The 144179-nt window shown below is 41.8% G+C and overlaps 2 long non-coding RNA genes across 3 annotated transcripts; one reads left to right on the top strand and one right to left on the bottom strand.

Moving 5' to 3' along the window:
* The first annotated feature begins 62728 nt into the window (after positions 1-62728).
* On the top strand, positions 62729-102705 carry LOC144298344 (uncharacterized). The gene is made up of 7 exons (XR_013365293.1): positions 62729-62799; positions 77099-77180; positions 79490-79552; positions 83423-83564; positions 97658-97764; positions 98195-98371; positions 101478-102705. It is a non-coding gene; the product is annotated as an uncharacterized LOC144298344 (long non-coding RNA).
* Positions 102706-129590: 26885 nt separating this feature from the next.
* LOC144298832 (uncharacterized) lies at positions 129591-131657 on the bottom strand. 2 transcript variants are annotated; one of them, XR_013365708.1, is made up of 3 exons: positions 131222-131657; positions 130955-130983; positions 129591-130860 (listed from the first exon to the last, which is right to left on the bottom strand). It is a non-coding gene; the product is annotated as an uncharacterized LOC144298832 (long non-coding RNA). The 2 variants fall into 2 exon arrangements; XR_013365709.1 differs by having other exon boundaries at positions 129591-130983; positions 131222-131312; positions 131507-131657.
* Positions 131658-144179: the final 12522 nt, after the last annotated feature.

Raw genomic sequence — 144179 nt, 5'->3', positions numbered from 1 at the left:
CAATTTATGATCATTTTACTTCAGCTTAAGTTAATTAAAAATTGCTTAAGACTGTCACTGGGTGAAGAGCAATTGTCAACATGACACTCTCTCAGTTGAAAATGAGATAAGCAATAAAGCAGATTTTGAAAGTATTGTTGATGTGTTTGCTTCCATTAAACCCAAGGCACATGTTTCTTTCTGTCTCAGGTTCCCATATGATTTGATATAACATTCCCCTGGGTGAGGCAGAGGGTAGGTTTGAAGATTAATTAATGTCTAGAACAAGATAAATATTTATTAAATATTAGTTGTTATCACGATTATCACAATTCCTTCTCGTGAGCTCCAAAGCAGAACCAGGACTTCTAGCTGACTGTGCCAAATACAATTCTGAGGAATTGAGAGGTAGATGGGGGAAAGCAAGTCCCCAAACGCTGTTCCCACCTCATGAAGTTTGGTTTCTACTTTGTGGCTATCTTCATGGCAACCTCAGAAGTGATGTTTCTCACTGCTCCCCATCCCCCAGATTCTTCTATGCCATTCAACCATATGGGTAGAGGAAAATCCAAATCCAATATGCAAGAGAGGGAAATGGAGATGACACAGGGTTGCAGAAAAATTTAGGCTAGAGATCAGTTTCAAAAATTCTAGAGCCCTAAGCTCGTGCTTGTGAACATGAGGATAGTAAAATTTACTTCTTAGCAATGTTTTGTGAATTAAATGCCCTGATTTTTATAGGGTGTCGGAAGCAGTACCCAGAACATGCTGTGCCAAGCATAAATGTTTATTAACACAAGAGGAAGGAAGGAAGGAATGAGTATTAGTCTTAAATTGCTGCCTAACAAATTGCCACAAACTTGAATGCCTTAAAATAAGACTCTTTATTTCATAGTTCTATAAGTTCAGAAGCCCAAGTGGACCCTACTGGTTTCTCTGCTGAGCATCTCACAAGGCTGGAGTGAACATGTCTGCTGGGCTGGGTTGTTATCTGGAGGCTCTGAGAAGGAAACCATTTCCAAGTTATTTCAGGATGGTTCTATGCAAGGTCCCATACTTTCTACTTAAGCCTCATGACAACATTATATGCTAAGTCATGCCCCCATTTTATAGATGAAGAAATTCTTCATCCATTGAGCAACTTTCTCAAGCTCTCAATAAGTCTAATTCATGACTCCAAATTTTTCTTTGAAAATAAGAGAAAATGCACATTGAATACAAATAGAAGACAGTAATTCAAGACTTTTCTTTCATGGAAAATTATGTGGCAACTGGCAAGCTTCTTAGAGACCACTGTTTACCATATTAACCCTGTTTTTGTATTTCCAGTTGTCTTTTCTGAATACTTTGGTGATCTCAGGTCTTATGTGCAACAAGCACTAAAGATTTTTATGTGCAACAAGCACTAAAGTACCCTGAGTCCTTCCAAACATGAGGAAAGGAACATACTGGGTAGAGACCAGGCTGTTTACCCTGCCTTGTGTGGGTTGCTATGACAAGCATGAGTTTCTAATGCCAAGTGAAAATGGCCCATATGTGTATAACTTAAGTTTCTAGCCTTCTGGTTTGGAAGCTATGGTTTTAGGGTTAAATATTGGAAATTCAGGGATATGACAAAGTTTTAAGGAGGATGTTCTGAGAAAATTCAAGTGAATGTTGATTCGGTCACCTACTCCATTCCAGACTTGGTACAAATTCCAAGTGATTTGTCTGTGACCACCGTAGTCATGTCCTTGGTCCTCATTGAGTTGGGCATCCTGCGAGATTATGGAATGATACTTTGGTCCCATCCCGAAAAGGTGGGACCAGGAAACATTTGGTAATTCAAAAAGATGACCCCACCAAGGGATTTCCCTAAAAGACAAAAATGATGGATGGTGTAGTCATCTATGCTGCGGTTCCCTGTATTCTTCCTTGGACCGTTTAATACAACCTATGCTCAAAATTAAATTTTATATGAAACTTGGGGTCTCTTTAAACTATTTACTTGGTTAACCTTCTGATCTCTGTATTATTCTTATTTCTCAGTGGAAATTCTTTTTGAAAAATTCTGACCTCTTTTGGAGAACCAAAAGGGAAATGGATTTTTTCCCCCTATTAAGTCAGGATAGACAAGGAAGCAATGTGACCCTAGATCATTAATGCGGGAGTTCTGGCTGTCCTTGGGAGTGGGCCAGTGGCCCAAAAGAGAAGCCAGATGGGGTCAGTGACCTCAAACTGACAGATGTGGCAGTGGAGGATTCCAGGAAGAAAGATCAGAGGCTGGCCAGGAATGAGAGCGACTTGCCCAGATGCTAAACCCCAGAGGGGTGAAGGTAAAGACTTAGGCAGTGTTTTGGCTGACTCATGGGATAAACTGGTCAGCAGCTTGGGTCAAGTTCAGGACAGCAAAACACTGCCCAGGGAACTTGAGAAAAGAGAGAGAGGGCAGGGAAGAAGGTGTTTGTGGGACCCTGGGGAGTTACTTGTATCATCTATATAATGACTTTAACGCTTCTTGTGGCTCTACCATGCATATCTACATGTGACAATATGTCCATCTCCTGAGAGTCAAGGATAATGGGACAGCACAAAGATCAGTTCTATTGTGTATGGATAAGGGGGAAACAAAAAAGAAGAGCAGAGAAAATAATTAGAAACTGTCTATGAAGATTGTTGCTTTCTTTCTCAACTGTGTCACCTGATGTCAAGCTTCATGTGAGTAATTTTCTGACCCACAAGCAAAAGATGATGCCTGGTGTGACTCAGTCCTCCATCTCTGAGACAGCCAACACTCTCCCACTTGAGAGACAAGAGGATAGGAAACTTCATTCTGAAGCCTTTTCTCAGCTCACTAAAGGGATCTTAGGCCAGTTTATCTTTTCTGACAAGCTTTACAAAATGCCTTTATCCATGCTAATGTTTTTAAGACCCACTTAAACCATAATCCACTTAAAGTTTACTGAACAACACATCCTATTATGTAGGCATAACTTCTTTTTTAAAACAGTGCTCTTACTTCAGATGTTTTCATGATAACACCAAGTAAATAACTAAGTAAAATAATGCACACAAATAAATAATGCCTTTTTTGGATCAGATTTATGACACAAAGAGGACACAGATGGAAAAGACATGCCAGGATTCCAATTAATAAATATAGAAGGAAAATGGAATTAGAAAATCACCTCTTGGCAATCACCACAGCATAATTGTTTCGGGCAAGGATCACTAATAGTTGCTAAAATTAGTGAAAGTACTATGAGAAACAAAATATTTACATAGTCTCAAAGTATTGCCCCATGAGATTCTAATTAATTACAAAAAGAATAATAGTAACTTTGCAGCAGAGAAGCCTGGCAGATATAACTTACATGAAGCAATTAAAGTAAACATCACACACACAAAAATGAGACAAATCAACATCATGTGCCTCCTGATATTATGCACTGAGAAGGACATAACATCACTTTTATGGTTCTTCTGCCCAAATTGCATAGTCTGAATCTAATTATGGGGAAACCTCAGACAAACCCAAATTAAGGGAGATTCTACTAAATAACTAATCTGTATTATTCCAAAATGTTAAGATGATGAAAAACAAAGAAAAGCTTAGGACCTGTTCCAAATTAAAGGAAAACAAAGGGATATCATAGCTTAAAGGGATGTGACAACTAAATGCAACAATGTGATCCCAGATTAGATCCTGGACCAATGCCTGGATTTAGTGGACAACTAGTAAATTTGAATAAAGCCTGAAGATTACATACTGGTAATGAATCGGTGGTAACTTCCTAATTTTGATGATTTAGTTATGGTTATAGAAGAAAATGCCTTTTATTTTAGAAAATTCACACTGAAGTGAAGGAGGTATCATGTGTTGAACCTTCATTCAAATATTTGAGAACAAAGTGTGTGTGTATACAGAATGATAAAGCAAATGTGGTCAATTTTTAGCATTTGCAAAGAATCTAGGTGAAAAATATATAAAAATTATTCATACATTTTTGAAACTTTTTGCTAAGTTTGAGATTATTTCACAATATAAAGTGAAAAATAACAAAAACAGAAAGCTTTAAAAAGAAGATATGATCTCTGTTATCAAGCTTCTAATAGCCTCATGGGGACACAAAGAGATAATTTTCTTGGGTAAATTATCATGAAAAGATGAACATAGTTTAGTAAGCTATAGGCTATTTTAAGGACACAGGTGATGGGATATAATTTCTAGAAGTTAAAGACAATAGGCATTTTTTCAGTAAAGACACTAAGTTTGAGTTAGGCAAACTTACTGCCTTCCTAAGCCCTTAGGGAAAATATTTAGGCTCATCATTCTGAGAAGTTAAGTCTGTTACTCTATGTAAATATAAGGAAGGGGTTGGTTCATAGGTCACTTTATCCAATTGTTCCTTCATTCATCCACCCAGTAACATAGCTACTTATCCATCCTTGGCTCTCCCAGATCGTGAACCCCAGTTAAGTAATTTTACTATCTATACCCAAGTTACAGCAACACTGACTTTTTCTCACTAACAGAGATCTAACTATTTTAAAGAGTTCACCTCTGTTAATAGTTTTGAGGTGCACCATAGGATCAGGTTTCAATGGAAAGTTCTGAACCTCACTTAACTCCGTTCTAGCAAATCCAGAAATGTGCCCACTGTTCCCTAGGAAGAGAAACATATACCTGCTAGATATTGAAACAAATATCTATGTAAATAAGTCCAAACCCTTCTACTGAATACACAGAGATAAGGGAACATTAGTACCCCTATCAGGATGAGCAATGGATATTCAGAATCCAAAGGAGGATAGACACTTTGGGAACTGACAAAGAAGGTTTCCCAAGATGTTGCTAACTGGGCAGGTATAGGAAACCCATGGAAAGCTTGAGCCACTAAGAGCAGGAGAATTTGGGTTATATCTTTTCTTCAATCCAATATGCTGTTTTACTTTTTCCAGATTCATTGGCTCTGACTGAGTTAGTAAATTAATTGACTTCTAAATTCCCAACTTAGACGACTTGGCAAATAAGATTTGGAATCAAAACTGCATCAGATGCTTACTGATTTTCACTGACCTAGCTCTAGTCAGTTCCAGGATGACACCCTCTTTTTCATCACTGAGATCTTCCACAAAAGTTCATATATGACCAGCCAAGGGCTGGTGATCATGAGCACTGCCATGTGATATGGCATGAATGTTTTATTTAAAACCAAATTTTTAAGAAAATATTCTTAATTTCTCATTCAGTATCAATTCACTCACTCATACAAATTCATTGAATATATTCTTCTACAAAAAGGAGTCAAATTCAGACTTGTTGATATGTCATCATTAATGAAGAAAAGCTGGGCTGAGAGTCATGAGGTCTGGTTTGGACTCCAGTCATGCCATTATGTACCTACACATTCTTCAATAAATGGTATCTCCTCTCTGGACCTTGATTATATTACCTGTAAAGTGAGGATGCTTTAATAATCTCTTTGGTAATTTACAGCTCTATGGCGTCAATGGTCAGCATTGACTGTCCACTTGAAGTCCCCCAAAATATGTCCTTAGGCTAAAGAACTTATTCAAGGGGAAATGCACTAGGGAGAGAAAGAATGGACACTGTTACTCAAAACAGGAGTATGGTTTCTCCAAAGGTGAGGAAAGGTTCTCACAGAGGACGTTATAAGCAAAGCTTTGGGAGAAGCGGGCACCTAATGATGTCAGAAAGAGGAGAGGATTCTCTCAAATGAGAGAGTGATTCTCTTCAGATACCTGGGTGGGAGAGATATAGACAGAAGTGAGGGCTGGAAATGAAACACAGATTAGAGCTTGCTTGCAATGGAGCAATAAGCCTTTAAGTTTTTAGGAGGAACATTTTAACCCTCCTTTATAAAGGAAACTTTTCTTGACTTGGGAAAAAGACCAAGGAGTGGCTTATAATGGGTTCCCCAGGTCTAAGATACTATGATATAACTCACCAAGCAGCCGAGTTGTTAATGGTAGATCCACTGTTCAAGAGGGAGGAGTGTTTTCCTTGAAGATGCTTGGGACATTTAGATAGTTGATCTGTCTCTTTTCCAAATGTGATAAGATTTGAGTTATGGCTTCATGAGGGAACTAGAAAACACACTGAGATGCTGTTTATTTCTTAACTGTTTTGCTGTAAGCTGCTGTTTTAAATTCTAAACAGCTTAATAAAACTTTCCAACAATTTCAGCATTTTCTAAATTTGAGAGGCCATCTTTATGGCTTTTGGAAGAAAGTCCAGGAGTATTGTCAGTGAGCAATTTCAAGCAAAAACCTAATTTTAACAGATGAAATAATAACAATTGGAGTGATGTAGTTTAAAATCCCCTAACTACTCAGTGTGCATGTGACTAACACCCATTACCTCACCCAGCTGATTCAGAGAGATGAGTGCATGCTACACAGGAAGGTTAATCTAAATGTCTACCTCAGCTACTTTGCCTTTGGCCAATGGGGAAACTCACTAAATCAGCCGATGCATTGTACCAAAGACTGTGGATGTCTCAGTTTTGGTCTGGAGAGTGGAGGGGATGAAGAAAGACTTAGAGGCAAATTCTCATATGCATTCCTTGAAGTTAGGTGTTTGCCCAACAAGAGTCAAGTGAAGATTTTCTGAACACCTAAGAAAATCATTTCATCCTCATAGTCATCTAGAGTAGACATCATTTTTATTTTTCAAAAGAAACAAGTTCAGAGGGATGAAGCGACTTATCTGAAGGCTAACAATTTGCAGAGCTGGGATTTGAACCCAAATCAGACTCCAACCTTCTTTTAGAGACTCATTGCCGATGCCCCTCGGAGAGGGGCTGCCCTTTCCCCGGGCTCAAGCTGAGACCTTGCCTGCATCATGCAGGACTTCCGTTTGTCCTCCTACCGTTCCTCTTGTAGTCACTCCTGCTTTTTTCCTTGGCTTTTGGCAATTGTCCCATATCCTTCCTCCTCAGGCCATGGTTTCTGCACCTATTCACTCTTTCCTGGCCCTGTGATATGTCATGTGCAGAAAGCAGAAATGCAAGTAAGCTTTAAATGGCTGATCTTGGCAACAGACCCGTCATAGAATCAGCTCAGAAACTGTTTCTGGGCAAATTAACAGCTGAAGCCAACAACCAGCAAGGACTGACCGGTGTGCTCACTGAGGAGGATCTTGCTTCTCAGTAGATGTCTCCTTCCTGTCTCAAATGTCATTACTGGCACAGAAGGAAATGGGAACTTAAAGGTTTGTGTTGTGATGAGGACTTGGCAGCGCTTGAATCCTTGAGTTAAATGTTCAGATGGCCCAGACTTTCCCTCCTATTTCAGAGCTGATGACTGTTTTCCTGAGTTAAAAGCCATTACCAAGCACCTGGCAATACTGTATTCCATCATGGGGAGGCAGGTCCTGCTCCCTTTCTCATTCATAGAGGACAGTGTAGGTGCATCATGGAACTTCTTCTACTGAATCATCAGCCAGAGTTTCTGCTATTCCCAGTGTATGAGAAAAGCCCCAAATCCAGGAGTCAATCCTCTGCACCTCTGCCTGCCTCATCTACTTCCATCAGAGACCATCTGTGGTAATGTAAAGCCCTGGGGATCTTACCTTCCTTTCTTGACTTCACCTACTCTTCCCCATTTCCCCAGTCTCAGCCCAGCATCTCTGTCCTCCTGATGCCGCCGTCTCCCTGCTGCTCTTTCTGCCTTCGCTCTTCTCCTACAATGATCCACTCCCCATCCGGTCACCAGAGCAGGCTTCTTAAAATGCACACTTTGCACTTTGTGCTATTAATTTTGACATTTTTGTGACTCCAATGACAGCGAGATGAAAACGTAAACTGGATAACGCAGTCTGCCTGGACCTGGAATGTGCAACCCCTGCCTGCCCTTCCGACTCCATCAAACACCCTTAGCTCCAGGGCTCCGGGCACAGAGCCCACCCAAACTCTCTCTGACTCCAGGCCTTCACGCCAGCTCTTGTCGGCCTGGAGTAACTACTGCCCACTTTGGTGAGGTCCCAGCTCCCACATCACTTCTACAGAGAAGCGGTGCCTGGCTCCCGGGATGAGGCCATGCTCCCAACTGTTTACCCCTTGTGCTCTCTGGCTCTGGCTCTGTAGCAACGGCAGTTGTAGTGATATTCCTGGTGTGATTATTTCTTTGATTTTTGTCTCCCTTGCTAGTTATAGAGTTAGCTCCTGAGGTTAGGAACTACCTCTGATTTCCCCTAACCATCCAACTCCTAGTGCTGTGGAAATTTGCAAGATGTCTTACATGTTCTCTTTGAGGTACGTTTGCATTTTTGCTTACATTAATTCAGGCAAGGAGGAAGGCCTTTGGAAATGTTGCCAGCTTAAGTATCACTGTTCTTCACAAACTTAGTGACGTCTTCGTCACTGGGTTATGAAATAATGGTAAGTGAACACGTTTCAACTCTTCTAACAGTGATTAAATCATAAGGGAATACATATAATTCTCTACAACAAATATAACTTTCAATAACCAGCATATACGTCTGATGTTACAAGTCAATATTCTTTGCAGATATATTTAAAACAAACCCCTCAATATTTTCAGAAAGATTTATGTACTTTTTAGTAAATTGTCTTAGGCAGAAAAACATAGCATTAGAGTGACAAGTTAGAGAGTAAGTATGGATTTAACTTCAAATGCAGGGTTAGTAACTGATACGTAAACATTCTTTGATCTTCTGCTTTATCTTTCCCAAAACATGTAACGGCTGACCCAGTGTGTTGAGTTCTCAAAAATATTCTTATGCCAACTACCTCTTCCTAGGAGCTTCCTCCATTACACCCCACTTTGATGGGTGGCCCCTGGGTTTCAACTATACTTTTGACAAATAATGAATGAAGTCATTTGGTGTTTTAATGTTGTGTCCACACACCCTAACATGGTCACTTAGTTGGTGCATTATATATGTACGCTGAATGAATAAATGACCAACTGAGTCACTTGCTGTAAAGTGGACTGAGTAGGACAGGATGAAGCAGAGAGCCATGCCCTTCCTCTGCCACAGAGTTTCTGACCTCCTGTGCTATTGACATTTGGGGCTGGCTAATTCCCTTTCACGTGATGGCTATTCCATGCATTGTAGGTTGCTTGACAGCTTCCCAGGCTTCTACTCACTCCGTGATAGTAGCACCCCGTACTTCAGTGGTGGCCATCAAAACTGTCTCCCGACATTTCCAAATTGAGAGCCATCCAGAGTTACAAAGTGAAAATCAACTTTCCATGAGCCAGGGATCAAACTACATCCACAAAATTCTCAACCTTGGGAAGAATAAGAGAACAGAATGTGTTCATGATTTGGCCTCCTGGCACAATGGAAGATTCAGAGAATTGGAATCAGACAGGCGTGTGTCTACATCGCGGGACTATCTACAAACTGCTGTGTGATACTGGGCAACTTACCCGAGCCCCTGTGGCCACAGCTTTCTCATATATTAAATGAAGTGAACAGCAGGTGGTTCTAAAAGAGTTTTAAAATAAGTCAATACTTGTGAAGCACTTACAGTGTTTGATGCAAAATCAAGACTTAATAAACCCGTGGTTGCTGTCCATGTGATTGTTGGGATCACTGCCTCTCCCCCCACCTTCCCTCCCTTGCTGGAGCAGTGCTCTGCCCCACTCAAGACTCACTTCATCACCCCACCAGAATATGTGCTGCTCCACTCCTTTCCAATCTCCGCCTCCTGACCCCTTGGGCCCTAATAGTTCTGCTTTCTGGAACATTTCCCGGTACTTTTCTGAACATTTAAAGATAAGGCTTGCAATAATACCCCATCTTTGAAGCCCTGGAACCTTCCCCCATACTATCACTATTGTCTTGCCTCTGGTAATAGTTTCTGACAAGAGCTATGTCTCTGGCATGCCTTCTCTTGTTAAGAGGTCTTACTGGAACAGGTATTTTCATTTTGGCCCATGGCACCACAACTCAGCCACTGGCAGCAGGCTACAGATGTCATTGAGCCAAATGCTTCCCTCCCCAAACACTGCACAGCCAGGTTTCTTGGTCACTGTTACTTGAGTGGAGATGTAGGCATGAAAAGAACCCACAGTATAAGCTCAGGATGCCACAGGATGGGTGGAGAAATGTCCTCTGGCAGAGGTCCTCAGTGGACTGGGGAGATGGGGAGCACAAAGGCAGGAGATTTAATTGGTCCTGACCCAAGGAATCCTGTCACCTGGACAGTCTCTCTGCTCCTGCAGCTATGAATGGGGAGAGCTCCTCCAGCCCTTCCCCAATGAAACATCTCATGGGGGTGAAGGAAGTATTTATGATGGAACCATAAATGCCATAACACCTGGATACAATTTCAGGTGCCAGAAAGGTAGCAGGGTAGCAAATTCTGAGGCTTCTCTGGGTGATGTGTTAAATCCACTCAGGTTGTTTCATCTCTGATTTTCTGCTTTGTCTATTTAGAGAGTGAGGCTGTCATGTTAATCATTGGTTTTCTAAATCAAACTTAGGCTTACAGATGAGTCACAATAATTTCTTTTTCTCTTGGGGATCCCTGAGTGGCTCAGCAGTTTAGCACCTGCCTTTGCCCCGAGGCGTGATCCTGAGGTCCCGGGATCAAGTCCCACATCGGGCTCCCTACATGGAGCCTGCTTCTCCCTCTGCCTGTGTCTCTGCCTCTCTGTGTGTGTGTCTCTCATGAATAAATAAATAAATAATCTTTTTTAAAAATGTCTTTTTATCTCATGTGCTCTATGTGGAGAGCCTGCTCTCATTTAGAATCCACTAATTTATAATTTGTACATGTGTAGCAGGGGCAAGGCTTAGATATACCTCAGGGCTAGTGAGAAAAGCTTTTTGGATAAATTGATATTTTAGTAGACCTACTTAAATAAATAATATATAAACTGTTCTTACTCTGCTAGAAATGCTATTTACATACAATAAACAGGAAATTATCCTTATCTATTCATGGAAGAAAGCTGTTGAGCAGGGCTGTCCAATAGAAATATAATGTAAGCCACACATGTCATTTCAAATACTATAAGAGCCACATTTGAAAAGTGAAAATAGCAGATGAAATGAACTTTAATAGTATAATCTATTTAACCGAATATATGCAAAATATCATGTCAACATGAAACCATTATAAAAACTATTAGTGACATCTTTGGCATTCCTTTTCTCGTACTAAGTCTTTAAAATCTGATATGCTTTGTACATTTGTAGCACACTTTAATTCAGGCTAGCCACATTTCAAGTGCTTACTAGCCACATATGACTAGTGACTACCACAGTGCTCTAGAAGTTTCCATCCCCTTTCCCATTTTCTTCCTTCTGTTTTCATCCTCCTTATTACTTCATGAGATATCAGTATTATAGATCTTTTTGTTTCTCTTTTTTAAGATTTTATTTATTCATAAGAGACACAGAGAGAGGCAGAGACATAGGCAGAGGGAGAAGAAGGCTTCCCACAGGGACCCCGATGTGGGACTCGATCCCAGGACCCCAGGATCACGCCCTGAGCCAAAGGCAGACACTCAAACACTGAGCCACCTAGGTGCCCCTAAATATTTTGGTTTCTGTTGTTCATCTGTTTACAAAGTGACATATATTCACTTTGGTGCATACATTCTCCTTTTTATCTGGAATCCTCAGTTAGAATTAACCATGATGAGTACTAAGCCATATTTGTCAACTCCCAAATTTGAGGTCAGGGTCAGTGAATTTCAAGGGAAAATAAGACTGAAGTTTTTAACTTACACATATCCTGAAAACTCTGGAACATGAAGTCAATTGTTATTTGGGGTCTACAGAGAAGAAGTTTAAGCTCTACCTCACTGAGGTCTCACAAAGCTTTGATTTAGACAGCCTCTAATATTGGCCTAGCCAGGCTTGCACTTCAGAGACTACATTCACAGAGATCATTCCCAAACCCAGCAGAGTTGTCCATCTTGGCCCAGCAGACCAAGGCATATAAGCCCAATATTGGAAAGAGATGTCAGGGCACTCAGAAACCACCATCTAAAGCAGCTTAATTTCCCCCCCTTAGTAAGGATGATGAATGCATTTTATTCAAGAAATAGATTTTTTGAGGCTGATTCCAGTTGCAGCTTTTTTGTGGCCACTATATAAATGAACTAAACCACAGAAAATAAAAATTTCCAAGTGAAAGCTCAGATTACTAAGAAAAGACTCATATATAATCATTAGCAATATTGAGGAAGATCTGTGTCTGCTGATAGGTTAAGATGTTCATGATGTTACCAGATTAAAAAAAAAAATCCCAGGTCATTATGTATTGCATGATCCTTGGCAAAATATGTATTTGAAAATGTAATGAAGACATGGCTGTAATGGTAAAGTCACAATGCTAAGATACAAAACTTTTTAAGCATGGTACTATGGAGGGGTGAAACCGGATGAGCAGGAGGGCACATTTACTTCTAACATGGTATAAAAAATTATAATAGTACAACTGGTTGGTTGTTCCTTTTGTGTGTAATTTTTAGAATTAATATTATCAATCGCCATTAGCAGTAATGATAAAAGAGTAATAGTATTATGAGAGTAAGTCAGTTCTGTTCAAAAATGCTCAAGTGAAAGGATTTCTAGTATTAAAAACATCTACCATTTGCCCTGACCTTGCCTTGACCTTGACCTAACCTACACTGATCTCAATCCTTGGTTAATCAGCTTCTTTAAAAAAAAAAAAAAAAGATTTATTTATTTATTCATGAGAGACACAGAAAGAGAGAGGCAGAGACATAGGCAGAGGAAGAAGCAGGCTCCTCACAGGGAACCCGATGTGGGACTCAATCCTGGATGCTGGGATCATGCCCTGAGCTAAGGCAGACATTCGACCACTGAGCCACCCAAGCGTCTGGGCTAATCCACTTCTATAAACTGGTGATACTTAACATTTAATGATCATTCAGTAAGAACTTCACTTGCCTTCATTGAACCATTTTAACATTCTCATAGGGTAGGTATTACAATTCCATCTTACAGATTGAAAAACTAAGACAAGGAAAGATTGAGTCATGTAACCAAGGTCATACAGCTAGGCAGCATTAGAACCAGAATGTGGTTTGGCATTTCAGTGATGGAAATCCTCCTGATTCTGACGGTTACACACCATCTAAGAGCTTGTGGGCGTAGGTTCCCTGACCATTGAAAATTTCATACAAGAGTCACTTGTATTGATAAGATGTGTTTTGTTTGTGGAAAAAAACCTCTGCTTGAGCTCACCTGAGGATGGGTGGTCCCTAGAGTCAACAGACTGCTAAAATTGCCTAGAAAGCCAGGGTGTCAACTTTCTGAAGTGCAAGCAAGCCAAAAAGGACAGGACGCCAAGGGAGGGTGTGTGTGGGTGTTTTCAGCACATTGTCACCACTCTAAGGACTACGAGTTTTGTTTTAAGGAAGATTTGAGCTGCAAAATGTGTCACCGCCAACAGGCTACAGTTTTAATGATCTAGCTTTAGTTGTGAAAGTGAATTTCATGCTTGTGAGAAATGTAGACTCCATGGACAGATTGGGTGTGTTATATTGAATGCTGCATGTCCAACAATTGGTGTTTTGCTTGTGAACCACTTGTTTAACATCGACTTTGGGTGAATTTTTAAAATTATCCCCAAAGGGCTTCAAGTCACAACCACAAACATCACCAAAGGCAATGGCTGACAACAACAAATTGCTAACGTCTCATTTCTGTTCTTTACTAATATCATAATGTTATCTTCATAAACATCACCAGCCATCTACCCTGAATGAACTTTGGTGTAATATGTTTTGCCCAGGCTCTGCCTCAGATGTTTTTAAAAAAGTAAAATAAAAACCTATCTAGCAATGGGGGAATAGAGATGAATAGGCAAAGCACAAAAGATTTTAGGACAGTGAAAATACTGTTTAATATTATAATTATGGATACATATCATTGTACATTTGTCCAAACCCAAAGAATGTCCAAACCCAAAGAACCCTAAACTATGAACTTTGGGTAATTATGATGTGTCAATGCAGGTTCTTCCTTAGGAAAAAAAAAAAAAAAAGGATCATTCTGGTGAGTGATACTGTTAATGAGGCAGTGCATGTATGTGGAGGAACAGGTGATATATGGGAAATCTCTGTACCTTCCTCTTAATTTTATTGTAAAGCCAAAACTGCTCTTTAAAAAAATACCTATATAGCTAACAATTTTAAATGGTACCTCCAGACATTTTCTCTTAAACTGTACGATTCAGATACTTAGGAATGGTAAAGCCAAACTGACAATTTGATACTATTACCTTCCCCCCATCACAGCATCCTTCTCTGCTCTAGATTAATTATTGGCCAAATCTAACCCTCAGGCTTGGAAAACTCTCTAGTTGTTTTGGGATAATGGATGGTTTGCCAATAAGTCTCTTATAAATATCACTTGAGTTTAAGCACCATGACCTGCCTACAAGCACTCCATAACCCCCTAATTTCTTCTTGATTAGCCCAAGATATTTCTATATGACTATAAGTATTTGCTCTCTTGATGTTTTGAACAGAACATACAGTGGCATCTGAAATGTACCAGCTCTGTGATTTTGATTAAGCATGCCACTTTCCTTTCCGTGTCTTTCTTTTTTCATCTGTAAAATGGGAATAATAATCAGTATTTTGAAGAATTGCTGATATGATTACAGGAGATGATGGATATTATGAGTTTAGCAAAGATCATATATAGTTTCTTTATTCTACCAGGATATGATTCAGAAAAAAAAAATTGAGGGAAGAAGTGGAATACAAGAAGGAATGTTAAGAAAGACAGGGGTAAACATAATAGTAAATCTTTTTAAAAGATCTTTTTCTTAAAATGTAATAATTGTAATGATAACGTCTTACTTAGGAGATAGCTGAGAATGGAGGAAATTAAAATACTGGAAACTAATAATATAAAAGATGAAGAGTAGGGGGCAGCTGGGTGCCTCATTTGGTTAAGTGTCTGCCTTTGGCTCAGGTCATGATCCTGAGGTCTTGGGATCAAGCCCCCTTCTTCTTCCTTTCCTTCTGCCTATGACTCCCCCTGTTTCTTGCGCGCTCTCTCTGTCAAAAAAATAAATAAAATTATAAAAAAAGACGAAGGTGGAGGGTAGAAAGACCCAAGCTAAAGAATTTCAAAGTTTTGGGGGTTTGTTTGTTTTTTAATTCTAGGAAAGGAGACAAGTTGCCTAACTTGAGACTTTGTTAAGGTAATAATACATGGTAACAACTTTAAGGGTGCCTATGAAAATAATAGGCAATATATAACTTCCAGGGAGGGAAAAAGAGAAAAAAAGGGAAAGCAAAACAAAACAAAACATGGAACTTCTTAGAACATTCTGAGAGATAACAGGAAATGAAATAAGACAGGGACACAGAAAGAGAATGCATGGTAAATAGAAAACACAGTAGGAACAGGTTCAAATCTTGTTGATTGATAGAAACTTAAAATTTACACACTACACACAAATAAGCAACATATGTAAAAAATCTTAGAAATGTTATTAAATGGTCAGGAAGGATAAACAATTGTGGAATGCTAATTGCCTTTGGTTTTGAGAGGAGGTTGATCAAAGAAAACAAAAGCTTGGAGGAATAAAACAACTAGAAAGAATTCTATCAGCCAAATACATCAACATGTGGAGTGAGAGGATACTCACAGTCTCCTCCCTGATACTTTCAAGTTCATGAACATGGGACCCAGCACTCCCATGGCTCAGAATGTTAGTGCTGCCTGTGAATAAAGTTCAGACTCTTGCAGACATGTCTGAGGAATTGCTTAGAACTGACTCTCAGCTGACTATAAACATTCTGCTTGAAGGTAATAATTGCAAACAGAGAAAACCCTTAAAGAGAATTGTTGCTTTTCCTAAGGGCCTCCAAGGAACCAAAAGCCTTCAGAGGTCCCAGGGATCAGGTTCCAACACCGATCTTCCACTTGATCTTCCATCAAGTCTCCATTGTTGATCAGGCCCATGGGGTTAGACGCTTCTCTCTGTTATGCTGAAAATGTTAGTTTTCCTTTTGCCTCCACTATTGCTCTCTGAAATCTGTTTCTCAATGTTTCACCCACCATTTCTACCTTGTGACTTTTCACTTTCTCTTGCAGACCATGTCACATCTTCGGTAGCTGCCGATTATAAATTTATTTGCTTTAGCCAGTGTCCCCTCTTCCTCTGTGATGTCCCACAAAATGCTTTTCTCTGGCTGGAGGAGTCAGTCATGAATTTAAATACCTTCAGGGGGTCAAACCTACAGAATAACTGGATGATGCAGCCTGAGTGGAAAGGGGGTGGGAGGTAGGCATCTGGTAGTTCATCTTAGACAGACATTTACCATTGGAGAATATGGCACAAGATAAACCAGGGTAGGGCTGGACGTTATGGGGGACACTGATTGCCAGGATGGTTGAGACCTCCCAAGAGACTACACCTCACTATCCTCTTTCAGTTCTCATTAGTATATTCCTGGGAGTAGAATTGCTGAGTTTTGTCATAAATCCATGGTTACCATTTTGTGGAACTCCCATACTGTTTTCCAAAACAGCTGTACCGTTTTACATCTCCACCAGCAAAGCATGAGGGTTCTTATTTTTCTACATTCTCACCAACACTTGTTATTGTCTGTCTTTTTTATTATACTGGGCATTAGGTAGTATTTCATTGTGGTTTTGATTTGCATTTCCCTGATGACTAATGAGGCTGAGCATTTTTTTTTCATGTGCTTAATGGCTAATGTAAGTTTTTAATATTGCGTCTGGATGTTTCCTCCAAAAGGGACAGTTCTCTCCTCAGGGGGCCCCACATGTCTACCCAGTGGTATGACACTCATCCAGGCTTTGAAACTCACTAGTTACTCATTTCCACACTTCTGGGCTAGAGAGAACAGATTCCCAAGAAAGAGGCAGAAGGCCAGAGATTTATGCCTCTGTCTCTCTTTTCTCCATTTCCTGTCAGACACAGCTGGGTCTCTCCTGGAACGAATTCCCACAGACAAACTCTTCACCAGACCATCAACTCAGAAGGGCAAACGAGGAGCTTATTGTGAAGAGTTTGGGCCAAACCACCCAGAGCTTCCTGTGCCAGGTGAGCATGACTAGGAGCTGAAGTCACCCATTACTAGCCCCTCACCCTTGACTGCCTGAGAGGTATTTCTCAGGCTCTAACCATGAAACCTGTTTCCTCTCTCTCCTCAACCCGGAGAGGCTCGATAAAATCACTCAGCAAATGGAAAATATTTATTTTGTGCTTATTCTAAGAAATGTGATCCATCAAAATGAGCTGTCAAGTCCTTTCATTTCCAAGGACAGTGTCCACACAGTCCAGGCTGCCTCTGGAGCTGGAATCAAATCCAAGTTAGAGGCAAGTGAGGGCCATACAGATGTCTTCAAGGGTATGCCGTAGCACGGACTTAAGGCACCATCTGCAGACTCAGACTGCCTGGGTTTCAGCCCAACTCTCTCATCCCTTAGCTGTGAAAATTGGGCAAGTTGCTTAACCATCCCTTAATGCCATTTTCCCCACTATGAAACAGCAATAATAATATTCATATGACTTCTTCATATGACTGTTTTGAGAAATAAATAAGGCAATAACTGCTTGGTTTTTAGCAAAGGGTTGGAACATACCAATCAGTAAAGAAAAATTAGATATTTATGATTTGGCTATCAAGTCCATTTCTCAAATCTGATCAGTTCTGTCAACCTCTTGATTTCTTATTAAAACCACAGCATAGACTATTAGATGTAGTTAGTTTTGACCAGATTACACTATTTATGAGTTAACAAACTCACACTTGGTAATGTGCAGGAATTAGTAAAACCTATATTTAATTCCAAAAAAAATCAACTGTACAAGTGTGGGGTTGGGGAGATGGATCTAAATGTCACCAATGTCACCTGTGGACAGGATTTAGAGTCTGTGTAGGCCCCAAATTCAATGAGCTGCTTGAAGAGTCCACATTGTTTTTGTCCACACAGTGATTAGCTCTAGATAGGATGAATTTTTCTCAGTACATTTCCTTTGTCAGGTTACAACAAGAATAAAAATGAAGCCGAAGTTCTGGGAGTCCCATTTATTAACAAACTGAGGAGTGAAGCCAAAATTTTTAAGTATCAGGAAACCATGCTTAAACTGAAGCTAAGTGTACCAAAAAGCAATTGGTTTAGAACAAAAGTTATTTCTTTACATTTTCATTGGTTTCCTATTTCTGCTGTGACACACTGCCACACATTTAGTGGCTTAAAACAACACAAATTTGCATCTTAGAATTCTGGAGGTTAGAAGTATGCAATAGGTCTTACAGGGCTGAAACCAAAGTGTTGGCAGGGATGCACTCCTTCTGGAGCTCCAGGGCAGAACCTGTCCCTTGTCTTTTCCAGCTTCTAGAGGCTTCCTGGGTTCCTTGGATGGACCCAAGTCTCACTTCCAGTAATTGTGTGGCTACAGCCTCTGCTTCTGTCTTCACATCATCTGTTATCACATCTCCTTCTCTGACTCTGGCCCTCCTGCCTCTCTCCCATAAAGACCATTGTGACTACATTAGGCCCATTCAGTTAATCTAGGATGGTCTTCCATCTCAAGATCTTTAACGTAAATCACATCTGCAAAAGCCCTTTTGTCATGTAAGCTAACAGAGTCACAGGTTTCTGGGATGAGGATAAGGACATTTTTGCAGAACCATTATTTTGCCTGCCATACTTCCCTACCTAAGGATTATTATGTGAGAGAGTGATAAGGGGAGATCTAAGACAAATGGGTGGAAATGGCAAGGAGGCAGAATTTGGCCCCATACCATTTCACTAATGGTAAAAGATAAGGTGGTAGGAGCTTTTGTGCCCCCCAAATAAGATCCCAGCGGGGTCTTCTTCACTGGGATGGGGTTCCTTGTTCTAGACATTCACCTGACTCAGTCCACATCAGGGGTATTGGGTTATATGGCCTCTGAGAGTCTTTCCAATTCTATGTGTCTGGATTTTTGTGAGTGCCTCCACACAAGTGTTGAAGATTTGGAAGCTATATCAGTCAGGTAGGCTAGCTTGTGCTGGGATAACAAACAATCCTGAAAATCTCAGTGGCTTTAATCAGCATATCCTTCATGGGACTGAAGGGGGCTCTCATTGTAGTCCTCCAGGGACTAATGGAACAACTAGTTTCTCAAATGGCAGCTAGCCACCAGGCCATCAGGAAAGAGAGCTCTGGAGCATCTAGAAAGAACAATTAATACTCTGACCCAAAGGTGGCCCATATGACTTACACAAACAACTCCTCAGCCAGAACTAGTCACATGGCTCCATCCAACCAAAAGGAAGACAGGGACATGGAATCAGGAATCAGTTGGTGAGCAGAAGAGATGATGATAACAATATAATAAGTCCGCTTTCCTTCCCCATCAATTCATGAGTTTTAGCCGTATTAATTCCTTTGACCCATCAAGTGTTCCTCCAAAGAGAGTTATTCTCTGTCCATTTATTCTGGGGCAACTTATGAGACAGAATTGTCTTAGGAATGTTCCTCTTTATTAATTTTAGCTCCATGGTTAGTATTTCACTTTCAAAAAACTAACAACAAAAGGATAATGATGACGGTGATGATGATGAGGAGGATGATAATGAATGCTTCTTGAAAATTCACAAGGTGCTGGACATTGTACTAAGCAATTTCCATATTAACTTTCTTGTATCCTAGGCACAGGGCATGAGCAAATCATACTCCTCATTTTGTAGCATACTTCCATCATCAGATCATGCAAAGACTATCTCCCGATATGCTTTATTCACGTGTTCCCACTCCTCATTTTAGCAATCATCATGCTTTTGATATGACACTTCGATCTTCTATATATTGTTGCAAAATGTATAGTGTGGTCATTACAATAATAATGGTTATATAAGTTATGATACTGTTAACTTGATTCTTTTTCCTCCTTTCTTGCATTCAGCATCCTTTTCATAAGATCTTTCAATATTTTAAGTATACTCCTCACACAGTTTATGGCCTGTAAGAGCCACGTTGTATTCCACAGTATATGTCCCTTATATTTTACTTAATTTTTCCCTCAGCAGTGGGACTCCAGGTTGCCTATTGTAGTTCTGATACTTTCAACTGGGGATTGGCCAACTTTTTCTGTACAGATCGGATAGTAAATATTTTATGCTCCTGTAGCATAAAATAGCCATAGGCAGTATGTAAATAAATGTGTGTGGCCAGACTTGGCCCATGGGCCACAGTTTGACAAGTCTTGCAGCAAACAAGGCTATGATGAACACCTACTGCACACATCCCCTTATGGAGTTGTGCCACACTTCCTCTCAAATATACTGTATCAACAAGAGTGAAATTTCAGGATCATGGAATATCTATGTAGAATATCAGTCTAACAATAGTTCATCCAAGCACGCCTACATTCCTCCCAATATTATCCAATGATCTTAGTTTCATCAAGATGATGGGGTAATGTTACCTCTCATTGTTTTTTTTTTAATTCGTATTTCCCTGTTGACTAATGAGTTTCAGTGTCCTTTCCTGTTTTCACTTGTCAGGAACACCATCTCTTCTTCTGTGTACTGCCTGCATATGCCCTTTGCCTTATTCTCTATTTCTTGATAACTGGTGGGAATTTGTTAAATAGTCTACGTATTAGTCCCTTTTCAATTTTACAACTTTCAGATAGTTTTCAAATAATCTCTCCCAATCTGTTGACTGTCTATTAGCCATGTCCATGGCATTGTATACTCAAGGAATTCTTCACGTCGCTGACACATGACTTGTTCTTTATAAGACTTGTTTAGGAAATCTACCCACACTCCTAGGCCACAAAAATAGTATTTTCTGTGATTAACCTTAGAGTTTTCTCTTTTACAGTTTGGCTTTGAATCCATCTTAAGGCCCTTTTTTTTTTTTTTTTTTTTTAATAGTGAAGAGATTTCCATTGAAATCTGAATAGTGAATCAGGTTTCCCAGAACCATTGGTCAAAGCTGGTGGATGAAATTTTATTCATTGATTCTCTTGTCACCTTCATTATGTATCAACCACTCAGATATGCATGTATCCACCTGAGAGCTTTCTCTACTGTGCCATGGATTTGTTTATCATTGGTGGGGGTGGGGAGGTGCTACCGTATTGTTTTTATTGCTGTGGTTTTGTAATATATTTTAATATTTGGTGTAGCATCTTTCTCCTTTGTGCTCTTCTTTTCCAAAATGTACTAAGCTATACATGGACCTTTATATTTCCATATGCATTTGTGTGTGTTTCTCTAGTCTCTAGATCCTTAAAAACATTCAGCTGATATTTTTATTGTGACTGCATTGAATTCATTTAATTTGAAGATAACTATAGCTTTATAATATTGTGACATCTCATTCATAAGTATGGAGTATCCCTCAAATCATCAGACCATCTTGTATATCCTTTTTTCTTAAGAATTTATTTTTAAGTAATCTCCATACCCACCATGGGTCTTAAACCCATGACTCTGAGATCAGGAGTCACATGCTCTAGCACCTGAGCCAGCCAGGTGCCCCCCACACCCATCTTGTATATACTTTAAAAGAATTTTAGCATTTTCCCCATAGAACTTGTATATTCTCTGTTCAGCTGATTCCTGGACACTTCAGAATTCTCATGACTATTTGGAAGAGACTTTCTTCTTCCCTTTTTTTCCCACATCTAGTTGATTTTTGCTGGTATAGAGAAATGATATAGTTTTTGTGGGTCAGTTCTGCTTTCCTCTATTGTAATCCTCACAAGCAAACTAATGAGAGTGGCTGTTACCCCATTTCACAGGTGAGGAGGTTAAGTTCCTGGCCCAATATTATTCAGCTAATAATGGACAAAGCTAGTGTATGATGCCAAGCAGTATTTCCCATCACAGGGGGTTTTGGCTACAGGGAAGGGTAAATAGTAAAAGTACATTGAAAACTCTCAGACACATGCAGAAGTGCTCAACTTACAAAATGGAAACTCCCCGTGCAAATATTATTCTTTGGCTATTCCTCTACTGACGCCTGCTGACTCCCAGGAACATGGCTATTACAGGGCATGTGGTCCATGGTCCGGTTAATAACAGTGCAGAGAGAAAAAACCAGCTTCCTTCCCCCATGGGCCATTCTAACACATTCCTCCACCAAGTTAAAATCGGCCCTGTCAAGGCAGCGAGATACTCTGAATAGGGCTTCCCCAGATTCCCTGGACGGGCTGGCACCTCCTGTCATTTCCCTTGTCATTTTTGCTGAAACCCAGCCCCAGCCCCACATTAGCTCCCGCTTGGAAGTCTCCTGTCTGGAGCCAGTGAGGTTTGTCTGCTTCCTTGGGTTTGGCTAATAAATTGGGATCGTGGGGTCAGGCAGCAGGGGACCTGGCACCCAGGGAGCCCCTGACACCAATTTTATTAGATTTCTCTTTGCAGGGCCCGGGATGCCATCCCAGCAGGGAGTCCGCAATCGCTCAGTAACCAAGATTTTGTCGTCTCTGGTTTGACAAGGTCATTTTTTACTAGAGGAGGAAAAATCCCACATTAATTATACAAGCAAACTGGGGCCAAGGCCGTTAAAGCTGGCCTCCCTCTTCTGTGAGGGGGGAGAAGGAGAGGAGGTTGGTTTCCTCTGTGAAAAGGGAGTGAAGCCAGGAGCAGAAGCTAGTGTGTGTGGAGTTTGGGCTCCTCAGACCCTCCATCTCTGACATGCACATGCGCTGTCTTCCCTGTAGTCTTTAGAATGTTAGTTTATCTAAAACAGACTGCAAAGAGACCGAGCCCGGGAACATGCATGTTCATGCCCACACAGGTTCATTCATTCAACATCCTTTCAGAAAGCACCTGTTGAAAAAAAAAAAAAAAGAAAGAAAGAAAGCACCTGTTGGTTTTCGAACACACAGCTAGGCACTGAGAAGGGAAAAATGAAAGAAGCATAGTTGCTGCCTTCCTAGTGGCTCTCTCAGTATCGCATGAGAGGTATGTGGGGTACCTGTCTTACAGAGCAAGAAAGATAACCACAGCCCCCTCTTCAGGCCTGGGAAGGCAAGGTAAGAACGCCATCACTCTTTAGATGAAAGTTAGGAAACTCTCGCATCCTTCTTGGTAGCCCCCTCATGCCAGTTCTGCAAACTCAGAACTATTATCCCATTGTTCCTTTTTGCCTTAGGATAATATTTGCATTGAAGCAGCAAGAATGACTATGAACTCAAAGCATGAATTCTTCCTGAAAACTTGGTATCAGCTACTTGGCTTATAAAGATGGAAGCATAAATGGAATCTCCTTTCTCAGGGCTGACAGTATCTTGTCCAGAAGTCACAAAGATTCAATGCACCTGTTAGCATTTGCATTATATTTGTTGAAGCGAAATGGACAGCTTTCCCATATCCCTTGCCTACCTCTCCCCATTCACCAGCTTACTCTATCATCTGCCTTATAGATCGGAATAGCCCTTCATCCCCCATCATTACTGCTCTGTCTGCTGAGCTATCTGTTTTGAAGTTCCTGGGAAGTCCATGGTTTCCTGGGCACAAGTGCTCCAGTAGCTATGACCTTTGCACATGGGGTGGCTCCCACCTCCTGCGATTACGTTTGGCTACATCAGTTCACTTCCTGTCCTGGCAACAAGAGTCTTCTTCTTCTGCCTGCATCTGCCTCCACTCTTGCCCTCCTCCTCTGAGGCTAAACTTGCCATGTCCCCTGCAGCAGTCTCCAAAGCACCTTGATACAGAGCAGCAAAACTCTGGCAGACACACACTCCCCATGGCATCTGCCAAAAAAGCTTCCAGAACATCAGTGTGGCACCACGACACTACGATCTGGGTTCATTTTCCAATTCTGCTACTTCTAAACTCCATGACAATCAGCAAGTTACCTAATTAATATTTTAATCCTTATCTGTAAAACATAGATAAAAATAAATCCTCTGATGAAGAGGTAGTGAATCCTTAATGAAATGATGCATGTAAAGCTATTGATGCCTTATTGTCATCAGTAGTATTACTGCTCTGGGAGTCCTCCCTTCCTGACTCACTTTCACCAGATAACTCGAGCTCTTGCTTTGGTAAAAAGATCAAAGCCGTTTGGTATGAGTGCAGCATCTTCCCTTGCTCACCTAAATATTGATGGAGATACATTCCCCTCATTTTCTTATAATTCCTCTGCATATTCCACTGCAATTCCATTTTACTTTTTTCTTGCTCTGTAAGACCGATGAACTCCTCTAAAGCCTTACCTTAATTAACTCTTTGTCAGCCTCTCCAGGTTTCTCTGGAGCTCTTTTATGAGCCTTACAATATAGCCATCACCCACCCCTTTTCCAGCTTGGAATGTTCCTTATTTCTCCCTTCTTTCCCTTAGTTGTACCTTTCGATCCTTCCAACATGACTGCTGAAACTTTCCATATTAATTATCTATTATTGCATAACAAACTACCATAAACTGTATGGCTTAAAACCACACACATTTATCATCTCACAGTTTCTGTGGGCCAGGAATCTGGGCACAGCTTAGATGGGTCCTTGGCTTCATGGTGTCTCAAATCTCAATCAGAAGTGTCAGCCAGAGTTGAGATCTCATTTGGAGACTGGAACAGGGAAGGATCTACTCCTAACCTCATGTAATTGGTGTTAAAACTCAGTACAAATTCTGGATACATTTGAACCAATGAGACATCTGGGAAAAGCATTTAAAAGGCATGACAACCAGTGAGGGGGATGTCATCATTGTCCAGGTAACAGGATCAGCTGGAAAACATCAGGTCACTCACCACCAACTAAATTCTGTTTATGCTTCAGTTTCCTCTTTTGAAAATGGGAATAATAGTAAAGCCTACCAGATAGGGATACTGGGAGGACTGAATGACATAGTGCTTCACAAGTGCTTAGGATAAGGCCCAACACAAAATCAGTTTTCTGTAGGTGTTAGCTAGTTTATTTTAATCATTTGTAATATGTCACCTGAGTTTGCCTGTGCTGGCTCACATCCTGTGATTCTCTGATCTTCTATGATTTTTCCTGGCTCAGAAATATAGTGAGTATCTCTTCCCTGCTGACCCAGGGATCCCCCCAAGGATGCTGTGATGGGCCTGCCTTTCTGCCCAAGTCTCTGCCTCTGATGTGGTTCAGCAAGAGCAAGCCAGAGCACCCTCTGCCTGGTCATCACCTCCAAGCTGAGCTCAGCTCTGGGCTTTGAGAGTGAGTGACTTACTCCCAGGTCGGCACTTTTATTGTGGTTTCATGATTGGTTCAGGATGGCTGGGCCTTTGCTACCCACCCCCATCCTCAAGTGAATTCCCAGTCCTGCCAGAGGCTGAAAGGAGAGTGACTTAGTCATTAGCTTCTCTGGCAACAGCCCCTGGCAGCAGTTCAAGGCAGCTTAGAAAACAGGGCAACAAGTGGCTGCAATATGCATTTCAAAAGCCTAGCAGACAAGAAAAGGAAATGAAAACCAGAAAAAGCAAGGATAGTAATGTCTGAATCTGGAGGCACAGCTAGACACACTGGGCACCAAAGACAATGCTCCCAGGTCCTGGGGGTAAGGGACATGGGAGGGTAGTCTAGCAAAGCTGAATGGTAAGAGGCCCAGATCACCTTCTCCCATAAGCAAAAATGGAATAGGACTTCCTTTGCATGATAGAAGACTATGACCAGGCACAATTGTCTTGGGGTCTATGTTCAGACTATAAGAAGGGTGCCCTATCCTGTGCCAGCCCCTTGCAGAATTCTTTTGACTCAGGCTAGTTAAGATCCAGACCCTCCCTGAGCTAGACCTCTAGAATCCAGCCTTTCACAAGAAGATACAAGGAACAGGAATAAGCAATGATAAAAGGGCTTGGATCTTTTCCTGATTCTATCCTAGATTACCCAACTCTTACAACACAAAGTGAGTGTTGTCACTGCTTCAATTTCACAGATGAAGAAAGAAACTAAAGCACAGAAACATATAACTATTAGATTAACTTATTTGTTGTTTTCTGCCTGTCTAACCACAATAAAAGGTCTATGAGAGCTGGGACTGTCAGTCTTAGTCATCATTTTATTACAAGTGTTGAAATAGATGCTGGAATATTGTATATGCTTAAAAAACGGGTTCCTTTTTTCCAAAAAGCAAACTTAGCAAAGATCACATGTTCCCCTTACTCTTAATGGCTGAACTAAATTGTCTCTGATCTGGCCTGCTCTGATTGAGGCTGTGGTGTTGTCATGTCTGAGTCCCCAGTTGACTCTCAAATTTGAGAGCTTTTAGAAAGACCCCTATAAAAAGTAAGATGATATTTATAGTTTGAATGTGGAAATTCTCTATTCTTGCTGTAGAACTCTATGTCCTACTTTGGGTTGACCTTGGATTCAAAAGGAAAAGGTCCCCTGGGTCTCTGCATCTGTATATTCACTCCAGAAAGGATTCTGATTGGTTCTGTGATGATGTGCTCATCCCATGGATGAATAACCACTGCAAGGGCATGGGGGACTGACACTGGAAGTTCCACTAAGAAACTCAGAAAGGAGGGAGAATGGTTTTATACAGGGTATTCTAGAATAAAAAAATATAATCAAAAGAAAAATATGCCCAAGTATGATTTTATCCCATCAAGGTCATAGCCATGATATTTGGAAAAAAAGGGCAAGATTGTTGGCATAATAGCCCTTATTTATACTGCCTCACCTCTCTTTGACCATGCTTAAAGTAAATAATTATAATAATAATCATTTAAAGCATTCTTTCCTGTTGAGCCCAAAAGTGCCTTTTAAAAGTGCCTGTGCAGGACATTGGTTGGCTCAGTTGGTTAAGCGTCTGCCTTAGGCTCAGATCATGATCCCAGGGTCCTGAAATGGAGCCCCATATTAGGCTCCCTGCTCAGCAGAGGAGTCTGCTTCTCCCTTTCCTCTGCTCACGTTCTCTCTCTCTCTCTCACTCATTCACTCTCTCTCAAACAAATAAATAAAATCTAAAAAAATAAAAGAATAAAAGTCCCTGTGCATCATCTCTATTTCTCTATTTATTTTCATAAGTTCTGGCAACACCCATCAAAGCTACACATTGCCAATCCAATATTTTCTCAGCCTCCCTTTTTAGATATGGTCCTAATGGGTCCCTTTTCTAGATCTAGTCCTTTCTGAAAATAGATAGGTGAAGCATCAACCCACATAATGTAGTTGGGGGACAGTAACAGACTCCTATAAGGCCCCAAGTATACCTTTAGTTGTCTGTCAATTTGTTGCCATCTCTCCTACTAAACTGCCAATTTAAAAAATAATATTAGCATCAGTCTAAATGTGATTCAAATCCAGGTTCTTGCATTTAAATTTCTTGGACCTTGGGACAGCTGAGTGGCTCAGTGGTTGAGCATCTGCCTTTTGCTCAGGTCATGATCCTGGGGTCCTGGGATTGAGTCCTGCATCAGGCTCCCTATGGGGAGCCTGCTTCTCCCTCTGCCTATGTCTCGGCCTCTCTCTGCGTGTCTCTAATACATAAACAAAATATTTTAAATAAATAAATAAATAAATAAATAAATAAATAAATAAATAAATAAATTTGGACCTTAAACAAGTCATTCAATTTCATTGAATCTTATTTTCTTCAAAATGTGGATAATAATCTAAGTCATCTTCCCTATTTTCCTAGCAAGAGTATCCCAACTTCTTGGGAAAATTTCAAGGTATCCATTGTGTCTGATACTATGTTTTTGGTTCTTTGTCACATTATTTTATATAATATAGGCTACAAATAATGAGTGTGTGTCCTGTATCTCCCATCTCCTACCCAATGTAAACATAACTGATAAATTACAACACTCTTTCTTGATGAACTCAAAGAGGTCTTCAGTTTTCATCTCAACACAAGGTCTCGACTCAGTAATGAGAGAAAATTAGTCCTAAAGTAAACACTACTTTGGTCTTGCCTAAACAGATCTTAAAAGCAAGATTTAAAAGATATATCTATCCATCTATCTGTCTGAATATACACATATCAAACCTCTAACATAGTAAACATCATAATGTCTGCCATTCAGCTAAGAATTATCAGACATGCAAACAAAGATAAAATAATGAGGAGAAAAATCAACCAATTGAAACTTTACAGAATTGACATGGATGTTAGAATTAGCAAACAAAGAGTGGAAACAAATGATGAGAGACTCCTAATTCTAGGAAACAAACAGAGGTTGCAGAAGGGGAAATGGTGGGGGGATAGGGTAACCTGGGAATGGGCATTAAGGAGGACATGTGATAAGATGAGTGTTGGGTGTTATATGTTGGCAAATTGAATTTAAATAAATGAATTAGCAGAAGAGGACATTAAAATTTATTATAACCTTATTTCATACATAATTAAATAGAGATAGGTAAGATATATATATATATATATTAACCAAATCAAATTTCTAGTCCAAAATGTTTCAGAGAAAGATTTATCATGTCTGTAGATTAAATGTAAACAAAAAAAATAGTAAGCCTACAGACATAGAAATAGAAATGATGCAAACAGACATACCAAAAAGTCTTAAAAAATGAAAAGAACAAATCCATCCAAGGATAGTCATTTCTTCCATAGAAAACATATAGATGGCCAACAGACACATGAAAAGATGTTCAACGTTACTCATCAGAAACATGCGAATCAAAACCATAATGAGAGAAACCAACTCATACCTGTAAGAATGGCTAAAATCAAAAGCACAAGGAATAACAAGTGTTGGTGAGGATATGGAGAAAAAGGAACCCTCATGCACTGCTGGTGGGAATGAAAACTGGTACAGCCAGTGTGAAAAACAATATAGTTTCCTCAAAAAATTAAAAATAGAAATACCATATGATCCAGTAATTCCACTACTGAGTATTTACCCAAAGAAAACAAAAACACTAATTTGAAAAGATATATGTGCCCCTATGTTTATTGTAGCATTATTTACAATAGCCAAATTATGAAGCAGCCCAGATATCCATAGACAAATGAATAAGGAAGATGCAGTAATATATATACAATGGAATATTATTTAGCCACAAAAAGAATGAAATCTTTCCATTTGCAACAACATGAATGGATCTGGAGGGTATAATGCTAACCGAAATAAGTCAATCAGAGAAAGACAAATACTATATGATTTCACTCATATGTAGAATTTAAGAAACAAAACAGATAAAAAAGAAGAAAGGAGGTGAACCAAGAAAAAGACTCTTAACTATAGAGAACAAGCTGATGGTTACCAGAAGGAAGATGAGTGGGAGAATGGGTGAAATAGGTGATTAAGAGTACAGTTATCATAATGAGTACTGAGTAATGTATAGAATTGTTGAATCATGTATTGTAAATCTGCAACTAATATAGTATTGTATATTAACTTTACTGGAATCAAAGTTTAAAAATGAAAAGAGCATTTTTTACTTGTAGAATAATTTCAAGTGATCTAATATACACTAAAGCAGAGTATCTAACAGAGGAGAAAGGAGGATACAGAAAAAAAATGGAGGAAACAATAGCAACTTTGATTAAAACTATAAATACACAGATCTGAGAAGCTCTAAAACATAGAAATGAAAAGTACACCTCAAAAAAAAAAAAAAAAAGAAAGAAAAGTACACCTCAGCACAGCCTAATCAAATTTTGCAAAGCCAATGACTAAGAGAAAAGTGTAAACTAGTCAAAGAAAAGGACATGTTAAGCACAAAGGAGCAAACATAAAGACTACAGCAGATTTTGAATCAGAAACACATAGAAAAGACAGTGGAACAACATTTTGAGGTACCAGGAGGAAAAAAATAACTGTCAATGTAGAATTCTATACCCAGCAAAAATATATTTCAAACATGAAGGTAAAACAAAAATTTTTTTTCAGACATAAAAACCCTGAAAGAATTTATCACCCGAAGATGGTGAAGTTACACTGCAAGAAATGATAAAATACTTCAGGCAGAAGAAAAGTAACATCAGATGGAAATATGCATCTTGTTTCTCAACTGTTTTTTTGTTATCATCCCCCTAAGGAATCTTTTTAGACTTTTTCCCTAATTCCCACCATTCCAACAATGTTTCAATATAACAGAATCACTATATATCTGCTTGTGTATAGCATATATTATCTGTGCTTTCTACATTAAAAGTAGTAATTTTGCCCCCCAAGAACTAATTCACTCACATGGGGGTGAGATCTCCACTGATAATACATGATGTATCACTTTTCTATTGCCGCTATTTAAAAAAAAATATTATCACAAACTTAGTGGCTGAAGACAGCACAAATCTGTTAATTTACAGTAGTATAGGTCAGAAGTCTGAAATGTGTGTCTACCTTTCTGGATCTTCAAGAAGAGATTCTTTTTGCTTGCCTTTTCCAGCTTAGAGATCACCCATGATTTCATGAAGAACCCAGAAGATCCTTGGCTCATGACCCCTTCTTCCATTTTCAAGTCAATGATGTTTGTTACAATTCTCTGATGATACTTTTAAAGAGATATCTTCTGGTCTCAGCCTCTGAATTTAGCCAGGAAAGATTCTTAACTTACAGAGAATCATATGATCAGGATAGATCCATTTTAATAATCTAGGATAATAATGTTCTCTTCACAACCTTTTTAATCTTTATCACATCTATCAAGTCCTTTTTGTCATGTATGAAAACAGGTTCACAAGTTCTGAGAATTGGGCATCTTTGCGAGGACACTATTCTGCCTACATGTAATTTAAACAAGGAAATAAATAGTGCAAGAGTTATGTGGGTAGACATATAAAATTTTGTTCTTATTATTTAAATCCTTAAAATACAATTGACCATTAAAATAATAACCATGTAGTGCAAGATTTATCACTTACATAAAAATGAAATGTATTGTAACAATAGCACAAAGGCCCAAAGGGATGAAATGTATTTTAAGGTTCTTATACATGAAATGTATAATATTACTTGAGGGTGGATTATGATGAGTTAAGGATATATACTATATACCCAGGAGCAACTACAAAAATAAAATAATAAAAAGAGATATATAGTTAATATCTAAAGAAAACAGAATGGAATCAGAAATAGTACTTAATTATCACAAAAGCAGGGAAAATAAAAATAGAACAAGAGATAAGATAGAAAACATAGAGCAAGATAGTAGATTTAAAGTGAACCATATTAATAAAGAATATAAATGTGAATGATTTGTGTAACCCAATTAAAAGGCTCAGATTGTCATACTGGATATAAAATTAAGTCATAACAAAACTTGATGATCTGAGTGACAGTGACATGGTCATATCTTGCATCCTCAAATCAGAGCTGGAGACCCCAAATCATATGGGCTTAGAGGGGAGAATCTGGTTCCCCAAAAGGCAATTTAGGTAGGATTTCTATAAGAGCAAAAGGACAATAGGGAGAAAAAGTCAACATATGTCCTTCCCAATGGCTCTTCCTATCATGGAAAATAATATTCCTCTCTTCCTATTGTTTCCATGAGGCAACTTTAAATTAACTCTTCTCTTATTTTAGGAGGCTTTCAGAAAAGTAATTCTCTTCCTCTCTTCTTTTTTCCTGGATCTTTCTCTCAATTTTTCTTACTAAATTGTCATTTGTGTTTATGAGTCAGTCTGACCACTTTAAGAGTGAAAAAAAATTATTGCATTTGACCAAACATATCCTATGAAATGTTTAAGAGGAGTAATATCTTCAAATATTTCTCCTACAGACTGCCAACTGCACAAACTATACTATTTATCCATATTCCCATTTATTCTTTGACTCATTCATGATCAAGGTCAAATGTAACCATCTCTGTGAATCTGCAATCCCCCATGTAGTGGTGGACACAGCTTCCTCTATTCCTACAACATGTTTGAAATCCTACTGGAAAGATCTATGTTATCTTTCTATCTCTTTACACAATGGTGGATCATGTACAATATAGATGAAACTTTGTTTATCTCTCTAATCCCCAGTGTCTAGCAGGAAGCTCAATATATCATAGATTCTTAGTAAATATTTTCTGAAGTAATCAATACAGAGATGAATGAATGAATGAATGCTCCTGTTACTTGGCAGTGTCCCATTGTCCTCCGCTAGCTCTAGCTCCAAGAAGGCTAGAAGATTTCATGTCTAGGGCATATTATGAATAATATGTAGTGGCTTTCTAGAATTTTGTCTTAATAAGGACTGTGAGACCTGAGCCCAGTAGGAGTGCCACAATGGATTAGTGAAGTCTAACATGGTTTCCAGAGTGGCGAGAAATAACAAGTATCATGAACCTCTATGATGCTGGCTTTTGCTATGCTTTCTGGCCAGTTCTGTGAACTAGATTACTGGTCATATTCCAGCACTGACCTCACGAAGGCCAAGACTAGTCACAGAAATTTTAGTCAAGGGGTGGCCAGGATCATCAAGAAACAAAAGCCATATCAGGTCAATTTTTTTATAAATTACTGATCAAGAAAGGCAGTGGGGTCACTAATCCTGGCATCACCAATCATCAATCAGTCCAATCCCCTGAACTCAGACCCAGCTGAATCCATGTTGGCTCCTCTCAGGCTTCCACAACCCAGCAAACAAAACCAAATACAGCTTACCCCTCACATGTGCCTCACAGCCTATTTTGTTTTTTTACACAAATTATGGGGCATTACCCACTTCCTGTGAATACCAGCCCCTGCTCAAATTTATCATCCTGGGAGGGAAACATTTGTTGACATCCAGCTCGACAGTCTCTCCTTAGTATGATTCCATCTCACAGACCCAAGCAGAAAACTCCGAATACATCCAAACCTTCCCAGTGTGGGCCCTGTTGGAATATCCTTCTAAGCCAAACGTAGACTCATTACAGAAGCTCCCACTCTTCCCTCCCCCTCCTTCTTCACCCTCATCATTTCTTCTTCTCACCTTCCTTCAAAGGGGAGAGGGGAAAATATGGTTCTGACTTCCAGATAAGGAAAAGATTCTCAACTTATCACCCTCCCCAACCAGCCTTCCCAGGAAGCACCCATCTCTGGGCACAATTCACACACCAACAGAATTGTTGCCACATTTTTTGTTTCTGGAGGATGTAAAAAATACCAGTGTGGATATAAAGGAACATAGTGGTGTGTCCTGCATGTTCCTCACCACTCTGGTTTTCTCAGGTAACGCTGTTCCCTTCTTGACTTCTACAGGGGGTATTTTCCAAGATATTATGTGTCTTCCCTGTTGATGGTTCCATAGTTCCATCCTTCTGGTGCACTATCACTATCCATTTTCATGGTAATTGTCCATACATATTAGAGCACACCTGTTCTCTATCTTCCTGACAGTGTTCACCATGGGGCCTCCCAGCAGACACCAAGGGCATCCTCTCCAGATACTTCACTTTACTCTGTGCATTTCTAATTTTCCACCCAATTCCTGATATACACAGGAAGTAAAAAGAGAGGATGCAGTACCAAAAACCTGAGATGACCCCAGGGTCCCCGAATTAGCATACCCTGTGGAACTCTTGACCACTAAGGGACAAAAAGGCCATGTTTTCTTTCTGCTATTAAGAACGGATCTTCTGCAAAGTGCTCTGAACTGATTTCTCTGATACTTTATTCCTTAGTAACTGGTTTTTCCCTTTGACAAAAGCAAAAAGAGAGGTTTAATTTTCAAGAAAGATGAGTTTCCTGAGCCTCCCATATAGCTGCACCCATGGAAGATCTCACTGAAGTCTTGAAACACAGGCCAAGACCAGAAATCTGTGTTGGCACAGGGCCTGGCACAACAAAACTACTTAATAAATGCTTATTCTATGAATGGATGAGTGAATAATAAAATGAATTGATTTGTGCCTACAAGCTCTAAATATCTGTTTGCATGTGTCCTACCTCTATTTCTCTGAACTAGATTTGCGCATGGCTACACACACACACACAAGCATACATACACCCTGTACCTGAAATTGATTAAATGAGTCTCCAGCCTAACTTCACAATCCCCTTGGTCTTTCCTTGAATGCCTCTGTCCTACATTCAGGGTGAGTGAGACCTGTGCTCACCTCAGATTTTCCACACCCTGATTCTAATCTTCCCTTGGCAGACTGTGTGGGGTTCTTCCCTTCTCAAAGAAATGCCTTCTCAAAGAAATGCCTCACTGGGGTGAGTGTGTACATAGGACTCTGGACACTGACAAGGTAAAATGCCAGGCTTTTACAAGTGCATGTATATGGAGGGAGGGGTATCATGTGAACATGCTCTTATACTCACATTCTGGATCACTTCAGAATTTGCTTACTCTTTTAGATCTATCAGCTGGAACCACTGCCATCTTCCTCTTGAGGCTCTGAAGCATTTAATCCTGAGTGAATTCTATCCAAGGGTACCATTCATCAGCCTTGTTAACCATTCCACTAGATACACAGAAGAGAAACTAGGAATTCTAGGGTAGAGCTTCACAAAGCAATTTGTCTTTGAAACCCTGGTCCTACCATTTACCACATGTTTTATTTTGGACAAATTATAAACCACTATGGAACCTAGTCTTTTCATCTAGAAAATACTAATAATAGTAGCACCAAATTCAAAGAGATGTTATGAAATTTAATTAGATAATCTAATGCAAACATTTAGCATGCTGTGTGGCACATAATGCACTCCATAGGCAAGGGAACTCACTAGTTAACCACCTAGGTGAGGGATAAAAAGTCAAAATAGTTTCTCATAACAACATCTAATAGAATCTGAGTATCCTGACCACATCTTTGGGATATGACCAAGATGAAGATGCTGGGAATGGTGTGTTCTAGAAGGGAGGGCTCAGAGTGCCTGGGTGGCTTAGTCATGTGTCTGGCTCTTGATTTTGGCTCAGGTCATGATCTCGGAGTTGTGAGATCAAGCCCTGCGTCAGACCCCACGCTCAGTGGGGAGTCAGCTTGAGATTCTGTCTCCCTCTGCCCATCCCCCACTAAAATAAATAAATAAATAAATAAATAAATAAATAAATAAATAAATCTTAAAAAAAAAAAAAGGCAGAGCTCAAATTCCAGACTTTTTAGTAGGCACAGAACTCTCTAGATCACAAGGTAAATACTGACACATTAAACATCAAATAGATTAAATATAGTACAGTACCTTGGAACAACAAAAAATGACAATAACGGAAAAACAGGTGAAATCCAAAGGGAGTGTGGATTTTAGTTAACAGTAATTAGTTATACTAAACCGACCATTGTTGGTTTCTTAGTTCTGACAAATATACCATTGATTATGTAAGATGTTAATATTAGAATAAGCTAGGTGACAGATGCACAGAAATTCTCTGAATTAGCTTTAAGATGTTTTTGTAAATTTAAAATTATTCTAAAACCCAAAAGTTTATTTAAAAAAATAAGACAGATCCCTTTGGCCTTTTGAGAACTTTCCACAGTGGACTTACTTAGACATAAAGTTATATCTTTAATTTTTGCATCCTGGGGAATACCTGGAGGGAATAGAGGAACTGGGTCCCTTCTCCTTGGGTGAAGCCAGCATGAAAGTCATTCCTGTGGCCTCATCCTGGCTGTTTTTCTCATTTCTCTAGATCTGGCTGTGGCAGGGGAGGGGCCTGCTCCACACCAGAGCCTGGTCACCAGCTTAGCTTAATTTGAGAGAAAGATGAGGTGTCAGAAGGGAAAAGTGGCCAACATTTGGTTTCCTTGAGCTCATTTTTCTCAGAAAAGTCAATAAATGCCTTATAACTCTGTACACCCTCCCCCTGACACATTGTCCCCATTGGACATTGTTCCTGGCTATAGTTGAGAGAATTCATAATGGCTTCTTGAAAACCCTGATACAGGTCCCTGGATCTGCAGCCCTAATGGGTTAGTAAAACAAGAAGTAAAGAGGGGGAAACAGCACTTCAGTGAGCAATTACACTGATTCAAGAATGGTTTTGAATGTTTTACATACTTATTGAAGACTCTTCCCATGAAATGAGGAAGCTGAGGGTCAGAGAGACTAGGGACTTGCCCACAGCCATATACATAGATACAACAAGCCATAGAGAGGTGGAGCCACATAAAAATTCCAGTTTCTCCCTGCTTCCCTCAGATACATATGCACAGACATAGATACACACACACCTCTTTCAGAGGTCAAAACAACTCTGATTTCACTAAATCTGTGCTGGGCAATTGTGCTAAGTGTTTAACACACATTTAATCCTCGCAGTACTCACCAATTGTTAACCCCATTTTACAGAAGAGGTAAAAAAAAAGCCTAAAGAGCTTTAGTATCTTACTTAAGGTTTACATAGCTCATAAAGTGGCAGGGCTAGAATACATACTCAGCCAATTTGATTCCAGAGCCTGGATTTTTAATCACTTCATCACTCAATGAATATTTGTTGAATAAATGGAGGGAAACACAGCTTTGATGGAGGAGTGCAGAGCTATCTCAATGCTATTGTGTCCTGGATCTCACATCTAGAATGTGTGAGACCATTTCTCCTGGAGTAGGCAGTCCCAACAGGACAAGTCTGTTACCTCTGTCTTATCTCTGTCTTTGCCTCTTCTCTTCCTTTTCTTGGGGACTTGACAGGTGCTTAATGCATGGCAAAGAGAGAAATGCCACCCAAAATATTTTACTCAAAAGAGAACACACACACACACACACACACACACACACACACACACAGGGAGAGACAGAGAGAACACAAAATGTAAAGGAAATCTCAGCTCTTTTTCTCACTAGCGGTAGGGCATGTGACCGTGGGGAAGATACCAGCTCCTTGGGCCTCCTTCCTTATTGATGAAATGGACTAATGGTCCCTAACTCCTGTGGTTGTTGTGAGAATCAGACATCATTTCTCCAGAGTTCCTGAGCCACGGACAGCAGAGGAGACGCCCTACACAACAAGTTTTAATGATTTTTATCTTTACTGTCATCCTTGTCTATTCATAAAACCTGTTTACTTCAGCAGAGCCTCCCAGCCACATGCCATCCAAATGCAAGCACTGAGGCCACATGTCCCCTAAATCCTGATACCACCCAGGCAGATGAAAGCTTGAGCCTTAACAGGGCTTATCATCAGAGTGGAGAGATGAGAGGGTTCAGCTGGGCTGGAAAAGGAATATGCCCAATTTGGCAGAAGGAGGCCTTTCCATGGCCTCTACATCCTTTACCAGATATGCTCAGCTGAGGGGGTGGGGGGTGCCATCTCAGATTCACTGCCCTGAAAAGATGGTCTTTATTATCAATGATCATATTGACAACAAAATTCAACCTGAGTTCTAGACATGGACAGATTAGCAGGAACACCCACTGCCAAGAAACACAAAACTAAATTAAACTATGTCTTTTGGGGGGCGCCTGGGTGGCACAGTCTGAGGAGCATCTGCCTCTTGGTTTTAGCTCAGCTGGTGATCTCAGAGTCGTGAGATCCAGCCTCCCATTGGGGTCTGTGCTTAGGGGAGTCGGCTTAAAGAGTCTCTCCCTCTGCCCCTTCCCCACACTCTCTCTCTCAAAGAAATACATACATCTTTTAAAAAATAAATATACTGTACCTTTTGGAGGTTTTACCTTTAGCTTTTTTTCCCCTTCTGTTTTTTCTACTGCAAATGGATCTGGTTGAAAAGTAAGAGAAAATAGTGCAGCAGAGAAAAATCAAGAGCCTGTCCCAGAACTCCAGGAGGAGTGGAGAAACCTGGAGAGAGGCTAGTCCCTTTTCATAGTGGGTCCCTCTCAGCATGGATTAGGATTGTAATGGGATGATGCAATGATCCATACAGGATACAGGGCAGGGCTTTGAGGGGGAAATACTCCCCAGGTGAGGACCTTGTGAGAGAGAATTCAGGGCAGTAGTTTTCAAAAACAGCAGAATGGCTCTGTCCTTGGGTGCAAGGAAGACAGAGACTACGATGCCCCAGAGTCTGTTCTCTTGACCGATTTTCTGTAGGACTGTGCCCTTTCTTCCTTCTTTCTTGTTTTCCTCCCAGAGATTTTCATCTGGCTTGTTTTTGTGTCTTCTCATCTTCTTTCTTCTTAAGCCGGGAATATTTTTTCTTCCTTTTGAGGCAGTTGTTTCCAATAAATCCCTGCTTGTTTTCTTTAAGTTGCTCAGTTATTTTAAGTTTCCTCTTCCACAACCCTCTGTCTGCATTTCTGCTTTCCATCTGGGCCTCTTGGTTCACTCCGTTTCTGGAATGAAGACAAAAGGAGGTATTGGAAACTCAGGGAGGCTGGCCTGCCCCTGGGAGCAGAAAGGCCTGGCAAAGGACTAAATCCACCTGCAGATCTTTCCAGCACTTTTATGATATCTCAGATTGACTAGTCACACAGCTGGAGACACCTTGACTGGCTACTAGGACAATCAGTGTTCCTGGCTTCCATAAAGGCAATCTAGTTATACATTGAGTGAGTCCTTTGATCTGAGTGCTTCTATGTGTGCCTATCAGTCAGGGCCATGGCAAAAAGCATTCAGCATACCTAAATTGGGAAACTTAAAAAGAATTTAATGAAATAACAATTTACAAAGGGGTAGTCAAGCTGCAGAGAAACCACAATGGATAGCGCAGTGTCCTGGGGATTGCAGCAGCAAACTTCTCTTGTCACCACACTTTTGAAGGGATAAGGACAGGGATCAGCCCTCTGGAGAGAAAGGACCCTGTAGGAGGAGCTGTCATCTTGGCCTGTGGATGCAGCCAGCCTTGGTACTCACAGAAAGAAAGATGAGAGATTTCAAGCTTCCCTCCCACATCCTTCCCCTCTGAACTTTCCTGCTGGGACTCCCCATTGGTTGCCCTTAATCAGAAACCAGAAGTCAAGAGAACCCACTGGAGTTGTCAATATTGATCAGATTTCTGGGTCATAGACCATGATGGGAATGGGTAGAGAATGAATCTGTAGGGGCAAATGGAAGTTACCCAGCAGAATGAATATGCAGGTACATGTGCCTATGTGCCCATATATAAGTGCACATATGAACATGAGCATGTGCTAGGCTGATCAGAGTCTCTGAGTTCCATTTTAAATCCTTACTGAGCTATTGACTCAACCCAGTCCTTGATTTCTTTTTCACTTGAAGCTCCTAGAAAAAGCCCCCCCCTTTTTAATGCCCCATTATTAGAATGAGTCTCTATTTTCCCCTGTTCAGGTGAGATAATTGGGATGCACCTCTTCAAATGGAAGCATTCACCCTTGATTTGACTCTTCCTTCTCCTGGAGTGAGTTCTTTAAAAGCAAGAACAGGTCCTTCTTTTTGACATATCTCATCCTTTCATTGAAACTAAAGATAGTTTCTACACATATGACCCCAGAGGAGACTTCCAGTACTCTTCCCTGCTCTTCAAACACTAAGTAATAAGACTTAGAGGAAATAAAAATCCTCAATAATCCATACAGGCCAAACAGAGCAAGGAGTAGCCCCTGAATGACTCCTTCTTAGAGAAAAAAACAGATATTTGCTTTGATCAGCCTACCACAAATTGATGTCACATAGAGTAGGTCTTTAATAGTTGGTACATTACACAGCCTCTTTAACGCAACACACTATTCATGTTCACAGTATGACAATATTACTTTGGAATGTGTTGTTGGTGTGTCTCTTTCTATCATTGGGTCATGAAGGTCTTGTTGACCATCATATCCCTAACATGTGGCTTGGCACCCAGGAAGTCCACAGCAGTAGTCTATTGGACAAACGAACACTGGTATTTGAACATTTCAAGGACTTTACATTGGACTAAAGTGTAGCTCTGAGTTCCACTGGATTGGGCCAGGAAAGAGCTATCCATGCCATTCAGGCTTCACTTTAAACAACTCCTTCACAAAGTCAAGGCCATGCACTTACTTTCATAACCAAGGGGAGACCCTTTTTCTCATGTGTTTCCAGGTAGACAAGACTTATCCCATTTGACTTGCAGAGTCCCAGCTCCTGTATTCTTGGTCCAGGTTTCTCCAAGGTCCAGCTCATCAAGCTTTAATTGGCTCCTCTAAATAATAATAATAATAATAATAATAATAATAAAATAATTGGCTCCTCTGCCTTTGCTCCATCTACATCCTCTTTTGAGTCTAGGCTTCCCATGGACAACTCCATGCATATTGCCACTTTTTAAAGTCACAGAGGTTTTTTTTTATTGTTTTGTTTTTGAAATTTTATTATTTATTCATGAGAGACACACTGAGCGAGAAGCAGAGACATAGGCAGAGGAAGAAGAAGGCTTCCCGCAGGGATCCTGATGCAGGACTCAATCCCAGGACCCCAGGATCACTATCTGAGCCAAAGGCAGATGCTCAACCACTGAGCCACCCAGCTGCCCCTAAAGTCACAGTTTCTTTCTTTCTTTCTTTCTTTCTTTCTTTCTTTCTTTCTTTCTTTCTTTCTTTCTTTCTTTCTTTCTTTCTTTCCTTTTTCTCCTCCTCCTCCTCCTCCTTCTTCTTTCTTTGAACTTATTTATTTCCTTCCATTTTCTAAGGAGCTACAGATACCTGAGATAGGAAAAGGAGACGCACATATCAATTTGGTACCTAATCCTTGCCCGTATATCCCCACAACTACTCTAATATTGCAATTCTTATCTTATAAAGGAGTAAGTTGATTATCTCAAAAATGATACGATTCATCCAAGGTCTCATGGTGAGCTGGCAGCAGTTCCTCAATTTGAACCCTGATCAATCTGTGACCAAGCCTGTGCTCTTTCTCTTCTACCAATAATGAGGGAGCCCCACTTCCTTCTAAGTACTTCTGTAACTGTGTCACTTTGATAGAACTGAGAGTGAAGGAAGAGCACCACCATCTTTCCTTGGCAAACCCATTTCCATTTCAATTTAATTTAGATTTAATAAAATGCTTAATGAATCTTAATTAAACCCAAATTGAAATTAAAAATGGTTAACAAGGTTTAATAGTGATGTGAGAGATCACACAATTCCACTTCAATAAATATTTTCCTAATAACAAACAACCATTTCATTAGTGAGGAAAATGTTGCCATTAAGTCTAAATTAAATTAAATTATCCATAATTTACTGGCATAGTTAACAGTATACGTTAATGAAAAATATGTAGCTTGTGTGGGGATTTTTGTTTTTGGTTTTTGTTGTTGTTGTTGTTTAACTGCCTGCATGTTACAAATGATGCTAGTTTAGAGAATTTAAAAAGACACTGAGAAGAATATAATGGGTAGATGGTCTGAAGCCAGTGGAACCATCTCTGAGATTCTCTCTTATCTAATGACAGAGACAATGAGGAAGGGGAAAGAGAAGACATGGGGCTTTCCACCAATGCCATGTGGATTTCTATAGATGTTACAACTATAAAATGGGGTATTGATAGGGGTGGGTAAAGAGATTTTGAATCTAGGAGATCTTTGGCTTAAGACAAAAGTGGGGAGAAAAAATCAGACTCCTATATAAAATGGCTCATATAAGATGTGATGAGGAGAGATACAGGATGCAGAATATGAGAGAGGAGTAAAGGGCCAATCATGTTTCCTGGTGTGTGTATGTGTGCATGTGCGTGCATTTTCTGTTTTCTTTCTTTTTTTTTTTTTTAATTTCTTTGTGGTCAAACTTGAAGTATGAATTAGGAAAGAGACTGTTTTGAAACTGTTCTAGGGAAAGATATTCTAGAATAGGAGATCAAATTCCAGGGGGGAGAGAGGTTTCCAACAAAGAAAGGGCAACGGGAAAAGGTTTCAGGGAAAGGGTAATGCGACTTCACAGTAAGGTCTTATTTGTTTTTCACCCTACAGTCCTGAAATGGAGGAAAGATGCTGTGAGCTGAACTGTGTAAACCATGCTGCAATCTGAAGGTTGTCAGAGACACATATTCCCCACTAACATTTTCTAAATCCAAGAGACAATCCCCCAATTCCCAAGATTCCCAACCTCAAACTTTCCCATATAGACAGTAGAAAGTGCCTCATACTACCCTCTACCACCCACGGGATGTTATCAAGAGCTACACTAATACTGTAGCCATGAGGCACATGGGGATACTGAGCTGCTGAAATATAACTACTCCTAATCGAGATGTGCTATGAGTATAAAATATACTCTGGATTTCAAAATATACTCTGGATTTCAATATACTCTAAGAGGATATAAGTATCTCATTAATAATTATTTTTTATCAGTTACATTAATAATTATTTTATATTGATTATATTAAAGTAATGATATTTTTATATAGTGGTTAATTTTTTCAAATTTTAAAAATTAATTTCTGCTATATCTTTATATTTTATTCAAGGTGGCTACTAGAAAATTTTAAACTATGTGTGTGACTTTCATGATATTTTTAGTAGAGCTAGATGGATCTACTTTAACCAAAGCGATGCGTATATTTCATTTTCTTTTGTGTTAGCGTTAACACACATTCCTTCATTCATCCATTCATTTACTCAACAAAAGTGTTTAAACATTCATCAGCACATACTCTGTACTAGGCATTTGTGATACAGTGGGAAAAAGTAGCCAGTCCCATGTATCTTAAACACACCCGCACACACCTTCACACACCTTCACAACACATGCTCATGCATATTCAAATGTGCATACATAGGCACAGATGGACCTACGACACATGGACGTGCACATATGCACAAATGCAGATGAATTAAAAGCCACAATCAGGTACTGAGAACCAAACACTCCTTGAGTTAGAAGGCTTCAACTCTTCAGATAGGTTTAGCTACTCTAGCGGCCAGCCACACTGTGCATTTCCAGGACAATCAGAAATGTGGTCAAAAACTATCTTTGCAATTTTGTCACAGCTTATAGATCAAGGTTTCAAGGGAGAAGACCAAATACAGCAGATTCAAATCTATCTGTTCATGCCTGAGCACACCAGGAAAGGCCAGCAAGGGTAGACTGGTGGTGGTAGGTCCGTTTCCATGGAAGCTCCTCTTCTTAGTCCCTAGTTCCTGGGGACTAAGAAGAGCTCACCAGGAGACACTGGCTGGTCTGATGTTGGAGCAGTTTGGTGTTGTCTCATTCGAACAATTTTCTGGCTCACCTCTCAGCTTGTTGGCTTAGAAAGCGGGGATTGGGAGGGCAGATAGATGGGGAGAGGAAGGAGTTTAACACAGACAAGTCCAGTCAGGGGTTAGAAACCACACAGATGATTTCAATAGAAAATTTAATATAACGAACTACATGGTGAAGAACTGGGAAGGCAAAGAGAACACCCTGGGGTATCAGAAAGTAGCAAATACAGGAAATAGCTACCCTCCTGGGGCTGCAGGAACAAAGGAAAGAGATTTGTTCTGAAAACATAGAAACTGAGAGGAGGGAAGCTCAGAGCTGGAACAGGCTAGTGAGGAAGGGTTCCCGCCAGCCAGCGCAGATAGTCACTCGGCCCGCCATCACAAACACCATGGACTGAGTGGGCTTAAACAACAGAAATTCATTTTCTCTCATTTCTGGAGGCTGAGAAGTCTACGATCAAGGTTTCAGCAAGGTTTCATTCCTGGTAAGAGCTCTCTTCCCATCTCGCAGACAGCTGCCTTCTTGTTGTGTCGTCACATAGTGGGGACAGAGAATGTATTCTGGTTGATACCCTTCTTGTAGAGGTGCCAACCCTATTGCGGTACAGCCTCACCCTTGAGATCTCATGTAGCTTTTCTCACCCCCTCACAGGCTCTCTCCCCATATACAGTCACACTGGGAGTTGGGGCTTTAATGCATGAATTGGGAGGAGGGTGGAACATAGTCAGTCCCTGGCAGGGGTTATGACACTAATTCTATAAGCATCATCAAAAAAATGCTGCCAGCTGGATTCAGAGGCTAAGACGGGAAAGGACTGCTATCAGGGTGAAGAAACATTGCTAAGGGCATATCTGAGAGAAACAGGAAGCAGAAACCTGAAGCCCCTGTGCCTTCTTCCACTTTTCCGGCCTCTCTCTAGCTCCCCCGCCTGGCAGAGGCTAGCATGGAGCCAGGTGGTAAAGCAGAAAGGTGGTTACTGAGCTCCAGCAACACAAGGTACAAAGAACCCAAGGGTGGGTGGAGCCCATGAGAGTCAGTAGCTTCATGGCCAGCATGGGGACATACATCGAAGTGAAGGATGATGAAAAAATGAACACTATCTTCGAAAGTTTATTGTGCACAATTTTATCCCCGGGGGCAAAAAATCCACCAGAAACAGTATCCGTGGTCAAATCCATTTAGGGAATCTACATGGTATCCCCCCGTTCCTAATTCATAAAGATGCTTTGGAAGAGCAAGTCCTTGGATAAGTTTTGCAGTAAAGAGACATGTGTCTCTTTTAATCCAGAGTGACCCAAACACCTTTGAGCACGGATGTATTTTCTGTTTGGTTCTTTTCAGAACAACTATCAATTTCCAACGCAAACATTTTCTGCTGAACTTTGAGAGGCGTGTGCAGTTGATGCTATAGACACTAAGATTGTAAAAGACATACAATGAGCTGTGGACCACAAATAAGGTGGCTCACATTTGAACAGGTTGCACTTTTCTTTAAATGTCTTATTTTTTTATTTTATTATTATTTGTTTAAATGTTTTAGTCTGAGGACTGCTAAAGCTAAGTGTGCGGGCAGGGGGTGCTCACCTTAATGCCATCAGGGATTCCTATAACACAAAAACCCTGTGGGAGCAGAAGACATTTTTTTTTCTTTCTTCTTCATAGTTGTATGCTTAGCAACCATCACAATACATGGGACCTGGTAAACAACCAGTAATGTTTGCTGTATGTGGCCAAGCGGGGAGGGGAGTAAAGGCTCAACCGAAAGAGCTAACAATAGCATTTCATGTGTGAATCAACATAGGGCATGGTAAGCGAGAAGTGGAGTGCTGTCCTGTAGAAATGCAATGAAGCTGCCATGTAATTTGAAGTTTTCTGGTAGCTCTGTTTTAAAAGTGAAAAAGAAACAGGTGGAACTAATTTTAGTGATATACTTTACATAACACCATCTACCCAACAGGTAACCAATAAAAAAGATATTAATACAATACTTTGTATTCTTTATACTAAATCCTTGAAATCTGGTTTGTACTTTACACTTACAATACCTCTTAGTTTCGCCACATTTCTAGTATTCAATATCCACACATGGCCACTGTATTAGACATCACGGATAGACACCTCCCAAATACAACTCAAAACTGGGGGGATATGAGGTGAACAGTCAGATTAGTTCATGGATATTGAGCCACAAATCATTCTCCAGTTGCAGTTATTGAATATTGTGAGGACATCTAATTTAACTGACATTATTCACATATAAGTTTATGGTGAACATGAAACAGTTCAAATGACAAAAAAAAAAAAAAAAAAAAAAAGGTTAATAGGGAGTCACTTCACCATGGTGGGTTCTACTAGAAAGGCCAGTGATATTTTAACACTTGAAAAGTGATAGGATAAAAGTTTTAGAAAAAATAAAGACTAGAAAGTAGCATCATAATTAGAAATTCCTTTCTGTTTTTCCAAAGCCAATTCTTGCCATTGACATTAGAAGTCTAGGGTAGGACCATGTGGTTTCTCAGGGTTTATAAGTCATATGAGGATGGATGCCAAATCTGTCTTACCCATTGGTGAACTCACAATGCCTAGTAAAGTGCCTGTACCTTAGAGATACTCAAAAAAATATTTGTGGAATGAATAAAGTAAAAAAGAGGAGAATAGACAGGAAAACATGTGAAATTTTCCTGGGAGCTGAAGACAGAGGTACAAAGCCAGAAAGGAAAATCCCATTCAAGGGGAAGCCTTGGTACCACCACTCCCAGCTGTGCCTTGTCTTCGTTCTTATTTCAAGGGGCTGGGACAGTGAAAATGTTGATAGCTTTCCTTCCCAAAGATGTTTGATCATCTTCCCCACAACTTCAGAGAAGGATTTTCTAAAAATCTGGATCATTTCTCCAACTTTCTGATCTCTAATTATACTCTCTCCAGTCCACTCTCCAAACTGACCACAGAATATAATTCCAGTCGGCATAAGACTTCCTCTAGGGAAAGTTTTTTTCGTATCTATATAATCCCCTCAATGCTCAAGACTGTGACTTTTTTACCTGGCAAGCTCTCCAAAAATGGCGTTGTGTATATAGGAAGGAAGGAAGGAAGGAAGGAAGGAAGGAAGGAAGGAAGGAAGGAAGGAAGGAAGGAAAGGAGGGAGGGAGGGAGGGAAGGAAAGAAAGAAATTAACAGAAGGCCATATCAACATCCCCAAGATATCTTTGTACCTTAACAGGGCATTATTTTGGTAGAACATAAATTTGGTGTTGTTGACATTCACATCTAAAGTATTTGTCTTCCAGAAAGGGGAACTGCATTAGCCCTGCATCACATATGCAAGCCCAACATGTCTGCCTATAAAGGGTTTTTCACTCATCAGGGCAAAGTTCTTAGATCCACAGATCTCTAAGACATTTTTTAATATGACAGCAGTTCTATTTATTCTGCATCCTAGGAGTTCGAGACAACTTGACATTTGCAGCATAAGGAACCATTTTCAGATTGAATGACCCTTCATGGTTCTCTGTTCTTGGCCACAGACCATCTTTAGTATGGCCATCAGCTCTTTGTTAGAAGCATTGTGCTACAAGCCTTTCAAAGCTGTCTTGCCCCTTTACCAACAACCCTGTGAATCTGAGCCATCCTGAAATAGGAAAATCATCTAAAAAAACATTTTTGTAAAGTACCAATTTGCACAAGTGTAGGTGTTTTCTCTGTAAAGCCTACCATTTATTGGGAGAAAGAAGGCCGTGGGCCCTCCTGTTTGGGCTTTGGTATCTATTATTAGTTTTTCTGTTGGAGAGAGGTGAGGATATAGTTTTAACATTAAAACAAAAAAACCTAATCAGTATTTCAGCTGTGTGGGTATTGTGAACCAAAGACATCTGTATTTTTAATTAATTCTTTCATAAATGTGATTATGGGATGTCATGGTTTCACTGTTGAAACCAACACCTGGATCTTTGAAAGGACAGCCATTCAGGGTCCCCAGGTTTGGACAGTCACACAGGGAAGTCCTGGCAATTGCATTAACGGTGTTATCAAGAGGCCTCCAGATCCAAATGATTTTCCTGTCTGTAAATTAAATAATAATATGAAAACAAAATCCACTAGGTCCAGCAGGAAAGCACAAATATAACAGTGAGAATTTCCTGTCACGAGGACATTTCAAATCCCTGTTATCAAAAAGCCTACTAAATGGAGCCTGATAAAGTCCTCAGCCTCCAAGAATAAGTCAAAGGGCATCCCAGAGTTTCTCCTGGTTTTGCCAGGATAAAAAGTGCAAGATCCCATGGAAAGCAAAACTAAGTCTGAGGAGAGGGTGGAAAGGTACAACCTTGGTTCTATGGAAGGCCTTTTGAAACCTCTGGCTTCTATATTCTCATGGATAAAGCATCATACCCCATGGTTAACATAGTTAAATTTAAGTAGTTCTTGGTTTTTACCCTAGGGACTCATCATGAGAAAATACACATTATGGTTTTGAGTATACGAAGAGCACTGATTATAAAAATTTGAGCCATCTCAGGGGCTGGTCTGCACTGCCTCTCAGGCCTCTTCTTGTTGGTCACAGGGAATCCAAGACCACCCATCAACAGCTCATAAGCTAATGATTGTGCCTTCAGCTCCTTGCAAGCCATCTATCTTGATGGGGAGAGAGAAGCATGTTCTAGATACTGACTTCATGGATCTCAAATCCCACAGCCTCCCTGTGACTTTGGTGGCAAAGTCTATATTTTTTTTTTTAAATGAGGGATTTTCTTCTTTACCTTCTAATCATTATCCCTTATTGTTTCTAATTAATGATGATTAAAAGGGAAAAGTCTATGCAAACTGACATTAGGTGAAGTTTCCTCTTCTGGTCACCTTCCCATGCCAGAGTATGTAACTCATTATCAATGCCATTAAATCCCCCTTAACAGCATTAGAAATGCTGCTGAAGACTATCAAATCTAATTAAGGATTAGGAGTAACTTATCCACTTCCCCGCATGAATTATGGGATGCGTTTAAAATTCAAGTATTAGGGCAGCCTGCTGGGTGGCTCAGCGGTTTAGCACCACCTTCAGCCCAGGCCATGATCCTGGAGTCCTGGGATCAAGTCCCAAATCGGGCTCCCTACAGGGAGCCTGCTTCTCCCTCTGCCTGTCTCTGTCTCTGCCTCTCTCTCTGTGTGTGTCTCTCATGAATAAATAAATAAAATCTTTTAAAAAAATAAAATTCAAGTATTAAAAGCACAACAGGAGATTTGTTTTTGAGAACTGATATACTTATTCTCAACAAACATTAAAAAAAAAACATTTTTGGCTATATGGCGGTGTAAAGTGCACATTTGTAAAAACCTGCACAAAGATAACCCCAAAATTTACACCACAAATCCTAGTTATTATCTGCCAAATACAGCACATTTTGGTAAAATTGAAAGAGCTTTGGTGGCTTTCAAACAATCCCTTATTCAAAAAGCTGGCAGTGCATTTCAGGAACAAAGCCCAAGAAATTCTGAGACTCCCATAAGTGTTCCCAAATTTATTTTATTTTATTTTTTTCATGGTTTTTAAATTTATTTATTTATTTATTTATTTATTTATTTATTTATTTATTTGAGAGAAAGAGCACGAGCCACGGGGAGGGGCAGAGAGACAAGCAGACTCCCTGCTGAGCAGGGGGCCTGATGCAGGGCTTGATCCCAGGACCCTGAGATTGTAACATGAGCCAAAGGCAGACACTTAACTGACTGAGTCGCCCAGGTGCCCTGTATTCACATTTTAAAGGAGAAAAATCATTTCTCAGCCAAAACAAAATAACAATTATCTCAAGTGAATATATCCATCTTCCTCGGCTGCTGCAGCCAACTTTTAAAATAAATTTTCAGAACTATAGGGCTATAAGTATACCTCTACATATAAAGTGTAGGATAGCTGTGCCAATACAAAGGGAAGACACTTGTATAATGACAATAGTCATCTCTGGCCACCTTGATTACAGGTAATTTTTTTTTTTTTTTTTTTTTTGCCAGAGCCAAGGTTTCTTTCTTTCTTTCTTTTTTTTTTGTATATTTTTTTTTATTGGAGTTCAATTTGCCAACATAGCATAACACCCAGTGCTCATCCCATCAAGTGCCCCCCTCAGTGCCCATCACCCAGTCACCCCATCCCTCGCCCACCTCCCCTTCCATTACCCCTTGTTCGTTTCCCAGAGTTAGGAGTCTCTCATGTATTGTCACTCTCTCTGATATTTCCCACTCATTTTCTCTCCTTTCCCCTTTATTCCCTTTCACTATTTTATATTCCCAAATGAATGAGACCATATGTTTTGTTCCCAAATTTAAAAGGAAGTCTCTGGAGACATGAGAATGGGCTAGAAATTCAGAGGGCACACATCCCTTAGCAGTCTTTGCCCCAGTCTATGAAGTCTTCATGGCTTCATTACTGGGGTGGAAGGGCAGTCATTCTCACCAGATAGGGCAGGACAGCAGAACTGTACCTGAGGAGTAACACCCCCTTGCTGGGGCCAGACCGTGTCTCAAGCAAAGGCTTCTGTTGTATCAATAGCCAGGAAAGCATGCAATCACCACCTTTTTCCTGCAGACACCCAAAATGCAAGTTCCTCTGGTAAAATCTGGGTTTTATAGGATGAGGACTGTAATGAAGGTCAAAATAAGGCTTTCTTCATCTTCACCCCAAATCTAACAGTTGCCTTAGCCAATCATCCCCAAAGGGCAATTCCTGCCCTATTGTTATGTAGAATCCCTGAGGGCAGGGAGGCCCTGCCAAGCTGAACTTACTACATTGGAGCAAATCAAAGGTGTTTTGAGAGCGCTAGACTAGAACTCTTAGTCCCTTTTCACACTGATAAATCGTGGTCCTGTGAATCCAGTTCTCTGCTCTTCAATACTTAGGAGTAGAGCTAATACTTAGAGCAGGAGGGCAAGGCCAGAGGTGTAGCCACAGGAAAAGAAATACTTCCTCTGTTTTATCCTTCCAGGTCACAAGTGAAGTGGCAGTTGGAACTGTGAAAACAACCCTGCCTTAGCACACATCTTGGATTCCTTGTATTTATTGTACTGTTTGTCCCTCACAGTCAGGGGGTTTGTATGTTCATTTATTCAATCATTCATTCATTCATCTTTCCATAGGAACCAACATTCCTCCTTCAGAGGCCCCACCCTCCTTGCAAGACAATGGATCTTTTATGTGATGGATTCAGTGTGGGATAACCTGATCCCAAATAGCTATAACTGTAAGAGCAAAATGTGTGTCATAGCGGGGGAAGAGTGCATATATTTTATAAAATGAATGAATTCTATACAATCTTTACTCAAAACTCAGCCACTGATAACCAACATTCCCCTTTTTAGGTAACTGATGAAATGTAATGTGAAACAAAAATATTCCTTAAGATTGAAACCTTGTGGTGGTGGGTGGGGGTGGGTGCTTGGGTGGCTCAGTCGGTTAAGCATCTGCCTTTGGTTCAGGTCATGATTCTGGAGTCCGAGGATCAAGCCAGGCATCCGGTTCCCTGGAGCCCTTTGGGGATTCTGCTTCTCCTTCTCCTGCTCCTCCCCTGGCTCATGGTCTCTTTCTCACTCACTCTCTCTCAAATAAATAAATAAAATCTTCAGAGCCGAGGGTTACAACTTTCACATTAGAAGTAACAGGCCAATTTCATTTAAAATGCATGTTTTTTCAAGATGGCATCATAAAAGAATGACTTATTCATGTATATTTACCTAATTTTTTTCATAAAAACAAATAGAAGTAAATGCATGCTAGAACCAACATTTCTCGAAGACAGTCCTTCAGCATCCACTTCCAGAATAATACGGCAGTAGAATTAATGCTTGTCATCACTTATAAACTTTTTTTCACTTTGCATTTGTGTGGCTACGCATGTATAAGGTCTTTCCTTGTGAAGCAATAAATAGTAGACATTATCCATACAATGCCTACAGAAAATCAGCTCCCCAAGTGATAAGGACATGGCTACTGCCACAATTATGAATTTTTATTAAGAATCACTTTTTTAAATGACAGGGAGAACCAGAATGTGAGAGCTGTTCAAAACAAGGAGGAAGAAGGGAGACCAAATTAGAATAGATCTAGAGGGGCACCTGGGTGGCTCAGTCGGTTAAGCATCAGACTCTTGGTTTCAGCTCAGATGGTGATCTCAGGGTCCTGAGATCGAGAGTTCAGTGTCAGCTCCATGGTCAGCATGGAGTCTCTCTCCCTCTCTATCCCTCCCCCTCATGCCCTATTTCTTTCTGTCCCTCTCTCAGTCTCTCTAAAATAAATAAATATATTTTTAAAAAAATAGATGTAGAACAAGAGTTGTTTTGAACAAGATGCTCTAGCAATACAGTCTTTTAATGAAAATATTTTGTATTACATTAATAGGCTTGTTATTGCATTTTTCTCTTGCCTTCATTCTTTGAAATGACTTGAGAGAATTATGTAAAGGATATGCTTAATATACGGAAGGGTCCTGGCTGAAAACTGCAAGAATGCGGCCACTATTTTATTCAGGATCCTGGGATGCCTGTGCTGGAAAAGAAACTGGAAGAGCCTATAACTCAAGCGTTTTAGGTTTTAACTCTGGTCAGTACGAAGTCCTCATTTATTATAAGAGTGCTGAAACTGTATTTTGGCTTGATCAGAAGAGAAATGCTATCGGCTAGCAATGTCTGCTTTGGGCATGGAAATTGTGAGTGATGGTGTTCATGTTAGATATTTGCCACCTCTGAATTAGTCCAAACCCATCCTTGTACAGATGTAAAAACCAAGGCTGGAAGATTGCTAAATAAACTGTCCCAACTCTTATAGGAGCAAAATCCTGACAAGGGCCCCATCTCCTAGTCATAAAGTGACAGATTTAAAAATGGATCCCAGACGTCTTGACTCCCAGTACTGCACCTTTTCCATTTCATATTCCTACTAAATATGCTGTTATTTTTTTCTAGTGAAAACACATTGCCAATTTTAAGTGAATGAACAGGAAAAAAAAAAAAAATACAGCCAAACTTTGCTGTAAAGCAAAGAACATCTGTAGGGAGCTAATCTTAAAATGAAAAAGCTGAAAATTATATCCCACTCTCTACATCACCCACTTTGAAAATGGGGAGTGGGGGCAGATAAAGGACAAAAGTCATCTCTATAGCCTGCAATAGAAGGTATTGATTTGGCAGGGCCAAGAGCATGTCAATGTTATATATGGCAGCAGACCGGATTGGTGCACAGCAGATAGTATTGTTCAATAGTAATAAATAATAATTATGTACAGGGATTGTCTCACTGATGCTCCATTTCCCTGCCTTCACAATAATCAGAATCTGGTTCTTCCAGAGACCACCCTTCACTCTTATTCTAACAAGGCCATAATTCATTCTCGGCCCATGGAAAGTACATACATCTCTTCTAAATGTGCCTTCCGCATTGGCACATAAGGTGATCATAAGTTTAATTAAAGGTCACGACAGCATCCTGGCCTCTCTGGTCGTCCTCATTCCTATTGTTCCTAGCCCGCCGCCTTGGAGCTGGGCTCTTGGAGCATCCAAGGATAAGAGCCCGGGAGTTGCCATGTTTGTGTTCTGGTTCCCTATCTCACTGGGGGAAAAAAGACTTTCGACAGGCTTTCTTCATGGACATTGGGTCAAGGCTTAAATCACCATTCAGGTTTCACGTTTTCTTTGAAGAACAGCAATCCCATCTTCTATCAAAACATTTAACAGAATTGTTAAAAAGTCAAAGTAGAACTCAATGAGGACAGTTCAGTGAAAATGCCTCAGGGTGGGCCAGCACACAATGATTAACACCCCCTCACCCCCTCACTCCCCACCAAAAGACGAAGAGTGCTCGAGTTTCAAAAGTATTATCAAATATAGCACACCTGCAATAGAGCAGGGCTTCAGCAGACACATGCCTGAAATCTCAGGTGTCCTCATAAATGGAGCTTTTCATATGGAAAAAAAAAAGGTTTTGTGTCAGATGGCCTAGCTTCTGGCCTCGTCTATGTTTCTACAGATTTATGAATTACAAGGCATTTCTTTTTTCTCACCTAAAGAGGGGGATAAAAATAGTTATCTCACAAGACTGGTGAGAATAAAATAAGAATACTACCTTTAAGCAACTTGTAAGTACATCTTATACAAAAATGCGGAATGATTTTTCATTGTGTTGATTGCGTGTAAATTGCATTAACATTAATAGGACTGGTAACTGTTTAAAATGAGATGTTCTCATGATGTTGCAAAAGGTGCTAGAGTTTGCCAAAAGGCAAGCTTGGCAACCAGACTTTCCTATTCCCATATTCCTAGTCAATATGAAAACTTGAAGCAACAAAAACTAAAATCCAGGAGAGGGTATGATGGGGAAAGGGAGACAGGCCCTTGGCCGGTCTGAAAACGCTTTCCCCAGGGGAATAGCAGCTTTCTCACGAGACAGGTGTGGTTGTACAATCTAACTCCAAAATTACTGCTCACCCCTGAAGAGCAAGCCTTGAATGCATGAGGCTAGCTAGGGAGTGTTCAGGAGCCCAAATATGGGGTGCTGAGGGGGGAGCAAGCAGGAGTGGGGGAGCAGCAGGAGATGGAGAGTCAGCAGATCAATAGAAACACTTTAGGATAATGGCCACAGCTGCAGAGGAGGAGCGGGGCAGGACTGCAGGCAGCTCCATCACTGCCAGCAAAGGCCCATTTGCAGGAACAAAGGGCTTCATCTGTCCTGTCAGGCCCAAGACCTCACTCAGCAGCTGCAACTGCACGACGCCCCTCATTGTGCCAGACTAGCTGCCGGCTACCTGCTGGCTTTGCCCTGTGCCAGTCTCAGAGTTCTTTTCTAGAAGAATATGGAAAGGGGAATGTGCTGAGTTGGCAAAGCATGTGGATACCAGGGACGGATCAGGGAGGGAGGGGCCCACATACTGGGTCTGCCCGGCCAGGAAACTGGCATGGAGGGTAGGATTCAGGGGTGTCTGCTTGCAGGAAAAGAGAGCCCCCACTTTAGCCGATGGCTACAAACTCCTCTCCAGGCAACCTTTTGATGGAGCTACTTTTAAAAAGTGGAAAAACTGACCGGTTTGTTCTTCAGTCTTTGTTCCTTTCCCAAGTCCATTTGTAGAGAGTGTGCCAGAAAGGAAAACCAGTTCCATCCGGCATGGGAAAAAGAGAGAGGGCAAAGCCAGAGGCCTGGTGGCTCCATGTGCTGCAGGACATGCCAAGTGGGCAGCAAAGTGCCAACCTTTTAGGATAATCTTGACTAAGTAAGTAGCTAATAGTTCTGAATCATGAGCCATGAACCTGGCATGGGGGCCCTGTGTTAGCATGTTTGGCATCGTCCTATGAAAGGAAGAAACAGTTTGCCAGTTTGGGGTGATGTGGTTTGTCTGAGGGCACATTCATTTGTAAGTGGCAAGAGCTGAGCCTCAAAACTAATCAAGTCTGGCCAATGATGTAGCTTGTGCTTCAGACTATCACCCTATACCAGTCATAGTGGGTTTGGGCACTTGGCACATACCACAGGGTAATACTCGGTGAGTCTGCTCCCTCCTAAGATGTGACCAATGAATGTGTCTTCTTTTATTAGTCAGGCTGCTCTAGAAAAACAGAACCAATAGGATATACAGAGATATGTAAAAAGAGATTTATTCTGAGGGATTGGCTCACATAATTATAGAGGCTCTGAAGTCTGATGGTTTGCTATCTGCAAGCTGGAGGCCCAGGAGAGCCGATGGTGTAACTTCCAGTCAAATCCAAAAGCCTGTGAACCACAGTTATCCGGTGGTGAAAGTTCTGGTCTGAGACCTAAGGTCCAAGGAGCAGCTGCACCAACATCCAAGGTCAAGAGGGAATGGATGTCCCAGGTCAAGCAGAGGATGAGTTTGCTCTTCCTCTGCCTTTTTGTTCTATTCAGGCCCTTAAAAGAACTGATGAGACCCACCCACATGGAAGGCAGTCTTCTATACTCTACCAACTCAAAGGCTAATCTCTTCCAGAAACACCCTCCCAGACACACCCAGAAAGAATGTTTCACCTGCTCTTTAGGCATCCCGTTACCCCAGTCACAGTGACAGGTAAAATTGAGCCATCACAACTCTCAGAGTGCTACTGGAGTGAACTTCTTGGTTGTGGCTTTTGAAGATTGTCATAGAGATTGCTGGAAAAGATGTCATTGATCAAAAGTAAATGACTGTATTAGAGGAATTCATAGCCTGGGCCCAGGCATGTAGGGAAGATGTTGTGGAATAATTAGACAAGATCGCTCATATTACGAGGTGTTGGTGAAGCATCTATCCTGTGCTGAGTACCTTACATCAAGTGGGACATGTAATCTTCACAACAATCCCTCTGAAGTAGATAGTCATACAGACGAGGAAACAGTTTTGTGCCATTTAGTTATAGAAAATCTTCCAGCTGATGAGTATTGTGGCCAAAATTCAAATGTTAAGGCAGCCTAAGAGCCCATGCTTTTAGCCACTATGTCTTACCACTCATTATGGCTCAATGCATTTCTCCTCTTGGTTATGGGTGTACCTGGCAGGTATATATTGTTAAAAAAAAAAAAAAAAGAGAGAGAGAGAGAGAGAAGAGAAGGGAAAAAAACTGGGTTATCTAAAAAACAAAAGGCTAGAAAGTCTCTCTTCCATGTGAAATTCTTTAGTGTTACTTTGGACCATTGGAATGGAGGACCAACCTTTCAACACTTTTCCTCAAGAAATCTTTTGTTGAACTAGATGTGTTCTAAGGACTTATGGCATAATGATGATTATGCTAAGGACTGAGGTAAGATAACCCAAAAAGTCCTAGGGTGTGTCTTCAGAGGGCTCACAGTCTAGCAGGAGTATTAAGAAATACTTTCAAGGGGCACCCAGGTGGCTCAGTCAGTTAAGCATCTGCCTTTGGCTCAGGTCATGAGCCTGGAGTCCTGGGGTTGAGTCCCTTATCAGGCTCCCCACTCAGCAGGGAGCCTGCTTCTCCCTCTCCCTCTGCCATTCCCCCTGCTTGTGCTCTTTCTCTCACTGTGTCAAATAAATAAATAAAATCTTTTTAAAAAAATAAATACTTGTAACACAAGTTGAATAATAGAGATGTACACAGTGTTCTATGAGAATACACGGATTTTCATCCACTGACTATATCCATGGGAGTAAGGGAAGCCTTCACGGAGGAAGTGACAAAATCCATGAGTTTTAATATGTGAGTTGGAGTTTCCCAATACACAGATCAGGAGAAGGGCATTCTACAAAAAATGACATGTGTACAGGATTTTGAAATGCAAAGAGATTTCTAGCTTCTGCTTAGAATGTAAAAAACCAAAAAGAGGATTGCTTCCACTTGACAAACTTGAAAAAGCTGAATATTCTACAGATCCATAATTTTCCTCGAATCCACCAAAGAGGTCGAGGTCACAGAGAAAACAACAAATCAGAAAGCTCAGTAAAGGCAGGTGCCTCCATGGAAAGACGCTCACCAGTTAGGCTGGAGCAGCGCACGGGAGGTATGTGGGGCTGCCATACAAAGAGGTAAGAAGCTAAACTCTTGATAAAGTGCTCAAGACTGAGAGAGAACTAGCCTAAGAATGTGCATGCCCAGTACCCATGCAGTGTGCCCAAGGGGAGTTTGCACTCCCTCACAGGATGTCTTCCATGGGCCTCCCTGGATGTTAACAAGAAGGAAGAGGGCCCAGCAGGAATCTAGAGAAAACCTCCATCTTACATGCCTGGGGAAGGAAGGAGATACTGCTGTCAGAAAGAAAAGAAACCCTATCAGAGATTGCGTTCCTAGGGCTGCCATAACAAAGGACTACTGATGAGGTGGCTTCATAACACAATTTTTTTTCTCATAGTTCTGCAGGCTGGAAGTGCAAGATCAAGGTATCATCTGGGTTGGAGAGAAAGGGATCTATTCAGACCTTTCTCCTTGGCTTGCAGGTGGTCACTTCCTCCCTCTGCCTTCACATCATCTTCCCTCTGTGTGTGTGTCTATGTCTAAATTTCCTCCTTTTATAAGGACATATTGGATTAAAACCAACCCTAATGACCCCATTTTAACAGGATTAGTTCTGTAAGTATCCTATCTCAAAACAAGGTCAACATTCTGAGGTACTGGGTATTAGGACTTCAACATATGAATTTTGGGGAGGATATAATTCAACCCCAGCCACATCCCCATGAACCAGTCTTACAGCATCAGGGGCAAAAGACCTTGTTCAGATGATGAAACAAGCCACATCTTAGAAGAAAATACTTGCTAAACACTTATCTAATAAAGAACTTATAACTAGAATAAATAAAGAGCTCTCAAAATTCAAGAAGATAACTTTTTAAAAGGGCAAAAAGATTTGAGCAGGTATTTTACAAAAGATATGCCAATGGCAAATAAGGACACACAATGCTGATCAATATCATTAGTTATTAGGGAAAAGCAAATTAAGATACCACGCCTACTAGCTTGGGATCAGGGGAGGGGAGACAATACCAAACTCTAATAACACTATTACTAGAACTTAAATTTTGCTGAGAGGAATTTAGAATGGCACACCCACTCTGGAAATAAACATTTTCTTGTAAAATTCAATGAATGTTATGCTTACCTTATAGCTCAGCAATCTCCATCCTGACTACACAAGTGAAACGAAAGCATAATTTTACACAGAACAAAAGGAAAACGTGTCTAGTGGCTTTATTCATAATCACTCTCCCCCAAATCCAAATACCCTTCAATGGGTGAATGGACAGACAAGCTATAGAACCTACATAAAATGGAACACTACTCATCAATAAAATGAATCAGCTACTGATATGTGCAGCAACTCGAACAAAACTCAAATGCATCATACTACACAAGAGAAGCCAGATTCAAAAACTACAAAAACGTCTGGAAATTTCAAAACTATAGGGACAGAAAACAGAGCTGTGGTCATCATGCGCATAAGGCAGGGGAAGGCATTGACTGCCAGGAGCACGAGGACATTGCTTGGAGTGATGAAATTGCTCTGTATCTTGGTTGTGGTGGTGGTTGCATAGGGGTTTGCACTATAAAAGATGGATTTTACTGCATGTGGAATGTATCCCAATTAAAAAATACTTAAAAAAAAACAAATCCAAAGATACGTGCGTGTGGATTATCGTGTTGAAGCATTAGACATTTGGAGGGGTGCAGATCTGCAGTGTAGGAGTAAGGGAGGTGATAAAGGTGGGGAGGGTGTTGACAGGGAATGACCCTCCTACACTTGTCCTTATCGTCACTAAGGACGGCTCTCAGCTGTAAAACGTTTAAATGAATAGGAGTAATCAATCTTCATTTGAGGAGAATGGTTTTGCAATGGATTTGACTATGAAAAGTAAATATCTGAAATTCTGTAAGTTTCCAACTTACCAGAGCAACAACTATAAAACAACTATAAAAGCTATAGTAGATGGTATGCACAACAGAAGTAGGCATATATTTTTATGTGTACAGTTCTATGTTATACCAAACCAAAATCAACCCACTTGATAACTATATTAGTTGTTCAAAACTTAGTGTTCTTATTTATAGATACCAGATTTGGTTTTCAGTCTTCCCTACCAGTCTTCTCTGCTTCAAAATCCTTCAAACAGGCCTTTCATCATGGAGCTTAGAGAGTGATGATCTATGTTCTCATTATGAACATGGTTATTATATTTGAAGATCTGATCACGTCTCTCTATTGCCATCGTATTGATCATTCACTTCCCCATATCATCTATAAGAGATTCTATTATATGCCTATTGACACACTGTGCTCAATGTCAAATTTTCTAAGATTCTCTTCACTTCTCTGTTAGTATTAATCTCCGTGTTCTTGATTTATTTCTTGGGCCTAGCTTCTGCTTAGCTAATTCAATTTTCCACGCTGTCAATTCTACTTGTTAATGCTTCCAGTGATTATTTTAATTGTTTCATACAATTTTCGTTCTCTTCCACTGTTTTCCCTCGATCTCTTCTTGCTTAATAGAAGTGATATCTCAATTTCTATCCTAGAGAATGAGTCATAGCACACTTCTATAATCCAGAATGTCATGTGTTGAATTTAAATTTTATTTCAAGCTCACGTTTCTTCAGAGCTCCTAATAATTTGGAGCCCAAGGGACCTATGTTCCAATGTTAGTTCCGCCTTTTACTAGCTGTGAAGATTTCGAGAAGGTAAACTCTTTGCATTTTAATTCTGTTTTAGTAGATGCTGTTGATGCTCAATCCCCATATTCCCTTAGGCCACCAGAGTTCCCAGCTTTACACCAAAAGTGCCTAATTTTTTTCATCTTCTCTGTCTGAGGTCTTTCTGCAGGTCACCAGAGCTTGCTCGGCCACACTCAGCCTCAATGCAGCAGTGCGTGGTGAAGTGAGAGAATTAACACCCCAGGGCAAGCTCCAACTGACGGCAGATGGGAGGCACTCATCTGGAGTGGGATAATTCTGAGATACATTCTACAGTTTCTCAGAGGCTCTTAAACAGATTGTGGGCTTTTTTACTTTCTTTGTCTTCCTTTCTCCATGTCCATGCCTATAAATTCTAGAATCATCTTCCAAGTATACTATCTGCACCCAAGCTTTTGCCTCAGGATCATGAAGGAACCGAAATTAAGATACACATCTGCTTCCTAACCTGTTCTCTGAGGCTCCTCTAGTTGGCTGCAGAGAAATTATTTTTCTTCCTTGGTCTGTCCATCTTTCCCGTAGAACTCCAGATGCCACTGTCTGTGGTATTCAAGCTGTCCATTTCAAAATATTTGGTAATTGTCTGAGACTAGATAGTAAGGTCCTGAAATTTCTAGACTAAGAATCATGCTCTGCCCAGCTCATCCAATGGCAGGAAGAGATAGGTGATGAGCTCATAATCTGATAATACAACATCCTCTTTTCACTTAAGGAGCTCCTTCTTCTCTCTTATCCCTCAATTAAATATGCTTATATAAATCTCTTTAGAATTTCAGGTGGATGACACTCGTCTCCCTTTGTAAAGTGAGAATCAGAATATCCACAAATTGTACCATGCCAAAGAGACCCCTTTAGTTATTTTATTTGTTTTCTCCTTGATGAGAATCGCCCTTGACAATCTGTGTGGATATACATGTTGTGCATGGAATGACAGAGACAAGAATAAAGAACCTGAGGTGAAAGTCCCCTACTTTCTTTCTCTGCTCCCAGAATGGGGGGACTGGGTTAAGAAGGTACAAGTTAATGTTTCCAGGACACATTAATTAAGGGGTTTGTGAAATATCCCATAAATTCTACTTGATCTGAGAGGTCAGATTTCCTCTGGACAGAGTAGTACTGGGATTCGGATTCTATCTTGATATATTTTCTCCCAAAAGGAACTTGTCTTCTTTTTCTATGGCTGGGGAATTCCTGAGACTCATAGTAGGTGGCTGATGAGATTTATGGATTCAACAACCTCCAGCCCCTGCTTTTTTACTACTATAGTGGAGTGAGGGAGAGTGATGGGGCCCTCATCCCAGCTTGATCTCATTTTTTGATCATTTAAAGATGTATATGTACCGACTATTCTAGACTAGATTCAAACTCAACTCTGTTCATGACAAAGGATTCCAGAAAAGTAATAATAATATTGTCCAAAGATTTCTATTGGTTACCAGAATTGCCCTTGAGTTTATATTGTTTTGCATATGTGCTCACTGAAGGAAGCGCTTTGTGTCTTTTTCTCTCTGAAGAGAGCTCACCTTTGACACTTATCACATGCCCACTGTGGGTCAGGCATTGTGTTGTGTGCTTTAGGAAAATTATCTGATTTACTCTTCACAGCAACTCTGAGGAGTAAATGTCTTTTCTCCCATTTTAACAGATGTTAAACAGACTTTAAAGTTGAAGTAGCAGAGTTAGAATCTATATTTAATTCCTCTTGCTGCAAAATTCACGCCTTATATACCACACCATGTTCTTTTGTAGGAAGACTTCGGGTCTGCTTTAAGGAGTTCACTGGCAGGACCCTGACTAAATCCCATATTCCCAAATTTTCATTTGGTCAGTCTTAAACTCAGCTTCTCTTGACCCGTAGTATGGAGATACTTAATGAACCATTACAGCCAAAACCTTGCGAGCTCATAGCTGCTCTGGAATTCCTTCTATGACTGCCAGGTTCTGTGGTATCCTCTCCATTCACTGGTTCAACACTGGGATAGGGAGACATCAAATGGGATACAGGAAATAAAATACTTTCATGCTCTTTTCCATTTGATTTCCTTCTTCACTTTGTAGATTGTTCTGTTGATTGGTCTACAAAGAAAATGTGCCAAAATTTTCTTGGAAAATTATCTCCCTTGTACCAGATCTGGAGAAGCCAAGGAGGTAACTGCCATGTCACAGATGTCAACAGCAACTCCCTGTTTCATTTTCTAAAAGATGAATTCTCAAAGACTTTGAAAAATGTCTGTTTATTACTAGAGAGTCTCCCAAATGATGCTGGCAAGTACTCATCACATTATCTGACCCCTTCCTCTAAGGAGCTGGAGTATCATTGGTTTTGATCCTAAGGATTGTAACTTCAGGGACTGTGCTAAACTTTAGAAATAATTACCATTTTCTTTTCATGTGTTTGGGTATATGTTTTCTGGATAAAAGGTCCAAATTTGTCTTAACTTTCTTAAGGAGGCTATGGCAGAGGCTGCTAAAGATTTTGCAAATCTATTTCCCTTTCTTTTTAGACACACAGGTAGATTATATCTCTAGTCTTCCATGTAGCTGCAACCATAAGATTGAGTTCCATTCAATGGAATTTGGGCAAGTGATGCACACCTCTTTCAGCCTCACCTATAATACTTGTATGAATTTTTCCATTCTCTTTATTTCCTTATCTTGTGAGTGAATGTCGATACTGAAGGGTACTCTTGATATTCACATCTTAAAGATAAAACAAAATCCATGGCAAGTTGGGATGCTGAGTAATTGGCTTTAGTTCCTTCATCAGTTGAACTTGATGTGGCTAGTAAATGCACATGTCTTGATAGACTACTGAGTGTTTATCAGTTATAGTGGCTAGCATTATTGTAACTATCAGGTCAAAGACCCAAAAGAGGTAAGAATGAATGCTAGGTTTCTTTATGTCTTTAGATTTCAGAATGCTCTACAACTATGACTGGGTTCCCTAAAAGTTCAATCCTTCCATCTAGGCTTTTGACCCATAGATAAAAGCTGGCCAAGATCACCTAATTGATTTGGGAGGAGCTTGGGTTCCTAGTTAAGTCTTCTAATTCCTACATTCTTGTCATTTTACTTCCTACTTCCCTATTGTTTCAAAGAAAAACCAGAAGAAAAACTACTGACCATCAGAAGAGATAGGTATTTCAGCTTAACAAAAATTCTTAAGGAATTTCCAGGAATTCCTATGGATGGCTTTCCTCATGGTCAAGATTAATAAGGTAGGAGTTAAATCTGTTTTGTTTGCTTATAGTCACATCCATAAGGATTTGGCTGTGTGCATAATAGTATAGGTACTCAATAAGCGCATGTTGGGTAAAATTTTTGTTTGCGTATGGGGATATCTGGATATGTTAGAGGAGAATTGGCTCCAATTGGTTGGGTATGAGTCTCATATGGCTGGAAAGACATTGACACGCACTTCTAAAACACAAAGGAATATCACCATCCCCTCTATTCCCACGCTGGAGTGCTCACAATGTATCTGCAAGCCCTGCCACAGAACAACTGGTGCAGGAAGGACAGGGCATCATTCAATGCCCATCATTTTTCCTGAACATCACTCATGTGGTCAAGAGCAGTAGGGAGGAGGGACATGAAAGGCGCTGAGGGCAGAAAGTTGGAAAAATAAATTAGAGAAGTAGACAGGCAAGGAAAAGAAAAAATAAAAACAAAGACTTCATTAAGTCTATACATCCCCACAGGCTCCTTCAGTATGGTCTAGGGCAAGATGCAGAGGTTGCCACAGGAACCGTTGTGACAACAGCCTAAAATGCCTCTTCTCTTGTCAAACACAGCTGCCTGAGCACTCACCTGACACCTGGTGTGATAGTGCTCAGGCAAGTAGGTAAGTGAATATGTAGTCTGGCTGGAACTACAGGAATCTGCAAAAACATGGCAGGAGGTAATGTTGGGGTAAAAGATCAGGGCCAGAGGTCAGAGGGCCTTGAGTGGGAAGGCAAATAACTTCAAATTAGCAGTTCATGGAGGATAAAGTTGTCCTACTTCTAGCCTCATAGTGTCTCAGAGTTCATGTTCTCCAGATCTCTTATGGCCAGAAAGTTCTCTGTTCTCCTTCATGGATCTCAGGGACCACAATGGGACCTTCATAGCAAGTCTGGCCTGATGGTCAGCCCCAAACTAAAAGAGAAACAGCAAAATGTGTTCTTGAGTGTCTGGATAATTTTGTAGCCTGACATCATCTTTTTCACTTTAAATGTCCACCATTCTGATGATCTCCCAAAAAATCATAATCCCAGGACTTGACTTTTGTTCTCTCAGAAACACCAGAACACACAGCCACTGCACACTGAAGTGCGATGCCTTATTATAGTCATTTGACTGGGGGACATGAGTTACAGGAGCAGACATTCTAGTGGGACAATCATGGGAACTGTAGCAAGGACTGAGAGAAACCTACCTGTCTAATACGAGAGACTGCACAACATAGTGGACAAAGATGGGGAAACCATCTACAGAGGGCTTGAAATGAGGCTCTTTGGTTGTATCTTTATAGCAAGTTATATATGTCCTTTGCACCAGTTATTTTGTTTTTCCAAGCCTCCATTCTATATTAACAATGAAAACAATGTAGGAAAATAATAATAAGAATGATAACAAAATTTAGTGGAAACTGTCTATATACCTAGCCCTGTTCTAAGAGCACTGCATGCATAATATAATTTGATCTTCCCAGTGATAATATGTTAGGCATTACTATTATGCCCTTAGTAGTTAGGTCCAATTTTATTTCTCTAATAGTATCTTATACCACAAATCTATTGTGAGATTTAGATAAACTTATCTAAAGATAAAACATCATTTTAATAACAATAAATCATACTTTGGATATTACTACTCGATTACATCTATCACCTATCAATATCTGCCTTGACTTTCCACTGCACCAGGGCATCTACTATGTTACCCAAGCATATTTTAAACAATGATATTAAAACACCTAAGAGCATTATTGTTAATCATTGCATATATGCCTTTCCCATGGTTGTGAATTCCACCAGTTTATTGAACAGCAATATTTTATATACCTTTACACTTCTACTAACTAGAATACCTTATGTGTTCTATAAAAGTCTGAGAAGATCTGAATATAGTTAATCATATATTAGATATTTACTATATATCAGGCACTATACCAAGAACTTTAAATACATTTTCTAATATAATCCTTACTATAATACTATGCATTCTCACAATTGAGCATGCATTGGAATCACATGGAGGACTTGTTAAAATACAGAACTCTGAGCCCCCGTGTCCAGAATTTATGATTTAGTAAATCTGGAGTGGGGACCTAAGAATTTACACTTCTAATAATCTACCAGGTGATACTGATGTTGCTGGTCCAGGGACCACAATGAGTATCATTGCTAAAGTTACCATTTGCATTTTAGAGATAAAAAAAAGTAAATCTCAAATTGTTGACTAACTAGCTATATTGGTTTCCAAAGATGGCTGTAACAAAGTGCCATAGACTGAGTGGCTTGCATAACAGAGATCAATTGTGTCATAATTCTGGTGACTAGAAGTCCAAGATCAAGGTATTGGCAGGGTTGTTCCCTTCTGAGGGCTGTGAGGAAAGGGTCTGTTTCAGGCACCTCCCCTAGATCCTGGTGGATTATGGACAGTCTTTGGTATTCCTTGGCTTGGAGAACCATCATCCTAATCTCTTCTTTGATGTCCACCTGGTCTCCTCCCTCTCTGCATGTCTATGCCCACATTTCCCCTTTCTATAAAGAACACCAGTCATATTGAATTAATGCCTAGCCTAATGACTTCATAATTACTTGATTACTTATGCAAAGATTCTATCTCCAAATAAAGCTATATTCTTAGGTACTGAGGGTTAGGACTTTGACAGATGAATTTTGAGGGAACACAGTTCAACCATGATACCAGCTTAATCCCAAGGTTGCATGGCCAGTAAATATTAGAGGTAAGATTGAAACCCAAGACTGTATGATTCCAGAGCCACATTTGTAATCGTTTGTAATCATTTCACTGATTTGACTCCTTGGTGAATGAAATAAGTGACTAAATATACAAGTGGAAAGAAGTTCCTCAAGAACAAAGTTGTTGTTGAGGAAAAGTAATTAAAGCCCTGCTTTTATGTCAAGTGACAACCAAAGACTCTCCTGATGCCCTGCAAAGCACAGGAGACACTCGTGAACTCCGACATTCTGATTGATCTAATGAATGATAAAGGAGTGCAGACAGACCTGACTGTCTCTAGGGTACACTGCCATTCAAAGTGTCCCAGTCAAGAAATTTGACTTTTCTGTCTTGTTTTTTGAATAACACAGGATGTTCAGGGCCTCAAATTAAAGTTTCCATTTGTCACTGACTTTCTTAGATCTTCCTTCATCTAATTATAAGGGACATCTGGCCATTTCACATAGACCTGGTACAATGTAAAGGTAGTGTCTTTTTTTTTTTTTTTTTTCTCCTGGGACAGCTATGCAAGCTTCTCAGGGCTGGGAGTGGAATGGCAATGGGAGGGGGAGGGGAGCAGGGTGGGGAAAGAGCCAGCTAGGTCAAACAGCATGGTTGCATTTTCTCCCTGACTCTTGAAGGCTGAGATTTGTGGATAACATAAAAGGTTACAGCCCCTCTTTGGAAGCCACAAATAACCCTGCTTGGGCCATGACAGCTCAGCAGCCCTTGGCGTGCCATTACACATTTCTGCCTGGGATTCCAGCAGTGCATTCGAGCAGCTGGGCCCAAAGTGCGGTCTCCACAGAGCGTGTCCTAGGAGCTGTGGGTCGCTGGGGAGCCGTTCCCTCCTATGACTCAATGCCCAGAGACAGAGCTCAATCTAATGAAATTACATACTTTCTCGAGTGATTAATAAACATGGTCTATTTCTCCATATGGGATGAATATTCTTAAGAGAAAGGAATGTGCATTTGTGGGAGTGCACTCATGTATGGCTCTTCCTCCACCTCCACATAGCAATGGCTAAAACTCCAAGACCTTGGCATAGAGACCCTAAGCAAGACTCTTTAAAAATAGAGGTAACCCCTTGCCCCCAACACGCATGCGCAAAAGAGCACGTTAAACCTGGTGAAATCTGAATAGTTCTGAACTCAAGTTAATGGTATTACATTATGGCAGTTTCTTGATTTGGATGCCACTGTGCTTGTGTGCATTATTATTATTAGGGGAAGCTGGGTGAAGGGTATACAGGAATGCAGCAGTATTTTTGCAGCTTCTCATGAGTCTTAAACTACTTTAAAAATGATTTGCACAGTGAGAAAGGGCAATGACAACAGAAGCAACAACAATCACATAGAGTTTCAAATACTCTGCTGACTAAACATCATCATATTCATAGACTGCATGGTACAAAGCATTCATTAAGGCATTATGATAATTTCCAAGTCATATGTTGATTTTGAGAAATTTCTTGCATAGTTTTTCGTTGGGTGTGGATCTCTAGCTAATGGTGTCTCTCTCTGAGCCATGATTTGACATAGGAAAATGGTATAAAAAGTGTCCACTGACTTTCCCATGCAGGTTATTGATGTCCAGCACTTCAGTGCATCCAGAGAGCGTGTCCTAGGAGCTGTGGGTCGCTGAGTGGGGCCCAGTGTGGTATGTCAGCAGTTGCATATGCTCCAAACCTACAGTGCCTGGACTTTGCACGCAATGCCATTGCCAATCTGGGTTTATCTGTAGCAACAGACAAAGATCATACGCCCTTAGGCTGCTGTCATCTTGCTGTCATTAGGAACCCAGTGGGTTTGTCCAATATCCATGCTCACTTGCCTTCAGGACCTGGTTTCATGGCCACTGCTGTCACGACATCATTGGATACTTTCAGAATCATTAAATAGAAAATTCTCTTTATCAAATGATATTATACATGGTGCAGAAGCCTCTTCTTGCGTCTGCAGAATTAATAATTACACTCAAAGTTTTCTACTATCCTAGATATTCTTTTATTCAACATCTTGATAATCATTTAAATGATTCTGTGTCAGAAAACCTATTTAACTATGATCATTGGGACATATCATAATTGAACTTATGAGTGCATATTAGAAATAATATAAATTAATCATATAGTTTCTCACAGTTACTATAAAGTACTTATTAACTAAAATGAAAGTATTTCATGATTTTGCCAAATGGTGCATTTAAATAAGTCCATATCAGCTGAATATCAGCTCTACTTGAATCTAGTACATGGTTCTTTAAGGCTGGTGGGCTCTCAGTCACAAGAAATGTTCATGAAGAAAATATCCAGACACTTTCAAGGGAGATAATTGAAAAAACAGATCTGTTTGCATAAATGTCTGTTAAATCCATGAGTCAATAAATCAATGGATAAATGTATGTTTAAGAATACCTTAAGTTTCTTCTGACCATGCAGTACATGGATTCTAGCTCCTCTATTCATAGAGGCAGGAATTTAGCCATAAACTTTACAGATAAGACTCCTGTGGAGTTTTCATTTCAGTAAGCTAAGGAGAGAGAAAAGAGGAGGGAATAATATAATTTCAGATACTCATAAAAGCTATGAAGGAAAATAGAACTAACATAATAAAAGCGTGGCAGATTGTTCTAAATAAAATTTTTTCAGGTAATTTGTGTTTGTTTGTTTTAAACAACATTTCAGAGTACATAATTCCAAAGATATGTGGTCTTAGATTTTAGCCACTCTGACAGGTGTAAGGTGATATCTCGTTGTGGTTTTGATTTGCATTTCCCTGATGATGATGAATGATGATGAGCATCTTTTCATGTGTCTGTTAGCCATCTGAGTGCCTTCTTTGGAAAAATGTCTATTCAGATCCTCTGTCCATTTTTAATCATATTATTTGTTTTTTGGTGTTGAGTTTTAGAAGTTCTTTATATATTTTGGACATAAAATGAAAAACACAAAAAATAACAAGTGTTGGTGAGGACATAGAAAAAAAGGATCCCTTATGCACTGTTGGTGGGAATGCAAATAGGTGTAGCCACTGAAGGAAACAGTATAGAGTTTCCTCAGAAAATTAAAAATAGAATTTCCATATGATCCAGCAATTCTATAATGGACACTTACCCAAAGAAAATGGAAACATTTTTTCAAAAAGATATATGCACCCTTATGTTTATTGCAGCATTATTTACAATAGCCAAAATATAGAAGTAACCCAAGTGTCCAGTGATAAATAAATGGATAAAGAAAATATGGTGTGTGTGTGTGCATCTCTCTATATATAATGGAATATTACTCAGCCATAAAAAGAATGAGATCTTGGCATCTGAAATGTGAGTGGACTTAGAAGCTATTATAATAGCTCAGTGAAATAAGTCAATCAGAGAAAGTTAGTAATTATATGATTTCACCCATATGTGGAATTTAAGAAATAGAATAGACAAAGAAAAAAAAGAGACAAACGAAGAAATCAGACTTAAATACAGAGAACAAACCAGTGGTTGCTAGAGGGGAGGTGGGTGGGGTGAGTGGTGAAAGAGGTAAAGGGGATGAAGAGCACACATCTTGATGATCATTGAGTAATGTATAGAATTATTGAATCATTATATTGCACACTTGAAACTAATATAACACTGTGTGTTAATTATACTTTCACTTAAAAAAATTGTCTTATTCCCAACACAATGGGATGGCCAAACCTTGCTTTTGCTACTTTTTCTATGGTGAAACTACCCTATGGACTTTTCTTTCAGCATATTGGGAATATGCTTCTTACTGTCCTAAACGTCAGGGAGATTGTGCTCCTTGAGTTTGGATGAGTCTTATGAAAAAGACAATTGAGTCCTGTGTGGTGTTAGACCACGTACCCTAGAAAACAGCCTGACACAGAGCTTATGTGCTAGTGCTTTGCTAGGAGAAGTAGTGCCAGGAGAGTAGGGTAGTACTTTAATACACTGTTCAAAGCATTATGAGAAAACACATCTGGTTGCTGGTTACTACAGATCCTTAGATAGGCCATAAACATCTGCCATTCCTTGGAATAGTCCATTGGAGAAAGAAAGGGGCTGGCATTTATGGGCCACTCCCTCTTGTCTCCTACTTCTCTTAAGTTTTCCCCACAGGATACTCACAGCTTATGCCTCAGAGTTGTATGATCTGGCCCCACTGGGCATAGAGAAAATGAACTCCTGTGTTCAGTGATGGGGAACTGCATCTCAGGTAGGAAGATAAAGGAGCCATAGCCTTTCCAGTGCGAGCCCTATTGGCCCGGGGGCTTGTGGAAGGTTTAGTGGAGGTCATCTCAAAAATCCAGCCACCCTTGTCAGGGAGGCCTAAGCCAATGACAGTGCCAGGAATGAGAATGGCAGGTGGAGTTTCCCATCAAGCAAATGAAATAGAGCTCAGCAAGCAGGGCAGGCCAAATGAATTTGGGAGGGGACATATATCAGATCCCATAAACTGATCATAATTTGTGATGATTGAACTAGTTTTGGAGTTAGTTTCCAGAAAGGAGCCTTAGGATGTGTTGAACAATGAAAGTCTAATATATTATTTTCTCAAGGTGATTGTTTTGAGGATAATGTTCTCGTATATAAGTTCTATATGTTTATTACAAACAACTCTATCATTATTTTATATTCTTTTCATCTATTTCGAATGCTTCTCCATACAAACCAACTTCTATTGAAATATGTTTAATATTATAGAAGATAGGGTGAACTGGACCTCTACATGTGCTATTAACCTTACACTGTTTAAGAGGGTGTGGTGAAATGTTTAGTCTAATCTACTTCGGTGTTCAGAGGCCAATCTGGTATCGTTGGTGTATGTTTCCATTGAATTCAGTTAGCACAGATGTTTTATTTCCACCCAAACCTTGAAAAAAAAACTGAGACTCAGAATGCAAAGACAAACATCTAGATACCATTATTGGTAATTGGGTGCTTCTGAACACTGGAGATTTTTAGCACCTGACATTGAGCATAAGTGAAGTAAGCAAGGAATAAAAGCTGTCTATTTTTAAATCTCCATCAGCTGTGAAGCTCTGTGATAGTTAATTTTCTGTGTCAACTTGACTGGGCTACAGAATGCCAGAGTAGCTGGTAAAACATTATTTATGGGTGTGTCTGTGAGGGTGTTTCAGGAAGAGATTAGCCTTTCAATTGGGAAACTGAGTAAAGCAGATGGCTCTCTCCAATGTGGTGGGCGTCATCTACTCCCTTGAGGGAGCAAATAAAACAAAAAGGCAGAAGGATGAATTCGCTCTCTCTCTGCTTGAACTGAGACAGCCTCCATCTTCTCTGGCCCTAAAACATCGGCACACCTGGTTCTCAGGTTTTCAGACTCACATCCAGACTTAACACCATCAGTCCCCTGATTCTCAGGCCTTTGGACTTGGACTGAATTACTCACTATCAGCTTCTCTGGTTCTCCAGCTTATAGACAGCAGATCATGGGACTTCTTGGCTTTCATAACCACGTAAGCCAATTTGCTTAAGTCTTCAGAGATATATCTCTGCATATGCTGTATGGTGCATATGCTATATGGTTCTGTTTCTCTGGAGAATGCTGACTAATAGAAGCTCATATCCACTTGCACATAAATATCACACAGTGAAGCTAATCCCTGACTTGGATTTTCTAGCCAGATGCATGCCCAGCCAAAACTGTTAAGGAACCCTCCTAATGAGCCCACAATCCTCTCTCATCCTGGCTTATCTCTCAACCTCTTACCTGCCCCTCCACTATCAACCATGTGCTCCCTGGCTTAATCCCAGCCCTGACCCCACCAGCCTGTTCCATCCATCCCATTCCTTCATGTCCACAAACATGTTAGTTATACCACAGCTCAAACCTCCTATTAAAATGATAGTTTCCAACTATCACTGTTCATTTAACATTTAACCCACCAATGGATTTTTTTGAAATACTGATTTCCAAGCCCCACACAAAATGAAATCAAAATTGTCAAGAGTAGAACCAGGATACTTTATTTTTATTTTTCAAACGACCATAGATGATTCTGAAGAGCGGACATGGTGGTGAGCCACTGAGTTAGAGCATGAGATTTGTGCTCCTTCATGTAGCTCCCACAACTGCTTCAACCTCTTTCCTTTTTGCCCTGCCTCTTCTTGCCTTACTATCCACCTGCTGTTCTGGATACTAACCTTCCTCCTTGATAATTGCTCCCAAGCTCTCATTTCTATCTAGTTCACTTGATACTTTGACCTTAGAGTTGGTTATGTCATGACAGCTAGAATCTCAGAATTAGATAGCACCCAGGAGATTCCCTAATCTTACCATCCTCTCAACTGGAATGTTTTTATAGCCTCCCTACCAGAGCTTTTTCACCTGGGGTCTGTAAACTTCAGTGGAAAATATTACACCTTCGTTTTCCTCCTATTATGACTGTAAGCAATGGTTACAGTTGTATTGCTCATTATCTTGAACTTAATCACCAATATCTATTACAGATAGCTCATATCAATGTAATGATCACAGCTGTCTTAACATCTTATGTATTCTCCTTATGGCCTCAAAATGAAAATTATTTGATCCCATGATAGATATTGTTATTTAATGTTAATAAGGAAGCTCACACAGTACTGTATTTCCAATACTTTTAACATTTTCATCTTTTTTAAGATAAACGCTTTTCCTTATAAATCTATGTATTTTTACTTCATGTATTTAACAATGGTGTTCTCCCCAGTGAGATACCACTACACACGCACCAAAATGGCAAAAGAACTAAAAAATAAATAAAAGATTAAAAACGTCAAATGCTAACAAATATACAGAGTGATCAGAAATCTCCTATGTTGCTAGTGAGGATATGAAATGGTACAACCATTGGGCAATATCTACTGCTTTATTATATAATTAAATATCACCTACCCTATTTATTTCTGCATGATAAATGAAATATATGCCAGCAAGAAGACTTGCACAGTATATTCATTGCAGCTGTACTCAAAGTTGTTTAAAAAAAAACAACACAGGCTGGAGAAAGCCCAGGTGTCCATCAACAGAAAAGTAATGAATAATCCATGGCTTATTCACACAGTGGGGCACTACTCAGGAGTAATAGTAAAAATAAATGAACTACTGATGCATGTAGTATCAGCATGACTGAATCTCAAAACACACTGAGTGAAAGCTTTACCCCAAAGAGTACATATTGTATGTTCCATTTATATGAAGCTCTAGAACAGGCAAAGCTAATCTGTGGTAGAAAACTAAATCAGAATGGAGGTTGCCCCTCATGGTGTGGAGAAGGGAATGGCTGGGAAGGAGTGAGGGCATTGCTTCTTTCACTGATTAGAGCTTTGAAACTCACCTTTGTTGGGGCATGTGCCAATGCTTCTTTTTTTTGTTGTTGTTGTTGCTGAGTAGTATTCCTTGTATGAATATTCCACCAACTTTTTATCAAGTCTTCCACTGATGGACACCTCAGCTATTATGCTTTGGGCCACCATGGGGGTGCTGTTATAAAAATTCATGGATACATTTGTTTTAGGACCTAGAGATCCTCACCTTTTGAAGATGACTTGATGCTTTCCTTCCTGATTAGGCTTCCTGCTTAAGCATCCTCAGGAGCCCTATCGACAGCACAGCCCTCTTTCAGAAGCTTAGCCTTGGTACCCCTGCATTGTGTCTTTAGGAGTGAAGGAGCATGTATTGTTGATGACATTCTTAAATCAGTTAAGAGGACAGCTGGAAACAGCTCGTTGTCAGCCTCCACTACTGACTAGAGCTGACTTAATGAGTTGCTGGTACCTGCTGGGTCTTTCTCAAATCCTTTTCTACACACATTCCATTTAAACTTTAGCTGTCTTCAATTCTGATCTATTTAACATTTTCTTTTATATAGTTTCAGCTACCCAAAGACAAGTTCACTTTTAGGAAATGGGCATCATCCTTAACTGGAACCCAGAGTCCATTCTCTGGCCACCCTCCTGTGGAGTCTATTGCTGCCCTTACCTGACCTCTAGTGTTGCAATGCTATATTACTCTTCCAGGATATCAGACCCTTCAGATCCAACTGACCTCTATATACCTCTAACTCTAATGATTGACATCTGATCACCTGTCGTTCATTGACACTCCGTTTAGTTTCCGGTGCCTAGCCCCCAACCCATTACGCAAGCCTGACTAATGACTTAAAAATGTACTGATTGAGACCCTTATAAAACCTCTCCATGTGGCCTTGGAGCACCACAAGTGACTTGACAGGGAAGGAGCAATATGGAGTCCTTCACATCTGCTCTAAACTTCTCAAAATTTCAGGGATGCCTGGGTGGCTCAGCAGTTGAGCATCTGCCTTTGGCTCAGGTTGTGATCCCAGTCCAAGGATTGAGTCCCGCATCAGGCTCCCTGTGAGTAGCCTGCTTTTCCCTCTGCCTGTGTCTCTGTCTCTCTCTCTCTCTGTCTGTCTCTCATGAATAAATAAATAAAATCTTTTTAAAAAAATTTTAAAAATTAAACTTCTCAAAATTTCATTCTTCAATTCTTACTTGAAACAAATGTTTCACACACACAAAAAGATAATTGTCCTCTTGAGAGCTCCCTTCTGAAGTCATCTCTCGTACTTTAAAATGATGTTTCCTTAATAACTGTCTCTAAGTTTTCTTATGTTCCAAATTAAGAGTTTTCCTATAAGAAGGAGTGGTAGATAGATGAAAGAGAAAATACGCTTACTGGATGCCTTCTGTGTGCGAGTTTCCATGTTCCATTTAACAGTAAGTAGGATATATGGGTTAAGAGTTTTGTTCACTGCTAGTGACAAAGACTTAGAATAAAGAATATATATGAGATTGAAGACCATGTCTCTCTCAGGTAAAGAAGTTCATAGGTAGGCAATCTAGGACAGGTATAACTACCCCACAGACTCATCGGAGACCCTACACAACTTCTATCTTAACCTCTACCATCTTAACATGCAGCTTCTACTCTCCAAAATGGCTGCTGGGGCTTCATCTATCACCATAGCATTCCAGACAACAGGAATGAAGCACAGGGAGGCACCTTCCAGCTGTGTCAGCTCTCTTTAAGAAGCCACTACATCATCTTTTGGTGTATTCTCTTTAGGCAGTAATTAGTCACATGACCAGACCAAAATATAAGGGAGTTGGAAAATGTCTACTTCTAGCTGGGCACTGTCAGCCTAAATGAAATTGGGATTTTTTTGTTGTTTTTTCTAAGGAAGAAGAAAAAATGGGTATTGAGTAGGACATAGAAGTTTATGCTAAGGGTTATATTCTAGATTCAAGATTTTAAGCCTGTTTTATACTAAGCTCATGCTGATTCTGTGTCATTAGAGCCTTCTCATATGTTTTATACTTACATCCTTGGAGAACTACTAAACAATTTTCAGGGTGTTAATCCATGTCTCCTTTTATACTATATATTTGCTTTGCATCTCCTAGTATTGCAAATATCTGAACGCATTTTTTTCTTCTCCACTTAAAGTCCGTCAAGGACTGAACTCATGTTTACCCTTACAGCAAAGTACAGAGCCCAGTCCATTGTTTTGATAGACATTTCATAGTTTATAAACGATTATAGATCTAAAACGCGTTTGTCCCTCTTTGTCCAGCATATGCTCCCACCCCTCCATGACAATTTATAGAAAAGAAATTATTTCATCTTTGCTACTCCCAAATTCACCTGTTATACCATTATTTGGAGTAAACTTTTGTATTAATAAAATAATTCCAACAGAAATGCACGTCTGATGGCTTCTTGGCTACCAACTGGAATAGGAATTTTGCCAAGCTTTGTACACCCATTTTGCTCTCAGAGTGTCAGTGTAATGCTCTCTACCTCTCACAGCTCATTCTTAAGAGACATTATCTCAACCAGCTCTGAAAGGTATAACACTTTCCTGTTGTTACACTTAGGAGCAAAGGCAGAGAAGACAGAAAGGCCTGTGGTGGTCTAACTAATGCCATTACCGTGGATTATGAGGTGAAAGTGTTTATGTAGCTTTTTAGAACACAAAACTCAGTCATAGCACTATCTGAAGATTGCAAAAGGAAAACGTTAATGGCAGGAAATGCTAGATTTAGTAAAAATATTCTCTATGCTTTGGACCACATTATGGAAAGATATGTTTTATAAAGATAATTTTACACTGGGTGTTTGCTCTCATTTGCAGAGTGGTGTGAGTTTGTTTGGAAGTTAACTCTTACCAGGCCCCCAAAGGAGGATGATGGAAATGAATTAGTCTACACTGTAAGATAGATAGATGATAGATAGATAGATGATAGATAGATAGATAGATAGATAGATAGATAGATAGATAGAGGCATGGAAAGATCAATGGTGAAATGTTACAAAAGGGCAGGGACTCAGTTCACAGTCTTGCTTTCTTATGGCCCCAGACTGCCAGGATGGTGAAAATATAGCACTCCCAGCTAAAGAACCTTCACAGAAAATTGTCCAGAATGGGAAGGCATTGCTGGAACAATGCAGATGATGAAGGAATCAAGAACTGGGATATTGATTCTGGAGAAGAGGAGGCATAAGAGGACATGGTCACAAAGAAGAGGATCAAGGTTTGATTATAAGGAATGCAAGCAGTGGATCCAAAATGATGAAGGAAAGGAACCTGTAGAAGATAGACTCCAGCTCATTAAAAAAAATAACTAAAACTCTAAGCATCATCAGAGCAGTCCAGATAGTCTCAGTAGGAAGTGAGTTTTCTGTGGCTAGAAGAATTCAACTAGAAAGTGAATGTCTGGCAAGAATAATCAAACAAAAGGCTTGAGCAAAACCACCGCTGCCCTGACCATTCTCCCACCGATGATTTCTTATCAGATTGTTGCAAGAGTCTCCCAGCAAATCTCCCTGCTTTGGTCTTGCCTTTCAGCAAAAAGAAAGAAAAAGAAATCTATAGGAGCCTGAATGATGCTTCTAAGAATAAGTCAGATAATGTCACTATTCTGCTCAAAATCCTCTTATGAATTCTTGTCTCACCTTCTATGAAAAGCAGAGTCCATATAATGATCTAAAGAATCTGTAAAATATGTCCCCCTTCCTTGCTACCTCTCTGAAGTTACTTGTTCTATCTTGTTACTCTCTCCCTACCTCATTCCGTTCCAATCACATTGGCCATCTTGTTGTAACTCAAATACTTCAGGTATGCCTCCACCTCAGGGCCTTTGCACCTGCTCTTTCTTCTACCTGGAATGTCCTCCCTCCAGATATCTCCCTCTTGATCTGCCACCAATTATTGATCTCTTCCAGCTGTTACTTTTTCAGTGAGCTTCTCACAGACTGCCTTCACTCTTATATCCCCATCCACTATCTTTGCTTTCTTTTTCATGGCACTCCATACCATCTGACATATCATGTTTTTTACTTGCTAATGTATTATCTCCCTCCATGATATGAATGCAAGTGCCATGAGGTCAAGGGTCCATCTCTGTTTTGTTTACAAGGAACATCCAAAGCACCTAGAGGAATGGCAATGCCTGGAATAGTATAGTATTCGGGGGATAAATGTTGAATGAATGAATGAATGAATGAATGAATGAACCCTCAAAGACAGGGTTCCAGACTTTAAGAAATAAGGCAGTAGAGCCTGGAGAGGCTCTGGAGAGCCACTGCATAGTTTAAATAAGGTCATAATATCATTACTTTTGTATCTAAAATGATCTTTCCAGCAGAATCAGGAAGGGAGAACTGGAGTTCCAAGCCACGCACAGTAAGGGAAGCCACAGGAAGGACTAATTCATAGCCCAGGCAAGAACCACAGAGGGCAAGAGCTCTGTGCCTGGAAGAGATGTTTTTTGGACTTAAAACAAGGCAGAGAAATTCCATGTTGGATGCCTAGTTTATCTGCACAAAGCTATTGGGTTGCCTGAGAGTTCTTTCTCTTCTGGGCCCCAAACTTCATCACTACAAAGCTACATGGTCAATGCTTTCCTTTCCAGGATGGTGAGAGGGGGTGTCAGAATGTTTTCCTTGGCTGTCATAGTCCCAAATCAGGACCAATAGGATCAAATCCAACCAGAGCCCAGATCTAGCCCAACTCCAGAACAGACCGGACATTTGGTGTGTGAACAGACAGCCCAGATACCAACCCCCAGTTTCCATTACTAAAATAATAAAAGTTCGAGGGAAATGAGATTGGAAAACCAAAGTAAGTAGAAGACTCAAGACATCCTCCTATTTGTTTTTCTTCTGTTTCTAGGCCCTGAGCCAGGAGGGCCCTCTTCCCAGTGGTTGCCTGGTTACAGCCTGAGAGGTTCGCCAGGGTAACATCTGGAATAAAGGTGGGTGGGCAAGGAGCCAGGGCCTGCTCAACTTGAGAGGGATCTGAGAAAGAAAGGAAAATACAATTTTTTTTGTCTAATTACTACTGCCCAACCTTGAGGACAAAGGAAGGAAATATTTGAGATAAACAGAAAATATGTTAAAAGGTTTTCTTTTAAAGGGTTATTACAACTCATTAACATAGCAAAGGAATAGGAGGCATGAGGGAACTCTGGAAATTACAGCCATTTTAATTAATTGTTTTTTCTAGTGGGCATTTCTCTCTCGTGACACTGGGCAACTCTGGATTTTGTGTCAATTAGTATTATTTTTGAGTGCAGCCTGGTTTAGAATAGAAGAAACTACATGAAAATCTCTAATAATTATAATGGTAATAAAAATATTCATCAGTTGCTTACCATGTTCCATTCTATATGCATTATCTCATTTAATCCTTGTCACCTTTTAAATAAGACCAAGCCTCAGAAATGGTAGGAAGTTTCCTACTGAACAGCTCTTCACAATAATCGTAATTGTTCCTATTATTATAATTTAAAACCAGTCTCATTTTAACTATAATAGGACACCTGAAAGTAGATGTAGGATATGCCTCAAAAAAACAAAAGCAAAAACCAAACCAAACCAAATATTTTTATCAGTTCGGAAATGATCACATGATTAAAATCTGGAAGCAAATGGTAAAATAAAGACAAGAGAGCCACCTTAAAATATAAACTCATAAGGGCAGGGCATGTACTTGTTCTGTTTATGGCTGTACTTCCAGTATACACCATAGGAAACTAGCACCTAGTACTAGCTTAATAAATTTTGGTTAATGTGCCAGAGAACTACTAGTCTCTGATAAGAAATAATCAATAAATAAATCCCCCTCCCCCCAAGATGATTCGTACTTATTGGTGATATTTGACCCAAGGAGAATTCTTGTTGGAAAATATTCTACACAGGATTCCTACTCAAGTAAACACCACCTTCCAAATTAAGATCCTGTTGGGTCATGGGCTCAAGAGCCTTATCTTCTATCAATCAGATGAGTGTAAAGCATGGTTACATGGAGTAATGTTGAGTTCATACAATTCAAAGTACATGCTTGTTGTTTGACCCCTACAGAGTCCCGAGCCCTCTTGCACTAGGCACTATGGATTCAGCAGCAGATTAATCACTGTCACTGCCATCAAGAAACACAAGGCTTAGCTGGAGAGATGGGCACAGAAGTGAAGAAAAGGACCACTGGATTAAGTGCTACACCAAAGACATTGTATATACATGAAAGGAGGAGGTAGCTTTGTAGTTAGGAAGACACTGGAGAGAAGAAATGGTTGAATTAAGTCTTGCAGTTGTGATTGTCATGCACCCAATTGGGGAAAGAGTATTCCAGGAAGTGGGACCAGCTTGCACTGTAAACATGTGCACAGTGTAGGTGGAGTGCTAGCTGGCGTGATGTTGGGAGATGAGGCAGGATCACTCATTCAAGGGCTCCTACAACCTGTTTACAAGTTTAAATTCTGTTTTCTAAGTAACAGAAAACCAAAAATGGAAGGAAACTTTCAAAGACAGAGGTTATATTATCAGGAGTTAGTGATGGGTTGGCTGCAGATGGTAAGAAGGGAATACGAGGCATTTTGTCACACACAAAGAGGTGGCAAAGTTTGAAGAGAACATAATACGATCAGGTTTGAGGTGCATTCATTGTTGTGTGTCTTCTAAGCAGCCAAACAAGCAATAGAGACCATGGTTCAGGGTTCGGGATAGCGATGGCAACTGGAGAGAATGTCTGGGAATTCATTCTAGTGGAAAGGGAGATGATGTGCATACTCAGGGCTGGTTAAGGGTGGTGATGTGTAGAGCTACGATTCTTTCTATCTTATAGGTCATGAATCTTTTGAGAATCTCATATAATGACTCAATATCAAGAAAACCTCAAAAAGCTATATGTATACACATCAAGTTCACATTCAATTTCAAGATATTCCAAGACTCTAGAGAACCACAGAGCCTCAGTTAGGAAATTCTGGCATATGGGGAAGATGAAGAGGGGTCATGTTGCAGTCCTGGCTGTAAAAAGTGTGGGTAGTGAAAAGATCAGAGAAATTCAAATAGAAGAGTTTACAAGTGTTCCACCCCACCCTCACCTTGAGCACATGCTTTGTGAAAGCCAAGTGACATTTGCTTCTGAGTTTAAATATTTAGATTTAGCAGAGTAGACTTTTGGCCTCTTGTCAACTCTTTAAAATATTTGACAAAGCCTCCCTTCTCACCTTATTACCCGTATTTCTTTTTCCACTCACTGACCTTACTGATGTGCCTTTAGGGGAGCTCCATGGACCCACAAGGAAGAGGCTGACTGGAAGTTCACTTCAGATTCTTCATAACTGTGAGTTACTAACTGGAGAAACGTCTATCCTGGTGGTAAAAGGCACTTGGGGTTTCCTCCAGAGCTTCGCAGAATGGAAAGAGTTACTTAAAAAGCAAATCAAAACATGATAATGATAGAAAACAGCTTCTGGACTTCTAAGTGTTCTTGTCCTTCCCACTGCTGGCCTTGAAATCTCGGCAGCCAGGTTTGTGACTGTTGTGGATCATTTGCCAATAAATAAACCAGTCACGGTACAACGAAGCCTAAATCTTTCTTGAATTTCTCTGAAATACTCCTGAGTCCTTTTGCCTCCATGGCGGGTCACGGCCTGAAGTCCCTCCCTCGGGACCATCTGGTCTTGTTTCAGCAATGCAGCTGCCTTGTTCACTGGTCCCCTCACTCTAGGATTACCCTCTGCTCTGACCTTTGTTCCCTACTTCCCCCTTCCATCCTCACCCCTGTCTATCACCCAGACTGCCTTTCAAATTGTCTTACCAAAATAAAATCATTGACTCACACCTTCCCTTGCTTAGACTGGCATTCAAAGCCCTTCTAATCTGGCCACACCCACCTCACTAACCTCCTGTCCCCTGGCTTCCTACTTCCCCATGCCCTGCGTGTCAGCCACACCACACCACCTCAGTCCCCAAGACATGCCTTCCTCTTTACCACCTTAGTGCACACTACCATCTTGTTCTAGAGTATCTGGTGAATGCCAATCTAGTCTTCAAGTTTCACCTTAAGTACTGTACCCTCTGGGGTAGCTCCTGTCAACCCCTTTCCCAGTCTCAGCAAAGACCAGTTTTCTTTCCCTGAGCTCCCGTGAAGTTCAGAGCATTTGGCTGTAACAGCACATGATGGAGCACATGTATCACGCTGTTGGAGTGGGCGTGTTTATAGGCTTGTCTTCCCACACTAAACTTTGAGCTCCCTGATACCAGTTGTACATTTTTCAAGCCATGCCAGCTGCAGAGATGGATACATCCAGTGGATACATCTGGATACATCCAGAAAGTTTCCCCAACTTTCTCCTCATCCAGGGAGAAATTCTTTTTTATGAAGAGTTTTCTAAAACCTTGGCCCAAGGAAGCATGGGGATATTTAACCTCTTTAGAAACCCTTTTCTAAGACAGGAAGTGAAATATGAATATGCAAGTGATTCCTCCTAGGGCATGTGATATTTATTTATTTATTTATTTATTTATTTTTAAAATTTTATTATTTTTTTTTTATTAAAGTGGGAAAAGCTTGTAGCAATTGCTCTGTATTATCACATGCCCTTAGGTGCAATGTTCTATGTCATACTTGCCACAAATTCAGTCTGTTTTCACCTCACATTGATTCATATGATTTCATCTTCTCTCCTTTCCCTTCCCTCCCCTTCGCTCCCTTCCTCTGACTCCCTGCCGACTCACAGAACAAGTGTTAGCTGACTGCTTCCTCACCATTCTGTCTTGGGGGCTACAGAGCGGTGCTTCTAAACATTCACATGCCCATGAATCACCAGTGATCCTGTTAAACTGCAGAATCGGATTCCTTAGATCTAGGGCTGAGCCTGAGAGCCTGCAGTTCCAACAAACTCCTAGGAAATTTGGACCACACTTTAAGTAACAAGAATATAAAGGATAGGAGATGAATCAGAGACTGTGCTCTCAGCAACAAGATGACGCTCTAAGTACCAGTACCTCCTTGGCCTCCCTGACAGGGTGGCCCCCTTCATGTCCACCAGGGCCACTTCTTCACAAAGTGATGCAAGTTCTTTCTTTTTTCAATTGAGGTATAATTAATAGATTGGTAATTGCCAGAGGTGGGAGTGGGGCGAGCCCAAAGGGGTTGGGTGGCCCAGAGGTACAAACTTCAGTTCTAAGATAAATAAGTCCTGGAGATGTCATGTACAGCATGGTGACTGTAGTTAATAATTCTGTATTGTCCGTTTGAAAGTTGCTAAGAGAATGGATCTTAAAAGCTCTCTTTAAAAGTCCTCTTCACCACTGAAGGACAAAAATATGTGAGAGGATAATGTGGAGTTGGGATAAGAGAAGAGGAGACTCACAAACTGAACCAACTATTAAAGTTCAGATTCCTCCAAAACATAGTGAAGGGAATCTTACTTGTGTGCTCAAGGATGGCAAAGGAAGAGACTGAAAATCGTCTCAGGAATGAACCCAGAGGCCAAGGGGCAGGAGGTTCCTTCTTGTAGTCCTCAGATTGCTACCACAAGACGCTGGAGAATTTCTACAGTGCAGAGACTGTTAGGTAGGAAACCAATAAAGTCTTACTGGTGCACCACGTGCCTTCTCTGGGAGCGGAGAGGGCTCTGCAAGCTTCTGTGCAAAAACCTCACAATGTTCAAACAGCATGAAGCTAGGGAACCAAGAAGCTCAGGGAATGGCAAAGTTTTCTTACAGCCACCTAGCCTCCTCTCTGTGCTTTAGAAACTGAGAATCCTTGCATTCCCACCTACCGCATGTCAAGTTGATGATCATTCTAGTCCCCTGCCCGAGAGGTTCTTTTTCTTTTTTTTTCTTAAATGTATCACCCAGATTATTAGTTATCTGTCCCTTTCAGATTCATTGGATCATCCATTCATTTGTTCCTGCACTCATTCTCACATTGCATCTCTTGCAAATACTTAGTGTACATCTATCATGTACCAGATACCATATATATGTTTCACAAAAGGCAGTGAAAATAAAACATAAAATAAGACAGGAGTTACAATGCAGCTCCTTCCATTTTTCCGTTGAGGCTGATTATTTTATAGCATCCTTTGGCATTGTTAGCTAAAAACCATCCCGATTTCAACGCTATCCAGAACATGTGCCTCTGTCTTATCCCCAAGGATATCAGGAAATCACATTTCAAGGCCCTGATTAACTTCAGGCACAAGATTTCTTTTCTTTCTCCTTGAATTACTAACCTGAAGACCTTATTTTTAAAAGAATGAATGGTGGTTTAACCTAATTCCTGATTTATTTTAGCAAGTGAGTCCTGGCTCCCAGTGAGCATAACATTCCTGTCTAAACGCACACAAATGATCTCTTTAGCCATCCATTCTTCAATGGTGCCTCAGAGCCAGTAAAATGACTGCTGCAAAATTTGATAATCCCTCTTTATACACCTTTACAGAATGGGACTGTCTTTGTCTGTCTACATTTCTTCCTTTTATCCACTGTTCCTCGAAAATCACTCCGATAAAATTAGCCTATTTTCCTCACCATTGGTAGACATTATTCAAAAACTTGAGCTTGTCAGAGAGCATCCCCTGTGCAACCATGTTAGAAATTTGCAACACTTCTTCCTTTTATTTATCACAATATTATACAATTATCTAGTGTAACCCTTAAAAATGGCATTTAAAAAGTGCCCATTGAAGAATTCATACCCTGAATATATTAATGATGGTTGCCTCTGAAGAGCAGGCTTTAGAGGGTAAGAGAGATACTCTGCTTTTTTATTTTATACGTGTTAGATCACTTGATGTGTATCTGTGTGTGTTGGACATCTGATCTTTACACAAAAACAATTTTTAAAAAAATACATTTTCTATCAAGTATGATAGACATGAATCAGTGATTATAGAGCCTGACGATAGGTATCCCTACCTGTCATTTTATTGCCCAGGCCACACTGCACTGCCAAGGCAATGACAGAGCTGGGAAAAGCCTCCAACAAGCATTGGCAGGGACATCCCCACCCTGTTGCCTGGCCCCCCTCCTCTTGCCTGCCCCCCTCCTCACTGGCAGCCTATTCTCCCTCCTGACCTTGTCTGCCTGACCTGCCACGATGTCTTCACGCCTTTTCATCTGGGGTATCAGCACTTGACTGTGTCTCGGTCTCCCTGGCTTACTGGTTTGTTCTAGTCTGAATTTATCTCCTTCTTTCTAGCACAGCACATAAAAACTGACTCATGGTGACAAACCACTAGCTTGAATTTGGGCTTCTTCCAACAAAATACTTTAAGATGAAGCCAAGTGGATCTGGAATGAATTGTCCTTGCAGTTTCAGAAGCTGTCATGGAGAGGCTCAGGTAGGTGTCTAAGTACAGCCACCCTTCCCTTCCCAAGTCAGTATTTACCCTTAGTAACTAGTTTTTATTGTCTATAGTTTCCCCACCCCCAGTTTCTAACATTTTTTCCTCTACCACAAGTGCCTTTAAAATTATACTTAAGCACAAGGAAGGAGTTTCCCCATACCATTTGCTATGTCTCCTTGAGGGTAGTAGTGTCAGTAAACCAAGCCTAAACCTCATCAGACACTCTGCTTTGATTAAACAACAACAACAACAACAACAACAACAAACCTCAGAAGATAACCTGGTGTCCCCTGTCAAGGACTGGAAACCATCAAGTGAGAACACACAACGGCAAAAGAAGCCATCTTGTGTTCTGAGCTTACCTGCCCAGGTCTAAATTCAACCCAGCTTCGAGCTGAGCCTGAAACTAAAGCTATAGGCTGATTCCAGCTGCTACCTCTTGGGCAATCTCATGACATCATTGGTCCATCATCCACCTTGTACTTTTAATCTCTTCCTCTGTACTGACTACTTACAGTAGGGCTACAAACAATTCCATTGGTTTTCATCTTTTTTTAAAGATTTTATGTATTTATTCATGGGAGACACAGAAAGAGAAGCAGAGAAATAGGCAGAAGGAGAAGCAGGCTTCCTGTAGGGACCCTGATGTGGAACTCCATCCTAGGATCCCAGGATCATGACCTGACCCAAAGGCAGACTCTCAACCACTGAGCCACCCAGGTGCCCCTGGCTTTCATCTTAAAAATAGAATAAAATAAGCAAAAAAATCCCCTCAAAAGACCATTTAAATAAGAATCTCTGGGAAGGAGCCCAGGCATCAGTATTTTTAAAATGCTTTCCAGGGGATTCTAATGTGCATCCCCAGTGGAGAACTGATACCCATGAGCAAAACTCTTGAAAAGGCAATTTAATTTTCCATTTTCTTCACTCCTATACACTTCCTGATTTATTGCATTCTGGTTTTGACCAACACAGCCCTACATGAAGACACCAACCCTTAACCCAGTGGCCATTTTTCTGATCTGTCTTCTCAGGTGCAATTTGACGCACTTTGCCTCCCCTTGCTTCATTGAAAGCCTCTCCTCTGGGATAATTTCCTGCTTTTCTTCTAAACTTGGACTGCTTCTCTTCATTTTCCACCATGGGCTCCTGTTTTTCCAGTTTGGAGGTGGAATGAGGACGGGAAGCAGCCTACATAGCAAGATTCTCCCCTGGGCTTTTGTACGGCTAACATTCTCATATGGATAATACTGTTCAGAAAACATTCAGAAACAAAAAAATATTAAGAAAACTGAGCTAATTCCAAAAAATGCAGGCAAACACCAGGAAACAGGGTAGAGAAGATGCCAACCAGATGTTGCTCAGTGCCAGCTGTAAGAGTTTGGGATCAGACCCCAAACTTGGTTCAGACGAAACACAAAAGCCAGATTCCTCCAGAACAAAGCTCCAGGGGACCTAGGGCCAAGCTTTTATTTAGTCAGAGAGACTGCAGGGTTAGTGGGCAGAGCACGGTGACATTAGTTTCAGGCTCATCTACTGTAAACTCCAGAACTCACTCTTCCTTGGTCTTGGAGTCATATTCAGGGAGGGCAAACCCACATCACACCACTTTGACTCCTGGGAGAAGTGCCAAGAATTAAGACCAAAAGGCGAGTTGGGGAAAGGATCTGAGAGCTGGGCAGCTGCAGCCACAGCCCCTCCCGGTCCCCAGAATCTGAGCTGTTATGGTTCTGTTTTAAAATAAACTACGATTCAGATGAACAGAAAGTTTGTGTTTCACATTAACATTGTGGCTTTTTCTCAGCTGGGTGTTTTTATTTTCTCTGTCACTTTGCATTACAGGACTAACACAGCTTTCCAAAAGAACAGCTCCATCAGATAAGTAAACAGCACAGTGTGGAGTGTGGATTGCAGCATTGGAGGCTCCTTGACTCAGGGAAGCCTTGGTCACATGAAGGTCAATGGCTGTGGGCCTATAGCTTTAGTTTCAGGCTCAGCTCGAAACTGGGCTGGCAAAGAGGCCAGACCTCATCTTCAGGCAATGCTGTCTTGCATTTTCTCATGGTCCAGCAAAGATGCAGCTGGAAAAATTGCTCACTGCACTTGCCCCAGCCCTTCCCAGCACAGCTGTGAATGCTGACTACTGCCCCCAGACGCCTTAGCCCTCCTCAGGAATAGGCAATGACGACCCAGTTCAGAAAGATGTCAGCGTGTCCCTGCCCATCAGGAAAGCCAGTTCAGAAATAGTTACATTCTCTATATGACAGTCAGCACAGATGGGGTAAGAAAGAACACAGCACATACCCACGTGCCATGTATGGATCTTTTCATCCCAAGCTCCTATATATTGCCTAAGGGCTGGTGGTCTCCTATACTTATTCTTGATTCTTACTCTTGATGCCGTGGGTAATGCAGCCTAAGAAAGAATCATAGCCTCCAACCCAGACTCTCCCTCCACAACACCTGTTTGAGCAACCCTACCACATCCACACCCTGACTTGAGCGAACTTGACTTCAATAGAATGAAGAAAACTCTGCCAAGACCCAAATCCCTCTCTGCCACTATTGCCCACCATTGTAATAAGACTTCTTGCATATCAACCTTACCCCAGATGGAAACTGACTTGGCTTTACTCTTGGTCTCAGTGATTTAAATGACTTTCCTCAGGGTGCCTGGCTGGCTCAGTCACCATGCTCAGTAGAGCATGCAACTCTTGATCTTGGGGTTCTAAGTTTGAGCTCTATATTGTAGGCAGAGATTACTTAAAAATATATTTCTTTAAAAGTGACTTTCTTCTTCCTGAAGCAAACAGTCCCTCCCACGGCCTAACTCCTGCTGTTTCCACCTCACTCCCTCCTTCTTGTTGGGAAATCAGCATGCCCTCTTCTAGGACCAACCAACATTGAAGTAGGAGTTGCTATGGAAACTTAATTTTAGCACACCAATGTCACTTTGGCAAACATGGGTTCTCTCCTAGAATCTTCTAGACTGATCACATGTCATAAAACTGCAAAATTGTTCCTGGGACACAAATTCACATATATTAATAATTCAAAAGGTAAATCCAAAGCCATTTTCAAAATATAGGCTCTCATGACAGTAAGTAACAGAGAGCACAAGGAGAAATGCTGTTATTTCTCCTCATTCCCAGTAATTCATTTCCAAATGGGTAGACCTAGCAAACTGGCTATGGGAACATGAATCTGATTCAAAGACATGTTTTCTGCTTTGATTTCTTAATCTATTGATAACAAAACACTCAAAATGCCTATCAATCCTTCAGCTCATGGGATGGGCATATCTGGCTAATCATTTACTTGTGATGTTTTATAATTGGGAATTTGAATTTAGACAGAGTAATAAAGTAAACTCCTGAATTCCCATCATCCAGCTTCAACAATGATAAACTTATGACCAACCTAGATTTATCTATATTACTACCATTGGACTCTCTCCCAGATTGTTTTAAAGTATATCCAAGATATCTATCACTGCACCAATATATATTTTCATATTCATCTATGTAAAATAGAACATTTTTATTTATTTTACATTTTTAAAGACTTTATTTATTTATTTGAGACAGAGAGAGGAAGCATAAGCAGGAAGGGTCAGAGGGAGAGAGAAAACCAGACTCTCTGCTGAGTAGGGAGTCTGATGTGGGGCTCAATCCCAGGACCCTGAGATCATGACCTGAGCTAAAGGTGGATGCTTAACTGATTGAGCCATGCAGGCACCCCTAGAACTTCATTTTCAAGCATAATTACCGAAAAATTTAACAGTAATTTATTAATTTTATCAGACCCTCAATCAGCATTCAGATTTCCCTTGATCTCTTTATAGTTTATTTCTCTGGATTTTTCTTTTTTTTTTTTGGCAAAAATCAAGATTGAAATAAGATACATACATTGCAACTCTTGGCATATCACTTAATTCTCTTAAATAAGCATTTGTCTTGGTACCCCCTCTTTCTTTATTTCTCTCTCTCTCTCCCCTTTTTCTTTCTCCCTCTCTTTTCCTTGCAATCTGTCAGTTGAAGAATAAGGATCATTGGCTGGATTTTGTTGTAATACACCACTGTGGTGTTATTTAGCATGTTCCTCTTTCTCCTATATGTTCTTAATGGTTGATCATTCCACCATGAACTATAATTCCTGAATCTACTTGTATGACTAAGGATCCAATAGGGCTTCCTGATCTCCATTCTAAATCTCAAGCTTCTATCTTCTAAATGATGGAAACCTCAGGTTGTGTGGTGCACTGGAAAGAATACAGGATTTTAATCTCTTATCCACCTACTTGATGATCCTGGGCAAATAAGACTCAGTTTCTTTGGTTATAAATGAGGATACTAATATTGTCTTGAAAAGTTTATTTGAGGGCACTTGGATGGCTCAGTGGTTGAGCATCTGCCTTTGGCTCAGTCATGATCCAGAGTCCTGGGATCAAGTCCTGCATCAAGCTCCCCACAGGAAGCCTTCTTCTCCCTCTGCCTATGTCTTTGCATCTTTCTCTGTGTCTCTCAAGAACAGAATCTTTAAAAAAAGTTTATTTGAGAATTACAGGTAATTATTATAAACATGGAGTGTGCTGAGGGATACATGATATGGATAATCATGTACCCAAAAGACAATGTTACACAATGGATGTAGCACCAACTTTGGAGCCAGACAACCTTGAATAAAGCCATCTGTAGAGTGGGTACAAAATACACATTTTTCTCTTAAGGATCAAAGAGATAATGTATATAACACATATTGTCCAGAGGTTAGAGAGCATGACAGTTGCAGATAATGACAATGGTGTCAGTTTATCAAAGAAGTCTAGAAGACAGGGAAGATTGAGTTCAATATATTTATTTTCAAAATTCTCTTTGATACATGCTTCCTTCCCATAATTCTCATTTTATCTTAAAAGCCAAAGCCAAAAGCCACGAATGTGGGTAAATAAAAAATGCAATGAGAATATAGTAGAGGGAACAAATAATTTTTTCCTGCAAACACCAAGGAATACTCCCTAGGAGTCATGACAATTGTACTGGAACCTAAGGATGACTAGGAATTTTCCAGATGAGTGAGAAAAAAGGGCATATCAAGAGGAACAGCACTGGCAAAGCACAGCACAGAGAAGCTGGTTTGGGTTTACCTTATTAGCAGTGGGGAGTGATGATGTGGTTTAAGTGGGGCAATCTTGTATATAATAATCTTTGTCATGGTGAGATGAAGGGAGCCAGAGGGAGAGCTCAGGTGACATTGTGAGGAAGGGAAGAGGACATACCAGGTAAGAGATGGTAAGAGACTAATGCAATATCAAACCACATCTGTCTGCCATAATTTTTATTAAAGGATTAGATACAATGTCTCTGAAGATTGCATTAAGAAAATAATGTTTTGGTGCTCATGGGTGGCTCAGTAAGTTAAGCTGCTGGCTCTTGGTTTCAGCTCAGGTCATGATCTCAAGGTCCTGGAATTGCCCCAAAATTGACTCCATGGCTCTGCGGGGAGTCTGCTTGTTGATTCTCTCTCTCCCTCTGCCTCTGCTCCTCTCCTCAAATAAATAAATAAATAGATAGATAGATAAATAAATAGATAAATAAATACATAAATAAATAAATCTTTTTTTAAAAAAAGGAGGTAACATCTTGCCTGTAGTGATCATGGAGTTGGTATATTTGAAACTGAACTAATAAATAAACAGTTAAATGTAGAATTCATGTTTAACAATAAAATGTAGGTAATGACTTTAAAAAGGATCACAGAATTATGAGGGTTATCCCCAGACTTCTCAGGAAAGGCCCAGATATTACAACCTCCTTCAAATACCATCATTGTTTCAGACTCCCAGAGAGTGAAAGGCAGTGTGGAGGGACACACACACACATACACACACACATCACACATGCACACATGTACGTGCTCGTCAAGATTCAATTGTATTTAGGCTTGTGTTTCCCAAAATATGTTCCGTTGAGCTTTATTCTACAAATGCTTCATGGAAAGAAGAAAAGAAAAAGGGAGGAAGGAAAGAAGGCTGGCTTTCTAAACTAGCTTGGGAAATTCTGGCTGAAACAAAATTGTAAAGGTTTCTTTACTGCAGGACTTCTCAAAGCCTTTGTTAGTGCACTGCAGATCTCCAACACAAGCTCAGAGTAAGGTTTTAACAGAGACCCCCTTTCTTTCCACCAGAAGCATCTTATATGAGTATTCTATTTGCAATTATACTGAGGGACTGTTAACATCAGTGGTGGTTAACTGCTTATTAGAGATATCTCAGGACCTGATTCTGATGGCAAAGAGACTAAGCTGGCAGAGACATTTCTGCTGCAATTATTGCTGAGCGAATACAGACCTTTCTGGAATGGAAGTCCTTTACATCAGTCAGTTTTTGTCTATTTATTCCAGATGAGTGTGCATAGTTATGAATGAGCTAGACAGACGTTTCCAACACACACACACACACACACACACACGAGAGAAAGCTGTTTTACAGCTTGAGCCAACTCATCTTTTCAAGCCCATGGGGAGAAAGCTCAAAGTGGACAAGAGTTGAAAAGAGATGCTCACAGATGGAGGGGAGAAAGTTATTTGGGTGTTGAAACATCTCCGAGATCTCATTTCCAATGTCAGTGCTCTCGAGACTCAAATTGAATTCCACGATATGCAAGAGAATGAGCTACTCTGTCAAGGAACGGAGCATGCTTAATTGCCCCCCAAAACACATACACACATACACACACACCCTTATGTGTGCAGTCTGCATGTGGACATAAGATGTGCTAAAGGTTTTTGTTGTCAGCCTCTATCTGCCACAGCTCTGCCCTATTCATCAGGCACAACCGTACCAGCCCTATATTTAGCTAGGGACTGAGCTGACTCTATGTCAGGTCTCCTGTGACCACCTTCAAGGTGTAGACATGATCTATCTACTTTCTGCAGCCCAACCCGCTGAGCTGCACTGTCCATGTGACGTCCTCCAATCTGTGCTCCTTGAGTCTTGGAGAAGGGTCATAGATTCTGCTACCGGATTGGAATCCTCCATATCTACTCTTTGCAGAGTCTAAGTTAGGGAGCTCCAACTAATTCCTGGAGTCCCAAGGATGCTCTGCTTCACTCCTACTAAATCCCTTACTTTTACAAATACCCTCTCCTTTTGCCTGGAACTATTTCAACCTGTTCTACTCTCTCTAGAGTAGAACTTTCTGCAGTGATGGCAATGTTTTATCTCTATATTATTCAATACAGGAGCTGCCAGCCAGATCATCTTCCCAGACCAATCACTTACAAACCATGTCAACAGCATTTGGCACATGTGGCCATGTGGCATTGGACAGTCACTTTACTGAGCCTCCATCCATCATCTGTATAGTGGGTTAATTACACATGCTTCATAGGGATATTGTAACATGGTATTAAATGAGAAAACACTGAAGTGCCCAACGCAGAGCCTACTACACAACAGGTGCTCAGTGAATGTTTATTCCCTCTCTCTTCATCCAAAGGTAAGCCCAGTGTCTAAAATGCTCAGATGGTTCATGTTTCTCTGGGTAACCTCAAGGCTACCTTGTTTATCCCCTAAAATACTAAATCCCATAAGGGCTTGAAATTGGAAAGCTTTAGATCAGTGATTGGAAAATAGTTTTGGCTTTCCTCTTCTGCAACGTATCTCAAGCTGGTCTCCTCATTCTAGCACTAGTTTCTGGAAAGCTGAGCCTCAATTTCCTTCCTGCATCAATCAAAGTGCAGCCCCTTCCCCTCCTCCCCTGGGAGAGGCTGGAAATGAGATCCATTGTTTATTTGCATTGTGCAAACTTTCCTCAATTAAAAAGAAAAAAAAGTCCTTTAAAACGTGTAGGTTGGAGGCTTTGCTTCCTCCCATTTAAAAGAGGCCCGGGGACAGCTGATAGGGCAGCAGCAGCCCAAGAGGAAGGGAGATTGGTGGAGAGGCATCCCAGGGTCCGCTCCTACCAGAGGGCAAAGCTGGTCATGCTTGTGTAACCCATAGGTCTGCTGGAGCGTTCAGAGACATGGAGATATAGGCACAACTTTCTTGAGCCCCACTTATCTAGACTGGGGCCTCCCCAAATGTCTCCAAAGTCCAGGGTGCTCCTAATCCTTTTAATCTCATTGTCTCCTCTACCTCTGGGGTTCCTGCTTGCTTCATTGTGAGATGAAGACCAAGCTTTCATCAACTATATTATTAACAAATGAGATAAAGAACAGAAATCACTCACTCACGGCATTTTTAAATGTAGTGAACTTCATACCAAGCTAGAGTTTTCACCAAGAGATAACACAATAGGAACTCAAAAATGATAGGTTTTCCTATCTGCTAGAAGAGAGCCACCCATGTGGAGCTCTGCCCTGGGCTTCTCTGCCCAATGCCTGCTGCCTCCTCTCTTCTTCCCATCTTCTTACTCTTACTGTCTTTTTCTCCGCTTCCCAAAAGACTTCAAATTACTCCTCCTACACCTTGGTGAGCTGTTCCGCACCTGCTAACTCCTACTTGTGTATCTGGATTGCTAAATGAATCAAGAAAATCAGCTCATGAAGCAGCTTCTCATTTAACAGAAGCATCCTTTCTCAGAAGACAATAGTGAGATCAATGGTAATTTTTTTTTCCTGATGCAAATGGAAAATGCCATGGGGAATTAACATAGTTCTCTCTTTGGACACTTAAATGATCTTTTAGCTCCTGCAATATGTCCTGAGAGAGTGTTAACAAGAGCCAAAATCCCAAAGGATTGGGCCCAAATCCAATAGGACAGGTGGAAGGGGGAAGATGGACATGCACACAGAACATCATGTGAAGATGAAGGCAAAATTCAGGGTGATATGCTCACAAACCACGAATGCCAGAGATGGCCAGCGAATCACCACATAGTAGGAGAGAGGCATGGAGCAGATCCTCCCTTCCAGCCCGCAGAAGGAGCCAACCCTGCTCACACCTTGATCTCAGATTTCTAGCCTTCGGATGTGAGACAATGCATTTCTGTGGTGTTCTGGAATGCCCAGTTTGTGGTACCTCATTCCAGCAGCTCTAGGAAATGAATACAATGTCCTTAGAAAATTCCCAGAAATGCAGATATTTGGTCAAAAGGTGTAAATATTTTTGATGGTCTTGATATGTTTTGCCAGGTTGCAAAATTTCCCCAATTTTATGCTGATTTTGAACTCTATTAACTGTGAGTGAGAGTATTCGTTCCAAACTTAATCTCTCCAGAATACAACTGTTTTTATAAACTTTGCTAATTTAGCTGACAAACTGTATCACTCTGCTTTTGTATTCAAATCTCTTTGGTTACCTCTGAGATTAAATACTGTCCATGTTTATTAGCCAATTTTATTTTCTATATTGTGAGCTCTAGGTCCTACCCATGTCTTTTGAAATTATGTTCACATTTAACTTTCAGAATTATGGACTTTTTTCCTTTGGTATTTATATAAATTCCTTCTATAGCACAGATAGTAATTCTCTTTCTGCCACACTCAATGCAAATTCATCTCCATGTGGTGTTATTTTTATTTTGCTTCTTATCTTCTGAATATATATTCTGACAGAACAACATTTTTGAGGGATTTTAAACTTAAGTATGTCAAGATGTTTATGTTATTTATACTAGGATAGAATTTTGTTATAAAGTCTAGTTATTTAATTCATCTAGAATATAGTATTTGGGGATAGGGTATTTTTTTTTGGGGGGGATAGGGTATTAAGTGAGCATTTACTTTGTTTTATTAACAAATCACTAATCAAATAACCCCATGCCAACTAATGATTTATCCTTCTCTTCCCTACATAATGAAAAATTGCATATGTATTTAGATATATTATATATTTATTACGTTAATAATTATATATATAAATATAAAACTATGGCCAGAAATTGGATTTAACCAGCAAGAGTTCTAGAGATGTCACTGGACAAAAAAGTCAAGAAGGGAGATTTGGTCTTAATCTCTCTGCCCTTTCTTTGCTTAGTATTGAATGAAGCCTCAGACCATCCCCTAAACTCTTGTGTACATTTTCCTCGCCCCACTTCCCCCTCTGCTTTTTCTCCCCTGGTTTTCAGCAACATATGTCTTCTGGACTCATCTATAAGCTCGATGAAGGCCTTTCTGACTTCTATCCAGCTGCACCCTTGATGTCTAACATGATACCTAGATTATTATTATAATATTATATAATTAAATTATATAAATAAATATTATATTTATTTTTATATATTTATATATAAATAAATAAATATATATATTTATATATATATAAATATTTTTATATATTTATATAAAAATAAATATATTTATTTTTATATATTTATATAAAATATAATAATATAATATATTATATTATATAATATTTATATATTATAAAAATATTATATTTATATTTATATATTTATATAAAATTATATAAATTTTATTATATAAAATAAGATTATATATTATAATCTCTAAAATAAAATTATTAAAGTAGGGACTGTTCACCTCACTAGACTGTAAATTTCTGTCTTTGCCTAGAATATTCTTCTCTTTCCTGTTACCAAGGTGATATCAAGCTGTAGTTGGGAACACAGCCTCTAGACCCAAACTGCCTGGGCTCGAATTTGGGGGCACACTGTGCATCTTTCTTGGGCCTCACTCTCTTCTTCATGAGCCGGGAATAAAAATGGTACTTCCCTCTGTGGGTTATTGGAGGATGAAATGAGCTATGAGCACAAAGTCCTTACAAAAGTATCAGAACCTAGCTACTATTGTCAGGATTCCATCTTAAAAGGCAGTTCCTTAGGGTTGCCTGCGTGGTTCAGTCGGTTAAGCACCTGGCTCTTGATTTTGGCACAGGTCATGATCTCAAGATTGTGAGATCAAGCTTCATGTCAGGTTCTGCACTGAGCAGCAAACCTGCTTAAGATTTTCTTTCTCTCTCCTTCTGCCTCTCTCCACCCACCACCATCTCTCTCTGTCTCTCTCTTCCTCTCTAAAAAAATTAAAAATAAAAAAAATAAAGACAACTTCTTAGAAAGTCCTTTTCTACCCTCCCCAAATTAGATTAGGTCACCTCTGAACCCTTCGAATTCTCTCTCCTCTGTGTCATGTATTATCTTAATAGTTATTTGGAATTGCTTTTTAGGTCTCTCCTTAAACTTTAAGTTCCATGATGGCGGAATGGTGTCTCTTATTTACTGTTGCATTTCCTATCCTTAGCAGAGTTCCTAGCATGTAGACGGTATACAACAGAGAAATAAAATGAGTTATTGAATACATGAATAAAGGAATGAGCATGTCCTGGTGGAGGAGAGAAGTCACCTTAAGGAAAGAAATTGTGATCCTACAGGTGCCTATACCAGACACTAAAAAACCATAGCCTGCCTGTTGTAAAGTAGAGTGTTACTGGAGCACACACACATTCATTCATTTATATAATGTTTATCGCTGCTTTTGCACTACAGTGGGGAGATTTGAGTCATTTTGACAGCCTGAACGCATGGGCTGCAAAGTCAAAAATACTTACTATCTGGTCCTTTACAGAAAAAAAATATGTTGACTTCTTATCTACACCATTGATTCTCAAACAGAAACATGCATCAGAATCACCTGGAGTCCTTATTAATATGTAGGTCCTGGGTTCTCTCACCAGGGTTTCTGTAGGTCTGAGATGAGACTCAGAAATTGCATTGTTAACAAATTCTCAGTTTATGCTGCTTCTCCTTGGACAAGGATCCACTTTGAGAACGAGTGGAGCTTAACATTCAGACACACCCACATGGTTCCTTGTGCATCTCTGGGCACATGTACAGCTGAAACTCTAGCACCTGACATTGCCATTTCCTGATATGAGTTGATCCTTGGTTCCCTTCAGTTTCAATCAAGTAGGACACCCAATGCCAAGGCAACCTGGAGGCTAATTTTGTGGCTTCCATCATCTCCAGGATTTTAAACTTTTATTTTTAAGATTTTATTTATTTATTTATTCATGAGAGACAGACACACACAGAGAGAGAGAGAGAGAGAGAGAAGCAGAGACATAGGTAGAGGGAGAAGCAAGCTCCATGCAAGGAGCCCGATGCAGGACTTGATCCTGGGACTCCAGGATCACTCCCTGGGCCCAAGGCAGGCACCAACAGCTGAGCCACCCAGGGATCCCCACATCTCCAGGATTTTGAGAGGAGGAACTGATCCCAGAGACTCTATTGAACCACACTGTGTGACCCCGACAGGACCTCTGCCCACAAAGACCAGGCTAAGACTTCTGCTGCCATCATGCTAACATCAGGCTTGGAAAAGGTAAATGGGTAGATCTTCTCCCTTCTCTGACATACCACTGATCCCCAAGTAATAATAACTTTGACTGCTTGCATGATCTTGGAAAGAGCAACATATAAGGTATGTAGAGTAATTATTCCCTTTTTACAGGGAGGTAATTGGGGTTCAGAGAAGTCAAGCCATTGTTCTAAGGTTGGGCAGCTGGGAAGTGGCTTAGCCCGGCTTGCAAGTTAGTCCAGTTCCAAAGCCCATGTCAACCATAAAGATGCTCTCTCTACAGACTCCTCATGCTTGCAGGAAAGAGGAAGTTTCCATAGCAGAATGGATCGCTGGCAAGAACTGCTGTGTGCTGGCTCTCACCCAAGTCTCTGGCACTGCAAGGAGTTATCGGATCAATTAGTAATTGGCTCTTATTTAGAGAAACCTAGGAGATTAACCCTGGTCAGACTTCCAACCAACCATACACAGACCTGACATCCCCAGTCCCCCTGCAAGAGCAACAGTGAACACTGGGGCACACCACCCAAATTGGTGTGTGGAAGCCTTGTGGTTCAGCCACAAGGAAGGCTGTTGGTCACATTGTTCACCTGTCAGAACTTCTGCAGTTTTTTCAACTGCCCCACTGACCCATCTCACCCAAGCTCACCCTGAATCCATTGATTGATGCCATAATGTGAAAGCCCAGCACCTCAGCCCAGCTGGGGACAATTGGAGCTCCAGATTCAGCCAAGGTTATCTCTGGATCTGCATCACAGCTAGGCTTTTCCCGCTTCCCACTCCTGTTTCCCTCACCTCCTATCCACAGGTATGGATCCTAAAGGCATTGCTAGTAAACACCCTGCTTGCTAAGCTCTGTCTCAGTCTGCATCCCAGGGAACACAGATGGCTACAGAAGCCCTATCAGAAGCCACTTTAGGCACACCCATACCTTCTACCAATGACGGTCCATGTGGCCCGTCTTCCTTGTGCCCCGATAGGCATATCCATTAGCTCCATGAATCCACCAGAACTTTGCACTTGAAACTGCCTCCTTCTCCTATTTTCAAAATATTCACCCAATCATCATCATTTATGATCTCTTGTTACAGCAAAAAGCCCTGAGGAGGGCTAGTTCAAATGGTGCCCTGCCACAGAATCTCAGTCATAGATCAAGGCAACAACTGTCTGGAGTTTGCAGCCAAATATAGTAAAAAATGTTGCATATATCACCTTCCCACACCAAAATGGTACCGCTCTAGCAAATCTATTTCTTTTTCGACTCCTTGATTTAGTGGCTTCCTCTGGTTTATGAAATATTTTTTACCCAGGGCCCGCTGAAAACATCTTTATAAAATAGAGATCATCTTTGAACAGGTCACTTTCCTATTGAATTTTAACAGTTCAAGAAGGAAAAGGGGAATATTTCTGACCCAGATATTCTTTGAACAAGTATTTAAGTGAGTTCCTAGATGCCAGGATTTAAGCTCCGTTGACAGCCAATATAATCATCAGCTTGTAAAACAAAATCTTAAGTTCATGCCTGTAGAGAGCACAGTGAACAGGCTCTGCTTAAATCACAACAGTGATGAGGCACAAACCATTTCGTTGCTACCCATAGCCACTGTGTCAGTCCTGACTTGATACAGTTAGTGAGTGACAAAGCCGAGATTTAAATTAGACCAGCCTGAATTCTGAGTCCCTGCTCTTTCAACCATACTGTGCAATTCAATAACTATTTATTGGGCATCATGTATTTGTGTGTCAAGTATAATATGTCTGAAATACCTGTGTTTGTGTGCTGTCTTAGAGATGATTTTTCTGTGTGTGTATTTTGTCTATCATTGTAGCTCCAGAAAAAGGGGCAAGGGATGCCTCTTTGGAGAGAGGAAAAGTAGTCTCCCTCCAGAATAAAGAGGAAGGGAAAGCCAGCTAATTCTTTCCTTGAGGATTAGAGGTAAATACGGAGGAGAGCTTCTTCTTCAACCCTGGAGGGCTGTGAAAGAGAGAAGGGACAGACAGTGGGAGATGAGGATTCCTTTTCCTCTCTGCACTGCTCAGCTTTGACCCTGCTTAGGATACTTGAAGGAGGGGACCTTGTAGGCTGTCCCCACACCACCATGAAGGTGGTTCACTCATAATTAATAGAAAAGTATGGGTGAGCATAGAGAGCTTCTGTTGGTTCTCCAGACCATCTTGGCTCCCCTTTTGTGTAGCAGAAATCCAGACATTTCTTCGTAGTCCAGGAGGTGAAAAGCAGGGGAGTGTCTACTAGGAAGGTCAAGTCAGAGGGGTTATAGAGTGGGCCTTCCTGCTGGCGCTGCCCCATCCTTGTCCCCATTGGTGCTGTGGATCCATAAAGTAAATGGCTTTCATTCACTTCTCAGACCAAGAAACCCAGCAGGAGCCCTCATATCACCACACTAGAGACCTCTCCGTCCATTATTCCAACAAGGCTACTGGAAAAGTATTTCTGTGCTGGATCTGTCCATAATTTCTTTCAAAGACCCCCAGTCTCCTAAGTGTTTTGTATATAAAAAACTACTCCTCTACAACCCCGTAAGGTGAGCACTGCTATCAACATCCCCATTTCATAGATGGGGAACCAAGGCTGGGAAGAAGAGGGGCAGAAAGTGGCTTTCCCAAGGTCATTCACTGGTAAGTACACCTGGCATTTGAACACAGGAGTCTCTGAACTTGACCATTACTTCCAGTTATCTCTCCTTTGTAAGAGTTGCTCATAAGTGACAAGTAAGCCAAATACCAAAGTCATCTATATCTTTGGGTTTTTTTCTTTCAGTCTGCATTAAAAATTACTCAGCTTATTCAAATTCACATTCCTGGGACCCTCCCAGAAAGGTCCAATCTGAACAGGGGTACGTGATTTTGACACTAATGCTCCAGTTGACACACTTTGAGTAATTCCCCCTCCATTCTCCCTCCTTCTTTCTCTTTCTCCCCACAAAATGTTAAGCAGTTGGTGCCATGTACTTGGAACTTAAGCTTGGTCCCCAAGCTGCTCTATAACTAAGTAGAACTCTAAAGAAGGAGACAAACACTTTCAGTGCAGATAAACATCTATTCACACAGAATATCCATTTGTTCCAATAAGTGTCCTACAGTTATCATGGAAGAGGCTCAGATTGAGGAAGCAAGGTTGCTGGAAAATTCTTGAATATGGGAAAGTATTCAGAAGCATCCTAAGGAGGCTTCCCCCTGCCCTGTCCAAATGATGGACAGCATCCTTGAGTGTCACATTCACACACCACTGGACTCCAGGTCATTTCCACTCAGCTCCCTCGACCCCGGGACTGTGCAAGCGAAGATCTCTGTCTGTCCTCCCCTTACAGGTCCCCAGAGTGCCTTCAGCTGATGTTTATTACCAGTTACTCTCTCACTGACCATTTGTTCAGGGAAGTTTTCCAGTTCTGCCTAAGCATCACCACAGAAAGGTGGTTTCTGAGAACTGAGTGGTTTGGGGGAGAGGGAGAGACTGGGAACCTATCTAGGTGGTGTGGGTTCTTGGGCCACTCTGGCTTCCTCTTTGCTGAGTGCAGAAAGCCAAGGGAGTGGATTGGGGTGGCATTGCCTAGTGTGGAAGCTTCTGGTGTCCCTCGTTGACCTTGTAACCTACTAGAACAGGAGGCCCTCCCTATGGTCTTCCTCCTACCCCACCCTCTCCAAGGGAGATCCCCTAGAAGTAACCCCAAAGATGACAGAGGTCCTGGAAAAATGCAACGGTGTCCTGAGGACTTCCCGTCTCTTTGGATGGAGGAGTAAACTGAGGTCCAGAGAGAAGACTTATGTGAATCTTGCAGCCAGAGTCAGGAAAGATCCCAAAGCTTTGTAGAAGGCTACATGTCTTTCCTTCTGAAAAACATTTTCAAGAGTTCACAAGCTCCACAAATAGAAGGGACCCCCTGAACGTGGTGGAGATGTGGTAGAGGCATCCGGGAGAAGGCGGCTGGATCCGTCTGACAAGATATTTCCACAGGAGTATCATAGACCTGAGAACAAAATGCCAAGCTGATCCTGGCGCACAACAGGACCAGGATGCACTGGCATTCTGCTGGCGGTAACCAAAGGCCAGGATGGGTCACAGGGAAGTGCCCCTGTGTTGAGGACCAATTAAAGGCAATCTGAAAGATGCTTCCTTGGGGAGAACTGAAGCAAATGCCAGAGATTATTGATTCATAGCTGCAAAGCCACTAGGAGGAAGCTGGAAACAAGCAAAAGAGACATGGAGTGGTTCGGAAAGGGGCTGATGGGGCTGAAGTCGACAGTGAGCCTATTGACAGTAGCATCCCTACTTTGTTTCTGAGTTTCAGGGCATGAGTGGCAAGAGTTCAGATACAAGGAATTTGCTCAAACAAACAAACAAACAAACGGTATCTGAATCTGTTCAGTTCCCATATTTGGAGAGCAAAAGTTTGGTAGTGGAGTTCAGTGGCGAGGTAGACCTCTACCGTGTTCATCTCTGGTTCACAGGTGAAGAACCTGATGGTCACAGAGACAACTGCAATTTATCCAAGTGAGCCCATTAGGAATGAAACCAGAGTCTGTGCCCAGATCTGTCTGCCTCCGGAGTCTGGCTCCCTGAGCTTCCTCCCAGCCTAGCAGAGACAGGACCTTAGGGCTGTCTGGAACCTGGATGCAGAACAGGAGTAGGGGGTGTGTGAATGGGGGATCGGTAGGGAAATAGTTTCCCAATAAGTGACTCAGAAAAGAGGCACATGAACTGGAGGCCGAGAGCAATTTTCAGCCCAATGGTCTTGGTCTGGCCTTCCTTTGTAGCACCGAGTGCGACCCGAGGCATCTGGGATTCCAGGCGTCCCGGGCATGGCACATACGCTGTCCCAGCTCTTGAACCCATCATCCATTTCCAACCAGCCCCAGCGAATCAAAGGAGGGAAAGCTACTTTTCCGACCGGCGGAACTCATCAGAATGAATTGGCAGCACGTATCAGCCTGAAACAGCAGTTTGCAACTCGCCGGGTAACAAATCTTCCCGGGGACATTATCTCACAGGAAGCAACACAGGATAAATTCTTAGCACAATATGATTCCTCCCTCCTTTACCTCCTCCCCACTTCAAAAAGATTTAACATCTAATTCAGGTTTGGACGAGCAGCTTCATCTCTGTAGAAACACTGTTGATCTCTGTCGGACCCCAACGGCCTTGGGCAGAACAAACGGAAGGGAAGGCGGCGGCGGGGACGGGCGGCAGTGACAAATAAATACATTACCTCCGCCTCTGACGGAGCACCGTGACCTCCAACACAATGCCGAGTGCAGCTGTTTGACAAAAGTCACCCGATTTTCCTGCAATCTCGAGGGCTGAGGGTGCCAAAGCAAGAGAAAGATGCCCAACAGGGCAACCTCATTTCATCAGAACCCATGGATGGATGGAGGGGCCGCTCGGCTCTTGTCACTGCCCTTCCTTGGATTTTCCAAATCAGACAAAATTCCTCCTGAGAGGCAAAGCACAGAAGGTGGGATATACCCCCAAACCATCATCTCAGGGACGAAACAGATTCAAGGAAGTAGGTGAAGTGGCCGAGGCCGCAGAGCGCGACCGTGGTAGTGAGGAATTGAAAGCATATTTTCTTGGGAGGGATGGGTTGGGGCTCGTTACGGCCTTAAAGAAAATACTGATTTTTCTTTCCTTAGTGAAGCAGATCCATGATACCAAGTTATTGAGTTGGAATCTTCACCTACACCTGGACTCTTAAAGCATGGAGTGTAGGGGAAAGGGCCCACCGTTGATTATTTAGATTAAGTAAAGCATAGAGACATTCAGAGTGGAGCCACAGAACGGTCCCAGTGTTAGGGTAATAAATAGCAAGTCCTTGCTGGACGAAGCAAAAACATCCAAGTAAGCTTGGAAACCTCCGAGTAAGCTCACGAATTGATCAAACCAAAAGATTTGCCTCCATTCCACAGAAAAGCCAGCATTTCGGTGCAGTCCCCCAGGAGCTGGAAGACATCTGTCTGGGTCGTGTTGCCACCCCACCCCGCAGAGTGAGAAACGGGACGGTGCCAGCTGCCCCCGGCACCCAGCAGAGCAGGGCAAGCGTTGACCCCCTGACTTTCCACCAAAGACACGTCCCCCGGCCACTTCACATTGCCTTTTTTTCCAGGGAAGAAAATAAAACTGGGATGAGAGATGCCGACCAGTTTGTGACAAGCACCGTTTTGACAGAAAGCCAAGCGGGTCTGGAAAAATGTCCAGAAGGAAGGCCTTTGTCCATGGTCTTGACTAAGAATTCACTTAACCAAACAGATAGCACCATGCTTGGCACGCGGGAAATGACCCATAAATACATGTGGACAGGATAGATCACCTGTCACAGGGGACAAATGGACAGTGTGCGGCATACCTCAGCAGACCTCATTCGAGGCGGTTCTCTGACACTGGATCTTATTTATCCCCTACAAGTGTCTCCCATTGCTTATTTCCTCCTTCTTTTTTTCCTTGTGTCTCTACTTGAATATTGCTCTAGAAGACAAGAACCGAATCATTTGTTCACACCAACCTACTGGAAACACCAGCCGTCTCTGGATAGTCCATGTGAGCTGAATGAATGAGTGGTTCTTCTTTGCTGGGACTATTCACCGATACTCACTGTCTCTCCTGCTTTTGGTGATAAGAGCGATGCATAAACTCCTACAATGCTGGCATCAAAAGGGTGGTGCCTCTAATCTTATAGTTGTGAAAAATTAAGCTCATGGGAAGGGGATTTCTTTTCAAGGTCATTTATCTTGTCACTAGCTGACCTTAGACAAGTTCAGTGCTTATTGCACAACACACTACAGGTATGTGAACCTGTGTGTGCATTATGCTTGTCTGAATGCTCATGTGTACACAGTGAATAAACGTGTGTGTCTCCATTAGAAAGGGAGGCCGTTGGCTTTGTCACAGATGCTTTTTTTTTTTTGCCCTCTGTGCCAGGGGCGTGCAAGGGAAGGAAGTCTGGACCGCCTTGGGCTTTGGGGAAGGAGTCCCAGCTGAGTGACCCCTGGCCTGAATCTTGGATGATAAGCACATAATGGGAAAATTTTTTAAAGGATGGCACACAGCAGACGGGGGAGATGTCACAAGCAAAGGCTAAGAAGAAGATGCAGGCCAATATATTAGGGAAACAGTATAAAGTGGGTACAGATGGACTTGGGGCAAAGCAAATAGTATGAGTTAGGGTGTGGGGGGCTGTGGGGGCATGGTAAGAAATGGAAATTTTAGTCTGCAGGCAGGCATTGGGGGCGGGTGGCCAGACTCAGCAGGAGAGTAATCTGTTCTGACTGTCACTTCCAATAGCTCACTCCAGCAGACATTCTGATTACCCCGGGGAGGCTGGAGATGCAGCCTATTGCCATGGTCATGGTGGAAGAAGCTCAAGCCTGAGGAAGTGCAGCGGGATCAGGGGCAGGGAAAGGAGCCTGGGGTTAAAAGTCCCTGACCTCGCGACAAGTCTGTGCCAATTGGGACGCACATTCAGGTTGACTGTATATACACAGTGTCCGGTGTAGCATATGAAGCCCACATTTGCCCCAACCAAGGATGCTTCCGTCCAGAGATGGCCGTAACAGCAGACATTTATTCAGTGCTTCTCACTATATGAGGGTCAATTCCCACACCAGCCCAGTGATGACTATCCTCACCCTCAGTTTACAGATGAGAAAACTGAGACTTAAAAATATGAAGGGACTTTGCCAGAGTCCTGGAACTACTGAGTCACAGAGCAGAGATTCAAGATTCCAGAACCAGATACCACTTCTCCATATCTTCTCAGGGGCAGAAATTGGAGATGAAGGGAGTGGGGGCTTTCTACATCCCTCTGCCTATGGAGAAGATTGGCCTTGCAAGAGGTCACCTTCTGGCGGTTAACCCAGCGCTCCTCTGTTTCAGCAACTATTGACACTTGGTGGGGGCTGGCCTGTGCACTCTTGGCCTCTACCCACCAGAGGCCAGTAGCAGCCTCCCTCCTAAGTCAAGAGACAACCAAAACTATCTCCAAATTTTTCCAAATGTCCTCTGGGGCAGAATAGGGGAGCAAGATCACCCCCAGATGGGAAGGGTGGATTTAATCTCATCTCAGGATGTCCTGACAAGAGAGACCTGCATTTGAAATCCATTACAATCGGAGGCTGGCGAGGGGTCCCCAGAGGTCGCTGATAATTTGTATTCTCACCAAGAGAGCCCACCGCTCTGCAGATTATTAATGGAGATTTTTCTGGATGCTAAGACCAGCTCCAGTGAGGCTACCTCAGCCCTCTACCCTGGCTAGCAGAGAGGACCAGACTTTGAAGCAGGCAAGAAAAGTCTTCTCCGGAGAAATACATTCTAGGACATATTTCTATGAATTAAAGGGTCAGAGTTTAAGTGGGCAATTCTGAGTTAGTCACCTGAGAGCCCAAATTAGCTTTGCTTCTCTGTGTATTAACTCCCCTTGGGTGGACTGTTTAATGATTTAATGATGTTTAACTCTGAAGTTCTTCAAAGCGGAGGAATTCATGCACCCCTACGGCAGTCTCCACCTCCCTGGGGCTGGTCTGTTTGCAGCATCACCATGAGATCCCACTCTCCGCTGCAGACCTTGCCTTCGGGGCCACCACAGGCGGAGTCTGGGCAAGCCCAGGGCTGTGGGTTAGGCCCCAGAGAGGAGGTCTGTCATTTAGAAGGAGAGTTTACCAGCAGGGACGGAGGAGAGAGGATGTAATGAGATTCCACTACTCCATTTCTCTGTTCTTAGAAGGACTCTCATTTTATATTTGATCATTTCTGTAATAAGGATTCATTTTAAATGTAACATTTACATTTAAAGTGGCAGTATTTCTTTGGCCTCTAACCACCTGCTGTTAAATCGATGGTGGGCGCTACAAGTACCAGCGGCTTAGAGTTGAAGAAACGTAATGCAAACCAGACAGATTCTCGTAACATGTACAAAGCCGCACATGTAAAAATGCTTTTTACACTTATAAAGATAAATGATTTTTACATATAAGTGCACTCAAACATAAAATAAACCGTGGCAATATGTCAGTTTATCTCCATTTTACCGATGAGACTGAAGCTCAAGGCACTTAAATCATACTCCCAAGGTCACACAGTAGGGTTAAAAAAAATAAAGAGGCAGATTGTAGCCCCAGACGGTCTCGGGTCACCTCCTTCCATCTTCCCATGATGCAGGATCTGTCTTACTCCCGACCCTCCAAACCTCTCCAGCGTAAGCTCCAGTTACAGACCCTCTGCCTGCCCAAATCAGATTTTGTCTTCACATACACTCGAGTTCATTCCTACCAACACCCAGCCTCCTGGATGCTCAGCCTCTCCTTATCTGAGTTTGTCTTTCAAATGTAGATCAAGTCACCTGACAAGGTTGCCTGAAAAGCAAAATGAGATATCCTGGCACAGCACTTGGCATCTAGTAAAAACAGCAACAATTTCCAATAGCCCTTACTATATGCCAGTGTCTGTTTTAAGTACTTTACATTAATTTGTTTCACCCTCAGATCTATGATGAGTGCCCATTTGACAGATGAGGAACAGAAACATAGCGAGGTTGAATAACATACCCAAGGTCATGTGGCTGCCAAGTGGCAGAGGTGGGATTGGAGCCCAGACCACCTCATCCCAGCATCCACGCCCTCGTAGCTCTGTGACAGTACTCGTAAGTGCTTGTCATCTCTCTTTTTTTTTCAAAAGATTTTATTTATTTATTCATGAAACACACGCACACAGAGAGAGAGAGAAAGAGAGAGAGAGAGAGAGACATAGGCAGAGGGAGAGAAGCAGGCCCTGTGCGGGGAGCCCCGGGGCCACACCCTGAGACGAAGCCAGACCCTCAACCACTGAGCGACCCAGGCATCCCTGTAGTCTCTTTTCTGTTCCCCTCTCCTTCCTAGTGTCCTGCAGAACTTGTGTCCCTAACAGTCGTTTGACAGCTACTGTATAATGCCTGGGATTATAGTTTTATGAGTTTGTCTCATTCATCCGACTCCTCCAAAATATTTATATTTTCTTACTGTGGCATAATGATATCTTGTAAGTCATGCCCAGGTTGGACAGTAAGGTGTTACACGTCAAAGTACTCAGGTGGGACTCTCCACAAGCCTTGGACACACATTTATGGGGCTGCAGTCCCAGGGAGCTGTCCCATCCTGGAGAGTTTTGCCTCAGTTTCCAGCAGGGACTTTGCTTCTTTACTAAATAACGAGAGTTTTTACAGCCAGAAAGCAGGGGCTTACTATCCAAAGTGACTGTTGGGAAGGGGGCAGCTTCAGCAAAAAGTATAAAATACACAGAGTATAGACAAGGGTATTAGAAGATTTATCTTTACTTACAGGGCAATTCACCTGCATCCAGGTTGCAGAGATTTGCCCCAGAGAGTGAACCATAGAAATCATCTCTGGATGTAACTCATCTCTGCATGCTTTTACACTGTGGCGTATACATCAAACATTGGCTCTCATTTCTGTTGCTTTGTCGCCATTGTTAGCAAAACTCACAGGCAAGACTTGGGGAAGTTTATACTGCATGTAGTATATAATAGCTAATATTTATTGAGTTTCTACTATATGCCAAGAATGGCCCCAAGCACTCTGTACACATTAACTCCTTTAACTGTCCCTTGAACTTCATGATGGATGGAGGGTGAATGGTAGTGCTCTTGGACCCTTACAGGAAAGGACCATCTCCTGGACCTGGACATTGCACCTGGACATTGCATTCCCACCAACATATGCACAAAAGTAGTTTTATTACAATTTTATGGACACCTTAGGGTAGTGACTGATTCTAGAACAGGGGCAGAAAGTATTCAAGATGAGCCTATAGCATCCTACTGTGCCATAAAGCAAGGATGTGCTAAAAAAATGAAAGAAAGAAAGAAAGAAAGAAAGAAAGAAAGAAAGAAAGAAAGAAAGAAGAAAGAAAGAAGGAAAGAAAAGAAAAGAAAGAAAGAAAGAAAGAAAAGAAAAGAAGAAAAGAAAAGAAAACAAAAGAAAACAAAAGAAAACAAAAGAAAAGAAAAAAAGAAAGAAAAGAAAAGAAAAGAGGAAAGAAAAGAAACAAAACATCTAGGGACACAGGAGTGAACAGAAAGGACTCCCAATGGTCAAAGTTGGAACAATTCAGGCAAAAATTGTCTAAAGTACTGGATTATAACTCAAAATATAAGATAAATATCCATCGGTCCACACTGATATAAAAAATGATTTAACAAAAGGGTACTTGGGTGGCTCAGTCGGTTAAGCATCTGACTCTTGATTTTAGTTCGGGTCATGATCTCAGGGTTGTGAGATCGAGCCCCATGTCTGGCTCCACACTGGGAGTGGACCCTGCTTGCAATTCTTTTCTCCCTCTCCCCCTGCCCCTTCCCCTGCTATCTCTTTCTCTCTCTCTCTCTAATAAATAAACATATCTTTTAAAAAAAGATTCAACAAGCAAATGGAAGTGAAGAGACAAATCTCCGATAAAGAATTCCAAATAATTGATGTAGATACTTAGCCCTCCAGAAGGTGAGGCCTAACTCCCACACCTGAAGTACAGGCTGTTCACAGTGACTTCCTTGCAAAGAGCACAGTACAGAGGGGGGAAGAGGGCTGAGTAGCATTACGTAGGAGAAACCTGATAAACACCATCTCGGCCAGGTGACCAAGGTCAACGTCAACCGTGATAAGTCCCATTGATAGCCTGAACTGCACTTCACCTCTGTGGTCTTCTTTCCAAAACCTATCAACCCAAAACATAAGGAAAACATCAGACTAGTCCCAACTTCATTTCAAAATCCAAGCCTCAAATTTCTCCAGGCCATCAAAACCAGGGAAAGTCTAAAAAGTTGTCACAGGCAAGAGGAATCTAAGGAGATAAGACTGCTTAATACAATGTGATATTCTGGATGGGATATTGAAATAGAAACAGGATATTAGGGGAAAACTGAGAAAATTTAAAGAAAGTATGGACTTTAGGTAATAACAATGAATCAATATTGGTTCATCAATTGTAACAAAGAGACCATATTTATATAAAATATTAAAAATCCAAAACTCGGTGTCTAGGACGTTTTTGTATTGTCCTCACAATTTTTCTATAGATCTAAAATGATTCTAAAATAAAAAGTTTATTTAAAAAAAACCTTTTAAATATGTCACAGTGCCTCTGTCACATGGGAACCAGCACCCTATATAGCCACTCTCATGATTAACACTCTTAAGATCCCAAGGAAATACTTGTCACTGCTCGTGCCCAATGGATGACCTTGAAACCAGAAGAGACTGTTGGAATGTCATGAGGTTTGTGGGTTGTGCGATCTGTTGTCCTCAGAGATGGACACGGCTCTGGTGTTGGGGAGGATTCGGGAGGAGAGAAAAGATACATTAATCAGCTTGTCAAATCTTTCCTCTGGGCAGGAATGCAATAGATTCTTCTATAACAAAGTATGATTTCTTGGTGGTGACAAGCATCCATTTTCTTTCTTCTTTTCGTGTTCCAATTTAGAGTTCTCCAGTTATTCACAAATCAGTGCAGTATTCAAAACAGTGCACATATCAGCTACGGAATATTTTGCAATGTTAAGCAATTCATATTTCTCTGAAATTTGAATATATGTAAGTCTAGACATAACATGCATGAAGCATGATACCACTTTGTTACACAGACAACTAGATGAATACTAAATCCCAGAGTGGTGATTTTTAAAAAAAATTTCTGCAAAATTTTAATTAAATTCTCAGTAAATTAAAAATACAATTTTATTCGTGTCATTAAATTATCGATGCCTATTTATCTTCATTTTTGTTTGCCTTTTGCGTTTTCTTTTTCTTTTTTTTTTTTTTGCATGTTTTTTTATTGGAGTTTGATTTGTCAACATATAGTAAAACACCCAGCACTCATGCTGTCAAGTGCCCCCCTCAGTGCCCATCACCCAGTCACCCCATCCCTCTGCCCACCTCCCCTTCCTCTTCCCCTTATTCGTTTCCCAGAGTTAGGTGTCTCTCATGTTCGGTCACCCTCTCTGATATTTCCCACCCAAATGAACTTTTTATTTTGCCTTTTGATTTTGATAAATACTTTTTCAATATTTGAGAATACTAACATTTTTAAAAACATTTAAAAATTATATTTTACATTTACTTTTTTATTCTTTACATTGATGTGACAATTTCAACATTGATTTTAGTTTGCATTTTTGATGGATATAAGATATGAATATATGAAAATATATACACACTTTGAATATATATTGTGTTATAATGCTTAGGTTATTAATGCCAATAGAACAAAAACTATATGTCATCTAATCATAACAACATCATTTGTGACTTTGCTGAGAAATTGAAAGAATAAATACATTTTAGAGAATAAATGTAAAATAATTTACGGATTGCATATGCCTCGACTTCTCATCCAACATTTCTGTTCCACCAACAGCACACCCAGACCCATGTAATAGTAATTAAATTCAGCTTTTAGATTTTGATGTCTTTTAGTCATATACATACTATAGCTCACACATTTTCTTTTTTTTAAGATTTTATTTATTTATTCATGAGAGAGAGAGAGAGAGAGAGAGAGAGACAGGCAGAGGGAGAAGCAGACTCCATGCCCGGAGCCCGACACGGGATTCGATCCCGGGACTCCAGGATCATGCCCTGGGCCAAAGGCAGGCGCTGAACTGCTGAGCCACCCAGGAATCCCCTTGGTGTGGGACTCACACATTTTCATTTTGAAGGTGTATTTGTCAAAGTAGGAGGATAGAAAATATTTGCTTTGAGAAGAGTTTGCTGGTTTAATGTACAATTTTTATTTGTTTTATTTATTTATTTTTTTAGTGTACAATTTTTAAATACTTAGTCACTGGTATGACAGTCTCTATTTGTGCCCAAACCCTGGCCCTGCAAACATCAGTGGTCTAGACTGTAAACCTATTTTACAGACCAGAACACTGAGGCACAGAGCAATCATAATACCTGCCTGATATTGCACAGCTGAGAACCCTGGCAGAGCTGAATCCAAACAAGGCAGAAGCAAGGCTCTGGACCCCGAGGGACCGACTCTTCGGGCCTTTGGAAGTGCTTGCTGTTTGGAGGCAGTGCACATGCTCCCTGCCAGTTAAACCATCTGCCTTCTTGAGAGGTTTCTCAAGGCTACCTTGTTAATAGAAAATCTGGGTCCGTGAAAAAATTTTCAGAGAAGATATCTTAAGGCTGGAGCAGAGGGTGGAGAACCTCTCTGGCACCCCAAAGCCACAGTCTCTCTCTTCTTACCTTTGTAAACATTAGAACCCTGTCTCAAATAGCTGTAAGGAAATCTAAAACAATACATAAAAGCCCTGAAAATCAATCTTGAAGTGCAGGAAAAAAAATAATCTCTCCTCAAAAGGTTAAAACATACATGCTTCCTCCTTCCCCTCCCCACACCGAGACCTTCTGCTATCTCCATTCTTCCAGAATTCTCTTTCTCCGTCCACCTGAAAGCAGGAAGTGGGAGGAACCTTGTCTCCCTCCCCACCCCTCCGCCCCCACTTTCCTTTCCTGACAGCCCAGGCAGTAGCAATTGCTGTCAGGCTGTAATTTAAAGCAAACCAGTGCAAACTTGAACCAACTTTATGTGGGTGATTGATGGGTCGAGGGGGCTTTTTTTCCCCACTTGCATTAGGTTCTTGCAAGTAGGTATTATGATCCTAACACATCTAATATTATTCCTTAATCCACTCAACAGCAATGTTTGGCATCTAGCTTTATAATAAAAGGTATCAATTAGCGGCTGTCGATGTTTTCAGAGGCAATATCTAATTACAGTCACTTGCTATAGGCTATCTTGTTAAAAAATTTGAGCAGAATGAGTAAGTATTCCTGACAAGTTCAATGCATTATTAAAGGTGTAATTACTCAGTTATTGCTCATGTAATCCTGAGTTAATTATGTGACTTCAAAATTCATCACTTTTATGTTTATTGAACTTTGATAAGTTCACCCATATCTGATTTATCCTGTTGATCCGTTCCCTTTCTTATTTCAAACTGAATCTCCTAGACCAGTTGGTTAGAAAATGAAAAGATGTTGGAATACTCTAGACCCAGAACCGTCAGCAATGGTTACCTTGCAGGGGTAAGGGGATGTCCAAAATGGCCATTTGTAGGCGACTCCAGGATGGAGGAAAGGTAGGGTGACCTAAGAATATTTTCAGGTGGCCACAAGATCTGTCCCGAGTCATTTCCAGGAGGTGGGCACACATGTCCTTTACCACATATTTTCTGCTCCGCAGACATTTGTGGACTGCTGAGGGTCTCACCAAACTGGGAACAACCTGTGACAGTGGTCAGGGCTTTGCTCCTCATGACTAAAATTAAGAGAATCTCAATGTTGAAATACCGTTATGTAGAGACCCCAATTCTGATTCACCCAGACCTTGTGGGAGGTGGCTCCTAGCTGCTTGCAGATAAATGCCAAGTGAGGAGCACAGATACAATATAGAAACAGAGGAAGTGTGATAAGCTCAAGGCTAGTTGTGTGTTGCCTTCTCTTGGGTGCAGCCTAAGAATGTTCTGTCTGTCTTCCTCTCCCTTTGCTCATCATCACACTTCTGGGCAGTGTTTCATCTGATAGACCCTTCCACCCTGGAGAGCAGAATCCTGTACCTTAGCCTGTCTGAGCCCGAGTTTGCACATCTGAAAATGGGTTGAGCAGCCCTACCTTGCCTGCCTCTGAGAGCTCTTGTGAAGTGGAGGTCTTCACGAACGTGGCTGATAAATGAGAAAAACCTTTGCTGTACTGTGGGAGGCCCAGGGCACTCACTGCCCCTTCATAACCCCTTACCTGTCATGACAACCACATCTGATACCCCTTGAGCAAGTTTAAAGTTCTCTTAACACTTCTGCTTGATATTTAACTTCACCCTCTTTTATTCCCCAGTGAGCGACTCATGATGTAAACTAATGCCTTTCGGGGCATGAATACTCTACAAGTGATGCCTGACCCTTCAAATAGGCCTTACGGAGATAACTTTTTCAAACAAATAATAAGACATGATAATTATCCTTGAATAGAGTTTTGGCCTAATGGGTTGAATGCATAAACATAAGCTCACAGTATAATATACTTAATATACTGAAAGCATCAAAATGGTATTTTGGGGACAAGGAGGCCAGACCCTCAACTTCTGAGTCTGGGAGGATGAATGGGTATTTCCCAAAGATGATGGGAAAAAGGGCCTCCATGCAGGATAGGTTGGTAGAGAGAAGCAGATGAGAGAAGGCACAGCACTCATGCAGGAAGACTGGAATGTCACTGTGTTGGCATCATGGAGAAGATGTCTTGTAGGAAAGAGAAGAGAAGGACATACAACAGAGTGGAAGGTTGGAGTCAGATTGTGTGGGACACTGCATTCCCTTCCATGAAAACACCATCTCAGTTGACAGAAACCAGAGTAAACAAAGTTCAGTTGATGCTAGCATGGCCCGATTTCTCTGGGGGCTACATTATGAAGTTCTCAAGGGATATCTTATTAAGACACTTGTTGAATTGGGATTTGCTGTTCAATAACTATCTAAAGATAGAGGATGATGGAGGGAGGAGAGAAACTTGTTTTGGAGGAAATAATGGCAGATTTAGAACCTCAAAAATGCTAACTTTCCTCCAGTCCACTCTTCTTAAGCCAATCCTAAATATTTCTAAGCAGCAAAAAAATAGCTTCTTCATTATTTCCACTATTCTCTATTTTTCCCTGCCAGGGGCACCTTGATTCTGCTCATGTCAGCACCTCTGAACAAGACCATTCCATTCAGAGGTCTGAAGATGGTTCCCCTTGCTCCTCTGAACCTTCCTTTCTCAAAAAGAAATGCTCTCAATTCCTTCAGTTGCTTCTCAGTTCCTGGATGAGTCATGATTCTGTTCATCACTTCTGAGGTGTCAGGGCCCTGGTGTGGTGCCCACACTGCTGGCATTCAAGGTTTGTCCAAACAGATGCTGGGGACCTTGGCTCAGCATTTCCTAGGAGGCTCAATAGCAGATGCTGAAGAGAAATAAGCAGCCCTAGGGAGAAGTTGACTTTAAATTGTCTGCAAGAAGAAAAAGACCAACAGGTCAATGTCCCTCATAAATCTCATTTCTGAGCATTATTTCTCATCATCTTTTGATGGAGTAGCTCTTGCCCACATCCAGAATGAATTCATCATCCAGGATACTGCCATCGTGAGCACCCTCAGACCCTCAGAAGTCAGCACATGTGGTGCTGCTGAGCCTGGATGCTGGAGACATCTTATCTACCAAGGGAAACTTAGGCAAGTAGGTAATGTGGTCATTACCCAGGCAGCGAGGCAGTCGAGGTGATAAATCCCTCTTTGTTCCTGTTCAGAGGAAGAATCTTCAATTAAGTAAAAATTGATTTTCTAATGATTTTTTTTCTCCTGTTGGCCATTGGTGGAGCACTCTAACCAGCTCCAGCCCTGCCTTGTAGCAGAAGAATTAAGTTGTTTGCTGCTGCTGACAAAACAGTCAGCCTCAAGTGTAGGAAACAACTTCATTCTTTTATTTTGGAGAAAAACAGAAGACCATGCCTATCCTGGGAGGGGAAAAGCCTCAACTGACACCAACCAAGAATGGTAGGTCCTTGGGCTGGAAATGCAGAGCTCCGCAAGTGCTAAGGGTCCTTTGTTAGCTGCTGGTGGGGGCAGTACCTTTTGTGTCTGAGCCACATGCTTTCAGGTGCACCCAAGGCAAACATGATGTGGAGGTGGCACATGGTCACACAAGGAGAATCAGAAGGAAAACCTTAAATTATGAGCTTTACTAAGCCATTTCCCACCCTGCTTGCTAAAGAAAGTGGCCTTTATTCCTCAGGCAACCACCAGGTCTGGATTTTGACATTTGTCCTTACCCATGGGTAGAGAGGAAAGCCAAGAGGGGAGTTAGGAAACATAAGTTAGATCCACATAAGAAGGAGCAGAACAGATCATGGAGGGCATGTTAGGACTCGCTGTAGAAAGTTCTTGCCAGGCAGGCAGGGGCTGTGGGGGTGGGGCTAACAGAGCAGCCTTGGGCAAAGGTGTTCCTGTGCTGACAGGTGAAGTCTTGGGGAAGGCCGAGACTTACCAAATAGGTCGGGCACTGAAATGACTGCTTCTGTGGGCTCAACTGAAAATAGGAGACAGGCCAACAAACAGCAGCTGAAGGAATCAGGAACATTTTGGCACATGGAGTCCAAGATGCGTGTAAGACGCTAGATGGATGGCTCCAGAAATGACTTGTGAACAAAACAAGTATGTTGAGAATACAGTGTTAGTATTCAGGTGTATCCCCTATAAAGGTGTGTGTGTGTGTGTATGTGTGTGTAAAATATCAGATAAACTAATTAATACACAGCCAGACCAAACACGACCTGTGAGGAAACCATGGTTAGGCTCCTCTGCAGTTGGAACTGGTAGCCATGAATAGAAAGTCCCTGCTTCTGGCAGGTCAGTGCTGAGGGACTGCTACTTGCTGGGATATGGGCACCAGCCTCCTTCATAAAATCCAGAGCCTCTGCTCTTCACTTCAAAAGGAGCTACTTCCCTTTGCCTCCATGTTTTCCTTTTGAGATACACTGCATTGCCTTGAAGCTTTTACTGTGGCCTTTAATGAAAAGTCAACATCCAGGACTTGGACCTGAGGGACCTATTGGCATTTAGTTGCCCGGATGAGTATTCTCCTGAGAAGCCAACTTGATTTGATTGTGGAGATCAAATATTTAGCTACTGGCCCCGACAGCCCACAGTAGGCACCCCCGCTGGGGGAAAGGCTGACCGTGGCTGGATTTAGGTAAGCAGAGGACTCTCAGATTAAGAGAGGATCTCAGACTCACTGCCTTTTCCATGGGATTCTGAAAGTGTTGCTTCCAATGTCCCACCTTAAAGTTAAAAGACACAGACAGGGAATGGAAAGTGGTGCCCAGTCCTTAGCATTTCCTGAGTACCTACTGCATAGCAGCTCCAGCCACGGCCTGGTCATAGCTTCCATCCTCATGTAGGAGTCCAGACTTGACCCTCTGAAGTGAGATACTCCTCCAAATTAATGAAACTGCCTCCAAGCTGTATGATAAAACACATGTGTCCTTACTTGGTTGTCCCATGGAATCCTCTTAAATCGTCTTCTAATGTTTTCTACTTCACCTTCTCAAATTTCCGCTTTAATGATACCCATTCCTCTTGGCCTCCATCTTGTGATAAATGGTTTAAATAATGGCCCCAACAAATCCCACTTCTCTCTACCCAGTCCCTATGCAGTAGAATTTGTAGCTCCTCCTATTGAGAGATGGAGCCCATTTCTCAACCTCCATGGCTGGGCTTGGGATTTGACTTGAACTTGAGAATGTGACAGAAATGACATTGTGTGTATTCCAGGGCGTTAGCCTTAATAAGTCTTATAGCTTCCACTCTTACCCTCTGGGAAACAATTGTGCCCCAGGCTCTAAAGAAGCAAGGGATGAAAGACAACACCAAGAGAGACCCAGCCTCCATAACTGTCCCAGCCGACCCACCCACTGACGGCAGCTGGAAGAGAAGAAATGATGGCCAGCCATAAGCCACTATTTTGTGGAGTGGCTTGTTCTGCAGCAATAGATAACTGATACTTTCCCAAGGGCAGAGCTCAAAGTGACAATTGCAGGAACTCCCCGTTTTTCCTTTCCCCTATCCCACAGGTGGCCCCCTACATTAAAATGTATTCCCAAGGGCACCTGGATGGCTCAGTCAGTTAAATGTCTGACTTCAGCTCAGGTCATGGTCTCGGGGTCCTGGGATTGAGCCCTGCCTGGGGCTCCCCCCTTAGCAGGGAGTCTGCTTGTCCCTCTCCCCTGCCCTTCTCCCCATTCACACCCCCCCCTCCGTACACTCTCTCTCTCTCAAATAAATAAATAAAATATTTGAAAAATAAAAAATAAATAAAAAACCAAAATGTATCCCAAAGCTTCACTCATCCTCTCCCTATTTCAAGGAGGAGATGTCCCTCTTTGCCAAGGTGACTGGTACTTGTGATTCTGTCCTCTGCTCCCTGCTCTAGGACCAGCATCCTCAGCTGTCTTCTACTTTGTAAATCTACCTTTCTTCATGGTTTTCCCACTCCTCAAATATACCTAATCATTCCTCTTAAAATCCTCTCCTGACTTCTCTAAACTACTCTCTCCTTGGTCATTCACTGTCTTCTCCCAGCTTAAGGATTTTAAATGTGGGCTTAGGCAGCCCTGGATTGAAGCTTCAGTTCTGCCACATGCTGTCTAAATGACCCTGGTAAGTGGTTTGAATTCTCTAAACTCAGTGTTCTGACACATAAAATGGAGATCACAACAGTAGCTAAGTCATAGTTTTTTGTTTGTTTTTTTTAATGGAGATATCCATTGAGAGGAAAGAGCCAGGGGTCTGACTTCTGTGGTCACACCTGTTCCCACCATCATAGTCCTTTCCTTGTCACCTAATGGCAGCAGTGAACGTGCTTTCCTGAAGAGCTGAGATTGGAAAACAAAATAGGGTTGGACCGTGGTGTGCCTCGGTTGTCTACTAAGGTCTCTGTCATTGATACCATGGGTGATACATCGCTTCAGAGAAAGACAGATGCCCTACTGGCCCCAGTAAATGTGCAAACACCAATCAGAACCCTTCTGTGTGCAAGACCTGTCTCCAGCCAGTGTTCAGAAGCTTCAGCTCTTTCTCTTATTCTCGCAATAGAACTTAGCACAGGCTTTACAGAATCGGGGAAGAGAAGGAATGGATGGTTTGTAGAAGTAAATGAACCCTTGTTGATCGAGTGAATAACTGGCATGGCATATGCTTGGTCCCCTGTGACACTTGTAAGCGTTTATCATATATAAATAAGTCAGGTAAATATCTCTACTTCACAGATGCGCTCTTTTTTCACCTGAATTATTCAGTCTTTTAGGGACATGATTCTTCATCTTGACCATATGTTGTCTGGGGGCTTTGGGACCCCATGGTTCCCCTTAGAAAAAGAATGGGAATAAGGGCAGATATGGAAATCCCAATGCCTGTGCCTGGTTTTCCACATTTTGCTCAAGGATGGGGCTCATGTGGGTAGGACTACCATGGGAAGGTGGGGCGAGTGGAATGTTCTCTGTGCAGCTGTGTACCACGTGTAATTCAGGAGGGTGAGCCAGTTCAGACCACCCACAGTGCAGAGGGGGCTAAGAATAGCAACTTTGAGCACCTGGGCTGGCTGAGGAACAACCAGCTCCCAGGGTCTGTCCCTCACTCCCGTTAAACAAACATGGAGCCCCAGCTCCTTCTATTAGGTGGATGGAAAGAGAAAATTGAAGTGTAATAGGAAAGTAACTGAGCACAAATTTTATTCCAGCTACAAAAGTGCTATTTGATTCCACCGTTTTTTCTCTGTAGCCTGGTATCTAGAATAACTCATGCAACGATAACGACCTTAGGTGTTTCTTTTAATTATTCCAGCGCTACCTTGTCGCCTAGCTCTGCTGCGAGCACTCAGCTACTCCAAGCAAAGCCATCCTAACGATTTCGATTAAATCCTGGCCTCTTCCCAACTGCACACAAATTAAAAGCATTACTGGGCGGTCCTAGCATCAGCTCTTGGAAGTGTTGTTATATAAAGAAGGAGGAAGGTTGCCAAAGGCTTGTTGGCATTTCCTCAGCCACAGGAGAGGATTAACCCCTTGGGTTTTTGGGTTTCTGGGATGGAGAGATTTTTTTTCCCCTCAATTTCAATAGTTTTTTTTTAACTTCTCCTTCAACCACACTTTAAACAGATTTGTGATGTGGAAGGCACCAATGAGTTTTTAAATAGCACATTTTCCCTCAAAGCTCCAGGGATGGCCCTAAGACTTCACATTGCTAAGAAGATGTCTCTGCTTGTCACAAGTTGGCCAATTGTGCTTTGTGGCGAAAAGTCTGCCTTGGGAGGCCTCCCCAGGTAATTGTCTCATTTGTTTTGGGACTTGAATACGAGTTTCTGGGTCAGCTATGATTTTATAGTCAGTCTCCATTAGGGACTAGAGGAATCTTGAATCATTGCTCAAGGCTCTGTTCTCCACAGTGGCCTGATGCTACCAGCTTATGGTCCCCACCCCTCCACCCTTGTGTGCAACAGACTGACAAGAAGAAAGAGGTGAGAGGTAGGGCACCCGAGCACATCTAAAGGAAGGTGAGACTAAATCCCACTGGCCAGACCCAGGGGACAAACAGAAGCTCACAGGTGCACGAGGCCTGCTTGAGGCCATGTATCCTGAACCCTGCATCCCAAAAATGGCAAAACTGAAATCAAGTCCCAGTGTTGACTCCAACCCCAATTATTTTCCACTTCATTATGCCAGGTCTCACTGGGAGGAATGCCCATTGTACCACATAGGGGGATGTGATATGTCAGGAGGGTCAAGGCACAAGCCAAGGTGAGCAGAGGCCAGGACCTGGGAGAATGGGAATTCCCACTGGTAAGTATGTCCCTCCAACCCCAAGACTTTCTTCAACTTTATTTCGAAGTGTTCTCACTATTATGTGTACAGCTGGATGAATTCTCCCCAAACTGAATACACCCATCAACTAGAACCCAATCAAAAAAATAAAACATTACATCTTCCAGAAGCTTTTCTCATATTCTCTCCCAGTCACTACCCTGCCCAAGAGTGACACCGACCTGATGTCTAACAACATAGAGCAGTTTCACTGCTGTCATGCTTTGTATCAATGGAGCGACCCAATATGGCCCCTTTTTGGCTTGGTCTTCTATCATTTAACATCTTCGCTGTTGCTGGATGTAGCCTCATTTGTGTGTGTGGTTGTAGACAGTTCTCATTGCAGTGTAGCATTCCTTATTTAAATAGAACACAATCATATAAGTGGTAAATTTTATATGTTTTTTTTGAGTGGCATTTGGCACCCCAAATAGTTTTGATTGGCTCGATGCATATTTTGTGCCTTCCAAGTATTTCCTGGTGCCATCATTAGGCATCTCTTAAAAACCTACACCACTTGCCCATGTTGTCAAGGGAATGCCATCCTGACAAAAACTTCCCTTCCAAGTTCTGGGCCATGATGGCTCTTTTTTTTTTTTTTTTTTTTGGTTTCCAGATAGTCTCTTACCTCTGGAGAGAATGCACTTGGATATGTTTGTGTTTGGAGAGTTTTTGTTTTGTTTTTCTCAGCCATCATCAGAGAAAAGCTTAAGGCTGAAAAGGATCACAGATTCCATGGACGAGAAGTAGGTTTCAGTTCTTCTGAACTAAACCTCATGTACTGAAAATGGCCTTCTGGGCATGATGATGAGAGGATGCCCTCCCAGGTCAGCAGCTGTGATTGATTAGCAACGTCTGCCGCTAGAGAGCCCTGGGGAGAACAGGTGCCATCTGAGGTTTTGTCCAACCTCTGTCATACAGACAAGTCGCTGAAACCTGGTCCAGCCAAGAGTCGAACTGGGCAAGGACCCATTCTCTCTGTATGTTGCTGAAAAATCACAGAAATTGTCGATTAATTACATGACAACATGAAGATCTGTTAGAACCTCTTAGGAAAAGACCTCCAGAGGCCTGAATCATCCTCTCTTCTAAGAGAAGTCTAGTTGGGAAACAGAAAAAGGAAACGAGAATGGAGAGTGAACCTGTGGGCTGGTACTGCAGCCACCCTAGTGCTGTCCTCCTTCCCCATTTATCAGTGCCCACGGCCAGGCTGGCTGCTCTCGTGGGGAAACCAGGCCCTGTGGCCCACGTCCAGAGACGAAATCACTGCCTGCCTCACTTAAGAAAACACTCTCCTGTCTCCATCAATCAATAGGCTCCAACTCAGAACCCCTCTCACCATCCCTTCCCCAGCAAGACCCAGATGTTTTATTTATGGGCTGGTCTCTTTAGGAGAGAGCCGAGTCAGATGTAACATCTTGCTTCCTATTATTCATGAGCCTTAGGTAGAAGGAGGCCACAGAGGCAGATGAGAAAAGCCTTCAATCAAATCTTGATGAAATAAACTAATTAGGAAGATTACACCTCCATAATGATGTTAATCGTGCAGACAGGAAATCACAGTGTTCCTGGCTGACTCAGGCTCTGCCTCCCCAAAGCCATCCTTCAGCATCTCCAGAAATCCAGGGCAGTGCCTCCCTGTCCTGTGAAAAATGCCCGAGCCACTGCCCAGAGCCCAGGGCTTCCCCCACGTGACAACCAAAGCCTTGGTCCTTGGTTCTCTTGCTAGTCCTCCTGCAAGGAATAAGGGTGTGCCCAGGGCCCTCGAAAACACTGCCACTGTACTGTTGTTGCCATCGTCATTAGTCAGTGGGGAGCAGAGTCAGATGACTTTGGAGTCAGGCTCTCAGAAATCACCCCAAAGTGGATGTGGGGTCTCAACTTCCCTCCCCTGCCCACTGCCCACCCCACCCTTCACCCCCAGGCTCACTGCAGCTAACAAGTGTCTGTACGAATTCCTCAAGTGAAAATCAGGAAGAAAAAAAGAACATTCAGCCATTCATTCGTTCACTCGTTCATTCATTCGTTCATTCATTCATTCACTGTTTCCTTCAAGAAACACCTATTAGGAGGCTATTCCATGCCAGAAACTGTTCTGAGGAGTGAACGAGACAGACAGAGCTCCTGCCTTCACAGACCTTTCCCCTGTGAAGGGAAGAAACAATCAGCAAACGTGCATGTGAGTGATATGTTGGAACAGTGACAAGAGCTGTGGGGAAAAGTGAAGCTGGGACAAGCAGCTAGGGAGCACAGAGGGGTCCTCAGAGCTTTCCCTGCAGAGGTGACATCTGAGCACATCTGGAGAGAGCAGAGGAGCCAGCCGGAGGGAGGGAAAACCAGCAGGGGGATTGGCAGGCACAGATGCTCTGAGGCCGAGGGAAGTGGTGTGGGCAAAGACCACCAGGGGGAGAGGGCAGAGTGAGTGACACGTGGTTGCGTGTGACAACTTAATAAACTATCAGACTATCCGGGCTATCAGATCCATGCAGGCAAGGTCTATTCAGTTGCTTCTTTTCCCCCCTTCAGTATTGTAGCCTCTGCCCAGCACGCTGCCCAGGATATGGTAGGTGTTCAATAAATACTTGGTTGAATTAATTATTCATTAACTAGTGAGGGAAAGGAGTGATGCTAAGACTCCCTGCACCGAAGAGAGGGTCGGATGCAGGTGTAGAATGGCAAACAAGCTGAAGTATGAGCCTGCATGCAGAATTAAGAGGTGAACGTCCCAGGGCCTACCCAGACCCCAGGCTAGGGAGCAGAGGAGCCTGTTTGTCCAACTCCCCAGGGCCTCATCAGCTTCCTCAGATGGCCAACTTACTGTCCCGCAGCTGGCTAAGGAGACAACAGGGTGGGATTCTTACCTGAGGCAATTCTTGACATAAACCCTACAAGTTATTCCAAAGAAGAGAATTCTACATGTATCAAATTGGTGATGATACTGCCACAGGTGAAGTTTATGTAGCAGCAAGGCGTCTATATGTCTAAAATACACTTTAAAATGCAAATAAAGCAACTATGAATTGCCACAGTGTACTACTAAGTTAGTAAAAACACAAAATAAAATGTTTATACTCGGTGCTGGCAAGAAGGTGATGAAACTTTCATGAATAAGTAGTTATCAGAGTATATATTGGCAACACGTTTTCAGAAAAAAACTTGGCAATAGATTTCCAGAACAATTAAAAGGGCTTGTGAATAAAACTCAGTGATAATTCTGGAAACATACTCAAAGTAAAATTCCTACATACAGAAAGGCTGTATGTTTGAAGATATAGGTTTCAGCATTATTTCTAACAGTGAAAAAAACCTGTAAGCAACCTAAATATCTTAAAATAGGGCTATGGTTAATTTAATTTAGGTTTATATATATTGTCACTGGTGCTGTACACAATTAACATTTTCTCACTGAAACAGAAGCACAGATACATGCTTATCAAACTGGGAACTAAATTAATGGATACTCAGCAATGCATACATTTTATTTCAAGTATTTGCTTGCTTATGGACAAAGACACGAAATTAAAAAAAAAATCAGAGAGGAAAAGTTGTTTTGTTTGGCTTATGAGACTACATTTATTTAAGAAATGCCAAAGAACATTAAGTTAAGCTCTGGAGTTATCAGAAGTTTCCACTTTGCCCTGACACAAAAGAGCGTTAGAGCCAAGGTGTGACATCAGGTAAATAGAGGAGGAGGAGCTGAGCTACGGGAGAGCAAGAGGCAAGCCCACCTCCCAGTGAGATTTGCAGATGGATTGGCTGTGCTTTTGAATCAAAATCAATGGACTATTTGGGGTGGGCGGGGAGACAAATGTCCAGACTGCAATCCCTGGGTAATGGGGATTCAGTGAGGTCAGGGAACTCGTATTTGTAAACAGCTCCCCAGGTGACATGCTAGCAGCCAGGGCTGGTAGCCGGGAATGCAAGCAGCAGACCCAGCAGCGGTGGCTCGAGGGCCCCTGAAGACTTGGTACCAAGGTGCCATCTGGGCCCTGGGTACGCCTGCAGGGTGCTGCTCCTGAGGCTCTGATTGGACGGTTCCTATCGATCCTTCCAATCAGCTGATGCCCTAGGAACCACACGCCTCCTACATCACTGATGGGGAGGCAGGCATCAAGAACCACGAGACGTGTAGACTATTTGACCATTTTACCTTTTGCACAACTGGACCTTCCCTCAATGCGGATTAGGCCACAGTAGGGATGTGCGGGGGCCCCGCAAAGGAGCCCAGCTGATGGCTGCAATTCAAGCACCATTTCCACACGTCTGGGCCCCCACCCCTGTTGGCACAATTCTTCTTCACCTGGCTCCTTCCCTGCTCTGTCTCGCATTGTCCCCTTACCCCAGTCCCCACAAGCAGGCCCACTGGGTTTGGAGTCAGCAAAGGGAGACTAACTCGCACAATCGCCCAGTAGGGAAAGGCCTGCTGGGGCAGTGGACTGCGGTGTGGGGATGCGTCCTCAGCTGGGGTGCAGGCCTTAGAGCAGCAAGCCTGACATGCCTGCCCGCACCAGACGGCTCTCTGCCGCTGAAGATTGATTACATGCAAACAGTTTCCGTAGCAATCGGCACACATTTTAACAAAATCCAATGCAGCCCAAGTCAGGCTAATTGTTTCAGAGCACAAGCCATATGCTCTTGGTGACCTGGAGGCCCCAGAAAGTCCCCGAGGCGGGTTTGAGCCATGCGTGGTTTTTTTTGTCGCACAAATCCTAGGAGTTGCTTAGCAGGAGCAGGAGAGGGGGGGTTTAATGCTTTCAATCCAGGCAGCAAACTGCTTTCATGCAGGAAGTTACTCTTTTATTCATTCACTGGGTTCATTCAGGAGAAATAGAATAATGGCCGTCTCTGGGCCTAGCAGAGTGACAAGCATCAGAGCAGAAAGGAAGGCAAAAAACAAAACAAAACAAACAAACAAACAAACAAAAACAAGCAGGATCCCTGCCCTCCAGGGGCTAACAGTCAGGTTGGAGCAGACAGGCATTAATTAAGGAATCATGCGAAAAATGTATGATTATGGACAGATGTATGCTATAAAGTGCTGTCAGCATTGAACAGGGTTCCTGACCAGTTGGGAGGCCAAGAAACTTCTCCAAAGGAAGGATAATGGATTGGGGTAAAGAAGAGGGAAGTGTATCATCTCCAGGGAATGCCCTTTACCTTTCATCAGCTCCACCAGTCGTAAATACTCACGAAGTTATCAATGACTGGCTTCTCTGTGGCTGGTTTTGAACTTCAGAAACCTGGGGAGGAAATTCCAGGAAATTGGTCCTCAATAACTAGGACTCAGGAGGAATTCCTGGTGATTTTGAGCCATCACAGGGTTTGTGGCCCAGAGGTACTAAAAGAGAGAAGTGGGGTGGAAGACCAAAGTGGGGTCTGCTACATGAGCATCCAGGAGTCCAGGAATGGAGCCACTAGGCTGGCTGTCCGAAGTGAGTCTGGTGTCACCCACTCCTCTGTGACCTGAGACAGGGAGGTCACCACCCAGAACTGTATAGCTGTGGTCATTGCGGTGACAGCTGCCCGAGTGGCTTTGACCCTGGCCTGGCAAGCAGAAAGGCCAGACAGGGGGCTTCCTGTCCAGGACCTCAGGGTCACTAAAGTCAGGAGCTCCCTGTGCTCAGCTACCTAAGAGGTGCTGGGGGGTTACAAAGAACTAGCAAACACACCAACTCTCATGTTAGCAAGGCCACAGAAAGCCTGGGAAAGGCCAACCCCCACTCCTCCTGCCTCCAAACAGAGGAAATTATAACCCTGGCCTCAAGAGCCTCCAGCATACCTTGCAAAGGGAACCCCAGGGGCTGCTCCAAACAAAAGCTGGTCATGCAGTCACCTCCTTTTGAAGCAAGGTTCACCCACACACTGGCAGCAATCTCCAAGGCTGAGAACAATGGACAGAATAAAGCCCCAGGGAGAAGACCACTGAGAAATCCACCACACCACACAGTGTGCCTTGGAACCTGCGAAGGGGCCGCCTCCCTGGCCCCTCCAGCCCCTCCAGACCCCAGCAGCACCCTGGCTTTCCTCCAAACCCAGATGCCAGCAACGTCAGAGGAAGACTTCAACCCAGGACTTCAAAGATCAGAATTTCTTGAGCAGAGTATTTGTTTAAAAAAATGCAGATTCCTGGGTAGCACCAGCCAGAGAGCCAGTTCTAGGCTAGAGCCCAGGAATTTGCATTTTTAACAAAATGACGTTGGTGGCCTGTGGGTCACCGAACTGAGAAATACCTTTGAAGAGGCTGGCTACATTTATATTACCCTTGTCCCTTGTACAGACTTGTAGAATCTGTTGCAAGCTTATGGACATATTCTGGAAAAATCCACAGGTGCATTTTTCTCCAGGTTTTGAACAATTTCAGGGATTGATGGAATGTGCGGAAGCATGGTCCTTGTGTCTCAGTGGGGGGGGGGGGGGCATCTGAGTGGAACACTGAAGGCATAGGGAGAAAGCAACTAATGCCCAGGTCATGGGGAGATGTCCCACTGGGACAGAACCCGATTGCCCTGAGCCCTGCTCTTCTAAACCCTGTCATCTGGAGACTGGACTTCCCACATCGAAACCTGGAGCAGCAAGAAAGGATGTTTAATAAAAGGCAGGGATCTGGCTCCCCCGAGGGTTCTGCTTTTCTCAGGATGCATGAAATGTTTGAAAATGTTTGTTTACTAAGGGAGGGTGCCAATAGGGACAGTGGTAGTCTATGCCATTCTGTGGGGTTAAGATCGGGAAAGAAGAAGCATTTATCAGTTTTTAAGAGCAAGGGCATCCGACAAAGCAGTGCTCTATCTGGTTCTGTCCTTTATTAGCCTTGTGACCCTAGAGATGTTACTAGATTTCCCAAATCCCCAGCTTTCTTTCATTGGTAAAATGCAAATGATATTACCAAACTCACAGGGTTTTGTGAACATAAAATAAGATAATGAGATTGAAGCACTTAACATAGTGTTTGGCGCATGATAAGGACTCAACAAACTGCTTGTTAACATTATCATTACTTTTCTTGAAATTCAGACTGCCCTGGCCTCTTCCAGTCAAAAAGATGGCTCCTTGCTCATTCTGTGTCCTACAAAGCACCTCGTACTTAATAGAACAAGTTTAAGGTTTTAATAGATGTTTGAAGGAAGGGACAGAGAGAAAGAGAGAGAGAGAGAGAGAGAAAGCCAATGAATGAATGAATGAATGAATGAGATTAATGAAAAGCCTTCAGGTTGCTGATCTGGGATCTCCATTTTGGGCATCCTGGTGTAAATCCTCAGCCTCACCATCCCAGATCAAAATTCAATTTTCTAAGCAGAGCCAAGTTTACTTATTTCAGGCTTTTCCTTTGCCAAAGAAGTGCACAGAGTTCATTGTGCTGGCTGGTTCAGAAAGCGTGTCCTGCATTTCAGGGTAAAGCTGCCATAGCCACCATGGAGACTGTCTGTCTCCGTTTCCTGCCATCAACAATTAAGTGGGCATTGTTAATTAAATTATCATCACACTTAATTGAGAGTCAGATAATAGTGATTTTAATGAACTTGAACTGCTTTTGGGTAAGACTATGCTGTCATTGGAGGAACAACCTCCCTGCTATATTGCTAATCGAATTCAATCCTATCTGTTGAAGTGGATAATAACAATCATACCAATACCCTGGACCTTTGTTTTAACGACGTGGAATGGATTCAGTGTGGGGGCGGGAGCTAGTTATCCAGAACCTATTTGACTGGGATGGGGGGAGAAGGATGTGTCCAGAGCCACGGATGTTACAATTTAAGAAACAAATCTGGAATTTTCCAGCAATATAGGGTATTTCTTCAACCACATCCAAAGTAAGTCATCTCATAAATGCCAGTGTAAAAACCACCAAGGCCTGGGTTCATGGATTCAACTAACGCCACTTGCCCATTCCAAAAGATCAAACCAGTTTTTCTATCAGGACTGTAAGTGGAGAAGACCAAATGGAGTTATTTGAAGTCACATGGAAGACTGTTTTAAAGCAGGAGTCAAAAAACGTTCTGTAAAGAGTCAGAGATCAAATATTTTAGGCTTTGGGGGCCATATGATTTACTCAACTCTGCTATTAGAATGCAGCTTTAAATAAACAGATGTAGTTTGTTCCCATAAACGTTATTTAACAAAAATAGGCAATGGGCTGGATTTGGTGGCCAGAGGTCATAGTTTAAAGGAAGGTAATTTCCCTATAGAATATTCAGGAGAAATAGGCAAGATTATTTTACATGTGCACGTGAAATAGCAACCGGTGTTTAATTAATGAACAGATAAAAATTATTTGTGATTTTCCATCAATTTTAAACACATAAATAAATTATTTTACTGGTCTATTCCTTTGTATTTTATATTTCAAAAATAAAAACTCATTACAGAAAAATCCAAAAGCGGAGATGAAAAAAGAGATTTCTTTTTTTTTTAATTTTTATTTATTTATGATAGTCACACAGAGAGAGAGAGAGAGAGAGGCAGAGACATAGGCAGAGGGAGAAGCAGGCTCCATGCACCGGGAGCCCGACGTGGGATTCGATCCCGGGTCTCCAGGATCACGCCCTGAGCCAAAGGCAGGTGCTAAACCGCTGCACCACCCAGGGATCCCGGAAAAAAAGAGATTTCTTAAGAGCAAATGCAAATAAAATGATCACTTTGGTGTATTTCCTTCCAGCCAGATTTCAGTGGGTACTTAACATAATTATCAGCACAGTTCATAAAAAAATTTTAAACTTGTTCCTTTTACTTAACATCACATTACAATCATTTCAATGTTGCTACATGATGTTCAAGGTCATTCTTTTAAGTAGCTGTATAATATTCTCTTCTAATGAATATATTCTAATGGTTTACCAAACCATTCCCCTACTGTTGGGCGTTTTGACTGATTTCAATTCTTTTACCAAGATGACATCACTGCTGTCACAACTTGGTCTGCATTTTGGAGTTATTTTCAGGGTAGATTCCCGAAAGTTGAATTATTGAATCAAGGATCCAAACGTTTTTATGGAGATTGATAAAAATACAAAATGGTTTCCCAAAAGTATATGCTAATATAATCTGCAACTGGCAGTCATCTGAGAATGCTATCCCAATCAGGTGTCTACAGTTACAAAAATTGTTCTCTTTAGTAGTTTTGAACGTACCTGCCAGGAGGTTCTGGCCTCATCCAAGGCAGGGAAGTCAGTACTTTTTTCTGAGGAATGGAACGTTCAGACTTTACTTGGAATCCACTGAAATCAAATCTAGTTTGGCCAATGCTGACTGGTTAGGACAAGGGCTCCTCCACAGCCTCCAAGAGAAACTGAAGTTATGTGGTCAGCTTGATGACCACACCAAGTGGAGGTAGGAGTGAACTTCCTAACCCAAAACCAGATCCAGGAAGGATTTGGCAGGGACAAGGAAGGACAAGAAGGAGCCTGGGTAGGTATCCTCCCAGCCTCATTTTGTATCTTCATGAACATTAAAATACAGACACATGTTCTGAATCAAAATTCAGAGGTAGAGCTGTAATAGTGTTCTAGGGCTGCTGTAGCAAAGTGCCACAAACTGGGTGGCTCAAGACAACGGAAATTTATCCTCTCCTAGTTTAGGAGGCAAGAAGCCTAAAATTTAGGTATTGGTAGAGAAGAATCTGAAGGCTCCAGGGAAAAGAATCCTTCCTTACCTACCCTGGCTTCTGGTGCTTTCCAGCAAACCTTGGCATTCCTTGGCTGGTAGCTTTATCTCTCCAATGTCTGTCTTCATGTTCATACAGTCTTCTCCCCTCTGTGATGGCTCTCTAGACCTTTATGTTTTTGCAAAGCCTCCTTATAAGGATACCAGTCCCTGGATTTAGGGCAGCCCCTTCCAATTGACATGACCACATCTTAACTTTTTTGTTTTAATTTTATTTATTTATTCATGATAGACACACACACACACACACACACACACACACACACAGAGAGAGAGAGAGGCAGAGACACAGGCAGAGGGAGAAGCAGGCTCCATGCAGGGAACCTGACATGGGACTCTATCCCAGGTCTCTAGGATCACGCCCTGGGCTGAAGGCGGTGCTAAACCGCTGAGCCACCCGAGCTGCCTGACCACATCTTAACTTAATTACACCTATATCATACATCATATTTCCAAACAAGATCACATTCACTGGTACTGGAGGTTAGGCCTTGGACATATCTTTTTGTGGGACTCAACTCACATCATGAAGCTTCCGGAGCAATGGGTATAATAAAGACTTTCCCAGGAAATTGGAAGGTATGGTTGTTATACCTTTACAGTCATCAGCTTTCACCCAATCTCAGGTTCATCCCTCAAGAACCGGAAATCAACATGTCTGCTGGGGGGAGGGAGTCTTGTTTAAGACGTCACGTCTTCTGGGGCGCTGTCCCTGACTTCCCCTCTACTTCGCATGTTTTCAATAATGCAAAGCAAAGCCCTGAACTGTCGTGATTTCTTGTACATCGGATGTCTCTGATAGATTATGAAGTCCCTGAGGACAGAGTGTGGGTGCTCATTTCCCCAAGCCCCGGGAGAAGGCATGGAGTAAGTAGGTGCCCAGTAGGTTCGCATTAGGTGGATAGACGGGTGGCCAACACCATCCATCCGTTTTGAAACATCAGTTTGAATTTATTTGTCTTTATCCACCTTCCCATTCTACCATTCCTAGACCAACCACCAAGAACCAGAGAATTAAGTTCATTAATATTCATTATCCCAGCACCACCCCCACCCCCACCACCATCCCTTTGTTTTCTGCAATAGCTTCTTAGCCTGCAGTCAAATGAGCTCAAGGAAAATGATGTGACTTGGCTTTGGAAATGTATTCCTCTGGCTGCCAGAATGGATTTAGCAGACTCAGAGCTCAGTTTGTCACTTCTTCCACGACTGCCTCCCTGCACACACGGAGTGCTCCGACAGTCCCTGAGTTATGAGGGGCCATTCCAAGGCTGTGATGGATTTGATTGTTTTATGCACCGACTTAAGACCTCATTTGCTGCCACGTTCACAAGTGCTTTCTGGGCCGCCGCAGGGAAACCGCGCGTGTTGGCATTGTGCTGTCTCCACCTCCACCCAGCTCCACTGGGGACGGGAGTGCCGAGCGCTGACTTTCCTGTCTGAGCAAAAGCCTCAAAAAGATCAAATGATTTAAGAGTTGCCTTAAAGGTAACTGCTGTATCTCCCTGCCAACCTTCCTGTGTGTGTGTGTGTGTGTGTGTGTGTGTATTTAGTTTAGTTTATTTTTTGGTGTGTCTCATTGAAATATTGCAAAAGATACAAAAACGAAAAGTAGACAACTCTTTTTATTTTATTTATTTGAGAGAGAGAGAGAGAGAGTCAGAGAGAGAGAGAGAGAAAGAGAGAGCTCAAGTGGGGTGAGGAGGAGAAGAGAAGCAGACTTCACACTGAGCAGAGAGCCCTATGTGGGGCTCGATCCTAAGACCCTGGGACAGCGACCGAAGGCCGACTCTTAAGTGACTGAGCCACCCAGGTGCCCCAGGAATAGACAATTCTATTTGGCAAATAACAAGCTGACTTCTGTGGAGCCCCGTGGGTCAGTTTGCAGAAGGAGACGCATCCTTTGCTGGAATGCCTCATTTGAACATGTCAGGTTCTCTTCAGCTGTCCCGATGTTTGGGGAATCACTTGATTACTTATCTGACAACTTCAAGATCTATCCATATTCACCGTCATGTAGACAAACTCTGTCATGTATTCCCCATCATCAGTCTGGTGAAAGAAAGGCTTTCACCCATTCAGAGTTAATCCCATTTATTCTCACCCCCAGAGATGCTTCTCTTCCCACATGCAGTGAGGCTTCCATGAGGGCAGGGTCTGACTCGGCCTGGTTTACCGCTTAATTAAAGAGGTGGAGCTCCAGGGCCTGGCTTATAATGACTCTTATATCCAGGCTCCGGGGAAAATGATAAGTGTCTTCAGCAGGAGAGATTAGCCACATACAGGTGAGGGGACACCTGTTTATCTGGGATAGAAGTCAAGAAGGAAAGGAAGAGCATACAATAGTCATTCCCAAGGGGGCGTCCCTAGACCAGCAGCACTGGCTTCCCCTGTGAATTCACTAGAAATGCAAATTCTCTGTCCACCCTAAACCTAGTGAATCCAAACCCCTGGGGATGGGGCCCAGCAATCTGAGTGTGAACAAACCTTCTGGTGATTTTCACACACACTTCAGTTTGAGGACTATGGTAGCTAAAGGTACATGCAGAGATGCAGTCCATATGTTGGGAGTGAGGAGGGCAGCTCTTAAATTTAATCATGCAGATTTGAGACAAACAGGGATGCAAAATGTGTGTTGGGGATGAACAACCTTTTAGAACACCCAGGCGGAAGACATGAACATCTTGGAGGGAAATGTGAGGCTGTCCTATCCCATCTAGGAGCCAGAGAAAAACAATGGTCAAGTGTCATAAACATGATGACTGTCCAAAGCACATCACGTACGCTGTAAAACAGGAGTTAAAGGTCTGTTTGGTTTGGGGGATAGTGAAAATTATTTTGGTTAATCAAAACAAGACGTGAGAAACATATCACTGACAAACACCAAGTAAACTGTGCCATCTTCCCTCCTCCTTCTGTCTCGAATGCCTGTGGCTGTTGATGGGAAAGAAGAAAAAAATGACTTCAAAGTCCAGGAATTTGGGGAGATTGGAATTACACATCATAAGGACGATCATCTCACACATACGTGATTTTTCTTCAGGGGGACTTCCAGGCCTAGGGAAGGAACAGAGAGAGAAAATGGTGGGGCTGGTTCTGAGCTGGAGATTAGGAGGGTGGGTGGGTGCAGGAGACCAGCTAAGAGCCTGAGGAAAACAGTGAAGTGACGGTAGAAATGTCTGGTTACAGACCTAGGCTGCATGGCACTTAAACCAAAGGAGGAGATGGGAACCCTGAGACAGGAGAGAAGGACTGTGCTGTTGGGGTTCTCTCCAAGGTCTGGAGTGGGAGTTACCTGCGGCAGGGAGGTCAGAGGTCAGAGCCAGCCATACTGAATGCATCCTTCAAGACTTCTGTCCATTTGGTCACAGGCCCCGCATCAAGTACTAGATATTTGAGGGACGCACACAGCTATGTTACTTACCAACAGCACAGCTAGTCTTTCCTACCGAGACAGAACTAGCCTATAGTGAACTACCTCCTCTACCCAGATGGGACATCACAGCACCTTTCAACGTCTTACTGTCACTAAACAGCACTGATTTCCGGGAAAGATATTGAGAGCGAGAACTGCCCTCACCCCTGGGGTCTTCCCCTGGGCTGGCCTGGGCTGCTGAGCTGCACATTCTCTGGGGAGTAGAGCAGAGCAGTGAGGAGCTGGGTTTGAATCCTAGCCCTGCCTCTTATTTGCTATGCAACCTCCGGCTCTACTGCTCTCAGCTTTACCCTCCTCCTTGGCAAAATGAGGGTGGAAATGAGGACTAAGTGTGCTAACCCAAGTACAATGCAGGCTGTATGACCCAGTAAGCACTTCATAATGGTCTTGTTGTCACCCTTAATAAGGAAAGGATAATCAAACCCACAATCTCCCAAGTACACCTGTCCATGCTCAATGTAACCTCCCACCTACCTCACCGCCCCACCCTCCCCACCTTCCTCAGCTCTCCCCTCTCCCTGGTCTGCAGGGCCAGGCTCCTCCTTCCAGGACAGATCCAGGACCAGTGCCCTGGAAGGAGGAGTGGTATGAGCCCTTCTGCACGCAGGTGTATGGCCAAGGGGTTAAGAGTTAGGAAAAGTCTAAAAACCAACTCTAACCAACTCCAGTTACCACCCCAGGAAGAAGGTCAGAGGAAGGCTACCCTTTAAATGTTCAAGGTCTTGATGGTAGTGATGAACCCAGAGGTTTAGGGGTTCCTCAGTTTTTCCACTCCAAACCTCTGGTCTGACCTGCCTTCACATTGGCCGCTTACAGCCTTTGATACTCTTGGCTTATTTTTCACTTTTTACTCATTGTAAGACCTTGAAAAAGTTCTAAACCTATTTTTCCACATACTCATCTATAAAACAGGGCTTGCATAACAATGGCACACAGCTCTGAGATCCTGAATTGTGAACATTAGGCGAGTAGTATGTTCCCCCACACAATAAGCACTGAGCACCAAACACTTAGCAGCACTAAGTTACTGACTTCGCTCCATCAGGACTTGATTATGCACCTTTGGGCTTCCTGCTTCATGATGGACTCAGCTACCTCACAGAGAACAGTCCCTAGGCCTTGGCTGGGGCTGAGTTCTGTATATCCTCTATATTCTAAGGTAAAGAAGCTTCCTTAGACAATCCCAGACCCCTGAGGCACTACTCCCAAGTCCCCCAACTCCATCTCCATCATGAATGAAGATGGTTCTCCTGGGAATGAAAAGAGAGGGCTTCACAGAACAGGTGACTTAGAGCCGAAACACTCAATGGGAAATTGGAGAGGCAATCCCAGGCAGATGGAACAGGGATGTTGAACCCCTGGAAATGAGAACACTTGAATGAGGAGCAGCTGAACGAAACCAAAAAAAAGGCTAGACTATAGAAGTAATGAGTCTGCACAAAGAGGATAGGCTTTGCGCAGTGGGGGCCCACGAATGGCAGACGTATGCAAGAGGGACTCTGAACAAATACCATCCCTACCCTTGAGTATCGTCAGCACATCCAGAAGCTATATTGTATTTGTTCAGCAATGTATTTTTTCATCATTTTTCTCTGGAACCTTCCAAACTCTCAGACCTGCTGAGGTGTCCACAGCCCAGCCAGCCTAAGCCAAATGGCCTCCCAAGGAGAGAAGCGCAGGGGATAATCCCAACACACCCCGCCAGGAACATGGGTGGGGGCTAGCCTCATCTCCAGGCTTGATTCCGATCCCCTTGTGTGTGCATTTTCATGAAGGAATGTGTAGTCTGCTAACTTCATTGTCATTTATCCCTGGACAATTTGTTAACTTCAAGAATCCTTGAATGCCAACCTGGATGTCTTTATAATTGCCGTCTCTGTCAGAGCCTGTGTGAAAAATGTCACCAGGAGAATGAAGTCAGAAAGCAAAGTTGCAGTTTGTTCTTCACGAAGGTGACAACGACCGAAAGCATTACTTGCTTTCAGGACAGTTTTGAGAACATTTCCAGCTCCTGAAAGAAAAGACGTTTGTAAAATTGGAAAAGCTCGCCTGCTGACATTGACAGTGAATTCATAATGTGCATGTTAATCTACTGGAGAGGAGCAGGCTCACACACCCAGAGGAAGGCTCCAGGACCAGTTAGTAAAGCCTTTAATCAAAGGCATGAAAGTTTGAAGACTTTTGTTACAAATCATAAAAACGAGTGTCTTTTTCCCCCCATGTCTTGAATATGCAGATATAAGGAATATAAGCAACACGTTAGATTGCTTGTAGCAAACGCAGCTATCTAGTTCTGTATTTGGGGGTGGGTCCCTTTCATTTGGGGGCTTCGTTTTCCTTGTCTATAGAAGGAGAATTGATCTAAGTTCTTCTCTATCTAAGTTCTAAGTTCTCTGCAGAGATTGCCTGCATGTAGGAAGAGCAGTTTAGTGCAAATCTTCAAAGCTGTTCGAATGACCTCAGAGGTGAGGCTCTCAACCTCTGCTAAACCCGAGGAGAGCCAAATCCTGCCTGTGGACAGAATTACTGCCCCCTGTCTGTGGTGGTAAGCCGAGGTTTTTTTGGCACACAGCCACACCCGTTTACCTATTGTCTGTGGCTGCTGCCCTGCTACAAAGGAAGAGCTGTGTCCTCACTGCAGAGAGCAAGTAATCCCCAAAACAGAATATTTAACTGATATGTTTTATATATATATATATATATAAAAACACCCTCCTAACTCTTTTGACCACTCCAAATATTACTCGACCCTTCCTTTACTAAAAAACAGTTTCTCTGATCAGAGATTCAGACCTGGCGGGTGTCAAGAAGTGCTATAGTAGGAGCACCTGGGTGGCTCAGCGGTTGAGCATCTGCTTTCAGCTCAAGTCATGATCCCGGGGTCCTGGGACTGAGTCCCACATCGGGTTCCCTGCAGCGAGCCTGCTTCTCCCTCTGCCTGTGTCTCTGCATTTCTGTCTGTATCTGTCATGTATAAATAAATAAAATGTTAAAAAAAAAAGATAAGGAAATGCTGCTGTGTATTATCCTTTATCCAATACATGACTCTCTTTGATAGCACCTTGGGAAGACAATTCCTGTTGGAAGGAAATTCTTTCTTAACAACCTGGGAGATCAGTGCACCCCTGATGGCTGCCCTTTGGACTTAGCCCTGCTCCCTAGAAGTCAGCTCCTGCTGTGCACATTTGACTCTGGATGATCAGCTTTAAGGATCTCTAGGAGAAGCAGCCCACATCCTCCAAGATTTCCTCCTGGCTATGGTTTAGCCCTTCTCCCCTACGGTAACACATTTCTGGGCCTTCACGGTTTCTCTCTGCCATTTGTGCTATGACTCTAACCCTGAACACAAGGGCTCAGGTGTCCTGGGACTTTGGACATTCCATTCTTAAAGTCCGTGCAGGGGCACTTTGTACCATTGACATCAGCTCAACTCTGAACATTTTCCGTCTGTGCTCTGACATCAAGCTGCATCCTCCCAACCTGTGAGAGCATAGTTGGGTTTTAGCTCAATGTATGAATCTTTGCATTGGAAATCTATTCAGTTAGATATCTGGGCATCGCACCCACTCTTCCCAAAATCAGCCTTAGACTTGTGTTTATGTTTATGCCTAATAAATTCTCAGTACTTAACCCCTTCTAACAATTGCTATTTTTGCAGAACTAGCAAAAGTTGTCTAAACAAATTATGTTCCCTCCTAGGGCTGGGACCTCGTACCTCCTGAGTCCCATCACAGAAGCCCTATCCTTTCTACCAGGTGAATTCCCCTTACTGGCTCGCCAGCTCCTGTCATCCAAGAAGCCCTCCCGACTCCTGCAGATCAGGCTAGAAGCTCCTCTTCCGTGTTGCCCAATGCCCTGAATTTACCCCTTGGCCGTGTTCATTGTACTGTGTGAGCTCACGAACTGCAAATCAGTCTCACTCATCGAGTGGCCAGCATCTAGCACAGCATCTGCACATCAGAGGTACGAAGTACATTTTGTAAATTAATAAACAAATAAACAGAGAAGAGATCTGACTGAGAAAGCCCTCAAGGCCATTCTGGGGAAATCCAGCAATGGGGAGCGTAGACAGGTTTTCACTGGGTTTATGGACACCTTATGCCACAATTGGGTGAATTTTAGAAAGAACGAAAGCCGTCATGAATGGAGGCTGAATATAATTGAAAAGGCAGAGATGAGAGGTTTTTAATTCAGGAGTGAGACAGTCAAGGCCAAATAGGAGCCATGGAGCTGGAGAAAGCAGAGCAGAATCAGAGCAACAACCTGGGTACAGGGAGGATGGGGCCTATTGATAAATCAAATACAGATGACTCCTGAGTGATGGGATTCTGTCCAGAGGGAAGAGACACTAAGTGCCAGAGAGCACTTTGCTGCCTTTGACCATTCTCTAAACAAGTCGTTTGCTCCCAAACCTGGCTGATAATTCAGAATCACTTCACTTGCTTTTTTTTTTTTTTTTAAGGTTTTACTTATTTGTTTATGACAGACTCAGAGAATTAGAGACTTAGGCAGAAGGAGAAGCAGGCTCCCTGCGGGCAGCCCGATGTGAGACTCAATCCCAGGACCCCGGGATCATGACCTGAGCCAAAGGCAGACGCTCAACCACTGAGCCACTTAGGCATCCCTCACTTAATTTGCTTTTAAAATGATACAGATTCTGAGGCCTCAACTGACACCCACTGAATTAGAATTGGGTTGTTTTTTTAAGATTTATTTATTATTTGAGAGAGAGAGTGAGTGAATGCATGAGAGAAGGGGCAGAGATAGATGGAAAGAATCTCAGGCAGGCTTCACATGCACCCAGCATGGAGCCCAAGGTGGGGCTCAGTCCCAGACCCTTAGATCACAATCTGAGCCAAAATCAAGAGTCTGACGCTTAACCAACTGAGCCACCCTGGCACTCCAGAATCAGTTGGTTGGTTTATCTGTTTGCTTATTTATTAATTAATTAATTTTAATTCCAGTTAACATGGTGTAATATTAGTGTCAGGTGTACAATATAGTGATTCAACACATCTGTACAGCACCCAGTGCTCATCAGGACAAGTGTGCTCCTTAATCCCCATCCCCCATTTACCCATCCCCACCAGACTCCTCTGGTAACCAACAGTTCTCTATAATTAAGAGCCTGTTTCTTGATCTCACTCTCCCTCTCTCTTATTTTTTTCCTTGCTTGTTTGTTTTGTTTTTTAAATTCCACATATGAGTGGCCTCATATGGAATCTATCTTTCTCTGACTGACCTATTTCACTCAGCATAATATTTTCTAGCTCCGTGCTTGCAAATGGCAAGATTTCATTCTTTTTTTGTGGCTGAGTAATATTCCATTGTGTGTGTGTGTGTGTGTGTGTGTGTGTGTATCCCATCTTCTTTATCCATTCATCAGTCGATGGGCACTTGGGCTGCTTCCATAACTTGGAAGAATTGTTTTTAAAGTTTCCAGGCTATTTAGATGTTCTGCCCAGTTGGGGAACTCCTGCCTTAAGTGCCCTCTTTGACTGAAATCTTTCCCCTGTGTTCTTCCAAGCTTGGGCAATTGTCTTCTCCCCTCCACCCAGTCACACTGGAAGTGACCCCCCTTTTATTAACCCTCTATATTCCTTATCTTGATTGCCTGACAAGATTTATCAGTTTCTCTCTCAGTATGTTTACATTTTCTTTGCACATATCTTTTCCCCTCACCACTGGCACTTAATAACAGAATAATTGTGGACATGTTAGTTAAACTATGTGAACTCGGGATCCTCCCCTGTAAAATGAGGATAACACTGGCTTCTCTTGAGGCCCATTATAAGATGTTGAATGTAAAAGCAGATCATACATGCATGGGAGAGACTGCGTGCTAAATAAACATGTGGCCTCCTGACCCTCAGCTAAACTGAAGACACTTTTTAAAGCAGAAGCATGTCTTAGGTAAACATATTTTATGTCACCACAGAGTCTAGTTCAGGAACTTGTGCTTATCAGGTGCTCAGAGGATGGTAAACCAAGGAAGAATGGATCAATCAATCAATCGCCGGATGAATCAAGGGATAAAAAATAAATAAATGAATGAAAACATTGGTCTCTAGTAACAAACAACAGGTTGCCTATAAATGACCACCGCTGATTGTCTCTAGGCTCCAGGTCTCCAAACCTAGCCGAGCATCATAAATGTCAAAGGATCCTTACAAAATTCAGATGCCCAAGTTGTACCCCAGGTCACAAATGAAAATATCTGGGGGCCTAAGAATCTGAATTTTAAGATGCCCTCTCATTGATTCTGATACTCAGCCCATCTGGGAAGCCATAGCTCTGGAGAGTCAGTAAGAGGCCATATTGCTCTGCTTAATGTAATGAGATACATTTTCTTGTTCTACAGTAGTTATTGAAAGTTTAATTCCGATTGATTGTTCAAAACATATCCATTAAGGTTCAACATCTGTTTAATAGGTATATCCTATTACACTCTTGTACTTAGGGCCACAGTCAAGACCTGACATAAATGGAGACACTGTTTAAACAAACTAATTACATAAGGGCACGCAGCGGCTGAGCTCAGCAGGGGCCTTTGAACATGACATATGCCTTTAATCAAAGCCAGGCATCGGGCGAAAACAAGATACCCCGGGCTGGAGTCATGCAACACGTTGATTCTACAGCAGATATTCCTAGGGCCAGCCCCGTCTGGGGGCTCCCTGAATACCTCCACACCCCCAACCCCACTGCCTCAGTACACGACATTTCTGAGACCAGCCTGGCAAACTGAGATGGGCGGCAGAAGAAGGGAACGATCTGGCAAATAAAGCCCCTCTGCATGCCTCTCTCGGTGGGACCGTTCTCAAGCATGGTGTAATAGCATCTCAGGCGTGACTAAATGGCTGGTCCTGGTTCTTCATGAAACAGGGGCTACAGGGAGATTTGCTCTCGTCCTCTCAGCCTTGCTGTTACAGTCTTGGGATTACACCTTCCAGTAAAACATTAGCACTTCGTCTCAGATTCTGTTCTAGGGTATCAAGACCAAGAAACCAATCGCTGGGCACTCTTTGGTGTATTTTACACACCGAATTTTATTTGCTCTTCAACTATCCATCTAAAGTAGGTATCAATACCAATTTGTAGGAAAGGAAATCGATGATCACAGGGTTAACTTATCCAAGGCAACCCACTCAGTAAGTTTTAGGGGCGAGACCAAGAAATACATTCTTCTACTTCAATGTTTATGTTCCTAACCACTACACATGATCCCACTTTCCAAATGGTGACAGAACTTTCTGGATGCAGTTAAATGTGGTGAGAACTGTTGGTAAACTTCATCCAGCATGCTTACATAATCTAAAGCACACAAACCTGAATCCACCTCATTAAGCTCTGACTGTACAGGAGATTTTTCTCTGCTCGATATGCTCTGCACACTTCAACCACAAGCACATTTGCCAGGCGGATCCACCTCACTAGGCACCTGTTCACTAACATGTCTGTCTACCTGCAAAAAACAAAAACAAAAACAAAAACAAAAACAAAAACAAAAAATAACATGCCTACCTGCCCTACTGAGCTAAGAGTTTCTGGAGGGACAAACGTGTCAGACTTCTCCTTGTCTTCCTGGGGTCCACCACTGTGTGCTAGGCACTAAAGAGATGCCTAAGAAATGAACTGAACAATGAATTAATATAACATTTGGGTAAAGGTACTTTAACCTGGGTGTCTATGCCTACAACATAGTAATTAGGTGAAAACTAATTAATCATGGATTTAAAAACAAACTACCTGCAGCCTCACTGCAGGCTCGCTTAAGTACACCTACAAATCTGTCATTAACCTCTAGTTCTTCCTCAATGGGCAAGGACTGCACTCCCTAGTCAGGTGTGGCCCAAGCAAACATGGCCATTCTAGTTTGCAGATCCTCTTCTGGGCAGCCCCTCCCAGGTGGGAACCGATGTCATTTATCTTGTTGATGGCACTTATCAAGGTCCTTGCCAAAGCTCGCAGCAGGTTCAAAGTCAGTGTTAATGTCTGTGATGTTTTTAGAGTAAGTGACTTTAAGATAGAATAAGAACTCTGAGGTTCGTCCACTGCTCCAACACCCCTCAGTGTAAGAGCATTTCTGGCAGTCTGATATGAATAGTGGTCTTGGGCTGCAGCTGGTCCAGGTTCTTCTTCCACCATGTGCTTGCCTCCACCTCCATTTTGGTCGACAGGAGCCTCCATCATGAAGGCTCCCTCAATTGGCCCCCCTGTTGCACCCTGTCCCCCACTGCTTCTTGGTACTAACCTAACTTCGGGAAGACCTCCCTCTTTCCTTTTTTCTCTCCTGCCTTTGCTCTGGACAGATGCTATTTCTCTGATCTAGAATGGCCTCCCTCTTTCTTCCATTCCAAGCCTATGCTGGAATCTCACTTCATGTTCCTCTCTTCTGACATTCCCTTACTGACTTATTCCACATGTATAGTGACCACATATTCAAAAGTTACAATTTCCTGGGGAAAATCAGAGGATAATTGAATAATGCAGAGGCCTAGGTACCTGTTTACATTTCAGGGCTTTGTGTCTGATTCCAAAGCACCCCTGGAGTATGTTGAGTTTCTCACTTTGTTTTGTTTTGCTTGGTCTTAGTTTCCTTCTTCATCCAGTTAGGTATGTCCAATTCAGCAAGCAGCTTGTTAATTGTTACTTTGCACTTCGAATGGTGCTAGGTGTTACAAAGATTTGTAATGAAAGAAAATTAGGGGAAATGACGCAGTGATTCTTGACCCTCCTGCCCTCTGCATACAGCCACACAAGAGAAGCACTGGGTTCCCAGCCCCCAAAGTCCTTTCTCTTCTCCTAGACGACTCAGGGTTTCTTTCATCCGGTGGTAAAATTGTCTCCCCATTTATATCTATTTGATGATGACAATCTCATTAATTTTTTAAGTAAACACCAGACAGTGTTATATAATAAAAGGTCTGGGAAATTATGGGGAAATCCTAGCATAAATGTTCATGTCCCAGAACTCCAGATACCAACTAAGATTATTGGAAGGCCTATTTGAAAGAGGAAACACAAAAAGGTGTGATATGAGGAAAATCATCCAATTTCTCTGAAACTTAGTTTTCCCACCCATGAAATGGAAACAACATCAGCAATAATCATAACACTTTCCTTCTAGTGCTTAACAAGTTTGTTGTAAGATAACATGTGGCCAAGTGTTTGATGAACTGCAAAAGTTCTAGCAGATGTAAGTTATTACATCACACCCAGAGTTCAAAAAGACAATTAGGCACCCACATTATCCTGTACCATGGATTCAACTGTGATTAATGCATTCACTTTGGAAACTCTAGGAATTAATAACCATTTGCCATACATTCATTACGATCACATTAATCATTATAATTGATTGGTTAATTAGCTAATTATGGTTATAATATAGATGTCATATGCATTTCCATAGGAATTCTTGGTAATTCAACATTAATTAATGCCTGACCTTATCTTGATGCTAAACAGATCATGGGAGCAACCTTCTAGCATTATTTTGATCAAAAAGGGACTTCACAAAATATAGTAGAGCAGGCATCATGATGTTTAGAACACTGGGCTTTAGTTAGAGAACAAAAAGACTTTTTGGAAAGTCAAAGGCTTAGAGCTTTTTTTTTTTTTTTTTAATAAGTACTTTCAAATTTTTCTCATTTCCTCTTTGTATAAGTTTGTCCATGCAGGAAATAGTCCATCTCTAGTGTCCTTGCTCCTTGGAGTAAGATTTTTCTCAAAATGGGAAGGATGCAGCTGAAAGAGAAACAACAAACATTTATTGAGAATTAACTACCTACCCACTGCTTTGCTGGTGACCACAGAAACACAAGAGGAATGAAGTTGCCTCTGTCTCCAAGAATCTCATAATTTTCTGGAAGCCTTAAGAGTTGCCGAAGAAATATAGGAATCCAGCAGATTGTGTTTTCAAGGGCACTTAGAAAAAAAAATATTTTTACAATTATTTTTATAATTTTTTGTTATAGTCTACAAATTTGGGAATGCTTAGGAAGGAATTTAAAGGAAATAATTTTTATTTTTTTATTTTATTTTTTTTAAAGATTTTATTTATTTATTAATGAGAGACACACAGAGAGAGAGAGCATGTGGCAGAGACACAAGCAGAGGGAGAAGCAGGCTCCATGCAGGGAACCTGACGTGGGACTTGATCCTTGGTCTCCAACACCAGACCCTGGGTGGTGGTGGTAAACCACTGAGTCACTCGGGCAGCCCATAAAGGAAATAATTTTTAAACTGGAAAAAAGTCAATTGTTTCCTATGGCAAATTGGGGAAAAAAATACTATGGAAATCTTCAAAATTTGTAGGCTAGCTAAATTTAAATTAATTGAAAGCTAGACAAGTACAGCAAATAAACCAGTTGCATGTATGTTTTGTGAATCCATCAATTGTTCTTTTATACCTCTGAGTGTCTATTGTCCTCAAAAGAAAATACCTTTAAAATACAGAAAATTGAGCACGTGGACACTTTGGTGCTCTGGTTTTCCTGGATGGGAAAAGCACCCTTTGTCATTACTAAACCTTAAGATACATAACATTTGGAACACATTACAAAATCCATGAAATATGATGTCACGGAAGATTAATGTCTAGGATTCTAACTGCTACTATGCCAAAAGATAAGTTTTTGGAAATAATTTGAATGTATCCATTAGCACAAAATATTAATTTCCTCCGAAGACAGAAAGTTCAAATATAATTATGTATAATGCATTAACAGAAGAGTTCTGTGATTTTTATTGTGGTCCAATGATTCAAGCCAAAATTTGATTTTTTTTAAAAATAAAAGGTGATATAAAACTACTAATACATTTGAAATAGTCACAGCTAAATTAAGAACTTGTAAGTACAGTCATTTAGGGTGATAAAAGGATGTAGATCAAATCAATCAGCTTAAGGAAGCTGACCACATAGAGGTGACGGAGAAAGAGCAATTCTTCCTTGAGAAAAGATTCTTGTTAACTCAGGTGCTCAAAAAAGCAGCCACTGAAACGGGATCAGAAAGGCAAGAGCTTTACTCGCAGTAAAAGGAGAGTGAGCTAGAGAAGGCAGAAAGAGCTTTCACGTCTTGATGCAGTTCCGACATCTGACAAGGATTGGAGGAAGAAAGAAGGATACGGTCATGAAAGTCTCAGACTGCTGAGCAGTTCCAAGAAAAGCCCACCCAAGCCAGTAGATTGGAAGAACCAGAGCCCATTCCAGTATCTCCTCCACTGTGTCACGGGGCTCTTGGTCAGATGCCATGTTGTGTGGGATGCCATGCCTTCAGATCAGGCATTCCATGAACCCCCGTTACAGTGGCGCTGATGAAGCTCAAGCATCAGGAGAGGCAAGCCTATATTCAGAGTAGGTGTATATCTGTTCACCCTTCCAGGATGGAAGAAACCATGTGACAAATAGCAAAAACCTATTTGCTAACAGATGGCTGCTTGGTCTCCTCAAGGTAGAGGGCCATACTGGGGGTTCTGGGCTGGACACTGTTGGTGGCAAGTCAGATTCCCAGGGTGGCAGCAGCAGGAATGGCCTGTGTACATGGAAAATCCAGACAGCTGGGCCCAGAGTAGCCTCCATTTCTGTCACTGTGACCAGTCTATCCATGTCCTCACTCGATCAGTTCTGGGGTGACAGATAATGAAAGCTGGTGTGGTCCACTGCTAAGTCATCTCATCTACTTGGTTGTTTCCTGCCTCTCCTACGGTGAATGCTTTCCAGGTGGAATCAAGATGTGATACAAAAGTCCCTCTCCTGTCTGCCAACTCTCGTATGTCCACCTATATGCCTCTATGCCACACTCCTGGTCTCAGACTTTCCAGTCTTTTTCCCTCCAGGCCCCTGACCAGATTTAGGATCTAGAAATTTTCTCACCCTGGGCTACTTCTTTGCCAACACAAAGTAGATGACTGGGTAACTGTGTTATGGGCTGAATTGTGTTTCCTCAAATCCATGTGATGAAGTCCTGACCCCCTATACGTCATAATGTAACCACATTTGGAGATAAGGTCTTTAAAGAGGTAATTAAGTCAAAACGAGGTTTTTCTAGAGTAGGCCTTAATCCAATTAGAGTGTCATTATAAAAGGAGAAAATTTGGAAATGCAGAGAGCCATCAGAGCTATGTGTCTACAGAGGGAGGATCATAAGAGGACAGAGCGAGAGGGTGGCCATCTGCAAGCCAAGGAGAGGCCTCAGAAAAATACCCAAACCTACCTTGGTCTTAAACTTCTGGACTTTAGAACTGTGAGAAAATAAATTCTGGTTGTTTAAGTCCCCTGAATCTGTGGCATTTTGTTGTGGCAGAGCCAGCAAACCAATGCTTCAAGCTCTATTGACCGGGAAGACTGTTCCTTCTCTACTGTCTTTGTAGGCATTCATTGTTCCCTTGACATCTTTCAAACGTCTGAGTCATTGCACTGAAAGGGTTTCCTTCCACTGAGACAATTTCCAAGTCACCACAGGTCTTTAGCAACTGGGTGACCAATGTGCGCCAGGGACTATCTCTGTGCCCCACACCACTCAGGACGATATCCTGTTTGCCTGCTGGATGGTGAGTGAGACCCCAAGCCCTTCCTACCGCCCGGTACCCCTGTGTGCATCTTCTCCAAGAAGGCAGAATCAGATGTGCAGGGGATTGGGTGTGGGGAATGCCTGGGCAAAGAGGAGGAAGAGGCTGCTGGAAGGCGGGGGGAGCCTTCAGGACCGCCACACGTGGGGAAGAGCAGGAAGGAGGATTGGCAAGGGGAACCCCAGCCCTCAGTGCCCTCTAAGGAGGGTCTCGGTGGGTCAATGGCAACTCCTCAAACCAAAGT

Source organism: Canis aureus, chromosome 26 (assembly GCF_053574225.1).
Source record: "Canis aureus isolate CA01 chromosome 26, VMU_Caureus_v.1.0, whole genome shotgun sequence".
NCBI classification, from domain to species: domain Eukaryota; kingdom Metazoa; phylum Chordata; class Mammalia; order Carnivora; family Canidae; genus Canis; species Canis aureus.
This window is presented reverse-complemented; position numbering and strand designations above follow the sequence as displayed.